The 144,179-nt window shown below is 41.4% G+C and overlaps 2 protein-coding genes and 1 long non-coding RNA gene across 3 annotated transcripts; 2 read left to right on the top strand and 1 right to left on the bottom strand.

Moving 5' to 3' along the window:
* Positions 1-31,589: 31,589 nt before the first annotated feature.
* LOC309485997 (uncharacterized protein) lies at positions 31,590-129,672 on the bottom strand (the record flags this gene model as incomplete). The annotated part of the gene is made up of 6 exons (XM_082153044.1): positions 31,590-31,595; positions 32,968-33,062; positions 33,239-33,664; positions 127,881-128,383; positions 128,438-128,446; positions 129,623-129,672. 6 exons carry the CDS (start codon positions 129,670-129,672, stop codon positions 31,590-31,592), a joined length of 1,089 nt encoding a protein of 362 aa, XP_082009170.1.
* On the top strand, positions 35,610-36,744 carry LOC309486081. The gene is made up of 2 exons (XR_014201391.1): positions 35,610-35,923; positions 36,559-36,744. It is a non-coding gene; the product is annotated as an uncharacterized lncRNA (long non-coding RNA).
* On the top strand, positions 64,075-72,514 carry LOC309486603 (cilia- and flagella- associated protein 210-like). The gene is made up of 10 exons (XM_082153955.1): positions 64,075-64,232; positions 64,313-64,365; positions 65,449-65,613; positions 66,750-66,923; positions 67,000-67,205; positions 68,858-69,014; positions 69,102-69,241; positions 71,288-71,480; positions 71,697-71,861; positions 71,957-72,514. Exons 1-10 carry the CDS (start codon positions 64,178-64,180, stop codon positions 72,173-72,175), a joined length of 1,527 nt encoding a protein of 508 aa, XP_082010081.1. The 5' UTR covers positions 64,075-64,177; the 3' UTR covers positions 72,176-72,514.
* Positions 129,673-144,179: the final 14,507 nt, after the last annotated feature.

Raw genomic sequence — 144,179 nt, 5'->3', positions numbered from 1 at the left:
ATCAGTTTCTGATGCAGAAAAGTTAGTTCATGCATTCATGACCTCGAGACTGGATTACTGTAATGCCTTATTAGTTGGTTGTCCTGCATCCTCAATAAACAAGCTACAGTTAGTCCAAAATGCCGCCGCTAGAGTTCTTACGAGATCAAGAAAATATGATCATATAACACCGATTTTATCATCACTGCATTGGTTACCTATAAAGTTCTGTATTAATTACAAGGTATTGCTACTGACTTATAAAGCCCTAAACGGCTTAGCTCCAGTCTATTTAACGGATCTTCTATCGCCCTATAATCCATCGCGCTCTTTAAGATCACTAAATTCAAGGCTTTTGGTCATACCTAGGATATTCAGAACCACCAAAGGAGGGAGAGCATTTTCACATTTGGCTCCAAAACTCTGGAATAGTCTTCCTGATACTGTTCGTTGCTCAGACTCGCTCTCCCAGTTTAAAACTAGATTAAAGTCGCATCTCTTCAGCCAGGCATTCATATAATCCCACAGTTCAAACTACAATCCGGCCTCTAGCTCATAAATGCCAGAGGAGAACTGGCCCCGACTGAGCCTGGGTTCTCCCAAGGTTTTTTTTCTCCATTAGGTCACCTGATGGAGTTTTAGGACACCATTAGGTCACTTGATGGAGTTTTTCGGTTCCTTGCCACTGTTGCCTTTGGCTTGCTCAGTTGGGGATATTTTGGGGATATTTAATTTAATTTTATCAATCAATAAATTCCTCTTGAAACAAACTTTGTTGTATTATTTAAATTGAATACTGTGAAGCTGCTTTGATACAATCTGTATTGTGAAAAGCGCTATACAAATAAACTTGACTTGACTTGACTTGACAACATCCAGAGATGTTGACAACATCCAGCTTCTTGACTACCTCGGTGACTTCAGCCCGGGTGATGGACGAGTCCAGCTCCGAGCCCTCGGCCTCTGCTTCCTCAATGGAAGACGTGTCGGTAGGATTGAGGAGATCCTCGAAGTATTCCTTCCACCGTCCGACGACATCCCCAGTTGAGGTCAACAGCTGCCCACTTCCACTGTAAACAGTGTTGGTAGGGTACTGCTTCCCCCTCCTGAGGCGCCGGACGGTTTGCCAGAATCTCTTCGAGGCCAACTGGTAGTCCTTCTCCATGGCCTCACCGAACTCCTCCCAGGCCCGAGTTTTTTCCTCCCCAACCACCCAGGCTGCAGTCCGCTTGGCCTGCCGGTACCTGTCAGCTGCCTCAGGAGTCCCACAAGCCAGCCAGGCCCGATAGGACTCCTTCTTCAGCTTGACGGCATCCCTTACTTTCGGTGTCCACCACCGGATTCGGGGATTGCCGCCTTGACAGGCACCGGAGACCTTACGACCACAGCTCCGAGCGCCCGTGTCGACAATGGAGGTGGAGAACATGGTCCACTGGGACTCAATATCTCCAGACTCCCTCGGGATCCGGTCGAAGCTCCCCCGGAGGTGGGAGTTGAAGATCTCTCTGACAGGAGACTCGGCCAAACGTTCCCAGCAGACCCTCACAGTACGTTTGGGTCTGCCGAGTCTGTCCAGCTTCCTCCCCCACCATCGGATCCAACTCACCACCAGGTGGTGATCAGATGACAGCTCCGCCCCTCTCTTCACCCGAGTGTCCAAGACATACGGCAGCCAAAGTCGATCATTGACCTCCGGCCTAGGGTGTCCTGGTGCCACGTGCACTGATGGACACCCTTATGCTTGAACATGGTGTTCGTTATGGACAAGCTGTAACTAGCGCAGAAATCCAATAACTGAACACCGCTCGGGTTCAAATCAGCCGATCTGCACTGCCGTTCGGCCCGTAGGCACACATGACAGTGAGAGACCTATCCCCGACCCGAAGGCGCAGGGAAGCGCCCCTCTCGTTCACTGGGGTGAACTCCAACACATGGCGGCTTAGCTGGGGGGCTATAAGCAAACCCACACCAGCAAACCCACACCGCCTCTCATCATGGGCAACTCCAGAGTGGTATAGAGTCCATCCTCTCTCAAGGAGTGTGGTTCCAGAGCCCAAGCCGTGCGTGGAGGTGAGCCCGACTATCTCTAGTCGGTACCTCTCAACCTCACGCACACTCTCAGGCTCCTTCCCCGCCAGTGAGGTGATGTTCCACATCCCTAAAGCTATAGTTTCCGTGTCCAGGGATCGGGTTGTCGGGGCCCCCGCCTTCGACTGCTGCCCGATCCACTATGCCCCTTACAGTCGCTTCTGCAGGTGGTGAGCCCACGGGAGAGGGGCCCCACATCACTCCTTCGGACTGAGCCCATGGGGGGAGGCCCGGCTACCAGGCGCTTGCATGCGAGCTCCAACCCCGGGCCTGGCTTCAGGGTGGGGCCCCGGCTGCGCCATGCTGAGCGACGTCACAGTCCTTGTTTTTGCTTGTAACATAAATGGTTTATGAACCGCTCTTAGTCTGACCCGTCACCTAGGACCTTGTTTGCCTTGGGAGACCCTACCAGGGGCAATATAGCCCCGGACAACATAGCTCCTAGGATCGTTCGGGTACTCAAACCCCCCCTTTAAAAACTCATAATCCATAGCTGACATAATTATTGTCTATTATTATTATTATTATTATATATTTGTTGTCTTTAAAACAAATATATAATAATAGACAACAATTATGTCAGCTACGGATTATGAGTATGGTATGGATCTACAATGAAAAAGATTATAGTAGTATAGGCACACGCTTGAATTCACTTTGGCATAATGCTGCTTTTTATAATACTGATATGCAAAAACAACCCTTCCTGCAAGCCTGGTATGACATATGACCTCTCCTCTACAGTATATTCCTCAATTCTCAGTATGTGTTCATCCTATTAGCTTGTATTTGCTTAAAAATATAATTTATCATAATTCCCTCAATTGTCTGCTATTACTTATATTTAGGATATACCGTATTTTACAGTATCCGCCATAATTGTCAGCTCAAATTATCCAGTTGTGCAATCTTCCTCCAATGCTCATAGGAAGAAACATCTCAAATACTCATAAAAATATTTTTAACACATTTTTTTTTGGTCATGAATGCATAAAAACAGCACACTATATGCATATCTTTGAAGAAACTGTCAGAATATACAAATGCTTTAATTATAATAAAAATCAACAGACCTGATCAAAAATGTTTTTATTAAACTCCTACTTCTTCTTTGTGTCTGTGCTGTTAATGTATTACTGTGTAGGACTAACTCCCGACAATACCCCGACAATTTCACATGAGTAACAAAGAAATCAATCTAGGAAATACACTTTGGATGAATCAATATGTTAAGGAGTGTATATTAATTAAAATACTTAAGCAAATTATGTGCACTCTATACACTCTTTTAGTTATACCTCTTGTTTAATGTAATAAAATAATATTTTGACATGTAGAAAACAGTTGTGATAACCCCATCAACTCACCAGCAAACCAATGTGTTCTTACCAATTTACATTTGAGCCAACAACATGTATTTCAACAAACAAATGTATAAATTAACAAACTTTAATGTATCTAAACCAATGTATGAGCCAACCAATGTATCTAAACCAATATATAGTTGAGGAAACCAATGTATACAAATCAATATATAGTTGAGGAAACCGATGTATCTAAACTAATATATAGTTGAGGAAACCAATGTATACAAACCAATATATAGTTGAGGAAACCAATGTATACAAACCAATATATAGTTGAGGAAACCAATGTATACCCGAGCCAACCAATGTATCTAACCAAAATATACTTGATGAAAACAATATATATACAAACCAATGTATAACTGAAGAAACCAATATATACTTGAGGAAACCGATGTATTCAAACCAATATATAGTTGGGGAAACCAATGCATATTTGAGGAGCCCAATGTTTACTCGAACAAACCAGTGTATAAAGGAGACAACCCATGTACACTTGATCAGACCGATGTATCTAAACCAGTATATGTCTGGTTATACCAATGTATTATAAACCAATGCGTTTGTCATTAAACCATACATTCAACCAGTGAACCAATCCATATTCACACAATACACATGAATTATTTCCTGAACGGCTTCCCATAGTTGGCTGTAGAACTGAATTGCCCCCTTGGGGACTAATAAAGATATCTGAATCTGAATCTGAATTTATATGGTTTTCTTCAAGTATATTTTGGTTAGATACATTGGTTGGCTCGGGTATACATTGGTTTCCTCAACTATATATTGGTTTGGATACACTGGTTTCTTCAACTATATATTGGTTTGGATACACTGGTTTCCTCAACTATATATTGTTTTGGATACACTGGTTTCCTCAACTATATATTGGTTTGGATACATTGGTTTCCTCAACTATATATTGGTTTGGATACATTGGTTTCCTCAACTATATATTGGTTTGGATACATTGGTTTCCTCAACTATATATTAGTTTGTATACATTGGTTTCCTCAACTATATATTGGTTTGTATACATTGGTTTCCTCAACTATATATTGGTTTGGATACATTGGTTTCCTCAACTATATATTGGTTTGTATACATTGGTTTCCTCAACTATATATTAGTTTGTATACATTGGTTTCCTCAACTATATATTAGTTTGTATACATTGGTTTCCTCAACTATATATTGGTTTAGATACATTGGTTTCCTCAACTATATATTGGTTTGGATACATTGGTTTCCTCAACTATATATTGGTTTGTATACATTGGTTTCCTCAACTATATATTAGTTTGTATACATTGGTTTCCTCAACTATATATTGGTTTGGATACATTGGTTTCCTCAACTATATATTAGTTAAGATACATTGGTTTCCTCAACTATATATTGGTTAAGATACATTGGTTTCCTCAACTATATATTGGTTTGGATACATTGGTTTCCTCAACTATATATTGGTTTGGATACATTGGTTTCCTCAACTATATATTGGTTTGGATACATTGGTTTCCTCAACTATATATTGGTTTGGATACATTGGTTTCCTCAACTATATATTGGTTTGGATACATTGGTTTCCTCAACTATATATTGGTTTGTATATATTGGTTTCCTCAACTATATTGGTTTGGATACATTGGTTTCCTCAACTATATATTGGTTTAGATACATCGGTTTCCTCAACTATATATTGGTTTAGATACATCGGTTTCCTCAACTATATATTGGTTTGTATACATCGGTTTTCTCAAGTTTATATTGGTTTAGATACATTGGTTCTCTTACGAGAGGTACTCTCGTATTGCGTAAGTTGCTTACGCTACGGGTAAAGTCATCTTTTCTCGAGATATGAAGCCCAAAAATTGCAGCAGCTAGCAGACCTAGAGCGGGCTAACTAGCAGCAACTGTGGCAACTGCAACAGCCTACCACTGAGCCCTGCGTGACGTTGCGCCCTCACGCGTCACAGCCCGCCAGAATGGGGATGGCTTAGCGTATATAAAAGGACAGGCTCAGAGGCTGCTTACCTGGTTTTCATCTCTTCAGCGAAGCTCTCCGCATCGCTGGATCTTGAGAGAAGCCGCCGCCGTCGAAGCAAGCGACAGTGCAAGCAGAGGACAGCGCCTGAAGTAGCCGGTCTATTCTCACCGCCTTCAGCCATCCGTTCCTGCCACGCTATCCGGCGTCGTATCCTTTTACTGCTCTCTGTGTGTGTTCGCCGCTGCGACGCACACTCTCCACTAAAAGAGCGCGAGGCGTTTTTATCAAAATGCCTCGCAATTCCTGTGGCTCTTGCAGAGCCCCGCTCAGCGACGGAGACCGCCATGTGATCTGCGCTCTCTGCCTGGGCTGAGACCACGCAGCCCTCGCCCTGTCTTCAGGCGGCTGCATCCACTGCGACGACATGACAGTGTCGACCCTGCGGGCTCGACTTGACATGTTCGACGCTGAAGCTGCACCTCCGCCGGCCTCTACCGGACTGCGCAGAAAGAAGCGTCGCTCCCAGAGACCATCGGAGCCTGCCATGGCTTTGAAGTGCTCGCCGGAACCTTCCCCTCGAGCCTCGCTATCTCCTTCTCTGCTCTCCCTTACGGACGCACAGATGCCGGCCGCCGCCCTCACTGTTGCCGCCTCGGGAGATGAAGCGGAAGGAGACGCCATCAATGACAGCTGTTCCCTCCTGGCTTCAGGAAGTGAAGACTGGTCTGGATCTAACCGTACGGACCCCGCCCCTTCGCTCCAGGAGTCCGGGGGGACTCGGGCCAGCATGGACGCTGAACTGATTCGCCTCCTCACCAAGGCCGTCGACCAACTCGGCCTCGAGTGGTCCCCGCCTGAGGAGCCCGCGCCTAACAGGCTCGATGGGTGTTTTCTACCTAGCCGCCGCCACGCGCCCGCCTCTAGGTCAGCACCCTTCCTGCCAGAGCTCCACAACAAGCTCTCGAAGTCGTGGAACGCACCATTCTCTGTGAGACTTCACTCTTCCGTCTCCTCTACGCTCTCCCAAGTGGACGGCGCCAGTGAGAAGGGATATAAGTCTATCCCCCCTGTGGAAGAGGTGGTAGCAGCGCACCTTTGTCCGCCCTCTGCGGGATGGCGTGCAAAGGTTGCCCTCCCGTCCAAAGCCTGCCGGGCCACGTCAGCTCTTGTCGGCCGCGCTTTCACCGCCGCTGGACAGGCTGCTTCCGCCCTGCATTCGATGGCAGTCCTCCAGATTCTCCAAGCCGATCTCCTCCGTGAGTAGGATGAGAAAGGTTAGGACCAGTCTGCCATCTCGGATTTAAGGAGCGCGACGGACCTTTCCCTTCGTGCCACTAAATCCGCGCACCTTTGGTTGACGCTCACAGACATGAGGGAGGCCGAGCGAGCCGTTTTTCTCAACGCCCCGCTCTCTCCTTCCGGCCTCTTCGGCCCAGCTGTGAGCGGGATTGTCGACCGGTTTTCTGAAGTGCAGAAAACCACACAGGCCATAAAGCTTTTCCTGCCTCGATGCTCGAGCTCCACTGCAGGCCGCTCTCAAAAATAGCCTCCTGCACAAAGCTCTACCCATCAGCCCTCCCAGCCTCTGCCTTCGCAACGACGCCAAGGTGCTCGCCAGAGATCACGCTCGTCAAGCCGTCACAGGCCGCCTCCCCCGCGGGGACCTCGGCCTAAGATTGTGCTGAAACCTGAGCCCGCGAAGTCCTCCTAGCAGCCGCAAGGAGGAAAAGATGGTTGAGTCCCGCCGCGGCCGGACCGCCATCAAAGCTTCTCGCTCTGTCAGTTCCCTTTAAAGAGGCGACCGCAGATGTGTATTTTGCAGCCAACGAGCGCGCTGTACAACCCGCTCGCCTGCACCCAAACGCCGTTTTTACGGCGACCCAGAGATATCTCACAGAGAGTGTAATTTCTGGTTATCCGGCTCATGCCGATGGTGTTTTGAGTGTAGAAAATGTGCCCGCTTCCCAGTGTTCACCCCTACACACAAGCATGGTTCCCCCTGTGTCACTCACTCTCGCAGAGCCCACTCTCATAAAGCTGGCATGTGCCGCTCGAGTGTTAGATGTAGGAAATGTGCCCACGGTACAGTGCCCACACCTACTCACTGCCCGCTCTGCTACACAGTTATCACAGGGAACAAAACACATAAAGCCGACACACACCGGCTATGGTATAAACGTAAGTCCTGTGCCCGCTCGCAAGCGATCACGCTTACTGACAAACACAAATCGCCCGGCCCTACACACGCGTCCCGGGCTTCTCTCCATGAAATGTTCCCCGAAATTTAATTCAAATTTAATTCAATCATTAGTTTTCATACTTTCCCTTCCGACGTACAACAGAGAAAGAAATGGATAATAAATATAAGAAGAGACAATTTAGTTATATCTCACTATACACGCGTGTGCAGTCGGCACTTTGTGCCAGAAGAGCTGAAGGGGGGGAAGAGCTGCTGAAGTCGGAGGGAGGCGAAGGCTGGAGTCTGGGGCCGTACCTGTACTGTTCCCTTGGAGTAATTACTCTCTTGGAGAGAGAAGGCTTGGGGTTTGGGAAAGGAGAACGAGACCAGAGAGTATGGAAACTGGGGAATATTCTAAACGGTTATCTACCAACGACCAGGATTACAGCACAACGTTTGTTGACTCGCTTCTGGAAGAAACCGTCCATGTGAGGCAGGAACAGATGTCACTCAAACAGCTCTTTACAGGTTCTGACAGGGACATCCGCTTCTACACCAGGTATGTAGAAATATTTAATTTAATAAAAAAGCATTATACTTTAAGAACACTTTACATATCTTGCATTTAAAGACTGATATTATACAGTGATCATACTATCTTTACTAAGTATATTTAAGATAAAATAATATTTAATATTAAAACACTTTTAGGCTTAATGTGCATCGTGCAATAAAGAAGTCCTCCAAATAAAGTTTAATTGTAATATTTATATCAGTAAGCTTCAAGAATTATGTCAGTAAATATCGATTTGTAGTATACTTAGTATGAAATAAATATATTTTAAATACATTTTGGGTTAGGGTTTTTTTGCACTAGGGTGTCCATACCACAAACATTGAAGATTAAATATAATCAGCATGTCAAATAGACCAGTGCAAGTCACTTCCTACTTCAGGTTCACCTCTGACCTGGTGTGCACTGTCAAAATAAGAACCTATAAATGTAATAACATGTATGGTGCTAAATGCAAGAAATGTCAATGCTTTGACATTTTCACTCTTTACAGGTTTTCATCTTATGATCATCTGATGGCAGGTCATTGAACCATCACTAAGATTCATGGTTCGGGTAACCAGAACAGGAACTGCAAACGTTGAATCTGAAAGGCAAAGTGCTTCCATGGTAGGTCTGTCGTCTGTGCTATTATGACCAAACTCTCAGAATTTATGCATCCTGTCATATACTTGTTCAATACATGGTTGGACTTTTACTTTCTGAAGCCAGGATGTTCACCTTATGACCAACACTAGCACTTTTAGAACTGAATGTAGAACGAATGGAAATAAATTCCACACCATCAGATGTCTGTTGTTGTAACTGTACTGTACATGTAATTGTGTTATGATCTGTCAGCCCTTATCTGCAATAGATTAACTGTTCCTCTTCCTGAACTACCTTGCCCTGGGCCTGAAGCAGAGGGACCCAGCGGAGCGGTGTGGGGGGCATCAGTCTACTGTACGCAGAATCATTCTGACCTGGAGCAATTTTTTGTTCACAATGCATTTGGATAACTCAAGACAAAATTAAGGAACACTTGCCATCAGAGTTTGAAGACTACCCAGACACCACCACAGTTCTGGACTGCACAGAGCTCCGGTGTCCAACACCCTCCTCCCCTTTCCTTCAGACTGAGGTCTACTCAAACTATAAGTCCCACTATACCCTGAAGGGAATGATTGGCATGCCCCCCGTGGCGCTGTAACCTTTGTTTCCTCTCTTTTTGCCGGCTCAGTAAGTGACAAACAGACCTTTGTAGGGTCAGGTATTCTTGCTCTGCTTAGGCCAGATATGGCAGTTATGGTGGACAGAGGCTTCCTTGTGGATGACTGTGTGCCCTGTAAGGTGTACAGGCCTGCATTCCCCGCTGGGAGACCTCAGATGCCGAAGCATGAGGTCAGGGAGAGCCAAGCGATTGCACATCTCAGAGTGCACATTGAGCGCCTAATTCGTAGACTGAAGGAATTTAAATTCTTTGATACTGTCGTCCCCTTAAACATGTTAGGTAACAGAAATCAGCTTTATGCAGTTGCATGCCTGCTGTTAAACTATCAGAGTGGCCACTTGTAAAAGCTTGGGCTAAGTAGAAGTGCCTCTGGTTTTTATCCTCTGTAAATATATCTTAAACACGCCTCTAGATTTAATCTCTGTATATATCATTCATCTCATAGTTTAAACTAAAAATCTGATTAACTGTATTATATTTCCATGTTTTGTACTCTTTGTTAATTGTATTTCACTTTTCATTACATGTTAATTTGCAGTCAGGAGTGTTGTAATTTCATTGCACTGCTGATGTTCCTGTACATTATGCATGTGACAAATAAATCAATCAATAAATTATGATTTTATATATATTAAGCTTACTGATATTTTAAATATTATTGAGGGATTCAATATATAATAGAGGGATCTTAGTAAACACCCCAAAGTTGAATACTTAAATGCTCTTTGGTTGTGGGACAGCAGTTTGCACCAATTCTGTAGAATGGCCGTATATACAGTTGAATAATTTCCCCTATTTACAGTATATACGGCACACACACACACACACACACACACACTTGTTTTTGTGGTATAGAAGGACATTGATGCCCAAACAAGTTTGGTGGTGGTATATGGGGACACACCTTTCCCAATGCCCTACAGTGATGATAAAACTATCAAACTTCAAATGTTCTATACACACAACAGAACAGAACATGGTACACAAGGACATTCCCGCCCATCCTAAAATGTTCCCGTCTATTAAATAATTGTGATTTTTGGGGCCGACATGATTATGAGGACACAATACACTAAATATGTAATTTCAGTGGATTACAGGGACCAATGTGTTTTACTGGTACATGACCACACACACACACACACACACACACACACACACACACACACACACACACACACACACACACACACACACACACACACAACACACACACACACACACACACACACACACACACAAACCTGACAACACAGTGTATTACCAAGACTAAGGTGATTAAAGAGTACCGGTTCTCCAATACAATACAGAAAACATCATACAACATTACAGGGACAGAAGTGTTTTAGAAGTTAGAATAATATCATCATAAACATTACTTGGTCAAGGCGCACCTGTGCAATAATCATGCTGTCTCATCAGTATCTTGATATGCCACACCTGTGAGGTGGATGGATTATCTCTGCAAAGGAGAAGTGCTCACTAACACAGATTTAGACAGATTTGTGAACAATATTTGAGAGAAATAGGCCTTTCGTGTACATAGAAAAAGTCTTAGATCTTTGAGTTAGTTCTATAATTTTGTTCAGTGTATATAACTGGCTTAAAACCATTTTTCTTTGGTGAAAATACTAATATAAAATTGCACTACAATATATATTGGGTTAAAATAATAATAAACATCTTCATAAACACAAACTTGTTATGCTGAGTTCACACCAAAAGATAATCGGGCTGATTTTGGGCAATCCTAGCTGTGTCCCGATTATCTTGATGGTTATAGATTATCTTATCAGATTTCCCCTTGGTGTGAGGCGTGTTAAGAGTGTCCGAACCTGATCGGAAGAACGTCGGAGCCGTCCTGATCGCGAATCGCAAATATTCAACATGTTGAATATTTACGATCAGAAATCCTGAAGTGTGGGGGAACCCCGAGGACAAACAGAAATCCTGAAGTGTGGGGGAACCCCGAGGACAAACGTGTGGCACGCTCTGGAGATTATCACGTGAAAGGAAACAATATCCAATCAGAAAGCGAGATGATGGAAGACGGAAGCATAACAAACGCAGTCATGGCGCAGCACACAGTCAAACAGTTTTTTTTATTATTGCAAATCAAAAATATTACAGTACTTGAAAATTAATAAGGGGGGATACGGACAATATCACATGTAGATATACGGGCAACATAAATCATCATGGTATATCATCACAATACCTTACAACAGATTCAAGAATGTTAAATGTTTTAGAAGCCGTTGAATTCAAAGGTTTGGACACATTCTTAAAAGAAGAATAAAGAGATTTTACATCAGATGAAAACATTCTAAAATTAGGTTTACTGTTGTATGTTAAGGGTGGTATTGGGGTTGTCCAATAGGGGGCGGTGACGCACCATGTTTGTGGGCTGTAGCACTGTTAAAAGCAGAGAAGAACATGCTGTGTGGTGTGTGCTTGTGTGTGTTTATTACTGGCTACAGAGATGAGTCCTAATAAAGAGAGACCATTCTGAAGTTCCCGTTGTTTATGAGTTTTCCCTTGGAATCTACGATACAACATATGGCGACGAGGATGAAAGTCAGAACTGTGGAGCAGCTGGATGCCAACGGGGTGAGCTGAGGAAAGTTAATCACTATCACCTGGAGTACTGACTGAACTGAACTATGGCTGGTATGCTGGGATCCGTTAACCGTTTGACAATAAGTCACAATCATGGGAGGAGTATTGTGAAATATTGAATCATTTTTTCGTGGCAAATGATGTTGAGGAACCAGAGAAAAAATGAGCCATATTGTTGAGCTGTGTCGGAGCTCAGACATACACACTGATGAGGAATTTACTGAGTCCTGAGAAACCGGGATCAAAACGTTTTGAGGATCTGGTGAGTTTGCTGAAAAATCACTTTAATCCAAAGCCCAGTGAAATTGTTCAACGGTGGAAGTTTAATTCACGTAACAGACACTGTGATGAAAGCATAGTAGAATATGTGGCCGAACTGAGGAAGCTGGCATAAGATTGTAATTTTGGAGACACACTCACCGTTATGCTGAGAGACAGATTAGTGTGTGGTGTTAATGATGACAGCATACAACGGAGATTACTGGCTGAGGATGGACTGACGTTTGAGACAGCGCTAAGGAAAGCTCAGGCAATTGAAGCTGCTAATAAGGATATGGCCGATTTGCATAAAGATAAAGGAAGTCGAATGGGTACTACTGTTCTCAAGATGGACACAGGAGAAAAAAGTAAGTCAAGTTTTACAGGACTGTGCTATCGATGTGGTGGAAGTAACCATGGGCTCAAAGACTGTAGATTTGCCAATGAAAAGTGTTATAATTGTGGTAAAATTGGACATGTGAGAAGAGTGTGTAGAATGAAACCACAAGAAATTGCTGTTGATAAAGACAAGAAATTTTGGAAATGGGGGAGAGGAAATCAATCAAAGAGGGCTAATTATCTTCAAGAAGAGGAGGAAGATCAATCTGAAGACGTTTTCACCATGTATAGTATAGAGACACTACAGCCCCATGTACCCCCCATGACACAGACACTGGTTGTAAATGAATGCCCTGTAAAGTTTGAAATTGACACTGGATGTAGTGTGACTGTCTTATCACTGGGTACCATCAAGGTTAAAGTTAAGCACAAAGGGCTTATCAAAGAACTCACAGCAGTGGTGGTAGCCGGATCTGGGCCTAATTTATTGGGAAGATCATGGCTCACAGAGCTGGAACTCAGCTGGGAAAAAGTGACAAAAATTAAAGACAGTTCAGAGTTGTTACAAGATATCCTAAGGAAACATGAAATTGTTTTCAAAGAGGAACTGGGAACATTAAAAGGAGCCACTGCTAAGATTCATGTACCAAGTAATGCAAAGCCTCATTTTTTTAAATCAAGGTCACTGCCTTTTGCTATGAGAGAGAAAGTTGAAGCCGAACTGGATCGTCTGATTAAAGATCATATTATAGAGCCTGTGAAATTTTCAGAGTGGGCAGCACCTGTTGTGCCTGTTTTAAAACCAGACGGATCAGTAAGACTTTGTGGAGACTACAGAGTAACCATTAATAGAGAGTCGTCCCTGGAGCAGTATCCCATTCCTCGGATGGAGGACATGTTTGCAGTTTTAGCTGGAGGTGAAAAATACAGCAAGTTAGATATGAGTCATGCATATCAACAGATTCTGTTGGATAAGACATCACAGCCGTATGTGACCGTGAATACACATAAAGGGCTGTTCACGTACACCAGATTACCTTTCGGAGTTAGTTCCAGTCCAGCAATCTTCCAGAGGACCATGGAAGGGGTCCTGAAAAATATTCCGAAGGTCACTGTATATCTGGATGATATCTTGCTGACAGGACGAGATTATCAGGAGCATTTGAGGACACTGGATAAAGTGTTGCAGCGGCTGGAGGACTATGGTTTGAGGTTGAAAAGGGGAAAGTGTAAATTCTTGGAAAAGGAAGTAATTTTCCTGGGACACAAAGTGGATGCCACTGGTATTCATCCGGTTCCCGAAAAAATTCAAGCAGTTCAAGAGGCACCAAGACCGACGTCAGTAACAGAGCTGAAAGCATATTTGGGACTGTTGAATTTTTATAACCGATTTCTGCCAAACCTCTCAACACTGTTGGCTCCATTACACCTGCTTTTGAAGAAGGAAGTCCCCTGGTGTTGGAAAGAGGAACAAGAGGAAGCTTTTAAAAAATCCAAAGAACTACTGCAGTCTAATCGTGTGTTAATCCACTATGATGAGGAAAAAGATTTAGTACTTTCCTGTGATGCCTCAGCATACGGTGTGGGAGCCGTGTTAGCCCATCGGATGACAGATGGAACGGAGAGACCCATTGGGTTTGTATCACGAACACTTACAGTAGCAGAAAAAAACTACTCACAGCTGGAGAAGGAGGGTTTAGCTGTAGTGTTCGGGGTCAAGAAATTCCATAAATATCTGTATGGCTGTAAGTTTGTGATCTGTACAGACCATAAACCTTTACTAAGTTTATTGAATGAACTCAAAGCTGTGCCACAGATGGTCTCTCAAAGAATTATGAGATGGGCAGTGATGTTGGGGGCATATGAGTATGTCATGTCTTACAGAGCTGGCAAGGACAATGGAAATGCCGATGCCCTCAGTCGTCTTCCTGTGCCAGAGATTCCAGAGAAAGAATCAAAGGAGGATTATGTTTTAATGCTGGACAGCGTTATTAGTCCTTTGACGACATCAGAACAAATCAAGTATTGGACAACTCGAGATCCTGTCCTTTCTAGAGTCCGTGAGTATGTGCTTAAAGGTTGGCCTAATCACAGTAATCTAAATGAGTTTGCCCCTTATAAACAGAGACAAACAAGAGCTCAGTGTTCAAGACGGGTGTGTGCTGTGGGGAGCCCGCATCATCATTCCAGAGCAAGGACGTTCGGGGTTGCTGAAACAGCTACATCAATCTCACCCAGGTATGTCGAGGATGAAAGGCCTGGCCCGGAGTTACCTGTGGTGGCCAAATTTAGATGCGGACATTGAGGCCCGAGTAAAAGATTGTACTGTGTGTCAAGAACAGAGAAAAGCTCCTGGGGGTGCACCACTCCATCCATGGGAGTGGCCACGACAGCCATGGAGGAGAGTGCATATGGACTATGCTGGTCCATTCCTGGGGAAGATATTTTTAATCTTAGTCGATGCCCATTCTAAGTGGATTGAGGCCTATCCAGTAACTTCAGCAACAACAGCGACTACTCTTGAGTGCCTCAGAAAGAGTTTCAGTACCCATGGCATTCCTGAAATGATGGTGTCTGATAATGCTCAGTGCTTTGTAAGTGAAGCAAGCAAAGAATTTATGTCTAAGAATGGAATAACACATGTTACTTCAGCCCCGTATCATCCATCATCTAATGGTCTTGCTGAGCGGGCAGTTCAAACTTTTAAGGATCTCATGAAAAAAAGTTCTGGTACCACTGTGGATACTCAGTTGCATAGAGCATTGTTCAATTATCGTATTACACCCCAGTCTACCACGGGATTGTCGCCTGCAGAAATGATGATGGGGAGGAAATTGCGATGCACCCTAGACAAAATACACCCCGACTTCACCAGCAAAATTGAATTGAAACAAGAAGTTCAAAAAGAGCAACATGACCAACATGCAAAATCTCGCTATTTTGAAGTAGGAGATATGGTGAACACTAGGAATTTTGGATATGGACCAAAATGGGTGCAGGGAGTAATTCAGGATATCACAGGACCTGTATCCTATAAAGTAGCAATAGGAAGTGCCCAAGTAGTGCGACGTCATGTTGATCAATTATTTAGTCGACAACAAAAAGAGATGCTGACTAAAGACTTTCAAGCTGCCTTGAGTGTTCAACCTTATGAGACTGATGTTGTGTCAATGGATGCTGATATTCAAATGCCAGAATCACTCAGTGCATCGACAACATTTGAATCAATTCCAACTGTAGATGACTGGGAGTCTGAGAGTTTGAAATCTAGATGTCAAAGCAATCAATTGCCAAATTCACCCAGTGCTCAAAGAATGCCTGAATTGACTCAAAGCCCAGCTAGAAAGGAGCCCGAGAGTGCACTTTCTGGATGTCTACGACGGTCCGTAAGAGAGAGGAAGTTGAATGGGTACTACTGTTCTCAAGATGGACACAGGAGAAAAAATATATATTGGGTTAAAATAATAATAAACATCTTCATAAACACAAACTTGTTATGCTGAGTTCACACCAAAAGATAATCGGGCTGATTTTGGGCAATCCTAGCTGTGTCCCGATTATCTTGATGGTTATAGATTATCTTATCAGATTTCCCCTTGGTGTGAGGCGTGTTAAGAGTGTCCGAACCTGATCGGAAGAACGTCGGAGCCGTCCTGATCGCGAATCGCAAATATTCAACATGTTGAATATTTACGATCAGAAATCCTGAAGTGTGGGGGAACCCCGAGGACAAACGTGCGGCACGCTCTGGAGATTATCACGTGAAAGGAAACAATATCCAATCAGAAAGCGAGATGATGGAAGACGGAAGCATAACAAACGCAGTCATGGCGCAGCACACAGTCAAACAGTTTTTTTTATTATTGCAAATCAAAAATATTACAGTACTTGAAAATTAATAAGGGGGGATACGGACAATATCACATGTAGATATACGGGCAACATAAATCATCATGGTATATCATCACAACAGATACCTTACAACAGATTCAAGAATGTTAAATGTTTTAGAAGCCGTTGAATTCAAAGGTTTGGACACATTCTTAAAAGAAGAATAAAGAGATTTTACATCAGATGAAAACATTCTAAAATTAGGTTTACATTGAATGGTTCTGGCTTTATGAATGTGAAATTTACCCAGAAGACAAAGCAATAATACAGCATGTTCAAGATTGTTGACATTAGAGTGAAAATCTGACAGGAAGATGATATAGCTTCTGTGATTTCCATCATTTTGTTACAACAGGAAGAAATTAGCACAGTAACTTCTGACCAAAAAGATTTTGAGATGGGCAATGACCAAACAAATGTAGAATAGATTCTTCATCAGTATTGCAAAATGAACACAATAAAATTATATTCTCAAAAAACCTACTTAAGTTACAAGGGTAGTATCTGTGAACAATTTTAAAATGGAGTTCTTTAATTTTACTTGGAATAAAAAAATCTGTGAGGAGAGGTCCATAAGTTATTCAAATCAGAGTCCGGATAACAGATCCTCCATTTAGATTGTGCTTTAGAGGGGCGTCCTGGAGCTGAAGATAGGGCATTTCTGATAAAGACGTTATTGCATTTTTTATCTAATATATAAACTCCATTAAATACAAGAGTAGGAAAATGGTTGTTTACACAGCCATAACATAAATGTGCTTTAAACAAATTTTTTAAGCTGACAGGGATACTTTTAATCACTTTATTATAATCTCTTAATGAGATTGTTGCACCTTTTAAAGACACAAAATCAGGAAAAGAAAGAAGGTCTCCCTGAGCATTGAATAAATCAGAAACCCAAAAAATATTTTGATTCACCCATTCAATGAAAAAAAGTGATTTGTTACCAGACAATATATTTTCATTGTTCCAAATAATACATGTGTGCGGGGAGAAATTATGTTTAAAAGCAATCTTCCAGGATTCTAGGGCTTGTTTATGGAAATTTGAGAGTTTAGTAGGTAATTTACTACACTTAAAATTACAGGATAATAAAAATGTAAGGCCACCACAACACTTGAATATTAGGTTAGGGATCCAAAACCAGGGTAACTCATCATTAGATAAACAGCTCTTAATCCTGTTAATTCTGAAAGTCTGGTTAATGGTTTTAAAATCTAACGCGTTAAGACCACCCTCCTTATGATTCCTAGTTATAGATTTCCTTTGAACACTTTCTGTCTTATTCTTCCAAATAAAGCGGAATAGCAGAGAGTTAATAGATTTGATAGCTTTTTGATCAACATAAAGGGAAAAAGCAGGATAAACTAAGCGTGATATACCCTCAGCTTTTGTCAGCTGGACTCTCCCATAAATAGTCAAGTCTCTCTGCAGCCAGCAACATAATTTAAAAAAAATATTATCTAGCCTTGGCCTAAAATTGTGATGGAGACGGTCTGAGTCAGATCTGCGGATATCAACCCCTAGATATTTTACATGACATTTAACTTTAATACCAACAACAGAATTTTTATTTGAATCATGTATATATAGAATTAAACCTGAAGCCTTGGAGAAAAGCTTAAATTCATTCAAATTTCATTTTTAAGAAAAAGACAAGTATCGTCAGCTAACTGACTTATGATCAATGTATGCCCTCCAATATTTATCCCTTCAATATTGGAATGCTTTATGTGCAGGCTTAATAGCTCGGTGGCCAATAGAAAAGGAAAAGGAGAGATAGGGCATCCCTGGCGAATACCTCGGCCCACACAAAATCAGGGGGAAGTGCCAGAAGCTCGGGGAACACAACTGTTACTACTGTTATATAGAGTTCCAATCGCATTAATAAAGGATCTTCCAAAACCAAACTTAGAAAGGGCTTAAAAAAATAAAAAATAAAAATGCTCAACTGTATCGAAAGCTTTATAAAAGTCAATAAACAAAATTAATGCCCCTTTATTTATGAGTTCTGAATCATCTAATATATCTATAATTAATCTAATATTGTTAGAAATATGTCTACCTTTTAGAAATCCAGATTGAGTGTTAGAAATGATGTTTGCTAAGCAATGTTTGATCTTGTCAGCATATACAGAAGCCAATATTTTATAATCAGAGTTCAAAAGGGTAATTGGGCGCCAATTATCCAAAAGACTGGAATCTTTATTAGGCTTAGGAATAAGACAAATGAGACCTTGTTTCATTGATTCGGCCAATTCACCATCGTTTAAACACTCAACAAGGGCTTCGTAAAGAAGAAACTTAACCCAAAGTCCCAAAAGACTTAAAAAAATTCAAATGATAAGCCATCCGGTCCTGGAGATTAATTTTTTGGCATTCTTTTTACTACATTAAACAGATCCTCTATATTAAAGGTCACAAAGTTCTCTATTCTGGTCATTAATTTTAGGAATCACAGGGTCAATCTTATGGAAAAACAAGGGTGAAGCATTAAGATCAAAGGAAGAGGTGTATAGATTTTGATAAAAATTAAAAACATGAGAAGAGATCGCAGAGGGGTCATTAGATAATGTATCATTGATATATAGAGAGGAGATCCTCCTATTACTTCCACGCTTTTTCTCTAGGTTAAAAAAAATAAGCAGACGTTTTTTTTCACCAAACTTAATATTTTATTATTAGATCTTTTATTTTACTAAAGATCACTATTATTAGAATTATCGCTAAGACAGTGATATACTAATACTGTCAATGAAAAATTAATATTTTATAATGAGTATATTATTTTACAATAAGAGGTTATAATACTTTCTTAATTTCTTCACTTAAGCTGTTATACTGGCAGAAACCTGCAGTTTCAGTGAAAACAGGTTTATAAATGCATCTTATTACAAAATTGTATTACCACAAAAAATGTGGATATAATGCGAATGTGAAAATAGAGAGTAACTGGTGCTGGTTGCGTTCCCAAATGCATGTTAAACTTATGGCACATGCAGAGATGGAGTTCACTGCATTCATTCCCTGTGAAACGAGGCATGGAAAAAGCCAGATCATGAGCGGATCGAGCGAGCAAAGTGTGCTCTTCAGTGTGAAACACACAGCACTACAGACTACAGACTTACTTTATCATCGTCTTTTGCGATTGGATAAGGGCATTACGCCATGTTGTGCTTTTGATTTTAGTTTGTTTGAGAGATGCTTTGCCAAAGCAATGGCGCAAAACACAAAGACAATTTATGTTATTATGAGACATAACAATATTTTCGGTTCATTTGGTTCAAACTGTGGTGGGACATTAGACTGTGGTGGGTCACTAGAGTAAAGGTTATTAATGGTAACACTGTATGAATTTTACTCCTCCCAAAAATGCCAAATAATAAACAGGTCAGAGCGTATTTTAGGCTATATGACACGTTATAGTGAGATATGACAGCGCTTCTGCAACACGCATCACTGTAGATGAGTAGCTGAGGATCTCTTCAGCATGCTGATGCACAAAATACAAACTAAAAATAAATTAAAGTAAGTCGCAGAAGCTCAACACACAGTCATCTTCATTAAAAGTAGTGAGAATAAATGCTTTTACCAGTGCTGATGCTACTCTCTCTCCTATTGATCTTAAAATTAGGTGATGATACAACAAAATGCTGCTCATAGCGGTAGCTTTCGATGACGTGAACACCGTTAAATCTGATATAGCGCGGGAATTGAAGATCGGATTTATATCCGTTTTGTGAAGACACATTTATGTGGCCAAGTGTAAATGCAATTGTTTTGACAATGAAATGACCAGGTGTAAAACAGCCCCAAAGATGATGTGAAAAAGTTCTTACTAGACTAGCATTTTCTAAAATGATGCAATGCTCTTTTTATTACCATCTCAACACAGTCGTGATCCTCCAACGATGACACTTCCTTCTCGGGGCTCACCTGAAAGCAAGGTAAAGAAAGAAAAAATAAACATCTAGTACAGACAAAGGATTCAGAGATTCTCCAAATGAAGCAGCACAGATACTTGACTCCATTAACACTGACTGATCTCTGTCATAAAACATACAATTAAAACAATTTCACATTATCAATGATATACTTGAGCAAAAGAAGGCTGATGACGCCAAACAAATTCAGGTATGATGGGACATTTCAAACCACTCAGTATTAATAGTGATCAAATTAATGAGATGAATAGTGACTTTAGATTTAAAACAGGGTGACATAAGTTGTAATCATGTATATAGTTAAAACCCTATAAATATATGGTCATAACCAATCAGGGATGCATGAAAATAAATGCTCATTATTAATGTTATCGTTGACAATCCGATAAGAAAATTAGGCCGATATATTAACACTAATAAATAACGGATTACTTCCTTCAGCTTCAGATGTGCGCTGTTCACCATGAGGGTTTTGAAATGTTTGAATCACAAATCTGTGAAATCAGCGCGTTGTTACAGGGAGAGTTCGCTTGTGGAATTGTAAGTTGTAATAGATCTGATTAATCTCATATAGGATGAGTTAATGAGCGCTGCAGTAAAGCGCTTCACTGTAGGCCTACCGGTTGTCCTCTCTAAAACAGCAATGCAGAACACACTTCAGTGTACCGGTGATGATCATTAGCTTCAATGCAGAACACACTTCAGTGTACCGGTGATGATCATTAGCTTCAATGCAGAACACACTTCACTGTACCGGTGATGATCATTAGCTTCAATGCAGAACACACTTCACTGTACCGGTGATGATCATTAGCTTCAATGCAGAACACACTTCACTGTACCGGTGATGATCATTAGCTTCAATGCAGAACACACTTCACTGTACCGGTGATGATCATTAGCTTCAATGCAGAACACACTTCACTGTACCGGTGGTCCTCTCTAAAACAGCAATGCAGAACACACTTCACTGTACCGGTGATGATCATTAGCTTCAATGCAGAACACACTTCACTGTACCGGTGGTCCTCTCTAAAACAGCAATGCAGAACACACTTCAGTGTACCGGTGATGATCATTAGCTTCAATGCAGAACACACTTCAGTGTACCGGTGATGATCATTAGCTTCAATGCAGAACACACTTCAGTGTACCGGTGATGATCATTAGCTTCAATGCAGAACACACTTCACTGTACCGGTGATGATCATTAGCTTCAATGCAGAACACACTTCACTGTACCGGTGGTCCTCTCTAAAACAGCAATGCAGAACACACTTCACTGTACCGGTGATGATCATTAGCTTCAATGCAGAACACACTTCACTGTACCGGTGGTCCTCTCTAAAACAGCAATGCAGAACACACTTCACTCTACCGGTGATGATCATTAGCTTCAATGCAGAACATTAATTATGATTGGGACTGTCATATATACATAACATTATAATGAGCAAACTATTGCATTAAAAACGTCGTGAATTCTTTGGGTTTAGTTGCTGTGTTTCAGCGTGTTGTCCTGGGAGGAGCGCATCCACAACAGGAGTCTCACTACGCAATAGTTGATTACTATTAATAATAGCTCGAGTTAATCTTTGCATGATTTTGTGCAAGTATAAGTTGTAATATTGTGTTTATTTTGTATAAGTATCTAATTTATTTATCATATAAAGGTAGTGTTCTGTTGAGCTAAAACCATCTAACGAAGCTTCAGTTTAGGGGTGTTCCTTCAGCTCTTTAGCTTTAGCGCACGCAGCTCAAACACAACGTTATTTGAAACAGAAATATTAAAGATGTTTAATATTACTGTAATACAGAGGTGGGACAAAGTCATTGTTATGCAAGTCACAAGTAAGTCTCAAGTCTTTGCCCTCGAGTCCCAAGTCAAGTCGAGTCAAAGATGAGGCAAGTCCCGAGTCGAGTCAAAAGTCAAAGCCAACAAGTCTCAAGTCGAGTCCAAAGTCCTACCATTTTAGTTTCGAGTCATTTCAAGTCCTCTTACCACAGAAATAAAATGTATACAAATCATGTATGTCTGTAAGATTTGTATTTATTTAAACCTCTTTGTATACAATGACATTAATCAAATACAGTAAAAAACAGAAAATTTTATTTTCACAAAAAATTTCACATGAATTTATTTCTTCTGCTGAACAGAAAGGAAGATATTTAGAAGAATGTCAGTAACCAGGCAGTTTCTGGGTCCCATTGACTTCAATGGGGGATGCAATTGTGATGCAATTATTAATAATTGTGATGTAATTTTTTGCATCACAATAAGTGTATTGTGATTGTCAAAACATTTTAGTAACTAAACTGAATTTTATTAGGTTTAGTGACAACATGTTACAATGTTTACATGGTTCAATTTCTGGTAAGCTACGCTTTTTTATTATTTCAGTTCAATTCAATTATTGTGATTTGATTTAATATTGACTCATTTGGATAAATATTAGGTAGGCTACACAAGATAGGCATTAATTTTTCTCAAGAAAAAAACAACTCACCTAATGCTGTAAACATACAGAGATGGCAGTATTATTTAAGGTTAAAAATAACACAAATTAAATATAATGCGTTTTTTTATTTTTTTATAATAACAACTTTATTTAATGATATAAGTAAAAATATAATAAACATGCAATATAGTACACATATTTAGCAAAATACTCTCTATAGCTCTTTTTTTCTAGCCAACTAACGTGCCTATATTATGGTCATTAAATGGCTTTCCTGAGGTAAATGTTATGTGACATAATTGTTCTCCAACTGTTTTATTGACCCCTTTGATTGATGGGTCGATATTATGTATGAGGAATATACATTTCGGTAAGTTGTACTGTATCTTTCAACAGTGTTCATTCGTGTTTAACGTTATTTACTATCAGCTAGAGATGATCGGTTCACGTGCCGCTAGGGATCTGTCGTGTCACATTTACAAGTGCCAAAACGGTATTTATTGTCTGAATTTCGTAATAAAAGTGACAGAATCTGAGAGCAGAGATTTTTTAATATAATAAGTAACCTGCTCTGTCTAGTCTGTCGGTCTCAGTGTCCTCTTTGCTTCGCGATTTTTCTGTGCGTGAGAAAATGGATGTGTGGCGTGAGAGCGTGTGAAAAGAATGCGTGAGAGTTGGCAGCTATGTAGCAGCTAGTAAGTTACGGTACATCCAATAAGGTGCTTAGCATTCGTTCAAATTCGTAGCATGCGTTGTTGCTTGTTGCGCTTCATTGGTTGTCTTGCAATGTGCCTGCTTAGATGCTGTCGAATCAAAACAACGTGGGACTACAGTGATTGGATGTCGTGCAGGCAGCGCGTGCTCTCTGCATGCATACAGGTGGTGCACATTTTTTCACAGATGCAGATAAACTGAGAGCGGTGCGGCCGTGTGAACATTTTTTCCCCAGTTTTCATGGGAAGTAGCAAGTCTTCTCGAGTCAAAAGGCGCAAGTCCAAGTGAAGTCACGAGTCATTGATGTTAAAGTCCAAGTCGAGTTGCAAGTCTTTGTACATTTTGTCGAGTCGAGTCTGAAGTCATCAAATTCATGACTCGAGTCTGACTCGAGTCCAAGTCACATGACTCGAGTCCACACCTCTGCTGTAATATTAAAAAGTTTAACGTGTTTTCAAAAACACTGATGCTTTATTATTCATAAGTACTTTTATTGTTCTTGTATCATTTTCATCAACAACATGGTTTGAGTAGCCTGACTACGCCAGACTTCGTACTTCCACTTAATTTCAGTTCGCTTCTGTACTCAGTCTGAGATAGCGACCTATATCTCCCAGTTTTCCTCCGGCCTCAAAACAGCCGGCCAATCAACCAACAGAGGGCGGGCTGAGAGCCGTGACGTAGACGCTGATTGTACCGAGGATGCGTAGATTTCCTTCACAAAAAAGTACTTCACATGTCGTTCACAGCCATGTTCACTCCGGTATTTCGCTCAATGGTTTTGTTTTCAGTTATGACAGTATAACTCTTGATCACTGGAGTATTAAAGGCATTACAGGGGCCCACCTCTTTAAGAAAACCGTTTTCTGAAGTCGTAATGCAAATGTGATTTGTTCCATTTCGTACAACTCCCATACTTTTTGAATCCAAGCATTGTATGATGGAGGGTCAGGTGTTAACCATCTGCATGTAATACACTTAATGGCTGCAGCAAGTAAAATTTGTAGTAAATATATTTGAGCTCTACCCTCAAGGCCCTCTGGACGCACACCTGGAAGGGCTATTATGGGGTCTTCTGGGATTTCATAATGGAAGATTTCTTTAAGGGCATCAAATATATCTTTCCAGTAATTTCTTAATTTTGGACATGACCACAAGATATAGGTGTGGTTACCAACAATTGTGGCCACAATTTCTCCAGCACTTGTCTGAGCAGGATGGCTTCCATTTTGCAATTATCTGTGGGGTTCGAAAAAATCTGGTTATTATCTTCCATTTGAATTCCCTCCAGACATTAGAGTTGGTCAGGAGATGTCCCTCTCCACAAGCTTCCTCCCAAGTTTCAAGAGGAACTGTTTCATTAATTTCGGCCTCCCATTTTTCCTTGATCTGTAATTTGAATTCTTAGTCGAAAATAATAGATATCCTTTAGAAAAAAAGGACTGCACGTCCAATTTGTATTTCTTTAAAATAAACTTCTATTGGGGAGGGTTTTTTAATGATTTCTAGATCCTTATGCGTTGTGAGGAAATGTCTCTAAAAAATTCAGACCTTGGGAGTGTGAATTCATTTCTTATTTGTTCAAATGATTTAAGTGTGTCATCATGAAATAATTGGTGCAGATAATCAAGTCCATATTGAGACCACTTTTTAAAACCCACGTCTGTACGAGATGGTGCAGAGTCATTAAGATAGCCAATGCTGGCTGCGGATGAGATTCTCTTAGACAAACCAAATGATCTTTGTATAGTTCTCCAAATTTTTTAAATAACTTTGGTCCATTCACCCATGGAGGCATTTTTTAATGATACACTGGAAAAGGGCACTATTTTAAGGGGCATGTACAGAGGCTCTTTTCAATATCGATCCACCGGGTTTGTGTGTCTTCTCTCATCCATGAAGCCAGGGGCCTTAGTTGAGCTCTACAGTTTGGGAGTCCCAGCCCGCCATTTGTTTTAGATGATTGTATTATTTTAAGCCTTATTCTTGGCCGTTTTCCTTGCCAAATAAATTCAGAAATTATTTTATTAAGCAAATCAAAGACAGATTTGGGCACTTCTATGGGTAACATCTGAAACAGATAGAGTAATCTCAGCAGGACATTCATACGAATAGATTCAACACGGCCAATCAGAGAGAGAGAGGGAGAGCTGTACAACGATTTACATCTTCACTAATATTTGTAATCACTTTTTTATAGTTTGTATCGTATAACTGGTCCAAAGAGGAGAGGATAAAGATGCCCAAGTATTTAAACCCATTCTTGGGCCATTTGAACCCGCTATTAATTTGGATTTGTTTTGAGATTTGACCATTAACATCTATGGCCTCGGTTTTATCCATATTCACTTTATATCCAGAGTAGTACCCATACTTGAGAATTAGCTTTTTTAAATATGGAATTGTTGTCTCAGGTTCTGTTAGGAAAAGTAGGACATCATCGGCGTATAACGACAACTTATGTTCCTCTCCTCTAATTACAATTCCCTTGATTGCACTGTCATCCTTAATGAGTTGAGCAAGGGGTTCGATGCTGATAGCAAACAGCAAGGGTGACAATGGACATCCTTGTCTGTATCCACGTTCTAGAGTAAAGCGGCCGGATCTACAACCGTTAACTCTCACTGAGGCGAGTGGATTTGTGTAGAGTGTTCGAACCCACTTTATGAAATTGGGGCCAAATTTAAACCGTTTAAGATTTTGGATCAGATACCCGATCAAATGCCTTATGAGCATCAAGTGATAAGAATACTGCCTTTGCACCTGTAGACTTTGTATAACTCATAATATTTAATGCTCTACGAAGATTATCTCCATAATATCTCTCTGGGATAAATCCGGTTTGGTCCGATTTACCCTTTTGGCAAGAATGGCAGTCAATATTCGTAGATCACTATTTAACAATGAAATAGGCCGATATGACTGACATTCGGCAGGATCTTTGCCCTCTTTGTGAATTACGACAATGGTTGCATCCCTCCACGAGGGCGCCACTGTACCAGATTGCAGCACATGATGATACGCTCTTAATAAGAGCGGAGAAACTAGTTCTACCAGAAAGACTCGGGAGAATTATTTCAATAAACCGTACATTTATTGACAGCTCAGCAAGCTGATAATCTACAAAGTCATTTGGCGTAGGCCCCGTCCGTAGTGCATAATCCGAGAGTATCGGATCTGCAATTCCTGCCTAAAGATGAAGGCAGGGGCGCAGCAGACCCCCCGGGAGGTATGGACAGGACCATCCTGGTGGTGGTGGGGAGGATGTGGGTAATTGTCGCTTCAGTATCTGCGAACTCAAACATGTGTAAGTACCGAGCTTTTATACATGAGCATGAGAATATGATTGGATAGAAGTGAAGGCAATAGGTGACGTAGTAATTGAGTCTTCCCGGCAGAACTTATGCTAAAGCTTTCATTTCTTTAAAGTTTTTATAGAGTTCATTTATATATCTGTCGGGTCCTGGGCTTTTATTATTCTTTAACGTAGAAATTGTCTCAATTATTTCACTTTCTTTAATAGGTTCATCCAGATCCTTTGCCATTGCCTCTGTTAACTCAAATTCAATTTTATGTTATTTAGGAACGGTGCCAGAATATTATCGTCAGAGCAAGTATCAGAATTTTTATAGAGTGATTTGTAGAAATCTGCAAAGGATTCTGCCATTTCATTAGGCTTAGTAAGGTGTATCCCTAATTTGATTTCCAAAAACAAAAAACAAAAAACAAAACAATACCTTCTGTACATCTCTGACTTCTGACTGGGACAGAGTTTATTTCGAGAGTGGAGGGTTCAGCCTCACAGAGAGTCTACAAAACATAACATTAGACATGAAACACTGGAGTAAATATGTGAACACTAGATCTCACAGATGTCTCTGCTTCGTTTGCTCGTTCTCTTCCAGCACAACTCTCACTTACCTTGTCTAGTCCCACAGTCAAAGCAGCACAATCACTGCCTGATGACCACTGGCTCTTATGGCTCATCTGAGAATATGAAATTAAGTGTTACATACAGAAACACTTCACCTAAGAGTTTAAAAAAAGCATAATAAATGAAATATATAAGGGATAATGTACAGTCAGTCAGTAATTAATACAAAATAAACATAGACAGGATAATAAGGGTCCTGATACACAGCTACCTATCAATACATATTTGCACATGAAATATTGATTTGAGATAATATACAAGATTACAAAATAGTTAAAGTTTTCAAATCAACATTTCAATATTTAAATGCTACCACAAGGTAATGTTCACGGCTTTTATGCATCACATTACATGTGTTTTCATTCCAGTGTGTCAGGTTGTGTGTAGCTTTACACCAGTTTTATGAGGACATCATAAGAGCATGATCCTGATGTTTGACTTGACAGAAGAATCTCAGTGTGTTGTGTTAGTTTGACAGAATCCTGGTCTATGAGGACACTAGTTTTACCGGGACACTGGTAACTAGATACATTTGGACGGCACTGAGTTCAAGTGTGTGTATGTATGAGAGTGATATGAGACATATGCTAGATGTACAGTAAGTGATCGTGACTCTCTTCTTACACACACAATCATAATTCAGTGACTGATAACTAGGGCTGTCAAAATTTCTCAAAAATGACGTTCGAATATTCCCTCTAAAAAACAAACGAATATTCGAACTATTCGAACATCTGGTTGCGCATTTTGTCAATGACGCGCATTACGTCAATAACAGGAACAATTTATACAAAGAGACATAAACTACTTGTATAGGTAGTTCATTTAAGTTTAAACATATTTGACAACGTATTACCTACACAAAAACAAGTAAATCACCTAATGGCCAAGACCGCAGACCTCACTCTCTCTCGCTCGCTCACTCGCACTCGCAGGCACTCTCTCTCTCTCTCGCCCTCACGCTCATGCTGCGACAGCTGCGTTCACACCAAACGCGAATGGAGCGTCTGGCGCGAGTGATTTCAATTTCGCTTCAAACTTTTGCTTTTGACGCGCGAATGGATTCAAAATGTTCAAGAGTCCAACTGGACGCGGTAGACGCGAATCCGACATTGAACGCTCCGAGCGAGCTGTGCTGTGTTAAACATAGAACTTTTCCTTGACATGAAACGGTAAATAATCAAACCAGTGGAAGCCTGCAGTGCATGAAACTGCTGTATCTAACCTACCTTATTCATGCAATATCTATTCAGTCAGTACAGTAGCCTACACTTTAGTAATGTTTCTGTTTAACGTTAACGCCTTCTTCCTGTGACCTGTCCCCACTCGCAAAGCAGACAGCCGCGCCTCAACCGTTTTTCCACATTATTCGAATATTCATTTTCACATTCGAAATTCGTTTTTTTAAAACTATTCGAATATATATTCGAATTTAGAATATTCGTTGACAGCCCTACTGATAACTGTGGCATGTTCTGTTCTTTAAGGAATAACTCAGTTATTACATTAACTTCTTGGATACCTTTAGAGTTGCTGTATCTTGTTCAGGTTTCATCTGATTCTTCTCAGTTATCATCTGAAAAAAGACAAATAAATATTAATTTTAGTATTACTTGTTGAATGAAAGCCAATTTCAACAGAGGTTGCTATTTTTTTTTACCAACTTCTTCAATGATTATATTTAATCTAACAAGCACAAATAGTTTTCGATATTGGTATTAGCCACAATGAGCTGTGAATTATGGGTTATCAGTATCGATCCTAATATTCCATGTGTGTGTCTCGATAAAACTAGTGTCCTCATAGACCAGGATTCTGTCAAACTAACACATAATGTACCTGCTTTATTAAACAGTGTCACTTAAGCATGGAAACACTGAACTCACCTTTATAATGATTGCTGAATCTGCCCTGGAGCTCATCTGTGTCTGTCCTCTTCCAGATCTTGATCTTCTCCTTCACTGACTCACTTCAGCCATCATCTCATGTGTCTGCGCTCATAGAAAAAGAGCCTCATTAATCACGACCATTGCATTTCATTTGACATATTATTCAACAAACTTGTTTTAAATAAATTGATCAATTATGGTAAACAGCATTCAAGTTATTTTCATACTTTATTATATGATATTTAAGAAATATGTTAATTGAGGATAACTATTCATTCATACATTTCATTCACAATTTATAAATTATAGGCAATAACAGTGACAGTATTAATAAGACTGAATCAGACTCTGACAGTTCTATTAATATTCAGAGTATATTTTATTATAGTCAGGAGTAATTGGAGCACATATTTGTTTCTTAATGTGTTTAAAGCAAGCATAACTGTAGTAATAACAGTAGCATATCAGGATACTGTACTGGGTGAAACACCCTCCCCTTCACATACTGTAGTCATGACAACTCGTTATTATGATGGCTAGACTACTTTATGTGATCAGAAAAGGTAGCAGATACAATTGTAGGGATGGCTGACGCGAAACAGTCGTTCCGAAGCTTTGCGAGATCCCGAAGCGCAGATGTTTCGAAACACTGATCCGAAGCGTGATTCAAAACACCCATGTCACGTGACTATGGCCAAACGAAGCCTCGAAGTGTTTCACTAGTGTTTCATCAGGTGTGATCCGCCGAATCAGCGTTTGATTGACACGGTCGGGAACAGACCACACAATCGCACATCTGTATAAAAGTGAAATCATCGAATATTGACCTCGTGGGTTTTTGTAAGAGGAGTTTGATTTTGAGATAGCGGATTTTTGGTGATATAGTGGCATAGTGCGATTTGATTAGTTATAGGCTATTTAGGCTTACATTTAAATTTACACAACACATTGACTGATAGGCTAGAGACAGACAGAGTAGGCTATATAGTGACAAATTAATAGATACATAGATATAAATATATATAGCAAGCTAGATTAATAGATATATACATATATAGATAGATTATAGATACATAAATACATAGATATATTATAGATAGATAGGCTACATATATAGATACATAGATTATATCTAGATACATATCTAGGTACATATCTAGATACCTAGATAGATTATAGAGACATATCTAGATACATAGATAGATTATAGAGACATATCTAGATACCTAGATAGATTATAGAGACATATCTAGATACATAGATAGATAGATACATAGATAGATAGATTTGGATAGATAGATAAAATGGAGGCTCCACAGAAGAGTACATCTGTGGTGTGGGAGCATTTCCGTTTAGAAACCCTAAATATGAGATGTGTGTATTGTGATTGGCAGCTAGCCTACTGCAACAATACATCATCCATGATGTGCCATTTGAGGAGAATTAGAAATTTGCGTATTTGCCCAGAACTCATGATCCACTAACTTACTGGAAAGAGAGAGCAGTAATCTTTCCTCATTTGTATGTCCTAGCTAAAAAATATCTTTGCATGCCAGCAACAAGTGTCCATTGTGATAGGATTTTTTCAAAGGCTGGAGAAATTATCTGTAAAAAAAAAGAAGTAGGCTAAGTCCTTCCACAGCAGAGAAATTAATATTTTTTAATAAAAATCTCAAAAAAAGTGAGACATTGTGGCTTGATTTCTTTTATTAATATTCATTTTGCAGGACCAAAATAACATTATGCACAGTGAGGAGCCTATTCATGGGTTTCATCCGGTCCCTTTCCACAGGTGTATAAAATCAAGCACCTAGATTATGAATGCAGACTGCATTGTGCTTGATTAATACACCTGTGGAAAAGGACCGGATGAAATCCATGAATAGGTTACAAGCTTCACATATTAGAAAAATACAATAATAAAAAAACAACACATTTTTTTAATGGCTCGTCAAGGTTGTTTCAGATCAACACCTGCAAGTGACCACTAGGTGTCACCGTTGAGACGGGTGTCGGATTGATTCGAAGCCTCGAAACAATATGGCCCATTTGGTTCAACTGTTTCATTGCTTCACGAAGCCTCGATCTGCCCACCACTATACAATTGTAGTGCAATCGAAAACGAGTTTAGCATCACGCGCTAGCTGCTTCTCTAACTCTGTAAAACGAGCAGCGAAGAGCTTACAGAACATGCACAAACCAGCCAAACGAACCCACATGCTATTAGAGAAGCAATTAAACAACATTATAACTTACCTTTCAGATAACAGTTGCCTTCATCGGGTCCACAGATGTGTTCTCAGGTGAGGAGTTTCTGTCCAGTCCAAACAGGAAATTACCGTGACGAATCTGCTGACTACACCTCTGATTACGTCATACTTATCGTAATATAAACGGGATTTTATTTATTTATTTATCATATATGCACAATTAATAAGTTACAGGCAAAAATAGTATTTTGTATTAGTATTTTTAGTATTATAACATAAATTAGTATTTAGTATATTTTGCATTAAGTTGCTTGGTTATACCAGAGAATGTCTAATAGGAAGAGAATTGGCACTCTCTGCTTACTTCCGGTTTCTGGACTGGCTGCAGTAACACGTCTCTGTCCATGCGGGGGCGCTCACAGGACGAGTGCAGAATGAATGGAAATCTATGGCGCTATAACCCTCAAAATCCACTTTTCTCAGGATATCATTTTTTGTCTAGTAATTTGAATGTTGTATTCGAAAGGAGATGCAAAGAAATTACACATTGCTGGGTGTTAGAGTTTTTAGAGTCACTTATTTGCTTTAAAAAGTCTTTTAAAATGTCAATGACGTCATACACATCGTACGACCAGAGATACTGCTTTACGGCAATCCTTCAGTCACTTTGGTGCTTTCGTGCTCTGCACTCTTTTCTCTCGAGGCATCGACAACACAGCTGACACAGGTAAACACACAACACAGCTGACACAGGTAAATACACAACACACCTGACACAGGTAAACACACAACACAGCTGACACTGGTAAACACACAACACAGCTGACACAGGTAAACACACAACACAGCTGACACAGGTAACTACACAACACAGCTGACACAGGTAAATACACAATACAGCTGACACAGGTAAACACACAACACAGCTGACACAGGTAACTACACAACACAGCTGACACAGGTAAATACACAATACAGCTGACACAGGTAAATACACAACACAGCTGACACAGGGAAACACACAACACAGCTGACACAGGTAAACACACAACACAGCCGACACAGGTAAACACACAACACAGCTGACACAGGTAAACACACAACACAGCTGACACAGGTAAACACACAACACAGCTGACACAGGTAAACACACAACACAGCTGACACAGGTAAACACACAACACAGCTGACACAGGTAAACACACAACACAGCTGACACAGGTAAACACACAACACAGCTGACACAGGTAAACACACAACACAGCTGACACAGGTAACACACAACACAGCTGACACAGGTAAACACACAACACAACTGACACAGGTAAACACACAACACAGCTGACAGGTAACACACAACACAGCTGACACAGGTAAACACACAACACAGCTGACACAGGTAACACACAACACAGCTGACACAGGTAAACACACAACACAACTGACACAGGTAACTACACAACACAACTGACACAGGTAAATACACAACACAGCTGACACAGGGAAATACACAACACAGCTGACACAGGGAAACACAACACAGCTGACACAGGTAAACACACAACACAGCTGACACAGGTAAACACAACACAGCTGACACAGGTAAACACACAACACAGCTGACACAGGTAAACACACAACACAGCTGACACAGGTAAACACACAACACAGCTGACACAGGTAACACACAACACAGCTGACACAGGTAAACACACAACACAACTGACACAGGTAACTACACAACACAGCTGACACAGGGAAATACACAACACAGCTGACACAGGGAAACACAACACAGCTGACACAGGTAAACACACAACACAGCTGACACAGGTAAACACACAACACAGCTGACACAGGTAAATACACAACACAGCTGACACAGGTAAATACACAACACAGCTGACACAGGGAAACACAACACAGCTGACACAGGTAAACACACAACACAGCCGACACAGGTAAACACACAACACAGCTGACACAGGTAAACACACAACACAGCCGACACGGGTAACTACACAACACAGCTGACACGGGTAAACACACAACACAGCTGACACAGGTAACTACACAACACAGCTGACACAGGTAACTACACAACACAGCTGACACAGGTAACTACACAACACAGCTGACTACACAACACAGCTGACACAGGTAACTACACAACACAGCTGACATAGGTAACTACACAACACAGCTGACACAGGTAAATACACGTGCTAGAAGAGGTTTTGTTTTGTTTGTTTCTGGTCCTGCTTCGGATGCCACGATGCCATCAAGCGGTATCTCTGGTCGTAATCAGTCCTTCACTGACCAATCAGCGTTCATTAGCAGAATGCTAGCGTGTTACGGGCAACAACAACTCAGCCTGTAAGAAATCGAAAGGACATAAGTACTCGTTCATTCAATTTTCGACCTATAACCCATGTTGAACTTGAAAAACCTACAATAAAATTTGAGATTTCTCAACGGCAATCGGGTGGAAGAGACAAATTTAGCCGTCTAGCGCCATAGACTCCCATTCATTCTGCACTCATGGGCGATCGCCCCCAGTGGAACTCTGGTGGAACTGCAACCAAGATCGATACAATGGGGCTAATAGGAAGTGCCAAGGCTCTCCATAGACAGGCTCTGGTTATACAGACATCGTAAAACTGATTGAAGCTCCGCCCACTGGTGCCATCTTGTTTTCGCGCTTTCTCCCGCCTACCGGTACTGATTTGACCAATCACTAAAGCCGATTGAGGCTCCGCCCACTGGTGCCATCTTGTTTTCGTGATTTCCCGCCTACCGGTACCGATCTGTCCAATCACAGGCCCCAAAGCATACACTTGTGTGAAAAATGCACATTTTGGATGAGGCAGGTGTAATACCAGGACCTGGCTCCGGGAGCGCACTCTCAAAATCAGGGATACACTGTGTACGGTAACATTTCAGGGTTTTGTGGTATGTAAGGACATGGTGCCAAAATTTGAGAGGGAGCTTCTGGGACGCAGTAAATGACATCTAAGCTGTGTCCCAATGTGAAGGCTGCATCCTCCGAAGGCCGTATTCGAAGGCCAGTTGCGTCATCGTGGCGCGACGAAGGCTAAAAGTGACGCCAAATGCACCTTTCTTTCCGTTTATATACTGCCTATGTTTCTTTCCCCGTGAAAGGAAGGATACAAAAACGGATCCTTAGTGGCCTATCCTACCCCATAAGTCATTGCGCGCCGGTGACGACAGCATTTTCATTTGAAAAAAAATGGCGTCTTCGAGTTCGATGGTGGAGGGAAAATTCACTTTTAAAATGTAAGTATTATGTTTTCATTTACTTAAATAGCTAGCGAAACCACAGTCAAAAGCCACAAGTTTTTCTTTCTTATAAACTTCATCTTAACTCCTTTGTTACCATTGGGTGGCTCTATTTGTCAGGTGGTTAGACGCAAAACTTTAATAATATTCAGGGAGCAGACGCTCAATTTATTACACTGCGGTCTGAAAATGACCTTTTATTTACCGGGGCTAAACACTCCGCCAGCGTGGCTTGGAGGTAAGACAACACCTAGTAGTAAAATTTGCACTAGTCTGTCTCACTTGTGTATTATAATAAATATCACTCACCCTAGAAAACCCACAACAATAAGAAAAGCAGTAGATGGGTTTCACTTTTATGTGTTTTTGTAGTGCTGTCATGCATTATGCCTACAGAGGTTTTAACCACATTTGAGTATCCAGAAATATGATTTCTAAACTATTTTGAATGCATGTCCTGATGTGTCATTTTTCAGTGTTATCTGCTTTTTTAGAGCAATTCTGGAGAAAATGGGCCTGCAGGCGAAGGTAACCCCCATACAGGCAAAGAAAAAATGGGACAATTTAAAAACTAAATATAAAGTAAGAAAGTTAATACACACATCTTTGCTGAAATGCATTGTGCTGTTGTTGTTAACAAGCCATGGTTCATTTGCTCTGCCTTAAGGCCCGTACACACCGGGACGAATTTCGCGCGCGATATTCGCCGACGTTTAACGCCTCGTGACTAAACAAAGGGCGCCAATGTGAGTGTGCACACCGACGCGAAAAACGCCACGCGTAAAAGCGTAATTTTTTTTTAAACGCCTCGGGTTCGTTTTTTTGGTTTGAAGCGCCGGGTCAAAAACTATCCGACCAATGAGATTGGCGCTTTTGCTCACGTGTCAGGAGCTTCTGAAGTTACAGTAAAACACAACTTGGGGGCGCTCAAACACAAAACGGTCTTGCCGAGCACACATACGTAACAGCAGAGAATGTCTAATAGGAAGAGAATTGGCACTCTCTGCTTACTTCCGGTTTCTGGACTGGCTGCAGTAACACGTCTCTGTCCATGCGGGGGCGCTCGCAGGCGAGTGCAGAATGAATGGAGGTCTATGGCGAAAAACCCTCAAAATCCACTTTTCTCAGGATATAATTTTTTGTCTAGTAATTTGAATGTTGTATTCGAAAGGAGATGCAAAGAAATTACACATTGCTGGGTGTTAGATTTTTTAGAGTCACTTATTTGGTTTAAAAAGTCTTTTAAAATGTCAATGACGTCAGAATGCTGACGTCATTAGCAGAATGCTAGCGTGTTATGGGCAACAACAACTCAAACTGTAAGAAATCGAAAAGAAACAAGTACTCGTTCATTCAATTTTCGACCTATAACCCATGTTGAACTTGCAAAACCTACAATAAAATCTGAGATTTCTCAACGGCAATCGGGTGAAAGAGACACATTTAGCCGTATAGCCCCATAGACTCCCATTCAGTCTGCACTCGCTCGCGATCACCTCCAGTGGAATTCTAATGGAACTGCAACCAAGATTGATACAATGGGGCTAATAGGAAGTGCCAAGGCTCTCCGTAGACGGGCTCTGGTAACAGCGAAGAAGATATACGCCAAAGCGTCTACACTGCCCATAGACAGACACTGCCGGGAAGAAATGACGAGGAAGATGCAAGGCAAGATGAATGTAGAGCTGCTGGTCTCGTTGGTGTCGGAATAAAGAACTATATGACAAACGCGACAGCGACTACAAAAATCTTGTTAAAAGAGAACTGTTATGGAGTGGTATTGCAGAGTATAGACTGTTATGGAGTGGTATTGTATTTCTGTTTTACATTAAGCGCCATCTAATGTCAGGGAATGAATTTGCATGTTCACTCGGCTCATCGTCAGCGAAAAACGCTTGGGTGTGAACACAAAAAACGCGTTGAAAAACGCTGGCGAATAACGCGCGCCGATATTCGTCCCGGTGTGTACGGGCCTTTAGGATTGCAAGTGTCCTGGGACAGGAGAGGGAGTGAGTGGGAAACCCACTGCTGAAACGTGGCCCTGGTTTGTCCTCATGGATGAGGTGTTGGGGCAGAGGCATTCTACCAATCCCCCTGTCCTCATCGCCTCAATCCCTGAGGACAGACCAGGGTCAAGTTCAGCAGTGGGAGCAGTGGCCACAGTGAGGAGGAGCCAGCAGCACCAGCACCAGGAGCACCACCAGCAGCAGGACCAGCACGGAGAAAGCGGGACTTTGAGGAGGAGATTCTGAACCTCATTAGAGAGGACATGGCACTACAGAGGGAGAGGAGAGCTCAAGAGAGCTTGAGAGAGCAGGGAGAGGATGGACAGGCTGTTTGCTCTTCTTCAGCGTATGGTGGAGAAATAGTTATTTTTTATTTATTTTTTATGTATGTACAGTATAAAAGAGGAAACTTTCGTTCTGTACAGTTTTTTTATTTACATTAAATGAGGTTATATATATATATATATTTAAAAGAGGAAATTTAAGTTTTGAACAGTTTATTTTTGTAATCTAAGTTATATTAAATGAAGTATTTTATTAATTTTTTTCAAACTTGTGTACAGTTTATTTAAAATGAATAATAAACATAATTTTTTTCCATTTCTGTGCATTGTTTATTTTTTAAATAACTTGATGTGTTGTGATATGAAATAAAAAGGAATAGTTCTTGACATTGCTTATTTTTTTTAATGACAGGTTTGACAGGCAATTTGAAAACAAACAAACAATATTTTGTAATTACATTTAAAAAAAAAAATTATATAGATAATGTTTTAAATAATAAAGAACCATTTACAACATAACTTATATATTATCTGACAACATAATTTAAATGATCAGTACATAAAGCGAGACTTCAGCTGAGCAGGGAGACCCTGGTGGTGCCGCTGGACCCGGATGGCCTCCACAATACAGACCCTGGTAAGGCCTCTCTGCCGGTGGGACATCATCTAGGATGTTCTCCAGAGTGTTTGACTGCATATTTACACTGTCCACTGCATTGTCTAACAGCAGGTTTGCAGGGCTGACTCAATTGACGGCTGCCATCTCACTGAGATAATTTCAAAAAGAGGGAAGAATAAAATAAATTAACTCGCATCCTCAAATCAAAGCATCAAAATCTTCAACATATAAACCCAGTCTATGGACATTAATTTTTGGTTTTGGCCGTTATAGCTTTACAGTTCTCTGACTTGCCTGTTACAAATAATCATGGTCAATGGGAACATCCTCCAGGGCAGACACCTCTGCAGACAGCTGGTCACGCCAGGGAGCCCCACTGACCGTCTCCAAAACATGCTCCCCCTCATCCTCATCCTCTGCATCATCATCCTCGTGCTCATCCTCTGCATCATCATCCTCGTGCTCATCCTCTGCATCATCATCCTCCTCGTGCTCGTCCTCCTCGTGCTCGTCCTCTCCTCGTCCTCTCCTCGTGCTCGTCCTCCACGTGCTCGTCCTCCACGTGCTCGTCCTCCTCGTGCTCGTCCTCCTCGTGCTCGTCCTCCTCCAGCTCGTCCTCCTCATCATCCTCCTCGTGCTCGTCCTCCTCGTGCTCGTCCTCCGCGTGCTCGTCCTCCTCGTGCTCGTCCTCCTCGTGCTCGTCCTCCTCGTGCTCGTCCTCCTCGTGCTCATCCTCCTCCAGCTCATCCTCCTCCAGCATCATCCTCGTGCTCGTCCTCCGCGTGCTCGTCCTCCGCGTGCTCGTCCTCCGCGTGCTCGTCCTCCGCGTGCTCGTCCTCCTCGTGCTCATCCTCCTCGTGCTCATCCTCCGCATCATCATCCTCGTGCTAGTCCTCCGCGTGCTCGTCCTCCTCGTGCTCATCCTCCTCCAGCTCATCCTCCTCGTGCTCATCATCCGCGTGCTCATCCTCCGCGTGCTCATCCTCCGCGTGCTCATCCTCCGCGTGCTCATCCTCCTCGTGCTCATCCTCCTCGTGCTCATCCTCCTCGTGCTCATCCTCCTCGTGCTCATCCTCCGCGTGCTCATCCTCCACATCATCATCCTCGTGCTCGTCCTCCGCGTGCTCGTCCTCCGCGTGCTCGTCCTCCGCGTGCTCATCCTCCGCATCATCATCGTCGTGCTCGTCCTCCGTGTGCTCGTCCTCCGCGTGCTAGTCCTCCGCGTGCTCATCCTCCGCATCATCCTCCGCGTGCTCATCCTCCTCGTGCTCATCCTCCGCGTGCTCATCCTCCGCGTGCTCATCCTCGTGCTCATCCTCCTCGTGCTCATCCTCCGCATCATCATCCTCGTGCTCATCCTCCGCATCATCATCCTCGTGCTCATCCTCCGCATCATCATCCTCGTGCTCATCCTCCTCGTGCTCATCCTCGTGCTCATCCTCCTCGTGCTCATCCTCCTCGTGCTCATCCTCCGCGTGCTCATCCTCCGCGTGCTCATCCTCCTCATCATCATCCTCGTGCTCATCCTCGTCGTGCTCATCCTCCGCGTGCTCATCCTCCGCGTGCTCATCCTCCGCGTGCTCATCCTCCGCGTGCTCATCCTCCGCGTGCTCATCCTCCGCGTGCTCATCCTCCGCGTGCTCATCCTCCGCGTGCTCATCCTCCGCGTGCTCATCCTCCGCGTGCTCATCCTCCGCGTGCTCATCCTCCGCGTGCTCATCCTCCGCGTGCTCATCCTCCTCGTGCTCATCCTCCTCGTGCTCATCCTCCTCGTGCTCATCCTCCTCGTGCTCATCCTCCGCGTGCTCATCCTCCGCGTGCTCATCCTCCGCATCATCCTCCGCGTGCTCATCCTCCGCATCATCATCCTTGTGCTCATCCTCCGCGTGCTCATCCTCCTCGTGCTCATCCTCCTCGTGCTCATCCTCCGGGGCCATGATGTCACCAACCCCAAGGCAGATGTTGTGGAGGATGGCACAGGCTGTGATGACCTGAAATGAAAAACAAAACAAAAAAATTATATGGTCTGGAAGAAAGAAGTTAATTATGTTTTTTGAAAATGTTTTTTTTTTTTTCTTTTAACTTGGTGTGGTGCCCCTCCAGCGCTTGCAGGAAGATGGCCCTGAACCCGGTCTTCATCATCCCAAAAGCCCGCTCTATAATAGAGCGTGCCCTGGAATGATGGAGATTAAAGCGCTGGGCTCCCACAACTCGTACTGGCCTCTTGTAGGGAGTGATGAGGGGGAGTGGGTGTTGGAGACATGGATACCCTCCGTCTGTGAGGATGAAGTGCCCTGGAAGAGGGTACACTGACCTCCTGTACAGTGAGCTGTGGCGGAGCACTCGTGCGTCATGCACTGACCCGGGCCAGCCCACGTAGGTGTCAATGAAGCGGCACTGATGGTCACAAACAGCCTGCAGGATGATGGACAGGAACAGTATCCTGATCCTGTAGCTCTGAGCATCAGAGCCGCTTGGAGGCTTGATGCGGACATGGCAGCCGTCGATTGCTCCTGCAGCGTTCAGGAAAGCTCTGTGTCTGGCCAGCCCTGCAAACCCATGGCAAACTGCCTCCAGGTCTTCTGGGGTGTTGGGGAGGTGAATGACCTGGTGGCAGATTACCCAGTGGACAATGCGGTGGACAGTGGAACGAGGTATATCAAATGCTCTGGAGACGACCCTGTAGGATGTACCGCACGCCAGCCAGAAAATCAATACCAGGGTCTCTATTGTGGAATCCGTGTTGCCGGTCACTTCTCAACAGGTCCAGGACCACTCTCAGGGCCTCCCTGCTCAGGCGAACATCAGGTCAAGTGTCTTCCATGTCATTAAAAAACCTGTCCAGCACTGGCACGCTCAGGTCTATCCAGCAGTACAGTGGTCTGGTCTGATTTAGGGAAAGAAGGAAAAGAGAAATTGTTTAGAGTTGTGACAAAGTAATTGTTGGAAGATATAGTGATACTTAAATTACTTTTAGTAAGTTTTAATGGCACATTGTGAAATCTAAGTAGTTATATTTAAGGGGGGGGGGGGCACTCAGTTTCAGTCAATCTCATGTTAATCTTGAGTACCTATAGAGTAGTATTGCATCCTTCATATCTCCAAAAAGTCTTTAGTTTTATTATATTTATAAAAGAAAGATAGGCTGTACCGAGTCTTTTTACAGAAAAAACCGAGCGGCTGTGGGCGTGCCGTGTGGGCGGAGCTAAAGAATCACGAGCGTGAATCACACACACACACACACACACCATACATCGCATGCTCCATAGATACATTAACTATACGTGATCATGTTGTTTACTTGCTGTGCTTACGCACCGATAGCTAACAACACACAGACATTTGAAGCAGTTTTACTCACCGCCTGTGGTTCCAACGCACGACCGTGAACCTTTATCGTCGGGACTGCTCCATCCTTAAGCATTAGACGATCTGCAAATCCGGCGTCGAACTGGGCCTTGATTATAAAACAATCATCGTCGAAATGCAGGGAACAACCAAGAACACTTCCACAACTCCGTTGAGGACTTCCCTAAAGCCGAGCACAGCGCTTTGATGGGCGTACTGCTTCCGCTCTCTCGCTCTGGTCTACGGGTGCGCGCGTGCCCTTCCGGGAGAAGTGCCCTTATTAGGACCGCCCCATCTGACGTCACACACGCCCATACTCGAAAAAAACTTTCCGAAACTTGTGACAAACTGGAAGGAGTATTTTTGGCACAGAAATACTCCATCAAACGTACAACTTAATTTTTGAAACTTTGTCCATGTTTAGCATGGGAATCCAACTCTTTAACAGTGTAAAAAACTCAGTATGCATGTGTAAAAGCAAAACAATAATTAACAATAACAGCATCACAGCATAAGAGACATTAGGATTCAAATTGTCCTTAAAAGATATTTATTTCTTGCAAGAAATGTTCCCAATCCATCCACAGACCAGCTGCAGGCGGAGTGAGACCCAGAGCAGAGGTTGGCCAGCATTTTTATAGTGTTATCTCTTGTCACCCACCACAGCACAAGGAACAAAAGGGACCCCCCTTGACCCCTCCCCAGCACGGGAATCTCCTTACCTCTGAAATTTCACACACACACACCCTGCAGCTGTATCAATATCATAAAAGAAACTCAAAATACAGCCAAAGAACGCATGGCATTCGTTTGTTAAATCATTGAAAATAAAATACAAAGAAAAGATGAATTTTTCCACAACACATGAAATAGCATTTCACACCCCCTTTAAAACCTTACTTATGTACAAGTGTTATCTTGCATACGGTACTTGTATTTAATTTACCTAAGATATCAAGAGTAGAAGTAAAGTTATGTATTCTGCATAAAAAACCTCCTTGTCAGGGTTTTTAGATATGTTGTTGCATTCATATTACTGCTTGGCTATGTGTGTGCATTGCATTTTAATTCTGAATATGTTGAAGGTTGTTATATTTAAAGTAATTTTCAATTTACTGTTGAGTAGTTTACTATACAACAATGCATCATATTGTAAAATACCATGGTTTTGTAGTGTTGCTGTCCTGTGAGAGAGAAAAAAAACGGGGATGAAACATCCGCACCATCTCCTCCAGTAAAACATAAAATAAAAAAAGTAAAATGATGAAATCTTGCTCCATATTTTTTAAATAAATGCCACGTAAATGGTAAATGGTAAATGGACTGCATTTATATAGCGCTTTCACAGACCTATGGCCACCAAAGCGCTTTACATAGCGTCACATTCACCCATTCACACACCGACGGCGGTGTCAGCCATGCAAGGCGCCATCCAGCTCGTCGGGAGCAGCTGGGGTTAGGTGTCTTGCTCATGGACACCTCGACACTTGGTCAGGTGGAACCGGGGATTGAACCACCAACCTTCCGGTTTGTAGACAACCTACATGAACCACTAAGCCACTGCCGCCCCACGTAGGATGGCAGCTCTCCTGTCGCAGCGTTGCTAGGCAACAGAATAATGGGGAACACCTGGTGGCAATTACAAATCCTACAAAGGCTAGACTCGGAGCGTCCTTCGAATGCTGGGAATGCTGGGTAGGCTGGGTCCTTCGAAGGGCACAGCCTTCACTTTGGGACACAGCTCTACACTGTCGGAATTATGAGGACATGACCTCTGTCCTCATAAACCCAAATGTCCCCATAGTGCTGGTGCGTATTCAGGTGAAAAGTCCTAAACAAACAAACAAACACACACACACACACACACACACACACACACACACACACACACAGACAGTACTAATGAAGAATAAACTCAGAACACACACAAACAAATAACATGTATATGAAAATACGTAATTTAATCAGTTAACAACAGATCCTGTACATTTGTGGAAACAGTTAAAAATAAAACATGGGCCAAAAAATATGTACAAATTGATGGAAACTGATTGAAATGTTTCAAGCCAAAAGTGTTGGAAGATAAAAGTAAAAGTAATCAACCCTTTGCTTCATTGTTTTAATGACTCCCTCATCACTGTATATTCTTTGTATGAACGTGTCGTCTTCAGTAAACACAAAAAATCACACCACTTCATCCCGGAAATGAATAGTTGGCCCTGCACCTGCCAGGAGTAAGTGTGAGACTGTTTGAGCTGTAGGCTCACTCCACCAGAGACCCTAAGGTAGGCACAGTCCACATAGCTTCTCAAATTTGGGCACTTCACTTCTACCAGTCCAAACACAGGATCAGCTTTAGGGTCGTACACCAACCCATCTGGCCAAGGTGCATCGGGGTGGATGAGAAAACCACAAGGGTAGTGATTTACCTCCTGAATGCAGCAGTATATGTCCTCAATAGCGTTGGGCTCCATCTTCATTTCTGCAGACTGATAGCCTGACCTCAAAATTCTCGCCGCTGAGGACTGCCCTCTCACATGGCAAACTTCTCTACAAATAAATTGATACATATAAAAATAACTTTAGTATTTACATGAGATGACAATAAATGAGTATTTAAATGAGAAAACAAAATGTGCTGAATGTCACAGTGTAGTTTACAGTTACCTGAATCTAGAGGAGGTCACACGTGGCTTTCCCAATAAATGCCATTCCCTCATTGTGCTTTGTTGTCTTGTGCCCATCTCAGTTTGGTGTACAGAGCCGCCTTAACCTAATGTTAGGCCCCGGGGCTGAGAGGTTTTGTAGGCCCCCCATCCCCTCAATTTAAAGAGTCTCATTTAAAAAAAAGTGTAATAGCCTATCTATAGGTAATCTACATCACAAAATGCATTAGTTTCTTTCGAGACCTACAACAGTGTTTTTTTTAAATATTGTTTTTCATTTTAATATTGTTATTAACATATCACTGAGCACATAAACACAAGACACTTTATTTAACAACCACACACAGCAACTAAATTTCAACTTTATGCAAATGAGAAGCGATTTGCGCGAGCGACGACCAATAGGAAAGAAGCCTTTCAGTGGAGCTCAGCTCCCGTCACCGTCTCGAGTGAAATTGCATGTGAATCGGCAAGACCGAAGAGTTCAAGGGCGATTTCACTGTTTTATATGATTTGACTGTAACTAACCACAAACATGGATATAATAAAATGATGCATGGAAAAGAAACTGTCGACAGTCTCAGTGAGTTTAATTCATACATTTATAGTTCGAGTGTTGTAGTTTTATGATGCAAGTTTAGCACTGCTGCAGTTCATTTTACAGTGCATTATGTTGACTATTAGGGACAAGAAAATGTATTAGCCTATTTGTCAAATTCAGATGACGTTTTAGTAATTGATGACAGTATGAGTGAGTTTAATTTGTAGATTGATCGATCGTTAATCTAGTAAATGATTTAATCCCTGAACACTGCTGTGTGGTAGATATAAAAACACTCTCCCAACAGCATACTGTTTCTTTTGAGCCTAATTCCTAGTCAAATTAAAATGATATAGTTGTATAATATCACTTGTGGTGGTGTTTTGTATAGATGTGGCCAGACGAGCAGTCTCGCCTCATTCGCGCCGCGGGACCTCTAGACGCGCGTAAACGCGTCTTTACAACACTGAAATCACTCGCGCCAGACGCTCTATTCGCGTTTGGTGTGAACGCACCATAACAATAACATTAGAGCGACAGCACTACCAACGCCCACAAGCGACTAGCGACATACAGCGACAAAATCTGACAAGTTAAAACAATATGACCTTTTCAGCTCATCATGAACCTGAACATGGGAGGCCCCTGAACTTGGGAGGCCCCTGGGCTTCAGCCCAGGTAAGCCCGTGCATTAAGGCGGCCTTGGTCATGACCTCTGTTGTTGCTAGAGAAGTGTTGAGCAGCTGCTGATGGTGAGGCCCTCTGAGGGACCTAGACAGTAGGCATCCAGGGGTAAGTATGGTCGTGGTGGAGCAGTGCCATGTGGACAGGTCTTTGGTGGGCTCCATGCTGGAAGTTGATAGGAGAGTAAACTCCCTTCTTGGACTTTTCCAAAAGCACTGTCCACTAAAGGCACATCCCCTGAAATCCCCATGGTGGCTGTTAAAGGAGCAGTTTCTCTTGACATGCCTTCACCCGTAGAACTGACATGTCTGGAAGGCCACAGGTCAGGTTACAGGCGGGTTGCTCCTGAAAACATACATAAAAGACATGCACACAGTGTTCATGTAATGTGTCGATTACAGTGATCATAAACCAGTCTGAAAAAAGTATTTTACATTTGAATACATATTTTCAACACATGCATGATGTAGTAAAACTACTTCCCATTTCTACACCTTACCTGATGCCTTCTGCCAATCTTCTCACCTTTGGCCTAGCTGACAATACCAGGCTTAAAGCCCTGTAAACGAATGTTGTATAAGAGCTTATCTGTGCTGTATCTAGTTCAGTGGTTCTCAAAGTGTGGTATGCAGGCTCTCTCTAGTGGTACGCAGAGGAAACACTGAATTTCGATCTCACCGGTGTGAGTAGAACGTGATCGACTGTTAAATTCAAACTGTGCTTTTTTTTTCAACTAACGAGATCATTATAAAGGCGATTCAATGCTATAGTTAACAAATTTGTGAATATAAAAAAAAAAAAAAAAAAATGAAAGCAGATCATCAGTCATTGAGTGGTCGCGTGACAGGCAATGACGCGTCACCATGGAAACAAAGTAATACGATCTATAACGGTCGCCTTGAAAAGCTTACGCTTGGGGAGCAGCTGTATTTAATCTGTAAGTACAGTTGTTATTTCATTTTTAGGTGCTATACATTTTTATTTAATCATTAAAAAATTACGTGTATGCAAGCAGCACACAGTGCAGTGTTGATGTTAAAACTGTGTTGTTACAAAGTTTAAAGTGGCTGACAATAATAAATATTCTTATTATAAATAAAACTGCCTGGTTTTTGGGCTGTGCAATGTGCATAACTGTAGCTGAATAGTTAGGCCTACTATGCTACTGTATTTTAATATTAAAATAATATTTAATATTCATTATGGTGGTACTTGAAGAGCCAAATATTTTCTGAGGTGGTACTTGGTGTAAAAAGTTTGAGAACCACTGATCTAGTTTACTTTAGCTCAATAATTTACCTATTCTCAAAAAAAAGATGCTGCACTATCGGTGTTATTGGAAGTTGATGTGAGAACAAGAACAAAACTTACGTAACGAAGATGTAGGATTATGTCGCCGCTCCCTGTTGGCTGTACTGTGCTGTTTGGAAGAGCAATGCTGCAGTGTGATCACATAGAGCAAGCCCTGCCACACACGAGCACTGAGAGGCCCATCAGCTCAACAGGTTTAGTGTGTTTAAGGACAACCTGTAAACGAAACATATCAACTGTATATATTCTGTGTTTTAGGATTCAGGCAATCATAGTCACGAATTACTGGAATAAATAATCATTAGTTGAATTATGTTGGTTTACACTGTAGCTAGTGTTAGAACCTTCCTTGGGCTACAGTGTCAAATGTTGGCAAGCTAACTAACTCTACTCTCTGGGAATCTTAATAGGCCGTATTTGTAATGAATTACTGTGTAAATAGTAATACTTGTTAGAATACACAGTGTGCTGTGCAGATGAGTTAGTGGTACAGTGAACTACTGTCCTGACAGCAACAGTTAGGCTGTAAGCCTTTGTAAACTCCAAACAGTGGTCTATTACAATCACTATCTGCATTAAAAAAATATTGTTTTACACTGTAAACCTTATTCATTGAATCTGATCTCATTCCCCTACACTCAAGTTGTGTGGTCTCTCATTTTCCCTCATAGACCGGAAGCATCTTGCCTTCACAGAAACCTCTCCTGCCTTGTTCTTGTCAGAAACTGAGAAACAAAATAATTACAACACATGGAATATAAATACACATGCACTTGGATTTTCCTCAGCAGTGGAAACATCGTAATACTGCCTGCTGTTATTTATGCTCATACAGATAAGAAGAGTACATCATTCAAAAGGGAAAGTCTGTAACCTTTGGCACTCTAGCGGCTAATAAACAGAACTGCAGGTGTCTTGCGGAAGAACACTGTAGCCGGAGCTACTTCTCTATGTTTATGTCTACGGCGAGTCACGCAGGGTATGCGGTTACTCCAGTCCATGCACATAGTGATACGAGCCGACTGGTCTAAAATAGTCCCAATATAAACACTATTATAGGTGTGTAACGTAGTGATTCAGGATAAGACAAAAACACAGTTTGGCAAATGAAGTCATGATGTACTCGCTCATCATATAAATTGTGTAAATAAAAAAAAAGTAAAAAAAAAAGTAACAGACAGCAGCTATAGTAACGATTGTGGTATTTTACAGTTTCATGTTATTTAACAACATACTAGTGTATATGTCGAGCCTGGTAATCACGGGAGAGTACCTAGACACATAATTGTACATTTAAATGCTGACAACTAACGTTAAAAACTATGTTAACGCGTTAACTGTTTGGATGTTTGCTAGCGATCATATCTCATAAACAACATCATAACAGCAGTCTTGATAATCAATAACTTACCTTCACAGTCATGAATATAACTGGATATGTACAACTTAAATAATTGGAAATGACTCAGATCTAAATAGTACATTGGGTTTAATTTGTCATTTAATGAGGCCTAATATATGTTGTTTGTGGCGAGAATTTTCACGTGAATAAAAACATAGATCTGACTGATTTAAGTGTGTATCTAAATGGTCCAGGGGCAGAACTGTTGCCAAGCGTGAGGTTCTGGGTTCTAATCCGCACTCGAACTGTTTTTTTCTCATCAAAACCGATTATATTCATCAGTGGTTGTATATCAGGGCAGGGACCTAACCCTAACCCAACCCTAACCCAAACCTAACCCAAACCCTAACCCTAGGGCTGGGCGATAAAACGATAACGATAATTATCGCGATATAATTTTTCTCGATAAAACGATATCAAGAGGTCGATAAATGTTCGATAATGTTTATGCGCCAAAAGTGAAACAAAACTCATTTGAACCGTGCGCCACACGGACCCTTAATCCGCTCGGCTCAAAGTCCAAACGGCAGCGCGGGCGCGAGCTCACCAGTTTAAAGGCAGATGAAACAGCGCTGACAAACAGGAGCAACACTGTGCGCAACGATACAGTCTGAAGACTTTCCCATCTACAAATTCCCATCATTTACCATGGATTTACTGTAACGTTAGCCTATATTAACTGCACCATGAAATCTGGGATATACATATTGAATTGTATTATATTATTAATGTAGACAATGTATTAAAGGACTAATGGAATATAATTACAGTATTTAATAATGTATTAGGTTTTGTATACTGTTTTTCATACAAATACCATAGAAACCATAAAGTTACATTTTGCCATGATAGTGAGGTGCTGTAGACTATGCCTGGTTTCATCTGTGGTTATCATATCTAAATGCATGATACTGGATGACCAATAGTTAAGTTTAATAAAACTCAAACAGTCAGAATATTACATTTTACCAACAACAACAACAAAAAAAAAAATAGCACATGCAGAAACTAAGAAATTGTCCAATAAATATATTTATTTTGTGATAAATATGTTTTAATATGTTATAAATATGCAAGTGTTTGTCATGATATGTTCTGACAATAAAGAGTAGTTTAAAACCACAGTTAACGCTCTGGTTTCTACAACTTTTACTTAGGAGCAAAAATATGCCTTTAAACTTGAAAGAAATAAAGATTTGACTTTTATCGTGATAATTATCGATATCGACTGATATAAAAAAAAATTGTGATTTTTTTTTTTGGCCATATCGCCCAGCCCTACCTAACCCTAACCCCTCTTGCTGATACAGGGTTTCTGCACACTTTTTAAAGTCAAATTTAAGGCTTTTTAAGACCCGAAGAAATCAAAATTAATACCATGCATTAGGGGTGTGCAATATTGACAAAATATGTCTCAATATTTTCAAAGTTTTGTTGATAATAATTAGATAATATTTTACTGATTGTGTTTCTGTGCTTGGTGCCATGGCTGGTTTAGGCCTGTTGGTGACACCAGACTCACGAAGATATTCATATTTTTCATATTCTATGCAGTGGTCAGTTCACAGCAGTGACATAAATTAATTTTTTTTATTAAGGGGCAATATTTGCCACCTTAAATTGATTTCAAGGGGCATTTTCACCTTTATATGGACATTTGTAGATGTATGCATCACCTTTTATGTCAAATTCTAACATTCAAATTAAATTCAATTAGAATAATTACACAACAGCACTGTTACCAGTCAAATTAAATCATTAAATCAAAATCCATCTTTGCAGTGCAGAGGTGACACAGAAGTGGCATCAGATCTGGCATTAATATATTTACACTGCATTTCACAATTGCATAAATAAAGCTATGAGATTGTTAAATATGAACTGATTTCTAATTTTAAAGTTCTAATTAAAGGGTACTTTAAATGTGAAACTAAAACTGCCAGTAGGTGGCGGCAAGTCACTGTCTTAATAAGTGAGTTGAGGGAGTCATTCATTCCACCGATTTGATCAAACGACTGATTCATTCGGCAAAGAAGCAATGGTGCGTCCCAATTCGCATACTATCCGTCCTAAATAGCATTCGAAAATAGAATTAGTACATCCCAAATCCTAGTATGTTGAAATGAGTGTTCCAAAGATACCCGGATGGTCTACTATTTCCGGTCAGAATCCGAAGTGCAGATCGATGCGCAATATAATTATAAACAGTAAGACTCTAACGGCTAATATGAGTGGGGGTTTCAAGATGGCGGAGTGAGTGGTAGCACTTTTGCAGGCTCCGGTAAAAAGTTTATTTTTAGTCCTTGAAATGTGATAAACTAGTCTAGTGTAACAACCCCTCTACTAAACAGATATTTAACGTAGGCTTAGTGTCAAAATTTTCTTTGTTTTTTGGAATCATGTCAGACCACAACTACAATTTGGCTGCTCTCCACGAGGCATGTGACGATTTTGACATTGAGGGAGAAATGGAAGCAGAGCAACATTCATCCAAAGAAGACAAAATTAACAAAGAACATACGCCGATTAAACAGCCAAATCCAAAGAAACAGAGACACCAAAGTGAAATTGAGGACGTGAATACTGGCGCTGCAATTCTTCATGCAGTACAAACTCTGACCAGAGAAATGGACGAGCAGACGGAACTTTTGAAAAGTTTCGACAGATGTATTGAAGCTAACACAACCGCAACTAAAGAAAACCGAGAAGAAATCTGCGCGCTTAAAAAAAAAAATAGGAGGACTTCAGAGAGAAAACAGCTTGTTAAAAGAAGCATGTGCAGAGCAAACCCGATATAAAAGAAGGTGGAATCTGAGGATGATTGGTCTCCCTGAAAAGGATGGAGAGGACACGAGAGAAGTTGTCATCGGGATACTGACAAGAGTTGTTCCAATGTCTGTGGAGCGGCTGCGAGACACTGTAGACACCGTTCACCGGCTGGGAAGGAAAGGCGACGCCGCTACCTCAAATAACACACAGAGAGCGATCATCATTCAGTTCGGGATGAGAACGGTGCGGGATGATGTTTGGAAGAAGTCAAAGGATGCGAGAGTGTGTAGAGACATGCACATACGTTTCAAAGAAGACTTCTCGAAAGAAGACCGGGAGGCGCGTGCAAAGCTGTGGCCACTGGTCCAAGAAGCCAGAAAGACGGGTTAAAGGGCATTCTTAAAGCAACACTATGTAACTTTTCAACCTTCATAATATATTTCCAAGATCCTTGTGATGGTACATCGACTTACAATAGGTTGAATGACACGTCTGCCATAGCCTGACAGGGTCTGTATCGCTTTTACTGGCACTATGTAACTTCGGGGTTCGGGTAGTAACCAGATCACAAAAAGAACTACAAAATTCGACTGCTTTACGGCATACGTCACTTCCCCCACCACTTCCTCAACCACTTCCCCCACCCACTTCCCCCACCACTTCCTCAAATTTGGACGTGAGAGGCCAACCAGCGTTTGTTTTCGGCTTTCGTGTGTATGTTTTTGTCATGGGGGTTGTTTACACCTGGCCACTTTATGCATTTTCTCAGATCGGATAGCTATCCGATCGTGAAAAGTCCAGGTTTAAATGCCCTCCGAAACGCATTCGAAACGGATTTGAATCCGATCCCTCAAACCACTTCAGGAGGAGATCTGGGACGCATTCCAGACGAAACTGGACAAGTGTAAATGCATATGGTTGTTGAAACCACATATGTAAATTGTACTCCTCCCAAAAATGCTAAAAAAAATAAATAAATAAAAACGTGTGAGAGCGTTGTAAAGGCTATATGTTATATCCAGATATGACGACGCGCTGGAACACGCATCACCGCAGATGAGCAACTGCATCAAGCCAACGTGCAAACTATCGCAAATCAAAGTGAAAGTAAGTCGCAGACGCTTAACACACAATCTTCATCATTAAAAGTAAAGAAACGAAATTTTCTTACCAGGGCTGTTACTGCTCTCTCTTATTGCGGTGACGTGCACTCCATTAAATCTGCATATAGCACGAGAATTGAAGATCGAATTTAAATCCGTTTCGCAAAAATACATGTATGTGACCAGGTGTAAATGCAATCGTTTTGATAAATCAGATAGCTATGCCTCACGAATTAGTTTGCCAGCTGAACTCAGGTGTTGTGAGGTGTATTTATCACGTAGTCCTGAGGGATATCACACAACGCCGTTTGATGTTGATTCCTGCGATTATCATGAGAACAGCTTTCAATATCTCACATAATTATCATAAATAAGCCTAACGTAGAGGTTGTAAATAGTGTAAACGAGCACAATTTGCAAACTATTATGATAAATTGCAATAATCATGTCTAATGACATCATAACGGCCAATGTTATGAAATAATGCGACGTACATTTAACTTAATTGATGTTATCTGGCATTTTGTAATGTTTACATTCCAATAAAAACAACACAAATTAAATTATACAGTAGGCCTAGACTATAGACTATTTACTTGTGATTTAGCTGCAATCATATTTACGACACAGTGCAAGTATTCCACAGCGACTCTAGGGGTCGCTGTTTGACAAAAACACAATTTCTACTTAGTGTGGCTTTAAAGGAAGGATACGCGCTGATCGATAACCGGAGAGTGGACCCCAATTGATCACTTGTTTTGCTATCATTTGAATGGCTGTCAGAAATTCAGCCTGCACTCACGTTTGACTGAGAAATGTATTTGTAATTGTTGGTTGACATAAACGCTCCGATATGTAAATATCAACACTACCCGCACTTTGTTTGTTAATGCATCACTGAACATCCGGGGTTTAGTAACCCTATGTTATGATCGGAGCATGGTCACTCACCTACAACTTTACCTACGAAAAAAGATGGCGCCGGTGTGCTTGGCTGGCCGTCTGCTCTCCGTCCTGGCTTTGTTTTTTATTTTTATTCCTAAAGTTTTTACATTGATTACGTATGACCGTCAATTGCTTTTAAACATAAGAGACTCTATTGAGGCTGTATCAAACACTGATTTGAGATCTGAGAATTTTAACAGCCCACCCCCTCCCTTCTTGACGAATGTCCCGGCCTTTCGAAGCCAGCTGCCATGGAGCTTTCCTGAAAAGAAGCGCCGCAGAAGAAGGGGGAAAAGAGGGGGTATTGCGGTCAAATTAAAGTTGCATCTAACAAGCTTACATCCATCATGCCACGGCTTGGGTCGCTTTGAGTTGGGATGTGGCCGATTTGCATCATGGCGCTCGCTCGAAGTGGCGTATTATTGGATTTTACCTGTGACTCAGGGCAAGTTTTCCAGCTCTCCTCATCTTCGGACACCACGTCTTCGTCGCGGGGGTGTAAATCTCAACAATCTTCGCTCGCTGTGCTGTGCTACACAGACGAACTGCGATTCGGTACAGGTAAAGATGGCTTTGGTAAATTCAAGATCGTTGATCAACAAGACATTCATCTTGCGAGATTTCTTTACCTCAAATAAATTGGATTTTCTGTTAATCACTGAGACTTGGTTGACTGCGGGGGATACAAGCCCCTTTTCCGAACTTGTGCCAACAAACTGCTTGTTTTTAAACTGCCCTAGAACTTCTGGCAGGGGCGGTGGGCTTGCGTCGGTGTTCAAAAGCCGATTTTGTTGTCATACCCTAAAGACTGAATCCTACTCAAGCTTTGAAATACTACTCTTTCAGCTAAATAAACATCAGTTATCGATTGCAGTGGTTTATCGTCCTCCGAAACCAAACAAGGACTTTTTAAAGGAGTTTTCAAACTTTTTGAGCGAAGCTGTTCTTAAATATGATAGGCTTTTAGTTGTGGGGGATTTTAATATTCATGTTTGTTGCGAGTCAAATTCCCTGGCTAAAGATTTTCTTAGTCTGGTTGACTCTCTGGACTTCATTCAAGTGGTAAATGGTCCCACTCACAAACAAGGCCATACCTTAGATCTTGTATTATTGCATGGTATTCCAGTTTGCAAACTTGAAACTCTTGAATTGAGTTTTTCAGATCATATGCCTATTATGTTCACTTGCTTTCTTCCAAATGGTAAAACTATGAAATCTAAGAGGTTATTACAGCAAACTCGGCTTTTTAATCCTTCATCTAATGATGATTTTGCTGTTTATTTTAAGGAGGCTTGTTTGATGTACAACCTTGATTCCTCCTTAAATAATTCAAATGTAGATGAACATCTTTCATTGTTTAATTCCATTTCAAATGATATTTTAAATTCTGTGGCTCCTGTCCGAGAAAAACGACTAAAATCTAAACCTGAACCCTGGTTAAACAGTACCACACAAGAACATAGACGAGTTTGTCGTAGAGCCGAACGGAAGTGGAAAAAAGATAAACTACAAGTATCTTTTGAAATTTTACGTGAATCATTAATTGGGTATCAAAAATCAGTTAAACTGGCAAAATCTCAGTATTTTTCAGATATCATTGCAAAAAATTGTCATAAACCTAAAACTCTTTTTACCATTTTAAACTCTGTTTTAAATCCAAATAGTGCTGTTTCTTTGAATGCCTCAGCTGCAGTATGTGAAGATTTTCTCAGGTTTTTCACAGATAAAATAGTTGACATAAGACAGTGTATAGTATCTTCAAATTATGACCTATCTGTCCCGCATCTCTGCACTCCAATTTGTAATGAATTCCAGACAATCTCTTTAAGTTCCTTTCAAGACATAATTAAGCATTTGAAACCCACTACATGCCCACTTGATATTGTTCCTACTCGGTTCTTTCTTGAGGTCTTTGATGTTGTCGGACCAAGTGTTTTAGCTATAATAAATAAGTCACTTCTTACAGCAACCGTTCCAAGATATTTTAAACACGCAATTGTTAAACCACTGCTTAAAAAACCTAATCTCGACCCGGCCGTCTTATCAGGTTATAGACCGATCTCAAATTTGGCTTTCATTTCTAAAGCCTTAGAAAAGGTTGTAAGTACAATTACAGAGCTTCTTAGAATCAAACAATATATTTGAAAAATTTCAATCTGGTTTCAGGAAGCATCATAGTACGGAGTCTGCACTTTTAAAAGTTTTAAATGATATTTTATTAACTGTAGACTCAGGGGACTCAATGATACTTCTACTTTTAGATTTAAGCGCTGCTTTCGATACCGTCGATCACAAAATTCTTATATCGCGCCTAGAAAAATATGTGGGTATTGAAGGTCGCGCTCTGGACTGGTTCAAATCATATCTCGAAGATAGGACTTTTTCTGTTTGTCTTGATGGTTTTTCTTCATCCAGCTGCGCCCTGATGTTTGGAGTTCCTCAGGGCTCCATTTTGGCTCCTGTTTTGTTCTCATTATATATGCTTCCTTTGGGGTCTATCTTTACCAAGCACAAGTTGTCATTTCATTTGTATGCTGATGACACCCAAATTTATTTGCCCCTGAAGCACAACGACAAAACAGCTTTGAGATCCTTAGCTGCATGTCTGGCTGATATTAAGTCTTGGCTTTCTTCAAATTTTTTGCACCTTAATGAGAGCAAAACAGAGGTTATGGTTTTTGAGCCTTCAGGCACCTTTAATTATGATTTGGGAGACTTAGTTTGTTATGAAAGACCCTCTACAAAAAATGTGGGTGTCATTTTTGAATCCTCACTCAAATTTGACAAACAGATAAACTCTGTAGTTAGATCTTGTTTTTTCCAACTACGATTGTTATCTAAAACCAAGAGTTTTTTAACCTTTTCTGAGTTTGAGAGAGTGATCCATGCATTTGTGTCATCTCGGCTGGATTATTGTAATTCTCTCTATGTTGGAATTAGTCAATCTAATATAAATCGACTTCAGATGGTTCAGAACGCAGCTGCCAGACTTTTGACTGGTACTCGCAAGTTCGAACATATTACCCCTGTACTGCGCTCTTTGCACTGGTTGCCGGTCCACTACAGAATTGATTTTAAAATTTTACTTTTTGTTTTTAAAGCTTTGAATGGTTCAGCCCCTACTTATCTTTGCGACCTTGTGAACCCAAAAACCTCTGTTAGATCTCTGAGATCATCTGAACAAAAATTACTGATGGTCCCTAGATCTAGATTAAAACTGCGAGGTGACCGGGCTTTTTCTGTTGTTGGGCCAAAGTTGTGGAACAGTCTCCCGGTCTCCCTCAGATCAGTTTCATCAGAAGCTGAATTTAAATCTAAGCTAAAAACATACCTTTTTTCTCAGGCATAAAACTGTTCCTAGACTTTTTAGACCATTTATCAGTGTTCTGATTTACTCATTCTCTCTTTTTTTTTTGCATTGCGGTCTTTATTATATTTATGTATGTATGTATGTATGTATGTGTTATGCATGTTTTTGTGTATAGGTGTGTACTGTGTGTATATGCGCATGTATGTATATTTGTGCATGTGTACATGTATATGTGTATATATGCATATGTGTATATCACTTATTTTATACCTTTTTAGTATGATATTGTACAGCACAGTGGTCAACTATTGTTGTTTTTACTGTGCTTTATAAATAAATTTTGATTTGATTTGATTTGACTCAATGTTACGTTGATGACTCCAAAAGCCAGCATATGGAGGACACTGAATGTTTACTTTGGTTACCTGTTAAATGTTTTTAAAGCTGGTCATACTTTGATTTTTTTTCTATGGTAGTCTAACTTACTAACAATAGCTTTATGGCTGCCAAAATGAAGAAAAACACAACAAAGTAGACGAAGTTGAGTCCATATTTAAATAGACCTTTGTTACAATAGCTGTTCGGTTTGTAGTTTTCCTTTACTCCCTCTATAGTGTATAGAGGATTACACTAAACATGTAGATTTAGGACTAATGACTCATTCCTGCGCATCGTTAATACTCTTTTGTGCATTGTTTATAGGTTATCTACTTATCACCTAAATGTTGTCCTTTATTTCTTTAAATACTAGGGGGTTGAAAGATAATGTAAAACGTAAGGCTATTTTTCTTTTCTGTAAGGAGCAAAGGGCTAATTGTGTTTTTTTGCAAGAAACCCACTCAGCTGAGGCTGACACAAAATTGTGGAAATTGCAATGGGGAGACTCTATCTTTTTCAGTCATGGAACGTCACGTTCGGCAAGAGTTATGATTTTGTTAAATAGATTTCCTGGGGAAATTATTGACCATAAAAGTGACCCTACCGGCTATTGGATAATGGTCGCAACAGAAATTAATGGTATAAACTACATTTTATTATGTGTGTATGGTTATAACAAAAGAGCACAGAACAAAAATCTCTTCTCATCCTTAAGTAAGTGCTTAGAAGAATGGAAAATGCTTAATAATAATTGGGGGAGATTTTAACCTGGCCCCTGATCTGTGGTTAGACCACCTTCCATCAAAAAGACACTGCCACACATTTGATGAAACAATAGTTGAATTGATCACAAAGGCCAATCTAATAGATTATTGGAGAATGAAAAACCCAACCAGAAAACAATTTACCTGGTTTAACTCATCTAATAATGGCCAGTGCTCAAGATTGGATTATTGGTTCATCTCAGACAATCTAGTTAATGAGGTAAATAGATGTGAAATTTCAGCATCACCCCTAACTGATCATTGTGTAATATTTTTGACACTTTCTCCGGGTGGAAGAGAGAATAACATAAACCCCATATGGAAATGTAATAATACCCTCTTGGAAGATACTGAGTTTTGTAATTTAGTTAGACAACTGGTTAAAGAAGTAGGTGAATTGGAAATGTGTTTTCTGAGTAAATGGGAATGGTTCAAGTTCACAGTTAAACCGATAGCTATTAAGAAAAGTAAGCAATCATCAACACTTAAAAAGATAATTCAAAGGGACATCATTAGTCACATTAACCCCCTGAGGTCGGCTGTATCGCCGGCGATACCAGCTCGCTTTTTTTTTATTAGTGTAAAAGAAACTCATAAATACTCTGTTGACTTTGATTTTCCATAGGAGTTTCATACATCAATCGATTCTGTTAAATGTGTATTATTTTTGTGTATACTCACAATAAAAACAAAGTGTTGTGCTTTTTGCCAAATAAAGAAAAATAAACACGAAGCGAGTTCTGCCTTCTCTCTGCCAGTGAAGTCCATTCTGAAACGCGTCCGAAAATTAACAATAACTCAGCGAATACTCAGTCAAACAGACATACAGACAGACAGGCATGAAGCTTGAATTCTCTTCTTTTAAATGAAGTCATTTATATAAAAAAACAATTATTCTCATCTTGTGAAATCTGTATTAAAAGAGAGCGATTCCAGTCGAGCTCATCTCATCTCATTACGTTATAATCGGCCCCGCCCACGGAGAGCGCGCGCTATTCAAACGCAAATGGCTGAGGCAATCCTGTGAACGCCCCCATCAGCTCGAGAAAACACACACGTTTATTTAGATCATTGTTTACACCGTCTTGCAGCGCTGTGAGGAATAATACTAATCGAAAATGTCCCTCAGAAGTGCGGGTATATCGAGGAGCGAGCTGAGGAATACAAGTAAGTTTTTTCCTTCTCACGTGAATTTCTTCACGTGGGTTTCTGTTTATGAATGAATAAACGGCACAGATGCGCGCTGTTTACCACAGCTGGCAAAGACAGTTTCAATTTAAATCGCGTGTGTGAATGAATGATGATGTTTTAGCAAACTGTATTGCTATACTGAGATAAGTAAACATCGACTGAATGTTGAAATAAAATGTAGGCTATTTGTATAAGCAACGTATTAAACTGCAAATTAACAATATGCCCTAATATTTCATGAAAACAACGTTACAGTCAGACGAAATATGAAAGACAACATTTTGTTTAGTAGATTTGGGTACAGTTTTTACTGTAGAATATACTGCCACATCAAATAAGCTTTTGTTTAGCCATTTCTATATATAAAATACGATTTTTGTCAAAAATAAAGTCATCAACTAAGATGTTAGCTGTTCCAATGTTGGTTATATTCAAACTAATGAATACATAGATAAAATGTAGGGCCTATAATCATTTTTTTTTTACAAAGAAAGAGTACACTTGAAATATTGTTGAAATTGTAATTATTGTTGTAATTGTAACCATTTTAATAAAATAGCAAAACATATTTACAAGATAGATGTAAGCAAAATCTTAAATGGTCAATATAAGTCTTCTTCTAAATATATCTTTTGTCCTTTCATTGTGGCTCAGTCAGTGTCACACCTGAGTGAATGGCTCATCATTATGCAGAGTGGGTGTATTCTAAGGTGTAAACCACTCCTCGTTCACGCCCCCTCGCATATTGGCTTTCCAAGCAAAACCTGTTTTACATCAATTTAAATCAATGTATGGTTTTATGTGAACGATAAAGCAAGACTATTTTCACATAATTTTGAAGAAAAAACTCTAGGCGAGGACATCCATAAGTCAAAAGTCTTATTGCCACATATTTAGTATGTGTTTTGTGGTCTTATTTCAAAAATTTTAATTTTTAGTTTTTTCGATAACCACGCATAAACATTATTCTCTCAAAAATGAAAACATGTACATACATGTGGCTCACATATTATTGTAGTCCTGTTTGTGCTATATAGAGTGAATTTACACCTTTGCCATTAATATGTTTATAAGCAACTGAAAAAAGCACAAATGTCAGGGCATGTCAGAACACCCCCAGGGCCCAAAAAAACGCTCAGACTCCAGAGGGTTAATACGTTGTGCTGTAAAGATGATTTGACACTGGAAGAACAGACTGAATTAAACAATTTACAGTCCCATCTTGATAATATATATTTGGAAAAGGCCAAGGGAGCATTTATTCGTTCAAGGGCTCGTTGGATCGAAGAAGGGAAAAAAAAAAACTCTTCCTATTTTTTTAGTCTGGAAAAACAAAGACAGTCGAAGAAAAAAATTCGGAAGTTAAATATCAATGATGTTATTGTTGAAAATCAAGCTTTTTATAGTAATTTGTATAAATCCCTTTTTTCTAAAGAAGATTGTTTTTGTTTTTTTCTTAAATAGGATTCAGGGGTTTAAAAAGACAATGGATGATAACTTTAAACAATCTATGGAAGATGAGCTAAGAATTGAGGAGCTAGACTTGGCAGTTCGACAGATGTCTAAGGGGAAATCACCGGGAATAGATGGGATAACCATGGAGTTTTTCTTTTGGAGTGATATCAGGGAAATGCTCTATAATGCCTATTTAGATTGTATCTCAAAAGGTAATCTTTCTCCCACTATGAAACATGGTCTCATCACTCTAATTCCCAAACCTAACAAAGATAATCTGTTATTGGATATTGGACCTTGTTATGTCACGATTATAAATGATTGGCACTTGTCTATGCTAATCGTCTGAATGAGGGATTATCACATATTATTGATGAGTGTCAATCAGCTTTCATGAGGGGTAGAAATATACATAATCGTACCAGATTGCTTCTAGACATGCTTGATTATCGAGATCTCATTGATACTGATGCCTTTATTTTATTTCTCGATTTTTATAAGGCATTTGACACTGTTGAACATGCCTTTTTATTTGAAGTCTTAGGTTTTTTAGGTTTTGGGAACAATTTTTGTAAAATAATTAAGATGTTTTATACTGACATATATAGTTCTGTGTCCCTGAATCCTGATATGACTCCTAGGTTTGAGGTGCTCCGCGGTATTAGACAAGGGTGCCCGATCTCTCCCAAACTGTTTATTCTAGCCACCCAATCACTCATCATGCTCATTAATCACAACCCCGGTTTGCATGGGATCTCTATATTTCACAAGGAATTTAAAATTAGTCAATTTGCAGATGACACAGCAATCCTCTTAAGGAATAAAGTCATGGTTGACGTTGCCCTTGATTCAGTTTCGATTTTCTCTAAAGCGTCAGGATTAACCCTCAATGTTAAAAAATGTGAGCTACTTCCCATTCACTCATCAACGGATTCCATCATCTCTTCAATCGAGGTTAAATCTGAAGTTAAATATCTCGGAATAGTTTTATCTAAAAATGCTATCAGAAGGGAAGATGTTAATTTTTCTAATGACGCTTTTCCACTGCATGGTACGGTACGGCTCGGTTCGGTACGGCTCGGTTCGGTTCGGCTCACTTATGACGCTTTTCCACTGCATGGTACGGTACGGCTCGGTTCGGTACGGCTCACTTATGACGCTTTTCCACTGCATGGTACGGTACGGCTCGGTTCGGTTCGGCTCACTTATGACGCTTTTCCACTGCATGGTACGGTACGGCTCGGTTCGGCTCACTTATGACGCTTTTCCACTGCATGGTACGGTACGGCTCGGTTCGGTACGGCTCACTTATGACGCTTTTCCACTGCATGGTACGGTACGGCTCGGTTCGGTACGGCTCACTTATGACGCTTTTCCACTGCATGGTACGGTACGGCTCGGTACGGCTCACTATGACGCTTTTCCACTGCATGGTACGGCTCGCTTCGGCTCGCTTTAAATGGTACCACCTCTGTTGAGGTTCCAAGTGTACCGTACCGATACTACGTTTGCACGTCACATTTTGTTATCGGTACGGTACGCTTGGAACCTCAACAGAGGTGGTACCACTTAAAGCGAGCCGAACCGAGCCGTACCGTACCATGGAGTGGAAAAGCGCCAAAGCGTACCGAACCGAACCGAGCCGTACCGTACCATGCAGTGGAAATGCGTCATAATTAGATCAAGGGGTTTGAGTGATTAATTATCAGTATCTAACCTGACGAAAATGTATTTATTCAATGTTGTCTACATTATATTGCATCTGCAGATGCATTGTGAACTTTTGTAAAGATACGTTTATCCATTAACTTTTAAATGCATCATTATATTCATATTGCAAGCACATGAGGAGAGTCTCCGTATGAAAGACCCACGACTGGCAGATCAACGTGCTAATACATTTCTCTCCGAAACGGTAGGAAATTAAATTAGATTGAATGGAGGATTTTAACTGTGACGAGATGATTGACAGGGCAGTTTGCGGTGGCAGGATGAGGATACACACGACAGATCTGTCCGTTAAGTAGTATGTCCCAAAGCTTGCCTACTCTACTCTTTTGCTACACACTCAAAAGTATGTACTTTTTCTTCACAAAAATAGTACATACTTTTAGGGCGTAGTATAAGTAGGCGAATTGGGACGCAGCCCAAGTGATTGTTCATTGAATCATTACATTGATTCGTTCAAAACGCGGATTCCAATCAAAAAATCATCACTGTCTATTGCATTGAGAGTTGAGACTCTGCTAGGGCTTCATTTTGAAATTCTCGTCAGCGAAATAAAGGGAAAACAAAAAATATTGACAATATTGTTTATAAAATGTAACTCATAATGTTAATTTATTGTTAATTTAACTGTTATATAAAATAAATATCACATTTGCAATTGTGCACGGGAAAACGGAACTCTTGCTGATGTGATATTGTAGGCCTATGATAACAACATAATATGATATAAATATAAGACAAAAACTCATTTGGGAACATACCTATAACTGTACACATCACACAGTGAAAGCACGAGAGACCAAAGCGATGTCAGCTCGCAGTGCCTCGTACATCGTTAAACAATGATTACAATATCATAATAGACAATACACATCGCACACCACTACGCACATAAAGAATGAACTTAGAATTGAACTGACATTTACCAACTCGCTTCTCCTTCTCTCCTCCTGTTCCGCGTGCAGGAGACGGACCTAATTCTGCCGCCAATGAGACGCCAAATGTCACGTGAACAAGCAAATCCACAAAGAAAGAAGAAGAAATAAAAAAGGACGCTAATTAAATGGTTGTAATTTGGAAAATATTTAGATATGTCATAAGTCAAATTGCCATCGAAAATGTAAGACCTTTCATAAGTAAAAATAAGACTTTAAGACTTTTTATGGCCTTAAATTAAAAAAATCTAATTTAAGACTTTAAGACTTAAGGATCCGCGGATGTAGTACCCTCACCGCCTGATGAGGGGAAATAGATGAATAAATTAACACAGACACGGAGCTGCTGCTGCTGCATATCATCAAAGTCTGTATTGTTTTCTTATACAATGTAAAACAGTTTTCACTCTTATGTCAATGTAAAACAGTTATCACTCTTATGTCAATCAATGACAGCGCATCATTTCAAGAGTAGTAATCACAAAATATAGAACAGAACTACATATACATACAATATTTTCCCTTTACTGCTGTGTCTACAGATTAAGCATTATGTACTATGAGATATTCACTGATAACATTTTCCATGTGAATAAATCCTAAAAATGTGTTCATGTTAGCCAGAATTATTCTTTCTGATACACTTTTTAGTACAGACACTCATTTTCACAGTTATTTGGCCCTTACAACTTACTCATTGTATTATTTCACCAAAACACATGTTATTTGTGGACTTTACTCTAATATTGCGTATTTTCTCTGAGACCGCATGGTCTCCATCACTAGCATGGAAATGTGTAACTAGCACGCGTGACGCAGCACACAGACGTGACTTGAAGCGAACTTTTACATGTCCGTAATAACAGTAAACTTAAACACTTTAAACAATGTGGTTAACATTTCTTAAACTCTTACATATTAAAAACATACTCTTATTGTTTTACTATCCATAGTTCATACCTGATGAGGGGAAATAGATGAATAAATTAACACAGACACGGAGCTGCTGCTGCTGCATATCATCAAAGTCTGTATTGTTTGAGCAGCGCGCGCGCGCCCCCTCCTCAAGCAGGCGAACACCTCCCAAAGGAAAAGCAATCAAATAATCGAACGATTGAGCAGGGAACATTAATCAACGAAATAAACACATTTAAGGAATAAATTCTCTTGTCATCCATATATCTTACATATAACATATTTACTACTATTTATCTACTTAATGATTTACAATTACGTATCTACTTTTGTAACCACCACACGGACACCCTGTGATAATTTACTCACCACGATGTCATCCGAGATATCCATGTCTTTCTTTCTTCAGTCGAAAAGAAATTAAGGTTTTTGAGGAAAACATTACAGGATTTTTCTCCACAGAATGGACTTAAATTGCAACCAACTGTTCAAAGAAGGTTCAAATGTCCGTCTCAATGCAGCTTCAAAGTCACGGCACGATCCCAGTCGAGAAATAAGAGTCTTACGAAACGATCGGTCATTTTCAAAAAAAAAAAAAAAATTATATATATTATATATATATATATATATATATATATAGAATAATAATAATAATATTATAATATAATATACACTTTTTAAATCACAAATGCTCGTCTGTACCATCTCTGAGATGTGCCGCGCATTGCGTCATCACATTCCCATGACCTCACCCTATTTCGCGGGAACTAAGGGTTGCTAGGCAACAGTGTTAGCAAGTCACAAGAGTCAGAGCATAAAACAAAAATTTGTCTGTCGATATACTTCTTGCTAATTCAACGAATTCGTGAAGTTAAAATGTCAAAATTTTCAGTAACAAGTGTCATCAATATCGGTCGGAGAGATAGCCAAGGTAATAATTAAAAATTATTTGAAAATAATGTATAATCATTTTTTTTAATAACTTGTAAATAATGATGTTGTCTACTGCAGCTGGGAGTTTGGAGATGGAGAAAACCGAAGCAGACCTTCGTCAAAAGGCAGAGGTGGGTAGTAACTTAGTACATTTACTTCGTTTACATACATTTACTTGAGTATTTTTTTGGAAAAATGTTACTTTTAAGAGTAGATGTGGGTACTTTTACTTTAACTCGAGTACATTTCTAATGAAACAGCTGTACTTTTACTTCGTTACGTTGAGCGACGTTCCTCTCGTTACTTTATTTTAATGCAATATGTGTTGTTAAATGCGTAGTTTATACCAAGCGCGCTGTATCTTTTTTTCTGGGCTTAATTCACAAATGAATCACTCTTTTGAGTCGATTCTGTTCAAATACTTCATCAAACAAGTTGACAGATCTGTCTAAATCGGTTCGTGATGAAATATACATTTGATTATATTTCGGAGACCAGACAGAAGAAGATCCGTCGATGTGTTCAGATGTTCAGTATCAGTCATGTATAGAGTTTAACTCTTTCTTCTCTGTCTATTACATGCCTTTGAATGAAACACTCTTGCAGATTCACTTTATTTCGACATTGTCTAATAATCCAAATGTAGTTGTATAAATTCATATTATACAAACCAAAGAACAGGCAATGATTTTAGGGCTACAGATGGCAGAAATAATGCTGGTCTCTTCTGTTTGTGTTGCAAAGATAGCCTATTTATGATAATAATAGTCATTTAAATAAAACAAATCTAAATAATATAATTTTATATATATATGACGACTTCAGATATAAAAGCCTCTCTAAGTACCATCTGAAATGTTCTTCTTATCAAGCTTGTATGTTTATGTTCAGTTATTTCACTTAAATGGCAATGAACAGTACATATTAATTGTCATTAAAGTGAAATTACTGAACTTAAATATACGAGCTTGATAAAAATGCCTGTTTTAGAAGAACTTTTCAGATGGCACTCAGAGGCTTTTGCATCATGAAGTCTTCATATATATATATATAGGCCTATATGATCCGAAGTAACTCGCTACTTGAGTAGTTTTTTCATTGGATACTTTTTTACTCTTACTCAAGTAACTATTAAGATTATTACTTTTACTTTGAGTAAATATTTCTATAAGTACTTATCAGTTTTGGGATACTCTACCCACCTCTGTCAAAAGGTAGCTTTGTCCAAATCTGAATGGCAGCGGATACAGGACAGTGTGAACGGTGTGGATCTCCAGAAGAGCAGTGTCACATCAGCCGCTGAAGAGAGGGAGGCAGAGAGGGAGGCGCTGTACATGCGCTCTAAAGAGGCCGCCGCACAATGGACCAACACCATCGCGGTGAGTGGGAGCACTGGGATTACAGACCCGCACATGACACAAATAGTAGGCTAAATCGAGGGAACGAATTAGTAAATCGTGCACACAAACTTTTTTTCTTGCGTGTCTCCATACTAAATATGCGTAAACATCATGCTTTTTAATGACCTGGGCAACTTCGGTCCTGGAGGGCCACTGTCCTACAGAGTTTAGCTTCAACCCTAATCAAACACACCTGAACAAGCTAATCGAGGTCCTCAGGATTACTAGAAAATTACAGGCAGGCGATTTATTTTCAGGGTTGGAGCTAATCTCTGTAGGACAGTGGCCCTCCAGGACCCAAGTTGCCTTTTAAGAAAGAAAATAGGCCTTTTTATAAGTCTTTCTTAAGAAATAAGAATAATTTATTAAAAAAAATATGTTATTTGGTTGGATTTTTCAGCTCGTATGTATAACGTATTATAATATTTTGATAATACTCCGGTTTATTTTGTATGCCGTTTGTGTTTAGAATTATTTTTCATTGTTAGTTCGTACTTAACTAATGGTGAACTTACTATACGATTGTCACATGTAGTTCCACACGCTCGAGTCAGAGATAAACTAAGAGTGCTTTAATCACCAATGGGAACATGCAGGAGACACAGGGTCATTACACTCAGACTATACTGGACAGGGAACGACCTCAGACTGAGGGCTTAAACACACATAGCACACAAAAGAGATCATTAACTGTACAACAGATTAGAGGAATGATTAATCAAACACACTGGGAAACTAGGTCAAATGACACAGGAGAACGGGAACAGAACTAAAACACAAACTAACCCTAAAAAGAACATACACAATACAAACAAATGTTACCATTATTTATTCTTTTGAACATGTGCAGATACTTTTATTTGTTTATTTATATAGCCTTGTTTATACTTCTCGCTGTCTAATTTTCTTTTTGTGTCTGTGCCCCTATTATAATATTAAGTTATGGTTTGGTATAATGTTAAATTGTAATTTGAATGTCATCTTGATGTGATGTTTTAGTTTTTCTACGTTAAAAGAAAATAAATAAACCAATACCTGTGTCTCTGAGGGTTAATATGAGACTTGATGTGTACAGTAACAAAGTACAACAAACAAATCTGATTTCATCCTTACAGGGACAACGGCGTGTAAAGCTCGAGGCGAAAGGAGTTCGAGAGGCGATGGCAGAGGAGAAGAGGAAACAGCAGGACCAGGAAGAAGCGGAATACCGGGCGCAGACACGAGAGGAGGCCCTCGAGAGAGCACGTACCCAGCAGTTCTTCCAGACCGACAGAGTGAAAGGCTTCCATGTGTGTGTCTTACGGTATTACATCACAAATCTTCTTCTGTGGTGAAGTGTTATTAAACGATCCTCTTGTTTTATAGAGCGCTCTGTTCCTGACGGAGGTCCAGCAGGAGAGGAAGGCTCAGATCGAGCTGAAGCGCATGCAAGCGATTGCCAGCAGAAACGAAGACAAAGAGTTCTTGGCTGAAAGGTCTCGCAGAGAAGAGCTGGCGGTCCAGCGGGATCAGCAGATCGCCCAGCAGAGGAGCCGAGACCGCCAGGCCATCTCCGACAGCTGGAAACTACAGTAAGGAGAAATCATCTATGCTTCAGTGCACACACAGCTAACAACAATACACTCAGTGCACACACAGCTAACAATACACTCAGTGCACACACAGCTAACAATACACTCAGTGCACACACAGCTAACAATACACTCAGTGCACACACAGCTAACAATACACTCAGTGCACACACAGCTAACAACAATACACTCAGTGCACACACAGCTAACAACAATACACTCAGTGCACACACAGCTAACAACAATACACTCAGTGCACACACAGCTAACAACAATACACTCAGTGCACACACAGCTAACAACAATACACTCAGTGCACACACAGCTAACAACAATACACTCAGTGCACACACAGCTAACAACAACACACTCAGTGCACACACAGCTAACAACACACTCAGTGCACACACAGCTAACAACAACACACTCAGTGCACACACAGCTAACAACAACACACTCAGTGCACACACAGCTAACAACACACTCAGTGCACACACAGCTAACAACAATACACTCAGTGCACACACAGCTAACAACACACTCAGTGCACACACAGCTAACAACAACACACTCAGTGCACACACAGCTAACAACACACTCAGTGCACACACAGCTAACAACAATACACTCAGTGCACACACAGCTAACAACAATACACTCAGTGCACACACAGCTAACAACAACACACTCAGTGCACACACAGCTAACAACAATACACTCAGTGCACACACAGCTAACAACAACACACTCAGTGCACACACAGCTAACAACACACTCAGTGCACACACAGCTAACAACACACTCAGTGCACACACAGCTAACAACACACTCAGTGCACACACAGCTAACAACAACACACTCAGTGCACACACAGCTAACAACAACACACTCAGTGCACACACAGCTAACAACACACTCAGTGCACACACAGCTAACAACACACTCAGTGCACACACAGCTAACAACACACTCAGTGCACACTCACCCCGCCCTCACCCGCACCGCAAACCCTCACCCGCACCCTCACCCGCGCCGCGCCCTCACCCGCACCCCGCCCTCACCCGCACCCCGCCCTCACCCGCGCCGCGCCCTCACCCCGCCCTCACCCGCGCCGCGCCCTCACCCCGCCCTCACCCGCACCCCGCCCTCACCCGCGCCGCGCCCTCACCCCGCCCTCACCCGCACCCCGCCCTCACCCGCGCCGCGCCCTCACCCCGCCCTCACCCGCACCCCGCCCTCACCCGCGCCGCGCCCTCACCCCGTCCTCACCCGCACCGCAAACCCTCACCCTCACCCCGCCCTCACCCGCACCGCACCCTCACCCCGCCCTCACCCGCACCCCGCCCTCACCCGCACCCTCACCCTCACCCGCACCCCGCCCTCACCGCACCCGCACCCCGCCCTCACCGCACCCTCACCCCGCCCTCACCCGCACCCCGCCCTCACCCGCACCAAAAATACACTCCACCAATGATGTATAAATAATGTTTTTATGTGAATGTTTTGAGAACATGATTAAAGGCCAGAAAACTTTGAACGAACTTTCTATTAATGTTACTAGAAGAACGTTTGTTCGTAACCATGAGAGAACCTTCTCTAAAGCTGGGAATTCCCTTAAAGCACAAGGTGTCTGACGTTTCCTGCTTTATTAGGTGTAAGGTTAATGAGATGAAGAAAGCGCAGAAGAGGCAGGAGATGAGGAGGGAGGCTGAAGAAATGGAGCAACTCATAGATTATAATCTGAGGGAACAGGCCATGAAAGAGTGCAAGAAACAAGAAGAGAAGAGGAGCTCGATGAAAGCTTATCAGGTAAGGCGGTTGTTGGACAACATCCACACTGTGAAAGCAGACTGAATCAGATGCGGTTTAGAAATCCCTTCTTCTGTCTTCCATCAGGACCTTCGGACCGAAAGAGAGCTGATGAGAGCAGCAGAGGCTCTGATGATTGAGGAAGAGGAGGAGAAGGGAAAGCAGATCGTCAGCCAGAAAGAAGAACAGAGGAGAGTGTGGAAAGAAAAGCGGATGGAAATAATCAGGTATTGTACATCAGACAAATGCGTCCTGTGGTGGAGATTACAGGATTCTCATTAGTGCCAGAAATTAACTTATTTATTTTGCTCCCTGCTAAATTGTACATGTATGAGGGCTAACACGTATAAAACACACAGCATGCTGATTATTTATGTTAAACACTTCCAACCCATACTCAACTTGATATATTAAATGCTAGACAACGCATTTTGTTACTTTAAAACTGTGAATCTCTAGAGATCATGGGCTGTTATTTATTTATAGTATACAGTGTTTAGAATTTTTTTTTAATTACCTTTTATTTTTATAGTTTAAGTTTTAGGAATTGTGAGTATGTGCTTTTGTCATTTTTTTTATTTGTTTTTTATTTGATTTCTTTTGAGCTTTATTTTATATTTATTTCTGTTTTAGTTTTAGTAATTTTAGTAATTTTAGTACTTCAACTTACAAATTGAAATGTTATTTCAGTGAGTTGCCAAGGCAACATTTCTAAGTTTAAGGTTTAAGTTTCTCATCTAATATTTTTATTTTTTATTTTTAGCTCCATAACACTGTAAACCCTAACGCTCAAAATAATTCATTGTTTTGAGTAGGGCCAACTCAAATTATACAAATTAGTTCCATCAAATTAACAAAAGATACTTACAATTTTATGAGTATTTAAAACTTTCTTTTTTCTTTTGAGTTCACAAAACTGACACATTTTAAGTAAGTTGAATTGTTCGGGGTTTTGAGTTCTATGAACTTGTTTCTTTTCATTTTGACAAACTTAAATTTAACTGAAACTAGGCTGGGATTTTTTGTGGGAGATTTAGTATTGTTTAATGTTTTGTAATGCTAGTTTATAAGAGTTTCTGTTATGTTGGGTTTTTTGGGGAGTTATCATCATGGCTGGTGACGAGTGGAGCATGAGCTTGGTTTGAGAACAGTGTGTGTTAAATGTTTTAAGTTGCTGTACTCATTCCGCAAGTATAATGATATGCTGATGCTATCAAGGCATCGTGTCACCAATACGCTGATTTCACGCAGCCGTTATTTTGAAATCGAACGCGAGGCTCCGGTGGGAAGAAAACCGGAAGTGTCGCCTTTAATCACAGGAGAGTCGTGAATGTGATAGCGTATTGTTGTGTTTAATGATGTTGTGTCAATTCTAAAAATGTACAAACATGTCTTTCATACTTTAGACTATATACAGTGAAATTCATTTATAAATAAAAAATTTTTTTTATATATAATTCAGAATATAAAAAACGAAGCAGGAATGAACTATATACATATCCTATATTGGATAATAACATCCAAAAGTGTAAATCGCGGCAGCAGCTTCAGGATGGTAATCCAAGGCACTGTTGTTTATCTTTACTTCCGGGGTTTTACCCACCGGAGCCTCACTTTCGATTTCAAAATGGCGGCTGCGTGAAATCAGCGTATTAGCAAGGTAGCACTTACTGAATTAGCTGGTTAAATCTAACCAAGTTTCCACTACTAAAAATGTTGAAGTTGAGATTACATGACAATTTTAAGTTGTTGTATGAATTATCTTACTCAAATATTTCAAGTTTAGAGCAATTAAAATGTATGATTACAAAACAAAAATCTGCAAGCTCTGCTTACTTAAACATTCAATTTCTTAACTTAAACGATTTGATGTACTGATTACCTCAAATTATTTGAGTTTTGCCAATTTTATTCGGGTTTACAGTGTATTTAACCAACTAGAAACTGCTCTTTCTGAGTGTTTGTTTCAAATTCAAACTTGCTTGCAAACCAGTTCCAATCTTTAATTTGTCTGTGAAAGGTCTTTTGGGAACATTTATACAAATGTAAATAAATTAGTGTATAAACCTAAATTCAAAATAAACTAATTCAAAAGATTGCTACCTGACAAACCATTCGACATCCACATTCTTACAACTTGCTCATTCATGAATCACACCTAACTGGGAAGGTTATTGAAATCAGTGTGGGAAGCCTGGAGAGAAAGTATACTTCTTCCCACTGCTTGCTTTGTCTCAGAACTGAGCTTGTATTTGTCTTTATGTTTGCTTTAGAGAGCGTCAAAGACCCAGAGACACTGTTGTGCAGAAGTTAGCCATGCAGAAGCAGCAAGAAATCAGCCATGAGGAACCGCGCATCGCTAAAGTAGTCGCTGAACGTGAGGCCGAACATGCCCGAGTGCAGTGTGAGAAAGAGGAGAAACATGCAGCCATGTTGGACTCTATCGCTGCACACAGAGAATCCAAGGTAAATGGCCTATTCCTGATGTTTTTATACATGTGAACATGTTTAAATCTGCGCTCCGCGTCGTGCCTCACATCGCCCCTCAGCCGCTCCACTGTAACACACGGCTGCGCGGGGCTTATGGCTTCATTTTACCACAGGGTTAGAGCGTCACACTGTTTATATATATAATTTGAAATGCATTTATTGAAATAAACATTTTTCTCAACTCTATATCAGACGCGAGAGCTGCAAGGAAAGGCAGAGGAAGAAAAACATATCTCTCTGGAGACGCTGTATGCACTGAAGGAAGCAGATAAACTCTTCAAGGAAAAGGAACAACTTGAAGTTCAAAAATCTAGAGAAGAAAGAACAGCACTCCATGACAGCCACATACAACAAATGGTGGGTATTATTTTAATATGTTTTATTTTATGCATTGAACTTTTGAACTTTCAGAAATTGTAATTTCTCTCTAATGCAACATTGGTTTTGTAAAGGCTGAAAAACGTGCAAGGGATCTCCATGAGAGAAAAGAACAGAACGACTTTGCGGAGGAGACCATGGCTCTCTTGGTTGAGGAGGAAAACCAGTTTCAGAAATACGCCAGTCGAGTCATCGAAAGAGCCTGGATGGCAGAGAGAAACGTCTCCCCTCTCCAGAAGAACAGGCAGTCAGTCCGTGGAAACGTCAAGGGCGCGCAAGTATTTTTTTCGTAATATCCAGTTCTTTAGAAGAACTCGATATTGCGACAGAAACTTTTAACTCTCTCTTTTCCAGCACTTTAGACACAGTTGCTCCGTTGCGCTTAAAGAAGATTAAAGAAAATAGTCCAACGCCGTGGTACAACGAGCACACTCAGGCCCTTAAAGGGTTAGTTCACCCAAAAATGAAAATTATGTCATCAATGACTCACCCTCATGTCGTTCCAAGCCCGTAAGACCTCCGTTCATCTTCGGAACACAGTTTAAGATATTTTAGATTTTGTCCGAGAGCTTTCTGTCCCTCCATTGAAAATGTAAATTATCACTTACGCACCATTTTAAAAAATATAGCAATATCAAAATACAAACAATGTAGAATAGCTTGAATACAGCGTGCGTCTCCCTCAGACGGTAAACGAAGCAGCGCCCGAGCTTCGTTTACAGTCTGAGGGAGACGCACGCTGTATTCAAGCTATTCTACATTGTTTGTATTTTGGTATTGCTATATTTTTTAAAATGGTGCGTAAGTGATAACACCAGATAACACAACCCGGAAGAGAATACAATGCTGAATAAAGTTGTAGTTTTTGTTATTTTTGGACCGATAATGTATTTTTGATGCTTCAAAAAATTCTAACTAACCCACTGTAGTCACATGGACTATAATTTTCATTTTTGGGTGAACTAACCCTTTAAGAGAGCAGCCAGAAAAATGGAGCGCAACTAGAAGTATTTCGCGTTTCATGGAAAGAGAGCCTGATTGCATACAGAGAGGCCTTAAAAGCTGCTAGATCTGCTTATTTTTCAACCCTATTACAAGAAAATAAACAAAAGCCTAGGTATTTATTTGAAACAGTGGCTAAACTAACGAAAAATAAAGCTTCAAGCCCAGAAGTTTCCGAGCAGCACAGCAGTGATGACTTTATGAACTTCTTCACTTATAAGATTGATAATATCAGGGAGAAAATTATAACATCGCATCGCATCAGGCAGTGCATTGTAGCCTTTTTAGAAAGAAATGATATCTGTGAGGATTTACAGTCAGGATTTAGACCGTACCATAGTACTGAAACAGCTCTCATTAGAGTCACACATGATTTGCTCTTATCATCCGATCGTGGTTGTATCTCTCTATTAGTGTTACTCGATCTTAGTGCTGCATTTGACACTATTGACCACAACATTCTTTTAAATAGACTCGAAAATTATGTTGGCATTAGTGGAATTGCATTAGCATGGTTTAAATCAGTGGTTCTCAACTCCAGTCCTCGGGACCCGCTGCTCTGCACATTTTGTATGTCTCTCTTATCTGACACACTCAAATCAGTTCATGGAGTCTCTCCTGACGAGCTGATGATCTGGTTCAGGTGTGTTAAATAAGGGAGACATACAAAATGTGCAGATCAGCGGGTCCCGAGGACTGGAGTTGAGAACCACTGGTTTAAATCATACTTATCTGACCGTTATCAGTTTGTAGCAGTAAATGAAGAGATGTCTCATCGATCACAAGTTCAGTATGGCGTACCACAAGGCTCAGTACTAGGACCGCTGCTGTTCACTGTGTACATGCTACCCTTGGGAGATATCATTAGGAAGCATGGCATTAGTTTTTACTGTTATGCTGATGATACTCAGCTCTATATTTCTTCACGCCCTGACGAAACTTACCAATTCACAAAATTAACGGAATGTATAGCTGATATAAAAAATTGGATGACTAGTAATTTCTTACTACTTAATTCTGAAAAAACAGAGATTCTAATTATTGGACAAAAAACGTCCTCACGTAATAACCTAGAATACTGTCTAACACTGGATGGCTGCTCTGTGAAGTCTTCGTCGTCCGTCAGGAACCTGGGTGTGCTCTTTGATACCAATCTTTCATTTGAAAGTCACGTGTCTAGTGTCTGTAAAACCGCATTCTTCCATCTTAAAAATATATCTAAATTACGTCATATGCTCTCATTGACAAATGCGGAACAATTAGTCCATGCGTTCATGACCTCAAGGCTAGATTATTGTAATGCTATTATGGGTGGTTTCCCTGCACGCTTAATAAACAAACTACAGCTGGTCCAAAACACAGCAGCTCGAGTTCTTACCAGAACCAGGAAGTATGACCATATTAGCCCGGTTCTGTCAACACTGCACTGGCTCCCTATTAAACATCGTATACATTTTAAAATATTGCTGATTACTTACAAAGCACTAAATGGTTTAGCTCCGCAGTACTTGAGCGAGCTCTTAACGCATTATAGTCCTTCACGTCTATTGCGATCTCAAAACTCTGGCCAGTTGATAATACCTAGAATATCAAAATCGACTGCTGGCGGTAGATCCTTCTCCTATTTAGCACCAAAACTTTGGAACAGTCTTCCTAACATTGTCCGGGAAGCAAACACACTCTGTCAGTTCAAAGCTAGACTAAAGACACATCTCTTTGACCTGGAATACACATAACACATTATAGACTTCTATAATTCAATATTAGGCTGCATAGATTAGGTCAGCCGGAACCGGGAACACTTCCCATAAATCCTGATGTACTCGTTACATCATTAGAATGGCGTCTACGCTAATATTAGTCTTTCTGTTTATCCCGAGGTTTACTGCAGTCCGCCGGATCCAAATCTGATGAAGGACCTTCGGCTGGACACGATGACAGCGCAGTCCTGAAATGTCCACTAGTCTCTCCTCTGTGAAGGCCTCCCTCCTTCCCTCCCTTTACCTATCTACAGATAAAGCGTTGTCGGGATAATTCCGGTTCGCATGGCTACGTGGAAGCGATACAAATTCTGTATTATTAATTTTAAGGCCAGACAAGTAGTTTGTTGAGGGCTGATTTGTAGGGAAGGACTACACGCCTGCGCACATATATTCAAACGCACATACCTATAGACTGAAGTCGTAATACGCATGTGCACGCCATCGGCGTTCTCACTGGTTCGCGTTTTTGACGTTTGCGCAGAAAGAACTTAGAGTTTTCTGTTAGAACGGTGTCGTGTTAGCGGCCCCTAAGTTAATAACAACATTTTACATTTACATTTAGTCATTTAGCAGATGCTTTTGTCCAAAGCAACTTACAAATTAGGTCTAAATTATGCGAGTCATCGTGAAGAGGCAAGAAACAACACAAGAAGTGCTCAGAATACGAAGTTCAGGCATTGGTCAGAGTAGCATAAGCCCGATAAGCGAGGATTTAAAGGAAAAAGGAGATATTTAAAAAAAAAAAATGAATGAGGTTCAGTGCTCATGGAAGAGATGGGTTTTCAGCTGTCTTTTGAATGTTGTCAGGGATTCTGCATTCCGGATGAGGGTAGGGAGAGCATTCCACCAGCATGGAACTGTGAATGAGAATGTTCTGGAAAGTGATTGTGTGGCTCTCTGTGATGGAACCACGAGCCGTCGCTCGTTGACCGATTGTAGGCTTCTGGTAGGGATGTAGGCTCTTAGGAGTGAGTGAAAGTAGGAGGAGCTGAGCCTGTGATAGATCTGTAAGCAAGCGTCAATGCCTTGAACTTGATGGGAGCAGCGAGAGGTAGCCAGTGCAGAGAGATGAACAGAGGAGTGACATGGGCCCTCTTGGGCTCGTTGAACACAAGACGAGCTGCAGCATTCTGAATCATTTGTAGAGCTTTGGTTGCACATGATGGAAGTCCAGCCAGAAGAGCATTGCAGTAGTCAAGCCTAGAGATAACCAGGGCCTGGACGAGAAGTTGTGTTGCATGCTCGGTTAGGAAAGGCCTGATCTTCCTGATTTTGTGCAGTGCAAACCTGCATGATCGAGCTGTCTTTGAAATGTGGTCTGTGTAGGTCAGCTGGTCATCCAATATCACTCCAAGATTTCTGACCGACCTTGATGGGGTGATTGATGATGATTCTAGCTGGATAGTGAAGTTGTGCTGTAGAGACGGATTGGCAGGGAGGACGAGAAGCTCAGTCTTTGCCAGGCTGAGCTGCAGGTGGTGTTCCTTCATCCATGTCGAGATGTCCGCCAGACAGCTTGAGATCCGTGCAGCTACTGTGGGATCATCTGGTTGAAATGAGAGGAAGAGCTGTGTGTCATCAGCATAGCAGTGGTAGGAGAAACCATGTGCCTGTATGATGTGTCCCAGTGATGTGGTGTAGATGGAGAAGAGCAAGGGTCCAAGAACTGAACCCTGAGGAACCCCTGTGATCAGTTGATGAGCTTTGGATACCTCGTCTCTCCATGCGACCCTGAAGGACCTACCTGTGAGTTAAGACTCTAACCAGTGGAGGGAAGTTCCTGTGATGCCCAGTGATGAGAGGGTGGACAGAAGGATCTGATGATTCACAGTGTCGAAGGCAGCAGGTCCAGGAGAATGAGAACTGAAGAGTTGGAAGCAGCTTTTGCGACCGTAAGGGCTTCTGTGACCGACAGTAATGCAGTCTCAGTTGAATGCCCTTTCTTGAAGCCGGATTGATTGACATCCAGCTGGTTGTTCAGAGACAAGAAGGATGTTACTTGGTTGAAAGCAACTCGTTCAAGTGTTTTCGCAATGAATGGTAGGGGAGAGACAGGTCTGTAATTCTCTACAAGTGATGTGTTTAGTGTTGGTTTTTTAAGCAGTGGAGTTACCCGAGCCTGCTGGAATGCTGTAGGGAAAGTGCCAGTATGGAGGGATGAGTTGATGATTTGTGTGAGTGCTGGTAGAAGTGTGGGAGAGATGGCTTGTAGAAGGTGTGAGGGGATGGGGTCTAGAGGACAGGAGGTAGGATGACTGGAGAGGAGAAGTTTAGATACTTCTTCATCGGTTTAGCGGAGAGAAGGAGGAGAGAGGGTTATAGTTGTTGTTTTGGTGAAGAAGTTAGCAAAATCATCAGCAGTTAAAGAGGAGGTGGGTGGAGGAGGAGGACAGAGGAGAGAGTTAAACGTCTTGAAGAGTGATCGTGTGTTAGAGGAGCTTTTGATCTTGTCACCTTTTGTTGATGTTCATTTCTTCATATTTCCACAACAAGATCAACAGCAGCTCATCTAACACACAATCACTCTTCAAGACGTTCAACTCTCTCCTCTGTCCTCCTCCTCCACCCGCCTCCTCTTTAACTGCTGATGATTTTGCTAACTTCTTCACCAAAACAACAACTATAACCCTCTCTCCTCCTTCTCTCCGCTAACCGATGAAGAAGTATCTAAACTTCTCCTCTCCAGTCATCCTACCTCCTGTCCTCTAGACCCCATCCCCTCACACCTTCTACAAGCCATCTCTCCCACACTTCTACCAGCACTCACACACGTCGTCAACTCATCCCTCCATACTGGCACTTTCCCTACAGCATTCCAGCTGGCTCAGGTAACTCCACTGCTTAAAAATCCAACACTAAACACATCACTTGTAGAGAATTACAGACCTGTCTCTCCCCTACCATTCATTGCGAAAACACTTGAACGAGTTGCTTTCAACCAAGTAACATCCTTCCTGTCTCTGACCAACCAGCTGGATGTCAACCAATCCGGCTTCAAGAAAGGGCATTCAACTGAGACTGCATTACTGTCGGTCACAGAAGCCCTACGGATCGCAAAAGCTGCTTCCAACTCTTCAGTTCTCATTCTCCTGGATCTGCTGCCTTCGACACTGTGAATCATCAGATCCTTATGTCCACCCTCTCATCACTGGGCATCACAGGAACTTCCCTCCACTGGTTTCGAGTCCTATCTCACAGGTAGGTCCTTCAGGGTCGCATGGAGAGACGAGGTATCCAAAGCACATCAACTGACCACAGGGTTTCCTCAGGGTTCAGTTCTTGGACCCCTGCTCTTCTCCATCTACACCACATCACTGGGACACATCATACAGGCACATGGTTTCTCATACCACTGCTATGCTGATGACACACAGCTCTTCCTCTCATTTCAACCAGATGATCCCACAGTAGCTGCACGGATCTCAAGCTGTCTGGCGGACATCTCGACATGGATGAAGGAACATCACCTGCAGCTCAACCTGGCAAAGACTGAGCTTCTCGTCCTCCCTGCCAATCCGTTTCTACAGCACAACTTCACTATCCAGCTAGAATCATCATCAATCACCCCATCAAGGTCGGTCAGAAATCTTGGAGTGATATTGGATGACCAGCTGACCTACACAGACCACATTTCAAAGACAGCTCGATCATGCAGGTTTGCACTGCACAACATCAGGAAGATCAGGCCTTTCCTAACCGAGCATGCAACACAACTTCTCGTCCAGGCCCTGGTTATCTCTAGGCTTGACTACTGCAATGCTCTTCTGGCTGGACTTCCATCATGTGCAACCAAAGCTCTACAAATGATTCAGAATGCTGCAGCTCGTCTTGTGTTCAACGAGCCCAAGAGGGCCCATGTCACTCCTCTGTTCATCTCTCTGCACTGGCTACCTCTCGCTGCTCCCATCAAGTTCAAGGCATTGACGCTTGCTTACAGATCTATCACAGGCTCAGCTCCTCCTACTTTCACTCACTCCTAAGAGCCTACATCCCTACCAGAAGCCTACAATCGGTCAACGAGCGACGGCTCGTGGTTCCATCACAGAGAGCCACACAATCACTTTCCAGAACATTCTCATTCACAGTTCCATGCTGGTGGAATGCTCTCCCTACCCTCATCCGGAATGCAGAATCCCTGACAACATTCAAAAGACAGCTGAAAACCCATCTCTTCCATGAGCACTGAACCTCATTCATTTTTTTTTTTTAAATATCTCCTTTTTCCTTTAAATCCTCGCTTATCGGGCTTATGCTACTCTGACCAATGCCTGAACTTCGTATTCTGAGCACTTCTTGTGTTGTTTCTTGCCTCTTCACGATGACTCGCATAATTTAGTCCTAATTTGTAAGTTGCTTTGGACAAAAGCATCTGCTAAATGACTAAATGTAAATGTAAAATGTTGTTATTAACTTAGGGGCCGCTAACACGACACCGTTCTAACAGAAAACTCTAAGTTCTTTCTGCGCAAACGTCAAAAACGCGAACCAGTGAGAACGCCGATGGCGTGCACATGCGTATTACGACTTCAGTCTATAGGTATGTGCGTTTGAATATATGTGCGCAGGCGTGTAGTCCTTCCCTACAAATCAGCCCTCAACAAACTACTTGTCTGGCCTTAAAATTAATAATACAGAATTTGTATCGCTTCCACGTTGCCATGCGAACCGGAATTATCCCGACAACGCTTTATCTGTAGATAGGTAAAGGGAGGGAAGGAGGGAGGCCTTCACAGAGGAGAGACTAGTGGACATTTCAGGACTGCGCTGTCATCGTGTCCAGCCGAAGGTCCTTCATCAGATTTGGATCCGGCGGACTGCAGTAAACCTCGGGATAAACAGAAAGACTAATATTAGCGTAGACGCCATTCTAATGATGTAACGAGTACATCAGGATTTATGGGAAGTGTTCCCGGTTCCGGCTGACCTAATCTATGCAGCCTAATATTGAATTATAGAAGTCTATAATGTGTTATGTGTATTCCAGGTCAAAGAGATGTGTCTTTAGTCTAGCTTTGAACTGACAGAGTGTGTTTGCTTCCCGGACAATGTTAGGAAGACTGTTCCAAAGTTTTGGTGCTAAATAGGAGAAGGATCTACCGCCAGCAGTCGATTTTGATATTCTAGGTATTATCAACTGGCCAGAGTTTTGAGATCGCAATAGACGTGAAGGACTATAATGCGTTAAGAGCTCGCTCAAGTACTGCGGAGCTAAACCATTTAGTGCTTTGTAAGTAATCAGCAATATTTTAAAATGTATACGATGTTTAATAGGGAGCCAGTGCAGTGTTGACAGAACCGGGCTAATATGGTCATACTTCCTGGTTCTGGTAAGAACTCGAGCTGCTGTGTTTTGGACCAGCTGTAGTTTGTTTATTAAGCGTGCAGGGCAACCACCCATAATAGCATTACAATAATCTAGCCTTGAGGTCATGAACGCATGGACTAATTGTTCCGCATTTGTCAATGAGAGCATATGACGTCATTTAGATATATTTTTAAGATGGAAGAATGCGGTTTTACAGACACTAGACACGTGACTTTCAAATGAAAGATTGGTATCAAAGAGCACACCCAGGTTCCTGACGGACGACGAAGACTTCACAGAGCAGCCATCCAGTGTTAGACAGTATTCTAGGTTATTACGTGAGGACGTTTTTTGTCCAATAATTAGAATCTCTGTTTTTTCAGAGTTAGGTAGTAGGAAATTACTAGTCATCCAGTTTTTTATATCAGCTATGCATTCCGTTAATTTTGTGAACTGGTCAATTTCGTCTGGGCGTGAAGAAATATAGAGCTGAGTATCGTCAGCATAACAGTGAAAATTAATGCCATGCTTCCTAATGATATCTCCCAAGGGTAGCATGTACAGAGTGAACAGCAATGGTCCTTGTACTGAGCCTTGTGGTACGCCATACTGAACTTGTGATCGATGAGACATCTCTTCATTTACTGCTACAAACTGATAACGGTCAGATAAGTATGATTTAAACCATGCTAATGCAATTCCACAAATGCCAACATCATTTTCGAGTCTATTTAAAAGAATGTTGTGGTCAATAGTGTCAAATGCAGCACTAAGATCGAGTAACACTAATAGAGAGATACAACCACGATCGGATGATAAGAGCAAATCATGTGTGACTCTAACGAGAGCTGTCTCAGTGCTATGGTACGGTCTAAATCCTGACTGTAAATCCTCACAGATATCATTTCTTTCTAAAAAGGCTACAATGCACTGCCTGATGCGATGCGATGTTATAATTTTCTCCCTGATATTATCAATCTTATAAGTGAAGAAGTTCATAAAGTCATTACTGCTGTGCTGCTTGGAAACTTCTGGGCTTGAAGCTTTATTTTTCGTTAGTTTAGCCACTGTTTCAAATAAATACCTAGGGTTTTGTTTATTTTCTTGTAATAGGGTTGAAAAATAAGCAGATCTAGCAGCTTTTAAGACCTCTCTGTATGCAATCGAACTCTCTTTCCATGAAACGCGGAATACTTCTAGTTTTATTTTCTTCCAGTTGCGCTCCATTTGTTTATCCCGAGGTTTACTGCAGTCCGCCGGATCCAAATCTGATGAAGGACCTTCGGCTGGACACAATGACAGCGCAGTCCTGAAATGTCCACTAGTCTCTCCTCTGTGAAGGCCTCCCTCCTTCCCTCCCTTTACCTATCTACAGATAAAGCGTTGTCGGGATAATTCCGGTTCGCATGGCTACGTGGAAGCGATACAAATTCTGTATTATTAATTTTAAGGCCAGACAAGTAGTTTGTTGAGGGCTGATTTGTAGGGAAGGACTACACGCCTGCGCACATATATTCAAACGCACATACCTATAGACTGAAGTCGTAATACGCATGTGCACGCCATCGGCGTTCTCACTGGTTCGCGTTTTTGACGTTTGCGCAGAAAGAACTTAGAGTTTTCTGTTAGAACGGTGTCGTGTTAGCGGCCCCTAAGTTAATAACAACATTTTACATTTACATTTAGTCATTTAGCAGATGCTTTTGTCCAAAGCAACTTACAAATTAGGTCTAAATTATGCGAGTCATCGTGAAGAGGCAAGAAACAACACAAGAAGTGCTCAGAATACGAAGTTCAGGCATTGGTCAGAGTAGCATAAGCCCGATAAGCGAGGATTTAAAGGAAAAAGGAGATATTTAAAAAAAAAAAATGAATGAGGTTCAGTGCTCATGGAAGAGATGGGTTTTCAGCTGTCTTTTGAATGTTGTCAGGGATTCTGCATTCCGGATGAGGGTAGGGAGAGCATTCCACCAGCATGGAACTGTGAATGAGAATGTTCTGGAAAGTGATTGTGTGGCTCTCTGTGATGGAACCACGAGCCGTCGCTCGTTGACCGATTGTAGGCTTCTGGTAGGGATGTAGGCTCTTAGGAGTGAGTGAAAGTAGGAGGAGCTGAGCCTGTGATAGATCTGTAAGCAAGCGTCAATGCCTTGAACTTGATGGGAGCAGCGAGAGGTAGCCAGTGCAGAGAGATGAACAGAGGAGTGACATGGGCCCTCTTGGGCTCGTTGAACACAAGACGAGCTGCAGCATTCTGAATCATTTGTAGAGCTTTGGTTGCACATGATGGAAGTCCAGCCAGAAGAGCATTGCAGTAGTCAAGCCTAGAGATAACCAGGGCCTGGACGAGAAGTTGTGTTGCATGCTCGGTTAGGAAAGGCCTGATCTTCCTGATTTTGTGCAGTGCAAACCTGCATGATCGAGCTGTCTTTGAAATGTGGTCTGTGTAGGTCAGCTGGTCATCCAATATCACTCCAAGATTTCTGACCGACCTTGATGGGGTGATTGATGATGATTCTAGCTGGATAGTGAAGTTGTGCTGTAGAGACGGATTGGCAGGGAGGACGAGAAGCTCAGTCTTTGCCAGGCTGAGCTGCAGGTGGTGTTCCTTCATCCATGTCGAGATGTCCGCCAGACAGCTTGAGATCCGTGCAGCTACTGTGGGATCATCTGGTTGAAATGAGAGGAAGAGCTGTGTGTCATCAGCATAGCAGTGGTAGGAGAAACCATGTGCCTGTATGATGTGTCCCAGTGATGTGGTGTAGATGGAGAAGAGCAAGGGTCCAAGAACTGAACCCTGAGGAACCCCTGTGATCAGTTGATGAGCTTTGGATACCTCGTCTCTCCATGCGACCCTGAAGGACCTACCTGTGAGTTAAGACTCTAACCAGTGGAGGGAAGTTCCTGTGATGCCCAGTGATGAGAGGGTGGACAGAAGGATCTGATGATTCACAGTGTCGAAGGCAGCAGGTCCAGGAGAATGAGAACTGAAGAGTTGGAAGCAGCTTTTGCGACCGTAAGGGCTTCTGTGACCGACAGTAATGCAGTCTCAGTTGAATGCCCTTTCTTGAAGCCGGATTGATTGACATCCAGCTGGTTGTTCAGAGACAAGAAGGATGTTACTTGGTTGAAAGCAACTCGTTCAAGTGTTTTCGCAATGAATGGTAGGGGAGAGACAGGTCTGTAATTCTCTACAAGTGATGTGTTTAGTGTTGGTTTTTTAAGCAGTGGAGTTACCCGAGCCTGCTGGAATGCTGTAGGGAAAGTGCCAGTATGGAGGGATGAGTTGATGATTTGTGTGAGTGCTGGTAGAAGTGTGGGAGAGATGGCTTGTAGAAGGTGTGAGGGGATGGGGTCTAGAGGACAGGAGGTAGGATGACTGGAGAGGAGAAGTTTAGATACTTCTTCATCGGTTTAGCGGAGAGAAGGAGGAGAGAGGGTTATAGTTGTTGTTTTGGTGAAGAAGTTAGCAAAATCATCAGCAGTTAAAGAGGAGGTGGGTGGAGGAGGAGGACAGAGGAGAGAGTTAAACGTCTTGAAGAGTGATCGTGTGTTAGAGGAGCTGTTGATCTTGTCACCTTTTGTTGATGTTCATTTCTTCATATTTCCACAACAAGATCAACAGCAGCTCATCTAACACACAATCACTCTTCAAGACGTTCAACTCTCTCCTCTGTCCTCCTCCTCCACCCGCCTCCTCTTTAACTGCTGATGATTTTGCTAACTTCTTCACCAAAACAACAACTATAACCCTCTCTCCTCCTTCTCTCCGCTAACCGATGAAGAAGTATCTAAACTTCTCCTCTCCAGTCATCCTACCTCCTGTCCTCTAGACCCCATCCCCTCACACCTTCTACAAGCCATCTCTCCCACACTTCTACCAGCACTCACACACGTCGTCAACTCATCCCTCCATACTGGCACTTTCCCTACAGCATTCCAGCAGGCTCGGGTAACTCCACTGCTTAAAAATCCAACACTAAACACATCACTTGTAGAGAATTACAGACCTGTCTCTCCCCTACCATTCATTGCGAAAACACTTGAACGAGTTGCTTTCAACCAAGTAACATCCTTCCTGTCTCTGACCAACCAGCTGGATGTCAACCAATCCGGCTTCAAGAAAGGGCATTCAACTGAGACTGCATTACTGTCGGTCACAGAAGCCCTACGGATCGCAAAAGCTGCTTCCAACTCTTCAGTTCTCATTCTCCTGGATCTGCTGCCTTCGACACTGTGAATCATCAGATCCTTATGTCCACCCTCTCATCACTGGGCATCACAGGAACTTCCCTCCACTGGTTTCGAGTCCTATCTCACAGGTAGGTCCTTCAGGGTAGCATGGAGAGACGAGGTATCCAAAGCACATCAACTGACCACAGGGTTTCCTCAGGGTTCAGTTCTTGGACCCCTGCTCTTCTCCATCTACACCACATCACTGGGACACATCATACAGGCACATGGTTTCTCATACCACTGCTATGCTGATGACACACAGCTCTTCCTCTCATTTCAACCAGATGATCCCACAGTAGCTGCACGGATCTCAAGCTGTCTGGCGGACATCTCGACATGGATGAAGGAACATCACCTGCAGCTCAACCTGGCAAAGACTGAGCTTCTCGTCCTCCCTGCCAATCCGTTTCTACAGCACAACTTCACTATCCAGCTAGAATCATCATCAATCACCCCATCAAGGTCGGTCAGAAATCTTGGAGTGATATTGGATGACCAGCTGACCTACACAGACCACATTTCAAAGACAGCTCGATCATGCAGGTTTGCACTGCACAACATCAGGAAGATCAGGCCTTTCCTAACCGAGCATGCAACACAACTTCTCGTCCAGGCCCTGGTTATCTCTAGGCTTGACTACTGCAATGCTCTTCTGGCTGGACTTCCATCATGTGCAACCAAAGCTCTACAAATGATTCAGAATGCTGCAGCTCGTCTTGTGTTCAACGAGCCCAAGAGGGCCCATGTCACTCCTCTGTTCATCTCTCTGCACTGGCTACCTCTCGCTGCTCCCATCAAGTTCAAGGCATTGACGCTTGCTTACAGATCTATCACAGGCTCAGCTCCTCCTACTTTCACTCACTCCTAAGAGCCTACATCCCTACCAGAAGCCTACAATCGGTCAACGAGCGACGGCTCGTGGTTCCATCACAGAGAGCCACACAATCACTTTCCAGAACATTCTCATTCACAGTTCCATGCTGGTGGAATGCTCTCCCTACCCTCATCCGGAATGCAGAATCCCTGACAACATTCAAAAGACAGCTGAAAACCCATCTCTTCCATGAGCACTGAACCTCATTCATTTTTTTTTTTTTAATATCTCCTTTTTCCTTTAAATCCTCGCTTATCGGGCTTATGCTACTCTGACCAATGCCTGAACTTCGTATTCTGAGCACTTCTTGTGTTGTTTCTTGCCTCTTCACGATGACTCGCATAATTTAGTCCTAATTTGTAAGTTGCTTTGGACAAAAGCATCTGCTAAATGACTAAATGTAAATGTAAAATGTTGTTATTAACTTAGGGGCCGCTAACACGACACCGTTCTAACAGAAAACTCTAAGTTCTTTCTGCGCAAACGTCAAAAACGCGAACCAGTGAGAACGCCGATGGCGTGCACATGCGTATTACGACTTCAGTCTATAGGTATGTGCGTTTGAATATATGTGCGCAGGCGTGTAGTCCTTCCCTACAAATCAGCCCTCAACAAACTACTTGTCTGGCCTTAAAATTAATAATACAGAATTTGTATCGCTTCCACGTTGCCATGCGAACCGGAATTATCCCGACAACGCTTTATCTGTAGATAGGTAAAGGGAGGGAAGGAGGGAGGCCTTCACAGAGGAGAGACTAGTGGACATTTCAGGACTGCGCTGTCATCGTGTCCAGCCGAAGGTCCTTCATCAGATTTGGATCCGGCGGACTGCAGTAAACCTCGGGATAAACAGAAAGACTAATATTAGCGTAGACGCCATTCTAATGATGTAACGAGTACATCAGGATTTATGGGAAGTGTTCCCGGTTCCGGCTGACCTAATCTATGCAGCCTAATATTGAATTATAGAAGTCTATAATGTGTTATGTGTATTCCAGGTCAAAGAGATGTGTCTTTAGTCTAGCTTTGAACTGACAGAGTGTGTTTGCTTCCCGGACAATGTTAGGAAGACTGTTCCAAAGTTTTGGTGCTAAATAGGAGAAGGATCTACCGCCAGCAGTCGATTTTGATATTCTAGGTATTATCAACTGGCCAGAGTTTTTTGAGATCGCAATAGACGTGAAGGACTATAATGCGTTAAGAGCTCGCTCAAGTACTGCGGAGCTAAACCATTTAGTGCTTTGTAAGTAATCAGCAATATTTTAAAATGTATACGATGTTTAATAGGGAGCCAGTGCAGTGTTGACAGAACCGGGCTAATATGGTCATACTTCCTGGTTCTGGTAAGAACTCGAGCTGCTGTGTTTTGGACCAGCTGTAGTTTGTTTATTAAGCGTGCAGGGCAACCACCCATAATAGCATTACAATAATCTAGCCTTGAGGTCATGAACGCATGGACTAATTGTTCCGCATTTGTCAATGAGAGCATATGACGTCATTTAGATATATTTTTAAGATGGAAGAATGCGGTTTTACAGACACTAGACACGTGACTTTCAAATGAAAGATTGGTATCAAAGAGCACACCCAGGTTCCTGACGGACGACGAAGACTTCACAGAGCAGCCATCCAGTGTTAGACAGTATTCTAGGTTATTACGTGAGGACGTTTTTTGTCCAATAATTAGAATCTCTGTTTTTTCAGAGTTAGGTAGTAGGAAATTACTAGTCATCCAGTTTTTTATATCAGCTATGCATTCCGTTAATTTTGTGAACTGGTCAATTTCGTCTGGGCGTGAAGAAATATAGAGCTGAGTATCGTCAGCATAACAGTGAAAATTAATGCCATGCTTCCTAATGATATCTCCCAAGGGTAGCATGTACAGAGTGAACAGCAATGGTCCTTGTACTGAGCCTTGTGGTACGCCATACTGAACTTGTGATCGATGAGACATCTCTTCATTTACTGCTACAAACTGATAACGGTCAGATAAGTATGATTTAAACCATGCTAATGCAATTCCACAAATGCCAACATCATTTTCGAGTCTATTTAAAAGAATGTTGTGGTCAATAGTGTCAAATGCAGCACTAAGATCGAGTAACACTAATAGAGAGATACAACCACGATCGGATGATAAGAGCAAATCATGTGTGACTCTAACGAGAGCTGTCTCAGTGCTATGGTACGGTCTAAATCCTGACTGTAAATCCTCACAGATATCATTTCTTTCTAAAAAGGCTACAATGCACTGCCTGATGCGATGCGATGTTATAATTTTCTCCCTGATATTATCAATCTTATAAGTGAAGAAGTTCATAAAGTCATTACTGCTGTGCTGCTTGGAAACTTCTGGGCTTGAAGCTTTATTTTTCGTTAGTTTAGCCACTGTTTCAAATAAATACCTAGGGTTTTGTTTATTTTCTTGTAATAGGGTTGAAAAATAAGCAGATCTAGCAGCTTTTAAGACCTCTCTGTATGCAATCGAACTCTCTTTCCATGAAACGCGGAATACTTCTAGTTTTATTTTCTTCCAGTTGCGCTCCATTTTTCTGGCTGCTTTCTTAAGGGCCTGAGTGTGCTCGTTGTACCACGGCGTTGGACTATTTTCTTTAATCTTCTTTAAGCGCAATGGAGTAACTATGTCTAAAGAGCTGGAAAAGAGAGAGTTAAAAAGTTTCTGTCGCAATATCGAGTTCTTCTAAGCTATCCGGGATGCTGAGATTAGTTTAGTGGCAGAAGTGATAGGTCTCACATATTTGTAACACGGAGTCGGCTTTGCAGCCTTGGCTAAATGAAGTTTACACGAGACTAGATAATGATCTGAGATGTCATTGCTCTGCTGCAGAATTTCAATGCCATCAACATTGATTCCGTGTGATAATATTAGATCTAGGGCCCTATCTTGCACCCAGCGCAATTGACTTTGTACACCGACGCATGTATCATTCCTATTTTGCACCCGCGCAAAGCGGACTTTTCCCTCCACAGACGCACGTCGGTTAACTAAGAAATACACTTGCGCTCCCGGGGGCGGTTCAGCGCAAAGAGGAGGCGTGTTCCGGCGCAAACGTTCCCTCATGCTATTTTACAGGTTTAGAAAACAATTCCGCCACTGACCGAAAAAAACCCCAGTTTAAAGTCAGTGGCACGTTGCGCATGTTATTCATATGCTATTTTAAGGGCGCATGCTTGGCCATAATCAATGTAGCGTGTGCACATACACTTTGATTCTCTCATCTACACACAGACGCAGCAGTTCTCATTTTTGCAAATCATACATTATTACGATTTCCAGCTTTAACACACACTCGTTCAGCCTCACTCTTTAACACACACTCGTTCAGCCTCACGCTTTAACACACACTCGTTCAGCCTCACTCTTTAACACACACTCGTTCAGCCTCACGCTTTAACACACACTCGTTCAGCCTCACGCTTTAACACACACTCGTTCAGCCTCACTCTTTAACACACACTCGTTCAGCCTCACGCTTTAACACACACTCGTTCAGCCTCACGCTTTAACACACACTCGTTCAGCCTCACTCTTTAACACACACTCGTTCAGCCTCACTCTTTAACACACACTCGTTCAGCCTCACGCTTTAACACACACTCGTTCAGCCTCACTCTTTAACACACACTCGTTCAGCCTCACTCTTTAAAACACACTCGTTCAGCCTCACTTTTTAACACACACTCGTTCAGCCTCACTCTTTAAAACACACTCGTTCAGCCTCACTCTTTAACACACACTCGTTCAGCCTCACTCTTTAACACACACACTCGTTCAGCCTCACTCTTTAACACACACTCGTTCAGCCTGACTCTTTAAAACACACTCGTTCAGCCTCACTCTTTAACACACACTCGTTCAGCCTCACTCTTTAACACACACTCGTTCAGCCTCACTCTTTAAAACACACTCGTTCAGCCTCACTCTTTAACACACACTCCTTCAGCCTCACTTTTTAACACACACTCCTTCAGCCTCACTCTTTAAAACACACTCGTTCAGCCTCACTCTTTAAAAATAGCCTCCTGCACAAAGCTCTACCCATCAGCCCTCCCAGCCTCTGCCTTCGCAACGACGCCAAGGTGCTCGCCAGAGATCACGCTCGTCAAGCCGTCACAGGCCGCCTCCCCCGCGGGGACCTCGGCCTAAGATTGTGCTGAAACCTGAGCCCGCGAAGTCCTCCTAGCAGCCGCAAGGAGGAAAAGATGGTTGAGTCCCGCCGCGGCCGGACCGCCATCAAAGCTTCTCGCTCTGTCAGTTCCCTTTAAAGAGGCGACCGCAGATGTGTATTTTGCAGCCAACGAGCGCGCTGTACAGCCCGCTCGCCTGCACCCAAACGCCGTTTTTTACAGCGACCCAGAGATATCTCATAGAGAGTGTAATTTCTGGTTATCCGGCTCATGCCGATAGTGTTTTGAGTGTAGAAAATGTGCCCGCTTCCCAGTGTTCACCCCTACACACAAGCATGGTTCCCCCTGTGTCACTCACTCTCGCAGAGCCCACTCTCATAAAGCTGGCATGTGCCGCTCGAGTGTTAGATGTAGGAAATGTGCCCACGGTACAGTGCCCACACCTACTCACTGCCCGCTCTGCTACACAGTTATCACAGGGAACAAAACACATAAAGCCGACACACACCGGCTATGGTATAAACGTAAGTCCTGTGCCCGCTCGCAAGCGATCACGCTTACTGACAAACACAAATCGCCCGGCCCTACACACGCGTCCCGGGCTTCTCTCCATGAAATGTTCCCCGAAATTTAATTCAAATTTAATTCAATCATTAGTTTTCATACTTTCCCTTCCGACGTACAACAGAGAAAGAAATGGATAATAAATATAAGAAGAGACAATTTAGTTATATCTCACTATACACGCGTGTGCAGTCGGCACTTTGTGCCAGAAGAGCTGAAGGGGGGGAAGAGCTGCTGAAGTCGGAGGGAGGCGAAGGCTGGAGTCTGGGGCCGTACCTGTACTGTTCCCTTGGAGTAATTACTCTCTTGGAGAGAGAAGGCTTGGGGTTTGGGAAAGGAGAACGAGACCAGAGAGTATGGAAACTGGGGAATATTCTAAACGGTTATCTACCAACGACCAGGATTACAGCACAACGTTTGTTGACTCGCTTCTGGAAGAAACCGTCCATGTGAGGCAGGAACAGATGTCACTCAAACAGCTCTTTACAGGTTCTGACAGGGACATCCGCTTCTACACCAGGTATGTAGAAATATTTAATTTAATAAAAACGCATTATACTTTAAGAACACTTTACATATCTTGCATTTAAAGACTGATATTATACAGTGATCATACTATCTTTACTAAGTCTATTTAAGATAAAATAATATTTAATATTAAAACACTTTTAGGCTTAATGTGCATCGTGCAATAAAGAAGTCCTCCAAATAAAGTTTAATTGTAATATTATCAGTAAGCTTCAAGAATTATGTCAGTAAATATCGATTTGTAGTATACTTAGTATGAAATAAATATATTTTAAATACATTTTGGTTTAGGGTTTTTTTGCACTAGGGTGTCCATACCACAAACATTGAAGATTAAATATAATCAGCATGTCAAATAGACCAGTGCAAGTCACTTCCTACTTCAGGTTCACCTCTGACCTGGTGTGCACTGTCAAAATAAGAACCTATAAATGTAATAACATGTATGGTGCTAAATTATACAAGAAATGTCAATGCTTTGACATTTTCACTCTTTACAGGTTTTCATCTTATGATCATCTGATGGCAGGTCATTGAACCATCACTAAGATTCATGGTTCGGGTAACCAGAACAGGAACTGCAAACGTTGAATCTGAAAGGCAAAGTGCTTCCATGGTAGGTCTGTCGTCTGTGCTATTATGACCAAACTCTCAGAATTTATGCATCCTGTCATATACTTGTTCAATACATGGTTGGACTTTTACTTTCTGAAGCCAGGATGTTCACCTTATGACCAACAATAGCACTTTTAGAACTGAATGTACGAATGGAAATAAATTCCACACCATCAGATGTCTGTTGTTGTAACTGTACTGTACATGTAATTGTGCTGTGATCTATCAGCCCTTACCTGCAATAGATTAACTGTTCCTCTTCCTGAACTACCTTGCCCTGGGCCTGAAGCAGAGGGACCCAGCGGAGCGGTGTGGGGGGCATCAGTCTACTGTACGCAGAATCATTCTGACCTGGAGCAATTTTTTGTACACAATGCATTTGGATAACTCAAGACAAAATTAAGGAACACTTGCCATCAGAGTTTGAAGACTACCCAGACACCACCACAGTTCTGGACTGCACAGAGCTCCGGTGTCCAACACCCTCCTCCCCTTTCCTTCAGACTGAGGTCTACTCAAACTATAAGTCCCACTATACCCTGAAGGGAATGATTGGCATGCCCCCCGTGGCGCTGTAACCTTTGTTTCCTCTCTTTTTGCCGGCTCAGTAAGTGACAAACAGACCTTTGTAGGGTCAGGTATTCTTGCTCTGCTTAGGCCAGATATGGCAGTTATGGTGGACAGAGGCTTCCTTGTGGATGACTGTGTGCCCTGTAAGGTGTACAGGCCTGCATTCCCCGCTGGGAGACCTCAGATGCCGAAGCATGAGGTCAGGGAGAGCCAAGCGATTGCACATCTCAGAGTGCACATTGAGCGCCTAATTCGTAGACTGAAGGAATTTAAATTCTTTGATACTGTCGTCCCCTTAAACATGTTAGGTAACAGAAATCAGCTTTATGCAGTTGCATGCCTGCTGTTAAACTATCAGAGTGGCCACTTGTAAAAGCTTGGGCTAAGTAGAAGTGCCTCTGGTTTTTATCCTCTGTAAATATATCTTAAACACGCCTCTAGATTTAATCTCTGTATATATCATTCATCTCATAGTTTAAACTAAAAATCTGATTAACTGTATTATATTTCCATGTTTTGTACTCTTTGTTAATTGTATTTCACTTTTCATTACTTGTTAATTTGCAGTCAGGAGTGTTGTAATTTCATTGCACTGCTGATGTTCCTGTACATTATGCATGTGACAAATAAATCTATCAATAAATTATGATTTTATATATATTAAGCTTACTGATATTTTAAATATTATTGAGGGATTCAATATATAATAGAGGGATCTTAGTAAACACCCCAAAGTTGAATACTTAAATGCTCTTTGGTTGTGGGACAGCAGTTTGCACCAATTCTGTAGAATGGCCGTATATACAGTTGAATAATTTCCCATATTTACAGTATATACGGCACACACACACACACACACACACACTTGTTTTTGTGGTATAGAAGGACATTGATGCCCAAACAAGTTTGGTGGTGGTATATGGGGACACACCTTTCCCAATGCCCTACAGTGATGATAAAACTATCAAACTTCAAATGTTCTATACACACAACAGAACAGAAAATGGTACACAAGGACATTCCCACCCATCCTAAAATGTTCCCGTCTATTAAATAATTGTGATTTTTGGGGCCGACCTGATTATGAGGACACAATACACTAAATATGTAATTTCAGTGGATTACAGGGACCAATGTGTTTTACTGGTACATGACCACACACACACACACACACACACACACACACACACACACACACACAAACCTGACAACACAGTGTATTACCAAGACTAAGGTGATTAAAGAAACCGGATCTCCAATACAATACAGAAAACATCATACAACATTACAGGGACAGAACAGAAGTGATTTAGAAGTGCTTTAATTATGACTTCAATAATATCATCATAAACATTACTTGGTCAAGGCGCACCTGTGCAATAATCATGCTGTCTCATCAGTATCTTGATATGCCACACCTGTGAGGTGGATGGATTATCTCTGCAAAGGAGAAGTGCTCACTAACACAGATTTAGACAGATTTGTGAACAATATTTGAGAGAAATAGGCCTTTTGTGTACATAGAAAAAGTCTTAGATCTTTGAGTTAGTTCTATAATTTTGTTCAGTGTATATAACTGGCTTAAAACCATTTTTCTTTGGTGAAAATACTATATAAAATTGCACTACAATATATATTGGGTTAAAATAATAATAAACATCTTCATAAACACAAACTTGTTATGCTGAGTTCACACCAAAAGATAATCGGCCTGATTTTGGGCAATCCTAGCTGTGTCCCGATTATCTTGATGGTTATAGATTATCTTATCAGATTTCCCCTTGGTGTGAGGCGTGTTAAGAGTGTCCGAACCTGATCGGAAGAACGTCGGAGCCGCCCTGATCGCGAATCGCAAATATTCAACATGTTGAATATTTACGATCAGAAATCCTGCAGTGTGGGGGAACCCCGAGGACAAACAGAAATCCTGAAGTGTGGGGGAACCCCGAGGACAAACAGAAATCCTGAAGTGTGGGGGAACCCCGAGGACAAACGTGTGGCACGCTCTGGAGATTATCACGTGAAAGGAAACAATATCCAATCAGAAAGCGAGATGATGGAAGACGGAAGCATAACAAACGCAGTCATGGCGCAGCACACAGTCAAACAGTTTTTTTTATTATTGCAAATCAAAAATATTACAGTACTTGAAAATTAATAAGGGGGGGATACGGACAATATCACATGTAGATATACGGGCAACATAAATCATCATGGTATACAACAGATACCTTACAACAGATTCAAGAATGTTAAATGTTTTAGAAGCCTTTGAATTTGTTATGAGGTTGGAGAGAGATGAACCCAATCGCAGACAGAATGCAATAAACACAGATTTATTCAGACAAAACAGGGAAAACAAAACCCACGATGGGGCAAAACTAGTGATGTTACATATGACACTGAAGCTTCGATGCGCGTATCACACAAGCGAAACAATTTCTAGTCTCTAGTTACTAGAGTCACGTGATCGATGACAAACGAAGCCTCACTTTCTCCCCAGTCACGTGCGCGTTTCGCTTTGGGTGTCAGAAGGCTCGAACTCCAGATCGTATTTAACGAGTCGTTGCCTCAGTCTGGTTGATGTGTTTGTGAGGAGAGTGCTGTAGCCTACTTTGAAAGTTAAACAATATATTACATTTAAATAAGCAAAATTTATTTTTCGCTACTTAGGCTATTATTTTTTGTTGTTGTGTCTTTTTGTTTTTGTAAAATCTTTGCACTTTTTGGTGATTTTAGGTAATTTGGTGTTGGTATTGGGGTTTAGGGTGGGATTAGGGGAGAGTGGTGTTGGTGTTTGGTGGTAAATAATTAAAAACTTTATCAATTTCTGTCATTCCTACAGTTGATTAAGCACTATCAGTAACAAGTGTCATAAGCACATTTAATAACAGATGATCCTATCAGACAATGTCCTTATTCATTGTGTGTGTGTGTGTGTGTGTGTGTGTGTGTGTGTGTGTGTAGAGAGAGAGAGAGAGAGAGAGAGAGAGAGAGAGAGAAATATATAGAGAGAGAGCCTACATTAGATCTTATTGAATCATATAAGCTCATTTTATATTTTAATTGTCACACTTTAATGGGTAAAATAATTTATTTAATGAACAAATCAAACACAAACATGAAAGGTTTTTATTTGTACACATAACATTGAAACTATGGAGTGTGTTGTGGTTGCTTCATCTGCCAGAGCTTCTAACACAGGCTTCTGGCTGCTTTATTTTAAATAAGCACCAGATGGCGCTGCTCTCTGCGCTGTTCTCGACACTCTCGAAGCTTTGAATCTTTTCCCGGAACAGTCAGGGGAAAGCCTCAGTGATTCATGAGGCTTCATTTCCCCATCCCTAGGCAAAACAAGGCTGGAGGGCAAAAACAAAGACTAACTACACAAGACTTGACAGATAACTAGACAAATAACTAACAGCAACAACAAGATCAGGACTTTACAAGACAGAGTTCTTCACAAGGTACTCACGGGAAGGTTAACACACACTGAGAATCAAACAATGAACCGGCCCAAGACAGCAAACACAAGGGGATTAAATAGGGAGAAACTAATGAGGGAAACAGGTGACGGCGATGATACAATAATGATAACAAGAAGAGATAACAAGGGGGCGGGGTAAGGTGACAAGACAACTCAAGCACACAGCCCAAACAAATGGCCATGTGCTTACACATAAAACATGGGCCTGTCATGATCCTGCCTCAAGACCAGGGAAAATCAAAGACTAGAAGGCAGAATCATGACAGAATTCAAAGGTTTGGACACGTTCTTAAAAGAAGAATAAAGAGATTTTACATCAGATGAAAACATTCTAAAATTAGGTTTACATTGAATGGTTCTGGCTTTATGAATGTGAAATTTACCCAGAAGACAAAGCAATAATACAGCATGTTCAAGATTGTTGACATTAGAGTGAAAATCTGACAGGAAGATGATATAGCTTCTGTGATTTCCATCATTTTGTTACAACAGGAAGAAATAAATTAGCACATTAACTTCTGACCAAAAAGATTTTGAGATGGGCAATGACCAAACAAATGTAGAATAGATTCTTCATCAGTATTGCAAAATGAACACAATGAAGTTATATTCTCAAAAAACCTACTTAAGTTACAAGGGTAGTATCTGTGAACAATTTTAAAATGGAGTTCTTTAATTTTACTTGGAATAAAAAAATCTGTGAGGAGAGGTCCATAAGTTATTCAAATCAGAGTCCGGATAACAGATCCTCCATTTAGATTGTGCTTTAGAGGGGCGTCCTGGAGCTGAAGATAGGGCATTTCTGATAAAGACGTTATTGCATTTTTTATCTAATATATAAACTCCATTAAATGCAAGAGAAAATGGTTGTTTACACAGCCATAACATAAATGTGCTTTAAACAAATTTTTTAAGCTGACAGGGATACTTTTAATCACTTTATTATAATCTCTTAATGAGATTGTTGCACCTTTTAAAGACACAAAATCAGGAAAAGAAAGAAGGTCTCCCTGAGCATTGAATAAATCAGGAACAAAAAAAAAAATTTGATTCACCCATTCAATGAAAAAAAAGTGATTTGTCACCAGACAATATATTTTCATTGTTCCAAATAATACATGTGTGCGGGGAGAAATTATGTTTAAAAGCAATCTTCCAGGATTCTAGGGCTTGTTTATGGAAATTTGAGAGTTTAGTAGGTAATTTACTACACTTAAAATTACAGGATAATAAAAATGTAAGGCCACCACAACACTTGAATATTAGGTTAGGGATCCAAAACCAGGGTAACTCATCATTAGATAAACAGCTCTTAATCCTGTTAATTCTGAAAGTCTGGTTAATGGTTTTAAAATCTAACGCGTTAAGACCACCCTCCTTATGATTCCTAGTTATAGATTTCCTTTGAACACTTTCTGTCTTATTCTTCCAAATAAAGCGGAATAGCAGAGAGTTAATAGATTTGATAGCTTTTTGATCAACATAAAGGGAAAAAGCAGGATAAACTAAGCGTGATATACCCTCAGCTTTTGTCAGCTGGACTCTCCCATAAATAGTCAAGTCTCTCTGCAGCCAGCAACATAATTTAAAAAAAATATTATCTAGCCTTGGCCTAAAATTGTGATGGAGACGGTCTGAGTCAGATCTGCGGATATCAACCCCTAGATATTTTACATGACATTTAACTTTAATACCAACAACAGAATTTTTATTTGAATCATGTATATATAGAATTAAACCTGAAGCCTTGGAGAAAAGCTTAAATTCATTCAAATTTCATTTTTAAGAAAAAGACAAGTATCGTCAGCTAACTGACTTATGATCAATGTATGCCCTCCAATATTTATCCCTTCAATATTGGAATGCTTTATGTGCAGGCTTAATAGCTCGGTGGCCAATAGAAAAGGAAAAGGAGAGATAGGGCATCCCTGGCGAATACCTCGGCCCACACAAAATCAGGGGGAAGTGCCAGAAGCTCGGGGAACACAACTGTTACTACTGTTATATAGAGTTCCAATCGCATTAATAAAGGATCTTCCAAAACCAAACTTAGAAAGGGCTTAAAAAAATAAAAAATAAAAATGCTCAACTGTATCGAAAGCTTTATAAAAGTCAATAAACAAAATTAATGCCCCTTTATTTATGAGTTCTGAATCATCTAATATATCTATAATTAATCTAATATTGTTAGAAATATGTCTACCTTTTAGAAATCCAGATTGAGTGTTAGAAATGATGTTTGCTAAGCAATGTTTGATCTTGTCAGCATATACAGAAGCCAATATTTTATAATCAGAGTTCAAAAGGGTAATTGGGCGCCAATTATCCAAAAGACTGGAATCTTTATTAGGCTTAGGAATAAGACAAATGAGACCTTGTTTCATTGATTCGGCCAATTCACCATCGTTTAAACACTCAACAAGGGCTTCGTAAAGAAGAAACTTAACCCAAAGTCCCAAAAGACTTAAAAAAATTCAAATGATAAGCCATCCGGTCCTGGAGATTTATTTTTTGGCATTCTTTTTACTACATTAAACAGATCCTCTATATTAAAGGTCACAAAGTTCTCTATTCTGGTCATTAATTTTAGGAATCACAGGGTCAATCTTATGGAAAAACAAGGGTGAAGCATTAAGATCAAAGGAAGAGGTGTATAGATTTTGATAAAAATTAAAAACATGAGAAGAGATCGCAGAGGGGTCATTAGATAATGTATCATTGATATATAGAGAGGAGATCCTCCTATTACTTCCACGCTTTTTCTCTAGGTTAAAAAAAATAAGCAGACGTTTTTTTTCACCAAACTCAAGCCATTTTGCTCTTGGTCTAATGAATGCACCCCTTGCTTTCTCTAAAGGTAAATCATCCAGACTGCTTTGTAAAGTATAAAGAGATTCCTTGTCATCCTCTCCCGGGTTAGGCTTCCTTAAAATCTCACTCATATTTCTAATTAACTCTGTAATTTCCTTATTTCTAACAGACACTCTATTCTTTCCAAATTGCAGAGCCGATCAGCCCTATACGCACACTACGCAAAGTGCGTAGGGCCCCGCAAATTACTCAAGGCCCCGCCTCCCCCTCGTGTCAAAGCGCGTCAATCAATGTTTACAATATCGATGAGAAAATGAAGCGGAACTATCCTTCTGGTCACGAAAAGAGAGAGAAAAAAACACCATAAGAGTTCATTGCAGGAACAGTTATCAGGCAGACTTGTGACTCTCCTCTCAAAGTTTGATGTCAGCAAAGAACAGTAGGCTAAAGTTAAGTTGATGCGAGTTGATTTATTATGTTTAATAAACGACAAAGGACAACGGTGTTTGTTTATAAACTGCAGCTCGGAAAAGATAACCGCGTCGCGCGTTAACATGCGATCATATCATATACACGTGCATGAAATGAAACGCGCACTTTCCAGCAGAAACATCTGTTGTGAGTCGGGACCAGTACAATACGGGCGTGATGGCACTCCTCATTATAGTTTTAAAACAAGACGATGATTATCTAGTCGCTCAGTCAAGGTTTAGTTACAACTCTGCTCTAATGCAATATGGAAAGCAATGTATTGACATTGACTATTGATAGGCTCCATTGAATTTAAAATGTTGATTGGCTGGAGATTCTGGTCAATATGGATGCACATCCCTCAGTAAATAATAACCATCAAGAATCAAGAGTATCAAGAATTACTTTTATCATTTAAAACACAGTGACATGCTATGGCGCCATTTTAGCTTTTATTCATTCACAGGATAATTATGCATTTTTGATATCAATAATTAAATTTGTACTATTTAAAATGTGAATTCTTGATATTAAGAATTAACTTTTTACTTGTAACAATGTCTTCTGATATCAGGAATTACATTTTCACTAGAACTAGTTAAAGGAGGGATTGTAGTGGGAACACTGGGGTGTCAGGTGTGACTGTGTGGCAATGGCAAATGGTTCATGGCTCACGGGTCAGGTATGAGGGCCCCTAAACAGAATTTTGCTTAGGGCCCCAGGGAGGTCAGGATCGGCTCTGCCAAATTGTATAGAAAATTTTCTACATTCGTATTTAAAAAGTTCCCATTTAGAAATGGCCGAGATATTAGTCCGAGATATCAGATTATCCGCGATTTTCTTAATCCCCTGACAATAAGAGTCAGATAGTAAAATGTACTAAATGTCATACACAGAAATTCTCTTCCCGTTAATAAAAGCAACTGGCCCATTAAACCCAGCTTTTTTTCCTTCCCTTCTTGCCTTTTCGACCAGTGGCCAGAGTTTGTTTCTTGCCTCCTTGTCTTCCTGAGTGAGATCTTCCAGGATCCGAACTTTTTTCTGTTCTAGTAGCTCGGATCGTTTGGCTTCTGTCCATATTGCATCACGGCACGTGCGGGTTGGAGTTTCCAGTCTATGCGCGATGTCGACCATGTCCTGTAGTTTCTCCGCGGAGTGTGGAGAGAGGTTCCTGAACAGCTCAATGACAATCATTTTGACGTTTTCCCCTTCTCGCTCAGGTATCCCGGCTACACGGAGGATCCATCTGCGTTTGTAGCTATCCAAACCGCTGCATTTCTACTTGAGAGACTGGTTTTCCTTTTCCAGGTTGCAGAGAAACCACCTTCTCCGTCACGTCTTCCACCTGTTTGTTAATGGCTTCAATCGAGCAGGTGAGTTTGTAGATTGAAGATGTGTTTTCCTTCACCGACACCTTGACGGACTGCAGTTTAACCAACGACTCCCCAGTCAGCAACATAGTGTCGGCCCAGACCCGGCCCACATCTGGGCCGAGTGTAGCAGATGTGGGCCGGATCTGGGCCGACACTGTGCTGCTGTCTGGGTCTTCTTGTAACTTGCTAACCTTTTCGATTGCCGCTAGCAGCACAGAATTAGATACCGTGTCAGGAGTGTTTGTTCGAGATTTCTTCTGAGCAGGGGATTTACTAGGAGTGTCCGGAGAGCTCCCAAAAGCGTTTTCTAGGCGTCTTGCATAGTTGTGTATCTTGAGATTATCGCTGTTTGCAGAAGCCTCAACAGAGGCCGTGTCCATATCTTCCTCCATGTTTGTAGCAACCGAGCTACTTTTCCCAGGCATGGAAACTAACAAAATTAATTTAAAAGGGGTCCCAAAATCATTAAAGGCAGTCTTAACAGAATATGCTGAGCTTCCGAAACAAGTTATAGAAAAAAACTGAACATGGAAAGTCAAAGCTTCAAGCACCGCATATATAATAGATTTAGAGCGCGACGAAGTTTCTGTTAATGCGGCGCCATCTTGACCCCGCCTCCAGAGTGAAACTGATGTGGACAGCAGAGATGGAGGATCAGCTTGTTGATTTGTGGCACAAATGTTTATACAACGTGTCGTGTAAAACTTTTCCAAACACTATCATCGCAATTTCTTCCTGCATATCGTCCGCCATGCTTATTCTGAGGTCTCGCGAGTGTTCACAGTCGAGACTCTGGTTGAAAATCTGTTTGTGCACGGTCTTCAGGGTTGGGTATCGAGAACCGGTTCCAAAATGCCAAAAACCGGGGATTCGATAAGACGCGCGCACTCCGATTCCTTACTTTGGTGATGCTCGCACATGCAAGCATTTGTTTACAGTTGTATTGACCTACCAGGACCTGCCTGCCGCACATGCGCTGTAGCTACGTTATATGTACGATGGCGGATCGCGGCAGACGTTCGAAAGTTTGGTTAAGCTTTTCAAAAAAAGATGCAAATACAGCGAATTGTATCACATGCAAGAAAGACATTTCATGCACAGGAGGAAGAACCTATATGATGAAACATTTGCTTCCGCATTTGATTCGGTGCGATCTCTCAGCAGCAGTACCACAGTACCATCATGAATAAATACATCAGACAATTAATACGAGTCGAGTCTATAATTCCTCAAAGTGTTATATGTATATATATATATATATATATATATATATATATATATATATATATATATATATATATATATATATATATATATATATTGTAAATTAAGACGCATTGTCACAGTTTTACTGGTAATAGCCTAAATGTAACAAGAATAAAAGGTAGAATTTGTACAAGTATATGCTCTCTTTTTTCTCTCCAATAAATATTGGAATCGAAACTAAGAATCGTTAAGAACCGGATTCGATAAGCAGAATCGGAATCGTTAAAATTGAAACGATACCCAACCCTAATGGTCTTTGTCACATCATGGCACACCACACACTATAGGAGCAAAACGCTTAAATCTAGGATTTTTTGTCCTCATGTTTGTGGTCTATCACATTTTGAAAATCTTATAAGATGTAAACAATCTTTTGGTGTGTACCCAGCATTAGTTGACACATACCAACATTACTGGAGACGCCTGCAGCTCCAGCAGGAACATCACCTTCAGAACCGCTTTCATCAGGATCACTGGCATCAGAGTCCGTCATACTGATCTCATCTTAAAGAGAAAGAGACATTTAAAACAAGAACATCTTCGGTTTAACCTGTACTCAGAAGTCATTTATGAAACATGCTAAGACAGTGATATACTAAATACTGTCAATGAAAAATGAATATTTTATAATGAGTATATTATTTTATAAGAGGTTATAATACTTTCTTAATGTCTTCACTTAAGCTGTTATACTGGCAGAAACCTGCAGTTTCAGTGAAAACAGGTTTATAAATGCATCTTATTACAAAATTGTATTACCACAAAAAATGTGGATATAATGCGAATGTGAAAATAGAGAGTAACTGGTGCTGGTTGCGTTCCCAAATGCATGTTAAACTCATGGCACACGCAGAGATGGAGTTCACTGCATTCATTCCCTGTGAAACGAGGTGTGGAAAAAGCCAGATCATGAGCGGATCGAGCGAGCAAAGTGTGCTCTTCAGTGTGAAACACACAGCACAACAGACTACAGACTTACTTTATCATCGTCTTTTGCAATTTGATAAGGGCATTAAGCCATGTTATGCTTTTGATTTTAGTTTGTTTGAGAGATGCTTTGCCAAAGCAATGGCGCAAAACACAAAGACAATTTATGTTATTATGAGACATAACAATATTTTCGGTTCTTTTGGTTCAAACTGTGGAGGGACAGATTAGACTGTGGTGGGTCACTAGAGTAAAGGTTATTAATGGTAACACTGTATGAATTTTACTCCTCCCAAAAATGCCAAATAATAAACAGGTCAGAGCGTATTTTAGGCTATATGACACGTTATAGTGAGATATGACAGCGCTTCTGCAACACGCATCACTGCAGATGAGTAGCTGAGGATCTCTTCAGCATGCTGATGCACAAAATACAAAGTGAAAATTAAAGTCGCAGATGCTCAACACACAGTCATCTTCATTAAAAGTAGTGAGAATAAATGCTTTTACCAGTGCTGATGCTACTCTCTCTCCTATTGATCTTAAAATTAGGTGATGATACAACAAAATGCTGCTCATAGCGGTAGCTTTCGATGACGTGAACACCGTTAAATCTGATATAGCGCGGGAATTGAAGATTGGATTTATATCCGTTTTGTGAAGACACATTTATGTGGCCAAGTGTAAATGCAATTGTTTGGACAATGAAATGACCAGGTGTAAAACAGCCCCAAAGATGATGTGAAAAAGTTCTTACTAGACTAGCATTTTCTAAAATGATGCAATGCTCTTTTTATTACCATCTCAACACAGTCGTGATCCTCCAACGATGACTGTTCCTTCTCGGGGCTCACCTGAAAGCAAGGTAAAGAAAGAAAAAATAAACATCTAGTACAGACAAAGGATTCAGAGATTCTCCAAATGAAGCAGCACAGATACTTGACTCCATTAACACTGACTGATCTCTGTCATAAAACATACAAAGATACATAATGGCGTCCGCGAGTGCGTTGGTGTAGCGGCAGCTCCATGAGTCTCACTCCCACGACTTTTTTGTTTGTTATTAACAACTTGATAAGTTGATTTCACTATGGCTGCTAAAGGAACTAGATTAAATCGGAAGGATCAAAATGCAGGATTGGCTGCTACTGATGAAATTACCAGCAGTGAGCTTAATGTGGCGACTCTTTCTAGTCTCTTGGATGATCTCAGGAAATCAATCGCTGTGGATTTTAAAGCTTCTTTTTCTTCGCTCGAAACTAAACTTGACTGTATGCAAGAGACTTTGTCTGATCATGCTCAGAAAATTTCAGCACTTGAGAACAATGCCAACATGCAAGATGAGCGTATTTCAGTTTTGGAAACTTCCTGTGTTTCATTGTCGGCAAATAACGCTAAATTGCTGACTAAAGTGGCTGATCTGGAATCACGTAGTCGCCGCAACAATATTAGGCTACTCGGCCTACCTGAATCAATTGAGGGTGGACAGCCCACTTCCTTCTTCGCGGGGCTTCTGATGGAGGTGTTCGGTGAGGGTGTTCTGGGTTCTCTGCCGGATTGTGACATGGCTCATCGTGCTTTCATTGCTAAGCCGAGCCCAGGTCAGCGGCCTCGGCCAGTTATTATACGCCTTCTAAGGTACCAGCAGAAAGTGACTATCATACGTGAAGCTAGAGCTAGAAGGGGAAGGCTTCAGTACCGTGGAACATCTATCGCGATCTATGAGGATTACACTCCCGAAGTAATGGAGCAGCGATTCAAGTATCGTGAAGTTATGTCGGACCTTTATAAACTTGGAATTAAGCCTGCGCTACTGTTTCCTGCAAGACTTTCCATCAATGCGAAGGAGGGAGGTAGGAAAATGTTTTCCTCAGCTGATGAAGCCAGAGACTATATATGCAGCATTACTCCTTCCTGCTAATTAACGTAGAACTTACTGCTGTTTTTCCTTACTATGCGTTGCAGTTTTGGGCTTTGTTGTTTTATTTTAATTTGCTACTCAACTGCATTGATATGCCATATTGCTCCTTTTGAAGGCTTGGTTGTTTTTTTGATACCGTTTGGACAGCAGTAGTTCTGTCTCGACTTTTCTGCTTTAGCCTAATATTTTTTTTTTTTTTTTTTTTTTTTTTTTTTTTTTTTGTTCCTGCTGATGGCTGGTTGATAGTCTGAGACCTGATCTGGTTTGTCCTTTTGCTCTGCTTATGAGTAGCTAATGTGAGTTTTTAGTTTGGCACTCCAGAATATAGTAGTCTTTGTCACATACACTACTCATAATTTGTTTAGTTATTAATTTATCTGATGTAGGCTATTTACTGTGAAACCATTAGGAACCGATAAATGATTAAAATAAAGTAAAAATATTTTTCTTTTTATAGAAAACAATTATTCTTATTTATGTGGGTTTTGGGACTCCCTGAGTCATTTATTCTTTATAGTTATTGCTCAATTATGGATTATTTGTTTTGCTTGTTTAGTCTTTTTTGTTTTATATTTGTTTTTGTTTTTGTTTGTCTAAAATTTGTTAACAGTGTTGTCCTCGCCACTGCTCCTTATACCCTATTTTTTATATGCCTACTACTTATTTGTGAGTTATTGATTTAATTAAAGGATTAAAAGTCATTCATCTCAACATCAGGAGCCTTGCTACTAAAATTGATCTTCTCAGGGTATGGGCTGTTTTACATAAACCTAATATAATCACTATTTCTGAATCATGGCTTCATAACAGAATCACTAATAATGAGGTGGGAATTGATAATTATGTTTTATATAGAGCTGATAGGACATCAAGAGGAGGAGGTGTTGCTACTTATGTTGATACAAATCTGGTTTCTGAGTGTGTCTTTCCTAATGTTGAGCCTACTAACTTTGAGTGTCTTTTTACTAATATAATTTTTCATGAAAATAAACAGCTTACTATCGGTAATATCTACAGACCTCCCTCTGCTCCCACTGATTCCTTAAATGGTATCTTGGCTACTATTAATTCTCTTGATAGACACAATGAACTGATCATATTAGGTGATTTTAATAATAACTGGTTGGATCGATCTTCCTCAGGTGATAGAAATCTTTTGGGTAGTGTAAGCCTTACTCAGTTAATTAAAGAACCCACGAGAGTTGATGGCCGTTCTTCTACCTTGCTTGATTGGATCCTTGTTTCCAATCCGGATAGGATTATTAAATCGGGTGTTTTATCAGATTGTTTTAGTGACCATTCTATAATATACTGCATTTGGAAAATTAAAATACAGAGTTCCCCCTATAAATATATCACAATAAGGCAATGTAAAAATATTAATGTTGATTATTACATACGTGATCTAGTAGATATTAGATGGGACAGGCTTCAACTAATTCCACTTGTGGAAGAGGCATGGGATTTCTTCTATACTGAAGTTAAAACCGTAATTGATAAACATGCTCCTGTGAGAACGATTAAAGTCAAAGGTAGACATTTACCATGGATAAATTCTAATTTACTCCAACTATTCAAACAAAGGGATAAAGCTTGGGTTAAATATCGTTTATCAAAAGATGAATCGGATGGGATAATATACAGGCAGTTAAGGAATAAATGTAAAACTGAAACTAGGAATGCCAAATCTAATTATTATAGAGACTGCTTCTCTCGTGATTTCAATAATCCTAGGCAATTCTGGAATCACTTAAATAACATTCTTAACAAAAATAAAAAAACTTCTGTGAAACAAATATGCAAGGATAATGACATTTTATCTGATCCTTTGCATATAGCTCATGCCTTTAATCATCATTTTTCGTCTTTATGTAGTTTAAAATCTGTTTGCCCTGATGGTTTGGCATGGTCTTCTTATTCTTCTATGCCTGCTGGTTCTTTTTCATTTAAAAAGATCATGCCTACTGATGTCTTTAATGTATTACAGGACCTTAAATTAAAGTGTAGTATAGGACCAGACGATCTGGAAGCTAAGTTTATCAAAATTGCAGCTCACATATTGATGTTTCCTCTTGCAGATCTTTTTAATCTATCATTAACTACTTGTACTGTGCCACAAATTTGGAAAGCTGCAAGAGTGACACCTCTTTTCAAAGGTGGAGATCAATCTGATGTGAATAATTATCGTCCGATTTCTATCATTTGTGTAGTTGCTAAAATATTTGAAAAATTAATTTTTAATCAACTAACTGAGTACATTAATAATTATAACATTTTATCTCCACATCAATCTGGCTTTAGATCCAATTTTTCTACTTCAACTGCTCTCTTAAAATTGACAAATGATGTTTTCTCGGGTTTTGATAATGGTCATTTCACTGGAGCTGCTTTTATTGATCTCTCAAAGGCCTTTGATATGGTTGACCATTATCTTCTACTGGATAAGCTTTACTCTATTGGTTTGAATAAACATGCTGTGCTTTGGTTCAACTCTTATTTGCATAATAGACGTCAATGTGTTGTTTACCAAGAATTCCAGTCAGATTATTTAATTGTTGATAAAGGTGTTCCTCAAGGCTCTACTTTAGGCCCCTTACTTTTTTCTATTTTTATCAATGACCTGGCACATGTTTGTTCTCATTGTGAATTAGAGCTTTATGCTGATGACACTGTCATCTATACCTCTGATCGGGATTTGCTGCAAGTTCAAAGAACTCTTCAATCTGACTTTGATAAAGTACAACAGTGGCTGTTCATTAATAAACTTCTGTTGAACATGAAGAAGTCCTGCTGCATGGTGTTTTCTACGATACAAAATCGCCGTTGTGCTTCCTGTTTTGAAATAAAGTTTTTAGATGGGTCCCTTATGCAGATTGTGGAGGAATTTAAATATTTGGGCCTCTGGCTCGATTCCAACCTTACCTTTAAGATACACATTGCTAATATTATTAAGAAAGTATATGGATGTCTTAACACTCTGTACAGATCAATTAATTGTTTTTCGACTCAAGTCAGGAAAAAAATTATTTCTCAACTGGTAATACCAATTATTGATTATGCAGACATAGTTTACACTAATACCTTTGAGTCCAATCTTAAACCCCTTAATGTTGTATTCAATTCTCTTTGCAGATTTATATTGAACTGTCCATTTAAAACTCATCATTGTTTTATGTATGATTCACTACACTGGTTGCAACCGAAACCACGTAGGGATTACCACTGGATTCTGTTTATTTTTAAATGTGTTCATTCCATTTGTCCTGCATACCTGAAACAGCACTTAATACCCTATTGCTCAACATACTCACTTAGACACCTCCAATGTTCAACATTTTTTTTGGTACCAAGGTTACTTTCTGTAGCTGGTAGGAGAGCATTCCAATATAAAGCCCCTCATGACTGGAATAACCTTCCTCTTTTTTTGAGGTCTATTTCTACATTTGGGTTATTCAAATCGTCACTTTTTTCTTTTCTTAAAACTACATGTTCTTGTAATTAGGGACACCAATGGTATTACATATAATTGGTTCATGTAAAAAACATTTAGTAATATGTGTACAATTATGACTTTCTTTGTTATTTTCTTTATCTTGATATTCTTTTACATTTCCATGTGAGATGTGACGTTATCCTGTATGTTACATTTTGTCATAAGGTATCATATTGATAATCGATTTATTATTATTATTATTATTTCTGTTATTATTTATTATGTATTCGGTTGATTATTTGTGAATATACTTTAATATGTGTGCTATGTTAATTATGGGTGCAAGGGCAGGTGAGCGAGGTATTGTTTTGTATATATGTTTGTATCTGTGTTTTTTGTATATGTACTGTGTGATTAACCTTTGTGTCTGTATGCGCAGGACCCCCTTGAAAATGAGATGATACATCTCAAGGGGTTATCCTGAAATAAATTCAATTCAATTCAATTCAATTAAAACAATTTCACATTATCAATGATATACTTGAGCAAAAGAAGGCTGATGACGCCAAACAAATTCAGGTATGATGGGACATTTCAAACCACTCAGTATTAATAGTGATCAAATTAATGAGATGAATAGTGACTTTAGATTTAAAACAGGGTGACATAAGTTGTAATCATGTATAAAGTTAAAACCCTATAAATATATGGTCATAACCAATCAGGGATGCATGAAAATAAATGCTCATTATTAATGTTATCGTTGACAATCCGATAAGAAAATTAGGCCGATATATTAACACTAATAAATAACGGATTACTTCCTTCAGCTTCAGATGTGCGCTGTTCACCATGATGGTTTTGAAATGTTTGAATCACAAATCTGTGAAATCAGCGCGTTGTTACAGGGAGAGTTCGCTTGTGGAATTGTAAGTTGTAATAGATCTGATTGATCTCATATAGGATGCATTTGGCTGAGTTAATGAGCGCTGCAGTAAAGCGCTTCACTGTAGGCCTACCGGTGGTCCTCTCTAAAACAGCAATGCAGAACACACTTCACTGTACCGGTGATGATCATTAGCTTCAATGCAGAACACACTTCACTGTACCGGTGATGATCATTAGCTTCAATGCAGAACACACTTCACTGTACCGGTGATGATCATTAGCTTCAATGCAGAACACACTTCAGTGTACCGGTGATGATCATTAGCTTCAATGCAGAACACACTTCAGTGTACCGGTGATGATCATTAGCTTCAATGCAGAACACACTTCAGTGTACCGGTGATGATCATTAGCTTCAATGCAGAACACACTTCACTGTACCGGTGATGATCATTAGCTTCAATGCAGAACACACTTCACTGTACCGGTGATGATCATTAGCTTCAATGCAGAACACACTTCACTGTACCGGTGATGATCATTAGCTTCAATGCAGAACACACTTCACTGTACCGGTGGTCCTCTCTAAAACAGCAATGCAGAACACACTTCACTGTACCGGTGATGATCATTAGCTTCAATGCAGAACACACTTCACTGTACCGGTGGTCCTCTCTAAAACAGCAATGCAGAACACACTTCACTGTACCGGTGATGATCATTAGCTTCAATGCAGAACACACTTCACTGTACCGGTGATGATCATTAGCTTCAATGCAGAACACACTTCAGTGTACCGGTGATGATCATTAGCTTCAATGCAGAACACACTTCACTGTACCGGTGATGATCATTAGCTTCAATGCAGAACACACTTCACTGTACCGGTGGTCCTCTCTAAAACAGCAATGCAGAACACAGTTCACTGTACCGGTGATGATCATTAGCTTCAATGCAGAACACACTTCACTGTACCGGTGATGATCATTAGCTTCAATGCAGAACACACTTCACTGTACCGGTGGTCCTCTCTAAAACAGCAATGCAGAACACACTTCACTGTACCGGTGATGATCATTAGCTTCAATGCAGAACACACTTCACTGTACCGGTGGTCCTCTCTAAAACAGCAATGCAGAACACACTTCACTGTACCGGTGATGATCATTAGCTTCAATGCAGAACACACTTCACTGTACCGGTGATGATCATTAGCTTCAATGCAGAACACACTTCAGTGTACCGGTGATGATCATTAGCTTCAATGCAGAACACACTTCACTGTACCGGTGATGATCATTAGCTTCAATGCAGAACACACTTCACTGTACCGGTGATGATCATTAGCTTCAATGCAGAACACACTTCACTGTACCGGTGGTCCTCTCTAAAACAGCAATGCAGAACACACTTCACTGTACCGGTGATGATCATTAGCTTCAATGCAGAACACACTTCACTGTACCGGTGATGATCATTAGCTTCAATGCAGAACACACTTCACTGTACCGGTGGTCCTCTCTAAAACAGCAATGCAGAACACACTTCACTGTACCGGTGATGATCATTAGCTTCAATGCAGAACACACTTCACTCTACCGGTGATGATCATTAGCTTCAATGCAGAACACACTTCACTGTACCGGTGGTCCTCTCTAAAACAGCAATGCAGAACACACTTCACTGTACCGGTGATGATCATTAGCTTCAATGCAGAACACACTTCACTGTACCGGTGGTCCTCTCTAAAACAGCAATGCAGAACACACTTCACTGTACCGGTGATGATCATTAGCTTCAATGCAGAACACACTTCACTCTACCGGTGATGATCATTAGCTTCAATGCAGAACACACTTCACTGTACCGGTGGTCCTCTCTAAAACAGCAATGCAGAACACACTTCACTGTACCGGTGATGATCATTAGCTTCAATGCAGAACACACTTCACTCTACCGGTGATGATCATTAGCTTCAATGCAGAACACACTTCACTGTACCGGTGATGATCATTAGCTTCAATGCAGAACACACTTCACTGTACCGGTGGTCCTCTCTAAAACAGCAATGCAGAACACACTTCACTGTACCGGTGATGATCATTAGCTTCAATGCAGAACACACTTCACTCTACCGGTGATGATCATTAGCTTCAATGCAGAACACACTTCACTGTACCGGTGATGATCATTAGCTTCAATGCAGAACACACGTCACTGTACCGGTGATGATCATTAGCTTCAATGCAGAACACACTTCAGTGTACCGGTGATGATCATTAGCTTCAATGCAGAACACACTTCACTGTACCGGTGATGATCATTAGCTTCAATGCAGAACACACTTCAGTGTACCGGTGATGATCATTAGCTTCAATGCAGAACACACTTCACTGTACCGGTGATGATCATTAGCTTCAATGCAGAACACACTTCACTGTACCGGTGGTCCTCTCTAAAACAGCAATGCAGAACACACTTCACTCTACCGGTGATGATCATTAGCTTCAATGCAGAACATTAATTATGATTGGGACTGTCATATATACATAACATTATAATGAGCAAACTATTGCATTAAAAACGTCGTGAATTCTTTGGGTTTAGTTGCTGTGTTTCAGCGTGTTGTCCTGGGAGGAGCGCATCCACAACAGGAGTCTCACTACGCAATAGTTGATTACTATTAATAATAGCTCGAGTTAATCTGTGCATGATTTTGTGCAAGTATAAGTTGTAATATTGTGTTTATTTTGTATAAGTATCTAATTTATTTATCATATAAAGGTAGTGTTCTGTTGAGCTAAAACCATCTAACGAAGCTTCAGTTTAGGGGTGTTCCTTCAGCTCTTTAGCTTTAGCACACGCAGCTCAAACACAACATTATTTGAAACAGAAATATTAAAGATGTTTAATATTACTGTAATATTAAAACGTTTAATGTGTTTTCAAAAACACTGATGCTTTATTATTCATAAGTACTTTTATTGTTCTTGTATCATTTTCATCAACAACATGGTTTGAGTAGCCTGACTACGCCAGACTTCGTACTTCCACTCAATTTCAGTTCGCTTCTGTACTCAGTCTGAGATAGCGACCTATATCTCCCAGTTTTCCTCCGGCCTCAAAACAGCCGGCCAATAAACCAACAGAGGGCGGGCTGAGAGCCGTGACGTAGACGCTGATTGTACCGAGGATGTGTAGATTTACTTCACAAAAAAGTACTTCACATGTCGTTCACAGCCATGTTCACTCCGGTATTTCGCTCAATGGTTTTGTTTTCAGTTATGACAGTATAACTCTTGATCACTGGAGTATTAAAGGCATTACAGGGGCCCACCTCTTTAAGAAAACCGTTTTCTGAAGTCGTAATGCAAATGTGATTTGTTCCATTTCGTACAACTCCCATACTTTTTGAATCCAAGCATTGTATGATGGAGGGTCAGGTGTTAACCATCTGCATGTAATACACTTAATGGCTGCAGCAAGTAAAATTTGTAGTAAATATATTTGAGCTCTACCCTCAAGGCCCTCTGGACGCACACCTGGAAGGGCTATTATGGGATTTCATAATGGAAGATTTCTTTAAGGGCATCAAATATATCTTTCCAGTAATTTCTTAATTTTGGACATGACCACAAGATATAGGTGTGGTTACCAACAATTGTGGCCACAATTTCTCCAGCACTTGTCTGAGCAGGATGGCTTCCATTTTGCAATTATCTGTGGGGTTCGAAAAAATCTGGTTATTATCTTCCATTTGAATTCCCTCCAGACATTAGAGTTGGTCAGGAGATGTCCCTCTCCACAAGCTTCCTCCCAAGTTTCAAGAGGAACTGTTTCATTAATTTCGGCCTCCCATTTTTCCTTGATCTGTAATTTGAATTCTTAGTCGAAAATAATAGATATCCTTTAGAAAAAAAGGACTGCACGTCCAATTTGTATTTCTTTAAAATAAACTTCTATTGGGGAGGGTTTTTTAATGATTTCTAGATCCTTATGCGTTGTGAGGAAATGTCTCAGTTGTAAATATCTAAAAAATTCAGACCTTGGGAGTGTGAATTCATTTCTTATTTGTTCAAATGATTTAAGTGTGTCATCATGAAATAATTGGTGCAGATAATCAAGTCCATATTGAGACCACTTTTTAAAACCCACGTCTGTACGAGATGGTGCAGAGTCATTAAGATAGCCAATGCTGGCTGCGGATGAGATTCTCTTAGACAAACCAAATGATCTTTGTATAGTTCTCCAAATTTTTTAAATAACTTTGGTCCATTCACCCATGGAGGCATTTTTTAATGATACACTGGAAAAGGGCACTATTTTAAGGGGCATGTACAGAGGCTCTTTTCAATATCGATCCACCAGGTTTGTGTGTCTTCTCTCATCCATGAAGCCAGGGGCCTCCGTTGAGCTGCCCAGAAGTACAATCTACAGTTTGGGAGTCCCAGCCCGCCATTTGTTTTAGATGATTGTATTATTTTAACCCTCTGGAGTCTGAGCGTTTTTTTGGGCCCTGGGGGTGTTCTGACATGCCCTGACATTTGTGCTTTTTTCAGTTGCTTATAAACATATTAATGGCAAAGGTGTAAATTCACTCTATATAGCACAAACAGGACTACAATAATATGTGAGCCACATGTATGTACATGTTTTCATTTTTGAGAGAATAATGTTTATGCGTGGTTATCGAAAAAACTAAAAATTAAAATTTTTGAAATAAGACCACAAAACACATACTAAATATGTGGCAATAAGACTTTTGACTTATGGATGTCGTCGCCTATAGTTTTTTCTTCAAAATTATGTGAAAATAGTCTTGCTTTATCGTTCACATAAAACCATACATTGATTTAAATTGATGTAAAACAGGTTTTGCTTGGAAAGCCAATATGCGAGGGGGGCGTGAACAAGGAGTGGTTTACACCTTAGAATACACCCACTCTGCATAATGATGAGCCATTCACTCAGGTGTGACACTGACTGAGCCACAATGAAAGGACAAAAGATATATTTAGAAGAAGACTTATATTGACCATTTAAGATTTTGCTTACATCTATCTTGTAAATATGTTTTGCTATTTTATTAAAATGGTTACAATTACAACAATAATTACAATTTCAACAATATTTCAAGTGTACTCTTTCTTTGTAAAAAAAAATGATTATAGGCCCTACATTTTATCTATGTATTCATTAGTTTGAATATAACCAACATTGGAACAGCTAACATCTTAGTTGATGACTTTATTTTTGACAAAAATCGTATTTTATATGAAGAGTTCAGATGCAAAAGCCTCTAAATGCCATCTGAAATTTTTTTTAGAAATGGCTAAACAAAAGCTTATTTGATGTGGCAGTATATTCTACAGTAAAAACTGTACCCAAATCTACTAAACAAAATGTTGTCTTTCATATTTCGTCTGACTGTAACGTTGTTTTCATGAAATATTAGGGCATATTGTTAATTTGCAGTTTAATACGTTGCTTATACAAATAGCCTACATTTTATTTCAACATTCAGTCGATGTTTACTTATCTCAGTATAGCAATACAGTTTGCTAAAACATCATCATTCATTCACACACGCGATTTAAATTTAAACTGTCTTTGCCAGCTGTGGTAAACAGCGCGCATTCATGCCGTTTATTCATTCATAAACAGAAACCCACGTGAAGAAATTCACGTGAGAAGGAAAAAACTTACTTGTATTCCTCAGCTCGCTCCTCGATATACCCGCACTTCTGAGGGACATTTTCGATTAGTATTATTCCTCACAGCGCTGCAAGACGGTGTAAACAAGTAATGATCTAAATAAACGTGTGTGTTTTCTCGAGCTGATGTAGTGCAGCAGATTAATGGCATATTTCAAGAGAATCGTTCAAATTGGTATAGAAGCATGAAATTTGGCACAGATACTCTCTAAGGGTCACTTTTTGGGAAAAAGGCGTTGGCCACCGAAAAATTCAACATGGCGGCCATTTTTTCAAGATGGCCGCTATTTCTGTAAAATGCTCATTATGTCAATTGTTAAAACAGTGATGTAGGCATAACATTTTGTGAAAATACTCTCTTCAGAATGTTTTTTTGGAAAACAGTGCTTGTCCCTCAAAAATTCAAGATGGCTACCAGTTTTCAAGATGGCCGCCATTTCTCTTGAATCCTTACATCTTTTTTTCAAATGGTGCTGCTATCATGAAATTTGGTACAAATATTCTTCAAGGAACATTATCATGGAAAAAGGTGTGTGCCGCTCAAATTCAAGATGGTGACCATTTTCAAGATGGCCACCATTTCTGTCAGAGCTCAATTGAATGTGTTAAGGAAGGTTTTGTTTAATAGAGTGAACGTCATTACACAACCAGGGCACACTGGTGACTTAACTGCAGTGGAACTCAGCATGGGGTTCAGTGTCAGCTGATCTAGTTTTACTTACACTGTAGTTCTTGACTAGTAGTAATAGTATAGCTAAGTTTAGTGTCCTAAATGCTGTCTACCAGCCCCTCATCAATTAGCTAGTAATAGATGTAGTTAGATAGCCGCACCTGAATTGACAGGTTGTGCCAGCGCGGGAGAGCCGAGCCAAGGGTAAGCGGGGCAATACATGACTTGTTCATGTATGCTTACCTGGAAGGTGTACAGATCACACGGGACTTAAATGGCACTGGATGAATGATCGGGCTAGGTGTAGGTGACCCGTACCTAGTTGTATCCCATACCTGAATGTGTACTATGTCTATGATTGAGGTGGTAAAAGGATAACCCCTCGGCCTTAATCAGACAACAAACCCCCAAAATGGCAAATGAAATTCCCATGTCAGCCAAGAGGCCAACTGATTGGAAGAAATGTTGTCTTTGTCAGACAGACACAAAGGAACCCCTCCAATCGCCACCTACCCATCATGTTTCTCAACATGATGGCTATAAAATGATTGCCACCAACATTCCACTCTTACACAAGATGAACAAAATGCCAATGACCCTGGACCTGGAACGACTGGATGAAGGTGGTGGTATAGAAGCTTTGAGAAGGAACCAAGCAAAGTATCACTACAATTGTCGACTTCGGTTCAACCACACAAAGTTACTTCGTGCCCAGAAGCAACAATCCGATGCTCAATGTAGTGAGATAGATGAAGGCCAAACAAAGCATCGCAGAACCATGATGCAGAAAAGTCTAGATGATCAGGTTTGCTTTCTTTGTGATAACATATCTGCAACTGCAACTGAATGACAGACTACATGAATGTGCACAAACACTGAATGATGCTAAATTATTGTCTCAACTAAGTGGTGCTGATGCCATTGCACAGGAGCTGAAATACCATAATTTGCGTCTCATTCATCTTTACAACAGAGAGAAACCTCAGAAGGCTTGAGAAAGAGTCACAGAGTGAAACGATTCAACCAGCCATCTTTCCTATGGCTCTTTCTGAACTGGTCACCTATATTGTTGAAACCAGTCTCAATTCTGATGGTCCTTCCGCCTTCCGTCTCGCAGATACAGTGGGGAGAACAAGTATTTGATACACTGCTGATTTTGCAGGTTTTCCCACTTACAAAGCATGTAGAAGTCTGTAATTTTTATCATATGTATTCTTCAACTGTGAGTGACGGAATCTAAAACAAAAATCCAGAAAATCACATTGTATGATTTAAGTAATTAATTTGCATTTTATTGCAAGACATAAGTATTTGATACATCAGAAAAGCAGAACTTAATATTTGGTACAGAAACCTTTGTTTGCAATTACAGAGATCATTCGTTTCCTGTAGTTCTTGACCAGGTTTGCACACGCTGCAGCAGGGATTTTGGCACACTCCTCCAGACCTTCTCCAGATCCTTCAGGTTTCGGGGCTGTCGCTGGGCAATACAGACTTTCAGCTCCCTCCAAAGATTTTTTATTGGGTTCAGGTCTGGAGACTGGCTAGGCCACTCCAGGACCTTGAGATGCTTCTTACAGAGGCACTCCTTAGTTGCCTTGGCTGTGTGTTTCGGGTCGTTGTCATGCTGGAAGACCCAGCCACAACCCATCTTCAATGCTCTTACTGAGGGAAGGAGGTTGTTGGCCAAGATCTGGCGATACATGGCCCCATCCATCCTCCCCTCAATACGGTGCAGTCGTCCTGTCCCCTTTGCAGAAAAGTATCCCCAAAGAATGATGTTTCCACCTCCATGCTTCACGGTTGGGATGGTGTTCTTGGGGTTGTACTCATCCTCCTTCTTCCTCCAAACACGGCAAGTGGAGTTTAGACCAAAAAGCTCTATTTTTGTCTCATCAGACCACATGACCTTCTCCCATTCCTCCTCTGGATCATCCAGATGGTCATTGGCAAACTTCAGATGGGCCTGGACATGCACTGGCTTGAGCAGGGGGACCTTGTGTGCGCTGTAGGATTTTAATCCATGATGGCGTAGTGTGTTACTAATGGTTTTCTTAGAGACTGTGGTCCCAGCTCTCTTCAGGTCATTGACCTGCCGTGTAGTTCTGGGCTGATCCCTCACCTTCCTCATGATCATTGATGCCCCACGAGGTGAGATCTTGCATGGTGCCCCAGACCGAGGGAGATTGACCGTCATCTTGAACTTCTTCCATTTTCTAATAATTGTGCCAACAGTTGTTGCCTTCTCACCAAGCTGCTTGCCTATTGTCCTGTAGCCCATTACACAGCTCTCTGGTCTTGGCCATTGTGGAGAGGTTGGAGTCTGTTTGATTGAGTGTGTGGACAGGTGCCTTTTATACAGGTAACAAGTTCAAACAGGTGCAGTTAATACAGGTAATGAGTGGAGAACAAGAGGGCTTCTTAAAGAAAAACTAACAGGTCTGTGAGAGCCGGAATTCTTACTGGTTGGTAGGTGATCAAATACTTATGTCATGCAATAAAATGCAAATTAATTATTTAAAAATCAAACAATGTGATTTTCTGGATTTTTGTTTTAGATTCCGTCTCTCACAGTTTCGGTGTACCTATGATAAAAATGACAGACCTCTACATGCTTTGTAAGTAGGAAAACCTTCAAAATCAGCAGTGTATCAAATACTTGTTCTCCCCACTGTATGTGCAACCTGTACCAGCAGCGTATCCTTTTTCTAACAGTGGCAATTCCTCTCTGTGGACTACACCTTGCCGTGGTGGAGAGGCTTGTGTACTCCAATGAACCTGAGACCTATGCCGGTGGGGATTTTATAGCCCTGGCAAGTTTAACTAAGCTGGACAGGTCAAAGGAGAGGAGGCAGACAAAGCAGACATTATGACTATTTGACAGAAATGGTGGCCATCTTGAAAATGGTGTCCATCCTGAATTTTTGAGTGGCACATACGTTTTTCCAAAAGAGTGTTCCTTGAAGAATATTTCTGCCTAATTTTATGCTTGCATCACCATTTGAACACTTGAAATAATTAATATTCAACAGGAACGGTGGCCATCTTTAAAAATGGCGGCCATCTTGAATTTTTGAGGGACAAGCATCTTTTTCTATTAACATGTCCTTTAGAGCGTATTTGTATAAAATGTTATGCTTAGATCACTGTTTGAATAATTGATATAATAAGCATTGAATAGCAATGGCGGCCATTTTGAAAAATGGCCGCCATATTGAATTTTTGAGTGGCCAACGCCTTTTTCCAAAATAGTGGCCCTTAGAGAGTATCTGTGCCAAATTTCATGCTTCTATACCAAAGTGAACGATTTTTTTACTAATCTGCTGCACTAATGGGGGCGTTCACAGGATTGCCCCAGCCATTTGCGTTTGAATAGCGCGCGCTCTCCGTGGGCGGGGCCGATTATAACGTAATGAGATGAGATGAGCTCGACTGGAATCGCTCTCTTTTAATACAGATTTCACAAGATGAGAATAATTGTTTTTTTATATAAATGACTTCATTTAAAAGAAGAGAATTCAAGCTTCATGCCTGTCTGTCTGTATGTCTGTTTGACTGAGTATTCGCTGAGTTATTGTTAATTTTCGGACGCGTTTCAGAATGGACTTCACTGGCAGAGAGAAGGCAGAACTCGCTTCGTGTTTATTTTTCTTTATTTGGCAAAAAGCACAACACTTTGTTTTTATTGTGAGTATACACAAAAATAATACACATTTAACAGAATCGATTGATGTATGAAACTCCTATGGAAAATCAAAGTCAACAGAGTATTTATGAGTTTCTTTTACACTAATAAAAAAAAAGCGAGCTGGTATCGCCGGCGATACCGTAGACCTCAGGGGGTTAAGCCTTATTCTTGGCCGTTTTCCTTGCCAAATAAATTCAGAAATTATTTTATTAAGCAAATCAAAGACAGATTTTGGCACTTCTATGGGTAACATCTGAAACAGATAGAGTAATCTCAGCAGGACATTCATACGAATAGATTCAACACGGCCAATCAGAGAGCGAGAGGGAGAGCTGTCCAACGATTTACATCTTCACTAATATTTGTAATCACTTTTTTATAGTTTGTATCGTATAACTGGTCCAAAGACTTAGACTTAGACTTTAGACTTTATTTGTCCCCAAAGGGCAATTGGTTTTGCAGCAAGATAAACACAGAACAGTCACAGATACACAAATACAAGACAAAAAACACTTAAGAAATACTTAATGTAACAGGCCCTTGTTAAAATAACATCTGACAATTCATAGTATAGCAACATTTCCATAACCATCCCCAATTCAGCAACAACATCATCAAAAACAAGCAATACTATACATATTATAATAATAATAACCCCATCACTATTTAATAGTTATAGTCTGTCTACTCCTCCGGGCAGAATTCATAAACAAGATGGCTCTCGGGACGAATGAATACTTATATCTGTTATTCTTCACTAGAGGTAATCTGTACCGAGACCCGGAAGGCAATATCTGGAACTCAGAATGAAGGGGGTGGGAGCTATCAGAGATAACTGCGTTGGCCTTCCTAACTACCTGTCTATCATACAGGACAGAAAGGCTACTCTGCTGGACACCTATAATTTTACTACTGACCTTCACTATATTGGAGAGGGCAGTTTTGGCCTTGACAGTGAGACTACCATACCAGCAAGTTAATGAGAATGTTAAAACAGACTCAATGTATGATTTATAAAAAAGGGTCATGAGAGTCTTATCAACACGAAATTTTGACAGTTTGCGAAGACAAAACAGTCTTTGTTGGCCTCTTTTGCAAAGCATTTCAGTGTTAGAGGTAAAAGTTAACTTATTGTCGATCAAACTGCCTAGATACTTGTATGTTTCTACGAATTCCACCGTCTTCCCATTTATAATAGTGGTCTGTGGAGTTGATGACTTTCGCCTAAAATCAATCTGCATATCCTTTGTCTTTTCAACATTTAGTTGAAGGAATGCCCTATCACACCAAAGTGCAAAATCATCCACAACAGGACCATGGTCACTTTCCTCATTGGAGAGGAGACTGACAATAGCAGAATCATCGGCAAATTTTAAAATATGTCTATTTTCATGCTGGCTACGGCAATCGTCAGAATAAAGAATATAAAGGAGAGGTGAGAGGACACACCCCTGAGGAGACCCAATGGATGATGACATCTCCTCAGACAAGCAACCATTCACCCTCACTCTCTGAGTTCTGTCGGTTAAAAAATCAAGAATCCATCCCACAATATTAAAATCAAGATCAAAGTTCTTTAAGAGCTTATCAACTAAAATATGTGGTTGGATTGTATTAAAAGCCGATGAAAAATCAACAAATAAAATCCTTGCGTGTGTTTTACTACCTTCAAGATGTTTAAATAATAAGTTTAACAAGGTAGTAGTGGCATCATCTACCCCTCGCTTAGCCCTATAAGCGAACTGTATTGGATCTAGGAGATTCTCTGTTTTTGTAAGTATGACTTTTTTAACCAGTTTTTCAAAACACTTCATGACTAAGGAGGTCAGAGCTACTGGCCTAAAGTCATGTAATATTTTTGGATGATTTAGTTTGGCCACTGGAATAACTGTTGACTGTTTCCATATGTTCGGCACTCTCTGTTGCTCTAGGGACATCTGGAAAATATAATGAAAAATTGGACCTAACTGCTTTGCACAAGAGATGAGCAGGCGACTACTTATATTGTCAGGCCCAGGGCTTTTTCCTGATCTGGAGTGCTTAAACATATTGACCACAGCTTGTTCGTCAAAAAAGGGGACAACACCATTTCCAGATAAATATGATTTCTGTTCTAAAATAACATTACTAAAATTAGTGGTATCAAACCTCAAATAAAATTTGTTTAGCTCTGTTGCAAGCAAGCTGTCACAACTAAAACCTTCTAACACAACCTTGACATTCTTTTCTCTCCTGGTGCCGGTAACAGTTCTCATACCATCCCAGGCTGAACGTAAATTCCTACCACCAAAGTCTTTCTCTATTTTTTCTTTGTAACCCTGCTTTGCCCTCCTTATTTCACTTCTTATTTCCTTTTTCAACTTATTCAATTTTAAAAAGTTACCTTCCCTAAATGCCTGCCTCTTTTTGTTTAGTAACAGCTTTAATGATTTCCTTACCCATGGCTTATTGTTTGGATATACCTGTACAATTTTATCAGGGATTACATTATCAAAACAGTAGGAAGCATAACAACTAACAACATCTGTAAGATCATTTATGTTGGTACAGGACTCCTTAAACATGCCCCAGTCGGTGCAATCAAAACAACCCTGTAAACTCAGGATTGCTTCCTCAGTCTAGTTCTTAACGTGTTTAATGATAGTTTTTCCCCTCCTTAAGGCCGTGCGATATGACGGGATGAGCTGGACGCAGTTATGGTCAGCCCCGCCCAGCGGGGGGAGCGGGAGAGCTTTATATGTGTCCTTGATAGAACCGTAACACAAGTCCAATGACTTCTTTTGTCTGGTTGGGCACGTAACATATTGGTGAAAGTCTCTCAGACATTTCTTCAGCGAACAATGGTTAAAATCACCAAGAACGAAGACAGGTTCTTCGGGCGATATTCCTTGCAGTTTTTGTGTTACTTGCAGTATCGACTCCGCGGCTTTATCCGCATTTGCTCTTGGATGAATATACACAACTGTCACAAATATTTGGGGAAACTCCCGGGGCAAGTATGGGGGGCGCAGGGACACTGACAGAAGTTCAACATCCTTAGTGCATAAACTTTCTCTAACAAGGACATTTTTACAATATCTTTGATTCACGTATAGGCAAACCCCCCCACCTCGCGACCTTCCAGTAACACTCGCATCTCGGTCCAGGCGGACCAGTGGCGGTTCTAGACCATTTCAACTGGGGGGGCCAAGCTGGGGCTAGGGATGGCTGACGCGAAACAGTCGTTCCGAAGCTTTGCGAGATCCCGAAGCGCAGATGTTTCGAAACACTGATCCGAAGCGTGATTCAAAACACCCATGTCACGTGACTATGGCCAAACGAAGCCTCGAAGTGTTTCACTAGTGTTTCATCAGGTGTGATCCGCCGAATCAGCGTTTGATTGACACGGTCGGGAACAGACCACACAATCGCACATCTGTATAAAAGTGAAATCAACGCATATTGACCTTGTGGGTTTTTGTGAGAGGAGTTTGATTTTGAGATAGCGGATTTTTGGTGATATAGTGGCATAGTGCGATTTGATTAGTTATAGGCTTATGGCTTACATTTAAATTTACACAACACATTGACTGATAGGCTAGAGACAGACAGAGTAGGCTATATAGTGACAAATTAATAGATACATAGATATAAATATATATAGCAAGCTAGATTAATAGATAGATACATATATAGATAGATTATAGATACATAAATACATAGATATATTATAGATAGATACATACATGGGCGTCGGAACCATTGTATGTGGGTGGGACAGGACCCACCCACTTTTTAAGATCAATGATAATGACCCACTCACTTTTACCGTCTCTAATTCAGCGCATTTGTCTGTTTGCTTTTCAGAGCGCCGTCAGTCAAATCCATTCCACTTGAGGAATTAAAATAAATATATTTTTTAATTAAAATTAATAAATTAGACTCCATTTCCGCTGAATCGCTACATTATATTTCTCAACGAGCCGCGACTGACGAAAGTAACCGCCCGTTGTACCTTTCCAGTCAAATATTGCGTTGCAAACATCAATAACAGCTTAAGCTGTCATTGCTGGCAAATTACCGTATTAGGGGGATAATCCACAGATAGATGTGCATTTAATGCACGACGTGGAGGCAAAGAACCGCCCGATGTTAAGTGGAGTTTAGTTTACTTGTTTAATTAAAAGGCACCAGAATTAAATGGTATTTACTCCAGTAACATTTTTCTGGGGGAGGACCCACCCACTTTTTTTTTTCTTCCGACGCCAATGGATACATATATAGATACATAGATTATATCTAGATACATATCTAGATACATAGATAGATTATAGAGACATATCTAGATACATAGATAGATTCATAGATAGATACATAGATAGATAGATTTGGATAGATAGATAAAATGGAGGCTCCACAGAAGAGTACATCTGTGGTGTGGGAGCATTTCCGTTTAGAAACCCTAAATATGAGATGTGTGTATTGTGATTGGCAGCTAGCCTACTGCAACAATACATCATCCATGATGTGCCATTTGAGGAGAATTAGAAATTTGCGTATTTGCCCAGAACTCATGATCCACTAACTTACTGGAAAGAGAGAGCAGTAATCTTTCCTCATTTGTATGTCCTAGCTAAAAAATATCTTTGCATGCCAGCAACAAGTGTCCATTGTGAGAGGATTTTTTCAAAGGCTGGAGAAATTACCTGTAAAAAAAAGAAGTAGGCTAAGTCCTTCCACAGCAGAGAAATTAATATTTTTTAATAAAAATCTCAAAAAAAGTGAGACATTGTGGCTTGATTTCTTTTATTAATATTCATTTTGCAGGACCAAAATAACATTATGCACAGTGAGGAGCCTATTCATGGGTTTCATCCGGTCCCTTTCCACAGGTGTATAAAATCAAGCACCTAGATTATGAATGCAGACTGCATTGTGCTTGATTAATACACCTGTGGAAAAGGACCGGATGAAATCCATGAATAGGTTACAAGCTTCACATATTAGAAAAATACAATAATAAAAAAACAACACATTTTTTTAATGGCTCGTCAAGGTTGTTTCAGATCAACACCTGCAAGTGACCACTAGGTGTCACCGTTGAGACGGGTGTCGGATTGATTCGAAGCCTCGAAACAATATGGCCCATTTGGTTCAACTGTTTCATTGCTTCACGAAGCCTCGATCTGCCCACCACTATACAATTGTAGTGCAATCGAAAACGAGTTTAGCATCACGCGCTAGCTGCTTCTCTAACTCTGTAAAACGAGCAGCGAAGAGCTTACAGAACATGCACAAACCAGCCAAACGAACCCACATGCTATTAGAGAAGCAATTAAACAACATTATAACTTACCTTTCAGATAACAGTTGCCTTCATCGGGTCCACAGATGTGTTCTCAGGTGAGGAGTTTCTGTCCAGTCCAAACAGGAAATGACCGTGACGAATCTGCTGACTATACACCTCTGATTACATCATACTTATCGTAATATAAACGGGATTTTATTTATTTATTTATCATATATGCACAATTAATAAGTTACAGGCAAAAATAGTATTTTGTATTAGTATTTTTAGTATTATAACATAAATTAGTATTTAGTATATTTAGCATTAAGTTGCTTGGTTATACCAGAGAATGTCTAATAGGAAGAGAATTGGCACTCTCTGCTTACTTCCGGTTTCTGGACTGGCTGCAGTAACACGTCTCTGTCCATGCGGGGGCGCTCACAGGACGAGTGCAGAATGAATGGAAATCTATGGCGCTATAACCCTCAAAATCCACTTTTCTCAGGATATAATTTTTTGTCTAGTAATTTGAATGTTGTATTCGAAAGGAGATGCAAAGAAATTACACATTGCTGGGTGTTAGATTTTTTAGAGTCACTTATTTGCTTTAAAAAGTCTTTTAAAATGTCAATGACGTCATACACATCGTACGACCAGAGATACTGCTTTACGGCAATCCTTCAGTCGCGTTGGTGCTTTCGTGCTCTGCACTCTTTTCTCTCGAGGCATCGACAACACAGCTGACACAGGTAAACACACAACACAGCTGACACAGGTAAATACACAACACACCTGACACAGGTAAACACACAACACAGCTGACACTGGTAAACACACAACACAGCTGACACAGGTAAACACACAACACAACTGACACAGGTAAACACACAACACAGCTGACACTGGTAAACACACAACACAGCTGACACAGGTAAACACACAACACAACTGACACAGGTAAACACACAACACAACTGACACAGGTAAATACACAACACACCTGACACAGGTAAACACACAACACAGCTGACACTGGTAAACACACAACACAGCTGACACAGGTAAACACACAACACACCTGACACAGGTAAACACACAACACAGCTGACACTGGTAAACACACAACACACCTGACACAGGTAAACACACAACACAGCTGACACTGGTAAACACACAACACACCTGACACAGGTAAACACACAACACAGCTGACACTGGTAAACACACAACACAGCTGACACAGGTAAACACACAACACACCTGACACAGGTAAACACACAACACAGCTGACACTGGTAAACACACAACACACCTGACACAGGTAAACACACAACACAGCTGACACAGGTAAATACACAACACACCTGACACAGGTAAACACACAACACACCTGACACAGGTAAACACACAACACAGCTGACACAGGTAAACACACAACACACCTGACACAGGTAAACACACAACACAGCTGACACTGGTAAACACACAACACACCTGACACAGGTAAACACACAACACACCTGACACAGGTAAACACACAACACAGCTGACACTGGTAAACACACAACACAGCTGACACAGGTAAACACACAACACACCTGACACAGGTAAACACACAACACAGCTGACACTGGTAAACACACAACACACCTGACACAGGTAAACACACAACACAGCTGACACAGGTAAATACACAACACACCTGACACAGGTAAACACACAACACAGCTGACACTGGTAAACACACAACACAGCTGACACAGGTAAACACACAACACAACTGACAGAGGTAAACACACAACACAGCTGACACTGGTAAACACACAACACAGCTGACACTGGTAAACACACAACACAGCTGACACTGGTAAACACACAACACAGCTGACACTGGTAAACACACAACACAGCTGACACAGGTAAACACACCACACAGCTGACACTGGTAAACACACAACACAGCTGACACAGGTAAACACACAACACAACTGACACAGGTAAACACACAACACAGCTGACACTGGTAAACACACAACACAGCTGACACAGGTAAACACACAACACAGCTGACACAGGTAAACACACAACACAACTGACACTGGTAAACACACAACACAGCTGACACTGGTAAACACACAACACAGCTGACACAGGTAAACACACAACACAGCTGACACAGGTAAACACACAACACAGCTGACACTGGTAAACACACAACACAGCTGACACAGGTAAACACACAACACAGCTGACACAGGTAAACACACAACACAACTGACACAGGTAAACACACAACACAGCTGACACAGGTAAACACACAACACAGCTGACACAGGTAAACACACAACACAACTGACACAGGTAAACACACAACACAGCTGACACTGGTAAACACACAACACAGCTGACATAGGTAAACACACAACAGAACTGACACTGGTAAACACACAACACAGCTGACACAGGTAAACACACAACACAACTGACACAGGTAAACACACAACACAGCTGACACAGGTAAATACACAACACAGCTGACACATGTAAATACACAACACAGCTGACACAGGTAAATACACAACACAGCTGACACATGTAAATACACAACACAGCTGACACAGGTAAACACACAACACAGCTGACACAGGTAAACACACAACACAGCTGACACAGGTAAACACACAACACAGCTGACACAGGTAAATACACAACACAGCTGACACAGGTAAATACACAACACAGCTGACACAGGTAAACACACAGCACAACTGACACAGGTAAATACACAACACAGCTGACACATGTAAATACACAACACAGCTGACACAGGTAAACACTAGGGCTGTCCCCGACTATGGATTTTCATAGTCGAATCAGAATCGTCATGTCTTGCCTATAGTCGACTAATAGTCGAATCATGTGTATGGGGGTGGGGCTGGGGGCGGGGCTTTAACGTTTCAAAGCCGCGATGTACAGAAGATCACACAAAGATATAGAAGAAAATGTATAAAAACATTTTTGATCAATAAAACTAAGAAATAACATAAATAACTCCAGAAAGGCCACACTGCAGATTTGCATTTCACATGCAAATCAAATTAAATCGGCTAAATTACCTGTGCGAGCAGGCCAGCCTACAGCATAACATCGATGCACCGAAAAAATAAACAATTAATTTACTAAATTAAATTAGAACAGAATATACCTTTCTAATAAATAAAAATACAAAACGAAATAAATCAGAATCAAGTCACAGGATGAGGAGCAAATGTGTGCAAAATGCCTAAAGTGCAGGGGAACATATATTCAAAACACAAGCCACACATAGTTAGATTAGATAACCCTGACAGATTAATAAATAAAATATAAATAAAGAAATTATTAAAATAACGATAGTAGCCAGAATTTTCAACTTTGTCTTTTTAACTGCAGAAACAACAATAAATGCTAAACTGGAGAGGCAGTCTTTTTAGCTAAAAATTTTCACAGCATCCAAAAATAAAATTAGAACCGGCTGAAAAGTTTTGAAATCACTTGTACCTGATCGAGAGAACAAATCCTGAAAGTCTTTCACTCTGTCTGTCCGTTGGAGTCTTTTCAAATTGTGCGCGCGGATAAAATACATTCTAACGTGAAACCCAGTCTATGCGTGAAACATGTTAACGTTGGCCGGCAGAAGTGCGATCATGGTTTTCCTGATGCTAAATCCAGCCTTGGAGAATATCCTTTCTGATGGTGTACATGATCCACACTTTAGATTTTCTTATCCCAGACATTGTTAAAGATTTAAATCCTTGCCGCGAAGACGCTCCTCTGTCGGTCACGGATTGAAAGTGAAACTTAAATCTGTCACGGGGTGTTTGGATTTATTCACGCACGTTAAAAAATATTTATTAAAAGCTTCTTTCTTTGCACATTTTTATATAGGCCTACAGCATTATCATAATAGGCTGAATATTAACGTATTGACATAAAAGCTAGTTCTATGTGAAATCAGACATTGAGCGCCCTCATATAGCCAAAGTGGCATGATCCTCGTTTCATAACACCTCTGCGAAGATTCCACTGTGAGATCGGTAGTCGAATCAGGCTCCTCCTATCGAAGCATCGAATCTTCGACTATTCGGGGTCACCCCTAGTAAACACACAACACAGCTGACACAGGGAAACACAACACAGCCGACACAGGTAAACACACAACACAGCCGACACAGGTAAACACACAACACAGCTGACACAGGTAAACACAACACAGCTGACACAGGGAAACACAACACAGCCGACACAGGTAAACACACAACACAGCCGACACAGGTAAACACACAACACAGCTGACACAGGTAAACACACAACACAGCCGACACAGGTAAACACACAACACAGCTGACACAGGGAAACACACAACACAGCTGACACAGGGAAACACAACACAGCCGACACAGGTAAACACACAACACAGCCGACACAGGTAAACACACAACACAGCTGACACAGGTAAACACACAACACAGCCGACACAGGTAAACACACAACACAGCTGACACAGGCAAACACACAACACAGCCGACACAGGTAAACACACAACACAGCCGACACAGGTAAACACACAACACAGCTGACACAGGTAAACACACAACACAGCCGACACAGGTAAACACACAACACAGCCGACACAGGTAAACACACAACACAGCCGACACAGGTAAACACACAACACAGCTGACACAGGTAAATACACAACACAGCTGACACAGGTAAATACACAACACAGCTGACACAGGTAAATACACAACACAGCTGACACAGGTAAACACACAACACAGCTGACACAGGTAACTACACAACACAGCTGACACAGGGAAACACAACACAGCTGACACAGGGAAACACACAACACAGCTGACACAGGTAAACACACAACACAGCTGACACAGGTAAACACACAACACAGCCGACACAGGTAAACACACAACACAGCTGACACAGGTAAATACACAACACAGCTGACACAGGTAAATACACAACACATACACAACACAGCTGACACAGGTAAACACACAACACAGCTGACACAGGGAAACACAACACAGCTGACACAGGGAAACACACAACACAGCCGACACAGGTAACTACACAACACAGCTGACACAGGTAACTACACAACACAGCTGACACAGGGAAACACACAACACAGCTGACACAGGTAAACACACAACACAGCTGACACAGGGAAACACAACACAGCTGACACAGGTAAACACACAACACAGCCGACACAGGTAAACACACAACACAGCCGACACAGGTAAACACACAACACAGCTGACACAGGTAAATACACAACACAGCTGACACAGGTAAATACACAACACAGCTGACACAGGTAAATACACAACACAGCTGACACAGGTAAAAACACAACACAGCTGACACAGGTAAACACACAACACAGCTGACACAGGTAACTACACAACACAGCTGACACAGGGAAACACAACACAGCTGACACAGGGAAACACACAACACAGCCGACACAGGTAAACACAGCCGACACAGGTAACTACACAACACAGCTGACACAGGTAACTACACAACACAGCTGACACGGGTAAACACACAACACAGCTGACACAGGTAACTACACAACACAGCTGACTACACAACACAGCTGACACAGGTAACTACACAACATAGCTGACACAGGTAAATACACGTGCTAGAAGAGGTTTTGTTTTGTGTGTTTCTGGTCCCGCTTCGGATGCCACGATGCCATCAAGCGGTCTCTCTGGTCGTAATCAGTCCTTCACTGACCAATCAGCGTTCATTAGCAGAATGCTAGCGTGTTACGGGCAGCAACAACAACTCACCCTGTAAGAAATCGAAAGGACATAAGTACTCGTTCATTCAATTTTCGACCTATAACCCATGTTGAACTTGCAAAACCTACAATAAAATTTGAGATTTCTCAACGGCAATCGGGTGGAAGAGACAAATTTAGCCGTCTAGCGCCATAGACTCCCATTCATTCTGCACTCATGGGCGATCGCCCCCAGTGGAACTCTGGTGGAACTGCAACCAAGATCGATACAATGGGGCTAATAGGAAGTGCCAAGGCTCTCCATAGACAGGCTCTGGTTATACAGACATCGTAAAACTGATTGAAGCTCCGCCCACTGGTGCCATCTTGTTTTCGCGCTTTCTCCCGCCTACCGGTACCGATTTGACCAATCACTAAAGCCGATTGAGGCTCCGCCCACTGGCGCCATCTTGTTTTCGTGATTTCCCGCCTACCGGTACCGATCTGTCCAATCACAGGCCCCAAAGCATACACTTGTGTGAAAAATGCAAATTTTGGATGAGGCAGGTGTAATACCAGGACCTGGCTCCGGGAGCGCACTCTCGAAATCAGGGATACACTGTGTACGGTAACATTTCAGGGTTTTGTGGTATGTAAGGACATGGTGCCAAAATTTGAGAGGGAGCTTCTGGGACGCAGTAAATGACATCTAAGCTGTGTCCCAATGTGAAGGCTGCATCCTCCGAAGGCCGTATTCGAAGGCCAGTTGCGTCATCGCGGCGCGACGAAGGCTAAAAGTGACGCCAAATGCACCTTTCTTTTCGTTTATATACTGCCTATGTTTCTTTCCCCGTGAAAGGAAGGATACAAAAACGGATCCTTAGTGGCCTATCCTACCCCATAAGTCATTGCGCGCCGGTGACGCCGGTGAAAAAAAATGGCGTCTTCGAGTTCGATGGTGGAGGGAAAATTCACTTTTAAATGTAAGTATTATGTTTTCATTTACTTAAATAGCTAGCGAAACCACAGTCAAAAGCCACAAGTTTTTCTTTCTTATAAACTTCATCTTAACTCCTTTGTTACCATTGGGTGGCTCTATTTATCAGGTGGTTAGACGCAAAACTTTAATAATTTTCAGGGAGCAGACGCTCAATTTATTACACTGCGGTCTGAAAATGACCATTTATTTACCGGGGCTAAACACTCCGCCAGCGTGGCTTGGAGGTAAGACAACACCTAGTAGTAAAATTTGCACTAGTCTGTCTCACTTGTGTATTATAATAAATATCACTCACCCTAGAAAACCCACAACAATAAGAAAAGCAGTAGATGGGTTTCACTTTTGTGTGTTTTTGTAGTGCTGTCATGCATTATGCCTACAGAGGTTTTAACCACATTTGAGTATCCAGAAATATGATTTCTAAACTATTTTGAATGCATGTCCTGATGTGTCATTTTTCAGTGTTATCTGCTTTTTTAGAGCAATTCTGGAGAAAATGGGCCTGCAGGCGAAGGTAACCCCCATACAGGCAAAGAAAAAATGGGACAATTTAAAAACTAAATATAAAGTAAGAAAGTTAATACACACATCTTTGCTGAAATGCATTGTGCTGTTGTTGTTAACAAGCCATGGTTCATTTGCTCTGCCTTAGGATTGCAAGTGTCCTGGGACAGGAGAGGGAGTGAGTGGGAAACCCACTGCTGAAACGTGGCCCTGGTTTGTCCTCATGGATGAGGTGTTGGGGCAGAGGCATTCTACCAATCCCCCTGTCCTCATCGCCTCAATCCCTGAGGACAGACCAGGGTCAAGTTCAGCAGTGGGAGCAGTGGCCACAGTGAGGAGGAGCCAGCAGCACCAGCACCAGGAGCACCACCAGCAGCAGCACCAGGAGCACCACCAGCAGCAGGACCAGCACGGAGAAAGTGGGACTTTGAGGAGGAGATTCTGAACCTCATTAGAGAGGACATGGCACTACAGAGGGAGAGGAGAGCTCGAGAGAGCTTGAGAGAGCAGGGAGAGGATGGACAGGCTGTTTGCTCTTCTTCAGCGTATGGTGGAGAAATAGTTTACTTTTTTTTTTTTTATGTATGTACAGTATAAAAGAGGAAACTTTCGTTCTGTACAGTTTTTTTTATTTACATTAAATGAGGTTATATATATATATATATTTAAAAGGAAATTTAAGTTTTGAACAGTTTATTTTTGTAATCTAAGTTATATTAAATGAAGTATTTTATAAAAAAATTTCAAACTTGTGTACAGTTTATTTAAAATGAATAATAAACATAATTTTTTTCCATTTCTGTGCATTGTTTATTTTTTAAATAACTTGATGTGTTGTGATATGAAATAAAAAGGAATAGTTCTTGACATTGCTTATTTTTTTTAATGACAGGTTTGACAGGCAATTTGAAAACAAACAATTTGTAATAACATAGAAAAATATATATATATACAGTATATAATGTTTTAAATAATAAAGAACCATTTACAACATAACTTATATATTATCTGACAACATAATTTAAATGAACAGTACATAAAGCGAGACTTCAGCTGAGCAGGGAGACCCTGGTGGTGCCGCTGGACCCGGATGGCCTCCACAATACAGACCCTGGTAAGGCCTCTCTGCCGGTGGGACATCATCTAGGATGTTCTCCAGAGTGTTTGACTGCATATTTACACTGTCCACTGCATTGTCTAACAGCAGGTTTGCAGGGCTGACTCAATTGACAGCTGCCATCTCACTGAGATCATTTCAAAAAGAGGGAAGAATAAAATAAATTAACTCGCATCCTCAAATCAAAGCATCAAAATCTTCAACATGTAAACCCAGTCTATGGACATTCATTTTTGGTTTTGGCCATTATAGCTTTACAGTTCTCTGACTTGCCTGTTACAAATAATCATGGTCAATGGGAACCTCCTCCAGGGCAGACACCTCTGCAGACAGCTGGTCACGCCAGGGAGCCCCACTGACCGTCTCCAAAACATGCTCCCCCTCATCCTCATCCTCTGCATCATCATCCTCGTGCTCATCCTCTGCATCATCATCCTCGTGCTCATCCTCTGCATCATCATCCTCTGCATCATCATCCTCTGCATCATCATCCTCTGCATCATCCTCCGCGTGCTCGTCCTCTCCTCGTGCTCGTCCTCTCCTCGTGCTCGTCATCCGCGTGCTCGTCCTCCGCGTGCTCGTCCTCCTCGTGCTCGTCCTCCTCCAGCTCGTCCTCCTCCAGCTCATCCTCCTCGTGCTCATCCTCCTCGTGCTCATCCTCCTCGTGCTCATCCTCCTCGTGCTCATCCTCCGCGTGCTCATCCTCCGCATCATCCTCCTCGTGCTCGTCCTCCTCGTGCTCGTCCTCCTCGTGCTCGTCCTCCGCGTGCTCGTCCTACTCGTGCTCATCCTCCTCGTGCTCATCCTCCGCGTGCTCATCCTCCTCGTGCTCATCCTCCGCATCATCATCCTCGTGCTCGTCCTCCGCGTGCTCGTCCTCCGCGTGCTCGTCCTCCGCGTGCTCGTCCTCCGCGTGCTCGTCCTCCGCGTGCTCGTCCTCCTCGTGCTCGTCCTCCACATCATCATCCTCGTGCTAGTCCTCCTCGTGCTCGTCCTCCTCGTGCTCATCCTCCACATCATCATCCTCGTGCTAGTCCTCCGCATGCTCGTCCTCCTCGTGCTCATCCTCCTCGTGCTCATCCTCCGCATCACCATCCTCGTGCTCGTCCTCCGCGTGCTCGTCCTCCTTGTGCTCATCCTCCTCGTGCTCATCCTCCTCGTGCTCGTCCTCCACATCATCATCCTCGTGCTAGTCCTCCTCGTGCTCATCCTCCTCGTGCTCATCCTCCGCATCACCATCCTCGTGCTCGTCCTCCGCGTGCTCGTCCTCCGCGTGCTCGTCCTCCGCGTGCTCGTCCTCCTCGTGCTCGTCCTCCACATCATCATCCTCGTGCTAGTCCTCCTCGTGCTCGTCCTCCTCGTGCTCATCCTCCACATCATCATCCTCGTGCTAGTCCTCCGCATGCTCGTCCTCCTCGTGCTCATCCTCCTCGTGCTCATCCTCCGCATCACCATCCTCGTGCTCGTCCTCCGCGTGCTCGTCCTCCTTGTGCTCATCCTCCTCGTGCTCATCCTCCTCGTGCTCATCCTCCTCGTGCTCATCCTCCTCGTGCTCATCCTCCGCATCATCATCCTCGTGCTCGTCCTCCGCGTGCTCGTCCTCCTCGTGCTCGTCCTCCTCGTGCTCGTCCTCCTCGTGCTCGTCCTCCGCGTGCTCGTCCTCCTCGTGCTCATCCTCCTCGTGCTCATCCTCCGCATCATCATCCTCGTGCTAGTCCTCCGCGTGCTCATCCTCCTCCAGCTCATCCTCCTCGTGCTCATCCTCCACATCATCATCCTCGTGCTAGTCCTCCGCGTGCTCGTCCTCCTTGTGCTCATCCTCCTCGTGCTCATCCTCCTCGTGCTCATCCTCCTCGTGCTCATCCTCCGCGTGCTCATCCTCCGCGTGCTCGTCCTCCGCGTGCTCGTCCTCCGCGTGCTCGTCCTCCTCGTGCTCGTCCTCCGCGTGCTCGTCCTCCTCGTGCTCGTCCTCCGCGTGCTCGTCCTCCGCGTGCTCATCCTCCTCATGCTCATCCTCCGCATCATCATCCTCGTGCTAGTCCTCCGCGTGCTCATCCTCCTCCAGCTCATCCTCCTCGTGCTCATCCTCCGCATCATCATCCTCGTGCTAGTCCTCCGCGTGCTCGTCCTCCTTGTGCTCATCCTCCTCGTGCTCATCCTCCTCGTGCTCATCCTCCGAAACATCATCCTCGTGCTCGTCCTCCGCGTGCTCGTCCTCCGCGTGCTCGTCCTCCGCGTGCTCGTCCTCCTCGTGCTCGTCCTCCTCGTGCTCGTCCTCCGCGTGCTCGTCCTCCGCGTGCTCGTCCTCCGCGTGCTCGTCCTCCGCGTGCTCGTCCTCCGCGTGCTCGCTCATCCTCCTCGTGCTCATCCTCCTCGTGCTCATCCTCCGCGTGCTCGTCCTCCGCGTGCTCGTCCTCCGCGTGCTCGCTCATCCTCCTCGTGCTCATCCTCCGCGTGCTCATCCTCCTCGTGCTCATCCTCCGCATCATCATCATCCTCGTGCTCATCCTCCTCGTGCTCATCCTCTGCGTGCTCATCCTCCGCATCATCATCCTCGTGCTCATCAGGGCCGTATTAACCCCCTGAGGTCTACGGTATCGCCGGCGATACCAGCTCGCTTTTTTTTTATTAGTGTAAAAGAAACTCATAAATACTCTGTTGACTTTGATTTTCCATAGGAGTTTCATACATCAATCGATTCTGTTAAATGTGTATTATTTTTGTGTATACTCACAATAAAAACAAAGTGTTGTGATTTTTGCCAAATAAAGAAAAATAAACACGAAGCGAGTTCTGCCTTCTCTCTGCCAGTGAAGTCCATTCTGAAACGCGTCCGAAAATTAACAATAACTCAGCGAATACTCAGTCAAACAGACATACAGACAGACAGGCATGAAGCTTGAATTCTCTTCTTTTAAATGAAGTCATTTATATAAAAAAACAATTATTCTCATCTTGTGAAATCTGTATTAAAAGAGAGCGATTCCAGTCGAGCTCATCTCATCTCATTACGTTATAATCGGCCCCGCCCACGGAGAGCGCGCGCTATTCAAACGCAAATGGCTGAGGCAATCCTGTGAACGCCCCCATCAGCTCGAGAAAACACACACGTTTATTTAGATCATTGTTTACACCGTCTTGCAGCGCTGTGAGGAATAATACTAATCGAAAATGTCCCTCAGAAGTGCGGGTATATCGAGGAGCGAGCTGAGGAATACAAGTAAGTTTTTTCCTTCTCACGTGAATTTCTTCACGTGGGTTTCTGTTTATGAATGAATAAACGGCATGAATGCGCGCTGTTTACCACAGCTGGCAAAGACAGTTTAAATTTAAATCGCGTGTGTGAATGAATGATGATGTTTTAGCAAACTGTATTGCTATACTGAGATAAGTAAACATCGACTGAATGTTGAAATAAAATGTAGGCTATTTGTATAAGCAACGTATTAAACTGCAAATTAACAATATGCCCTAATATTTCATGAAAACAACGTTACAGTCAGACGAAATATGAAAGACAACATTTTGTTTAGTAGATTTGGGTACAGTTTTTACTGTAGAATATACTGCCACATCAAATAAGCTTTTGTTTAGCCATTTCTATATATAAAATACGATTTTTGTCAAAAATAAAGTCATCAACTAAGATGTTAGCTGTTCCAATGTTGGTTATATTCAAACTAATGAATACATAGATAAAATGTAGGGCCTATAATCATTTTTTTTTACAAAGAAAGAGTACACTTGAAATATTGTTGAAATTGTAATTATTGTTGTAATTGTAACCATTTTAATAAAATAGCAAAACATATTTACAAGATAGATGTAAGCAAAATCTTAAATGGTCAATATAAGTCTTCTTCTAAATATATCTTTTGTCCTTTCATTGTGGCTCAGTCAGTGTCACACCTGAGTGAATGGCTCATCATTATGCAGAGTGGGTGTATTCTAAGGTGTAAACCACTCCTCGTTCACGCCCCCTCGCATATTGGCTTTCCAAGCAAAACCTGTTTTACATCAATTTAAATCAATGTATGGTTTTATGTGAACGATAAAGCAAGACTATTTTTACATAATTTTGAAGAAAAAACTATAGGCGACGACATCCATAAGTCAAAAGTCTTATTGCCACATATTTAGTATGTGTTTTGTGGTCTTATTTCAAAAATTTTAATTTTTAGTTTTTTCGATAACCACGCATAAACATTATTCTCTCAAAAATGAAAACATGTACATACATGTGGCTCACATATTATTGTAGTCCTGTTTGTGCTATATAGAGTGAATTTACACCTTTGCCATTAATATGTTTATAAGCAACTGAAAAAAGCACAAATGTCAGGGCATGTCAGAACACCCCCAGGGCCCAAAAAAACGCTCAGACTCCAGAGGGTTAAGACAGTGTGGTGCCCCTGGGCACTATACCTCAAAGTCTTCCTCGCTCCTGTCTCCCCCAAGAAGAATATTCTCATTCGCCTGGCGGTCATCGCCGACGCCTAGTAGGCTAACATTAGCAGTAACGGACGGTGCGTGTGCGGCAAAACTCCGCTCAGTCCCACTGGCAACGCTGTAACGTCTCCGCTTTGGTTGCGAGTGTGTTTAATCAAAGTTTTTTTCATCGACAGTATAATAATAATCATCAGCGATGCACGCGATTACATTTAGAAATAGACAAGATTTGTTTCCAAATGCACCAAGCAAAGATCCTTTCAATTTTATTTTTTATAAACTTTTATAAACCCAGCCAATTTAATCACAATGAACACATCCAAAATAAAATCTTTAACACATATATAACAACTGCAAAACCACTCAATTGACATCTGTCCATTTTGGATTTAGATTCATTTTCTGTAGCCGTTAAAAAAAATTACACATTTGCGCGTACTTGTTGTAGACCAACTCAACTCAACTCTGACAGATTGGGGAGAGAGGGGGGGAGTGATAGTGGTCATGTTATCTTTATTTATTTATAATTTATTATTATTATTATTGTTAAATTAGTGTTCATAAACGAGTTATGTATGGTCTTTCAAGAATTTCAAGTTAATAATATAACAATTTACGAAAAATATTTTTAAAGCTTGTGTCATGTGGTGCCCCCCTAGTGGTTGTGAATGGTTGATGCCCCTGGGCACTGGCCCAAGTGCCCTTATGGATAATCCGGCTCTGGTGCTCATCCTCCGCATCATCATCCTTGTGCTCATCCTCCTCGTGCTCATCCTCCGCGTGCTCATCCTCCTCATCATCATCCTCGTGCTCATCCTCCTCCAGCTCATCCTCCTCGTGCTCATCCTCCGCGTGCTCATCCTCCGCGTGCTCATCCTCCGCGTGCTCATCCTCCGCGTGCTCATCCTCCGCGTGCTCATCCTCCGCGTGCTCATCCTCCGCATCATCCTCCTCGTGCTCATCCTCCTCGTGCTCATCCTCCGCGTGCTCATCCTCCGCGTGCTCATCCTCCGCGTGCTCATCCTCCGCGTGCTCATCCTCCTCGTGCTCATCCTCCGCGTGCTCATCCTCCTCGTGCTCATCCTCCTCGTGCTCATCCTCCGGGGCCATGATGTCACCAACCCCAAGGCAGATGTTGTGGAGGATGGCACAGGCTGTGATGACCTGAAATGAAAAACAAAACAAAAAAATGATATGGTCTGGAAGAAAGAAGTTAATTATGTTTTTTGAAAATGTATTTTTTTTTTCTTTTAACTTGGTGTGGTGCCCCTCCAGCGCTTGCAGGAAGATGGCCCTGAACCCGATCTTCATCATCCCAAAAGCCCGCTCTATAATGGAGCGTGCCCTGGAATGATGGAGATTAAAGCGCTGGGCTCCCACAACTCGTACTGGCCTCTTGTAGGGAGTGATGAGGGGGAGTGGGTGTTGGAGACATGGATACCCTCCGTCTGTGAGGATGAAGTGCCCTGGAAGAGGGTACACTGACCTCCTGTACAGTGAGCTGTGGCGGAGCACTCGTGCGTCATGCACTGACCCGGGCCAGCCCACGTAGGTGTCAATGAAGCGGCCCTGATGGTCACAAACAGCCTGCAGGATGATGGACAGGAACAGTTTCCTGATCCTGTAGCTCTGAGCATCAGGGCCGCTTGGAGGCTTGATGCGGACATGGCAGCCGTCGATTGCTCCTGCAGCGTTCAGGAAAGCTCTGTGTCTGGCCAGCCCTGCAAACCCATGGCAAACTGCCTCCAGGTCTTCTGGGGTGTTGGGGAGGTGAATGACCTGGTGGCAGATTACCCAGTGGACAATGCGGTGGACAGTGGAACGAGGTATATCAAATGCTCTGGAGACGACCCTGTAGGATGTACTGCACGCCAGCCAGAAAAGCAATACCAGGGTCTCTATTGTGGAATCCGTGTTGCCGATCACTTCTCAACAGGTCCCGGACCACTCTCAGGGCCTCCCTGCTCAGGCGAACATCAGGTCAAGTGTCTTCCATGTCATTAAAAAACCTGTCCAGCACTGGCACGCTCAGGTCTATCCAGCAGTACAGTGGTCTGGTCTGAATAAGTGAAAGAAGGAAAAGAGAAATTGTTTAGAGTTGTGACAAAGTAATTGTTGGAAGATATAGTGATACTTAAAGATACTTTTAGTAAGTATTAATGGCACATTGGGAAATCTAAGTAGTTATATTTAAAGGGGGGGGGGGCACTCAGTTTCAGTCAATCTCATGTTAATCTTGAGTACCTATAGAGTAGTATTGCATCCTTCATATCTCCAAAAAGTCTTTAGTTTTATTATATTTATAAAAGAAAGATAGGCTGTACCGAGTCTTTTTACAGAAAAAACCGAGCGGCTGTGGGCGTGCCGTGTGGGCGGAGCTAAAGAATCACGAGCGCGAATCACACACACACACACACACACACCATACATTGCATGCTCCATAGATACATTAACTATACGTGATCATGTTGTTTACTTGCTGTGCTTACGCGCCGATAGCTAACAACACACAGACATTTGAAGCAGTTTTACTCACCGCCTGCGGTTCCAACGCACGACCGTGAACCTTTATCGTCGGGACTGCTCCATCCTTAAGCATTAGACGATCTGCAAATCCGGCGTCGAACTGGGCCTTGATTATAAAACAATCATCGTCGAAATGCAGGGAACAACCAAGAACACTTGCACAACTCCGTTGAGGACTTCCCTAAAGCCGAGCACAGCGCTTTGATGGGCGTACTGCTTCCGCTCTCTCGCTCTGGTCTACGGGTGCGCGCGTGCCCTTCCGGGAGAGGTGCCCTTATTAGGACCGCCCCATCTGACGTCACACACGCCCATACTCGAAAAAAACTTTCCGAAACTTGTGACAAACCGGAAGGAGTATTTTTGGCACAGAAATACTCCATCAAACGTACAACTTAATTTTTGAAACTTTGTCCATGTTTAGCATGGGAATCCAACTCTTTAACAGTGTAAAAAACTCAGTATGCATGAAATAGCATTTCACACCCCCTTTAAAACCTTACTTATGTACAAGTGTTATCTTGCATACTTGTATTTAATTTACCTAAGATATCAAGAGTAGAAGTAAAGTTATGTATTCTGCATAAAAAACCTCCTTGTCAGGGTTTTTAGATATGTTGTTGCATTCATATTACTGCTTGGCTATGTGTGCATTGCATTTTAATTCTGAATATGTTGAAGGTTGTTATATTTAAAGTAATTTTCAATTTACTGTTGAGTAGTTTACTATACAACAATGCATCATATTGTAAAATACCATGGTTTTGTAGTGTTGCTGTCCTGTGAGAGAGAAAAAAAACGGGGATGAAACATCCGCACCATCTCCTCCAGTAAAACATAAAATAAAAAAAGTAAAATGATGAAATCTTGCTCCATATTTTTTAAATAAATGCCACGTAAATGGTAAATGGTAAATGGACTGCATTTATATAGCGCTTTCACAGACCTATGGCCACCAAAGCGCTTTACATAGCGTCACATTCACCCATTCACACACCGACGGCGGTGTCAGCCATGCAAGGCGCCATCCAGCTCGTCGGGAGCAGCTGGGGTTAGGTGTCTTGCTCATGGACACCTCGACACTTGGTCAGGTGGAACCGGGGATTGAACCACCAACCTTCCGGTTTGTAGACAACCTACATGAACCACTAAGCCACTGCCGCCCCACGTAGGATGGCAGCTCTCCTGTCGCAGCGTTGCTAGGCAACAGAATAATGGGGAACACCTGGTGGCAATTACAAATCCTACAAAGGCTAGACTCGGAGCGTCCTTCGAATGCTGGGAATGCTGGGTAGGCTGGGTCCTTCGAAGGGCACAGCCTTCACTTTGGGACACAGCTCTACACTGTCGGAATTATGAGGACATGACCTCTGTCCTCATAAACCCAAATGTCCCCATAGTGCTGGTGCGTATTCAGGTGAAAAGTCCTAAACAAACAAACAAACACACACACACACACACACACACACACACACACACACACACACACACACACACACACACACACACACACACACACACACACACACACAGACAGTACTAATGAAGTATAAACTCAGAACACACACAAACAAATAACATGTATATGAAAATACGTAATTTAATCAGTTAACAACAGATCCTGTACATTTGTGGAAACAGTTAAAAATAAAACATGGGCCAAAAAATATGTACAAATTGATGGAAACTGATTGAAATGTTTCAAGCCAAAAGTGTTGGAAGATAAAAGTAAAAGTAATCAACCCTTTGCTTCATTGTTTTAATGACTCCCTCATCACTGTATATTCTTTGTATGAACGTGTCGTCTTCAGTAAACACAAAAAATCACACCACTTCATCCCGGAAATGAATAGTTGGCCCTGCACCTGCCAGGAGTAAGTGTGAGACTGTTTGAGCTGTAGGCTCACTCCACCAGAGACCCTAAGGTAGGCACAGTCCACATAGCTTCTCAAATTTGGGCACTTCACTTCTACCAGTCCAAACACAGGATCAGCTTTAGGGTCGTACACCAACCCATCTGGCCAAGGTGCATCGGGGTGGATGAGAAAACCACAAGGGTAGTGATTTACCTCCTGAATGCAGCAGTATATGTCCTCAATAGCGTTGGGCTCCATCTTCATTTCTGCAGACTGATAGCCTGACCTCAAAATTCTCGCCGCTGAGGACTGCCCTCTCACATGGCAAACTTCTCTACAAATAAATTGATACATATAAAAATAACTTTAGTATTTACATGAGATGACAATAAATGAGTATTTAAATGAGAAAACAAAATGTGCTGAATGTCACAGTGTAGTTTACAGTTACCTGAATCTAGAGGAGTTCACACGTGGCTTTCCCAATAAATGCCATTCCCTCATTGTGCTTTGTTGTCTTGTGCCCATCTCAGTTTGGTGTGTCATGACCTCTGTTGTTGCTAGAGAAGTGTTGAGCAGCTGCTGATGGTGAGGCCCTCTGAGGGACCTAGACAGTAGGCATCCAGGGGTAAGTATGGTCGTGGTGGAGCAGTGCCATGTGGACAGGTCTTTGGTGGGCTCCATGCTGGAAGTTGATAGGAGAGTAAACTCCCTTCTTGGACTTTTCCAAAAGCACTGTCCACTAAAGGCACATCCCCTGAAATCCCCATGGTGGCTGTTAAAGGAGCAGTTTCTCTTGACATGCCTTCACCCGTAGAACTGACATGTCTGGAAGGCCACAGGTCAGGTTACAGGCGGGTTGCTCCTGAAAACATACATAAAAGACATGCACACAGTGTTCATGTAATGTGTCGATTACAGTGATCATAAACCAGTCTGAAAAAAGTATTTTACATTTGAATACATATTTTCAACACATGCATGATGTAGTAAAACTACTTCCCATTTCTACACCTTACCTGATGCCTTCTGCCAATCTTCTCTCTTTGGGCCTAGCTGACAATACCAGGCTTAAAGCCCTGTAAACGAATGTTATATAAGAGCTTATCTGTGCTGTATCTAGTTCAGTGGTTCTCAAAGTGTGGTATGCAGGCTCTCTCTAGTGGTACGCAGAGGAAACACTGAATTTCGATCTCACCGGTGTGAGTAGAACGTGATCGACTGTTAAATTCAAACTGTGCTTTTTTTTCCAACTAACGAGATCATTATAAAGGCGACTCAATGCTATAGTTAACAAATTTGTGAATATAAAAAAAAAAAAAAAAAATGAAAGCAGATCATCAGTCATTGAGTGGTCGCGTGACAGGCAATGACGCGTCACCATGGAAACAAAGTAATACGATCTATAACGGTCGCCTTGAAAAGCTTACGCTTGGGGAGCAGCTGTATTTAATCTGCAAGTACAGTTGTTATTTCATTTTTAGGTGCTATACATTTTTATTTAATCATTAAAAAATTACGTGTATGCAAGCAGCACACAGTGCAGTGTTGATGTTAAAACTGTGTTGTTACAAAGTTTAAAGTGGCTGACAATAATAAATGTTCTTATTATAAATAAAACTGCCTGTTCTGTTTCATTCTTACTGACCGCCAGAGGCAGTGTAAACACTATGGATAATCGCTGCGCCAGCTAAGATAGGTCGAGTAAATATACCAACAAAGTCACGTGGGTGACGTATGCTGAGCCCTGGAGGATTATAGGCTACAGTAGCTCAGCAATCTACCTCTTTCGCTTTCTCGCCTCTTTGAGATAGGTTCTATTCATTGTATTGTATTGGATATTTTCGCGCTGTCAAGTGCAGCTTATTAGAGCAGCGAGATTCGTCCTCACAAGCTGTGACAGCGCGCATCTACAAGATTTTGGATTACTTTACAACACTTGGTGAGTTATATCACTTTATCGGTAACACTTTGTGCCTCTCGGTGCAATCCGGTGGCGTGTGTTTACTGCACCTATATTAACGGTCTCCCGTTGATCTAACGTAACGTTTTCTCTGAGTGTTTTTTTCTTTCCTCGAATGCATTTTACCTTTATGGTTCCTCGGTTCTATCCGCCGACCATTTTAAACGCTTAATATTTTCTTTTACTTGTTGAATATTACCTGTCGGTTCACCGAGGTAATTATTTTATTTATTTATTATTATTTTCATTCCGCTTAACTTAACCTTACGGTTCACCGAGGGTGTTAGCGAGTAATGATGGCTAACAGCTCGATCGCCACTGGTTTCCCAATGGCTTGTAAGCTGTGCCCTAATCATCTTCTCCCTGACGACGGTCATGACATCTGCCCGTCGTGTTTGGGCGTTCAACATCTGCGAGAGGCTCTCACGGACCCGTGCATGCACTGTAGCCTTTTGCCTATGTCGGAACGACAGCTCCGTCTTGCCGAGTTAGACCCTAATTCAACGGTGAAACTTGGGCAGGTAGATGTAGCCCCTTCGCGCACTCGAAAACGCCGTGCCTCGGCGGCAGCTGGTGCTCCCCTCCCATCTAAAAAGGCCAAATCGCGAGGCGATGTACATTCACATGTTGAAAAAGGCTCACTTTCTATGACGGTATCGGCACTTTCTTCTGAGATGGCGGAGCTGAAACGCCTGCTTCACTCGCTTCAGCCTGCCACATGTGCTCCGCCTGTAAAGATGACACAGGAGGATGAAAATGTTCAAAGTCGGGAAGAGTCTCTTGTCTCCCCTTGTTTTTCCCATCATTCTGAGTTCGATGTGCTTTCTACAAGTGCTTCAGATTCATTTTTTCACGATCATGGGGATACTTTGAAGGTTGCTGCACAACCTTCACCTCAGGCTGTTCTCACTGGTTACCCAGCAGCAGAGGGGTCTAGTGGGGGGTCTGTTCAGTCGTCTGGGCAGGCCCAGCCCTCCTCCGATGATACTTTGGCTGTGCTTCAAATGGCAGTTGCTCGTTTGGGACTTGATGAGTCACCTGCACAATCTGCCCAAACAAATGTGTTTTTCAGACAGACCACAGCTTCAACCTCTTTTGCCATGCCACCATGTAAGGATTTTGTGGCTGAATTCTCAGATGCTCTCACCGGTTCTGGTCCGCCTAAGCGGCGCCCAAAGACTGCTCGAATGCTAGCATCCATGGCTGGAGCAGATTCTATCGGGGTAGGTCGCGCTCCGGAAATTGAGCAGCCTGTGGCAGCTTTGGTGGTGTCTCCTGATGAGGCCCTACGTGGGAACGTACGATGTCCCAGTGCGCAATGCGGTCGTACGGATTCCTTGCTTAAAAAGGCATATGAGTCAGTTGCCTACATTGCCCGAGCAGAAAATACAATCTGCCAGTTACTCCTTGCTACCACCAGTACGCTTGAACCGGCAAATGCGGATCCCTCGGTTTCACAATTTCTGCAAACTGCTCTGTTGACTACAGGCCATGTGACCCGCGAACTGGGTAATCTAACAGCCACGCTTCTGGCTGCCCGCCGTCAGGTGTGGCTTGCCCAAGC

This window comes from Leuciscus leuciscus (assembly GCF_965113295.1).
Source record: "Leuciscus leuciscus genome assembly, chromosome: 22".
NCBI lineage: Eukaryota > Metazoa > Chordata > Actinopteri > Cypriniformes > Leuciscidae > Leuciscus > Leuciscus leuciscus.
The sequence above is the reverse complement of the archived record's forward strand: the minus strand, read 5'-3'. Positions and strand labels throughout refer to the sequence as shown.

Excerpts from the sequence above, each read along its gene's own strand:
- LOC309486603 (XM_082153955.1), top strand. The coding sequence starts at position 64,178 with ATGTCAAAATTTTCAGTAACAAGTGTCATCAATATCGGTCGGAGAGAT. Across the intron at positions 65,614-66,749 it reads AATGGACCAACACCATCGCG|GGACAACGGCGTGTAAAGCT; the intron begins GTGAGTGGGAGC and ends TCATCCTTACAG. Across the intron at positions 67,206-68,857 it reads TCCGACAGCTGGAAACTACA|GTGTAAGGTTAATGAGATGA; the intron begins GTAAGGAGAAAT and ends CTGCTTTATTAG.